This window comes from Rhinolophus sinicus, linkage group LG06 (assembly GCF_036562045.2).
Source record: "Rhinolophus sinicus isolate RSC01 linkage group LG06, ASM3656204v1, whole genome shotgun sequence".
Classification (NCBI taxonomy): Eukaryota; Metazoa; Chordata; class Mammalia; order Chiroptera; family Rhinolophidae; genus Rhinolophus; species Rhinolophus sinicus.
Genome location: NC_133756.1, coordinates 2,475,204 through 2,615,592, shown reverse-complemented (window position 1 = coordinate 2,615,592; position 140,389 = coordinate 2,475,204). Strand labels below are relative to the sequence as shown.

Sequence of the window (140,389 nt, the reverse complement as noted above, 5' to 3'; positions counted from 1 at the left end):
CTGTCGTTCTTAGCATGTGACTTCCAGTCTCAGAGTAGCCTCATGCACCAAAAGAGTTGCTGAAGCCCCAGCTGTCACATCAGCATTCCAGGCCAAGAAGCAAGGAGCAGACAGAGGAAGACTATGAAAAAAGCATATGCCTGCTGTCTATCCTCCTTTTCATAAATTCTGACAACTTTGGCTTGCATCTCACTGGCCAGAACTTAGTCACATGGCTGTATTTAGCTGCAAGAGAAGCTTGGAAATGTTGTGTTATAATTGTGTACATTGCTACATTGAATAAAATCAAGAGTTTATTACCAGAGAGGGAGAATGGATATTGGGTAGGCAACTAGACTCAATAGAACACTATGTTTTCCTTCCTGGTATAGTAGAACACCTGGCCTTGTCTATAGGAGGATGTTAAGGGCCCACTTTTTAAAAATATAGGCAATTTTAATGTGCCTGTTATTTTGTTTCATGGATTTCACTTGTTACAGTTCCAAGTCACCAAGGGCACAATTTAGTACAACAGGAGAATAATAAAATGATTTTTAGATGATTTTTAAAAAATACATCTACAATCTAATTTAAAAGAATATTCTTAAGGAGAAGAGTAAACTTCTTGAAGAATAAATTCCTGGTCTCTGTGGATCTCCCCACTTCATCCTTAGATTGTAATTCAATTCTGGCTTTGTCTAGATCCTACTATGTGTAGGACCAGGGGGGAAAATGGTGGGTGAGGGGTGCCGCCAATGAGATGCTTGCTCATGGAGGTGATAAATGTGTGATCTGGTCTGAGTAGGTGTGTGTTTCTTCCTAACTGGGTTAGGTGAGGAAGGAGAGGGCAGTATCTAGGAAGAAAGGCACTGGAGAAATTGTTGAGATTCCTGACAAAACTTATCCAACACTGGAGAATTCTGGTTTGTGACGGTCCCTCTGGGTGGGCTATAAAGATCTTCACTAGCTGCTGGGGTTCTTACCAGTGACTCGTGTTTGGGGGCAATTTTCTGGGCCTCCTGAGGTCAGTCAATAATTTGTATGGATCCCTTGAGTTCTGCTGAGAATATTTCATCTTTTAGATTTAGTATTAAGCAAGACTCTTAAAATATGACAATAAGAAATCCTTGCTTTGCCCTCCATCTTTTTGTCATTAAATGGGGTGTTTAAATGGGACGCAGGCCCAGTTTTTAGAGTTCACCATTCCCAATACCAGAGTGAGGTGTGGACAACTGGACAAACATGCAAAGGAAGGATCAAGTGACCGTTTTGCATCCATTAGCTCAGTAATGACTTTGAGGAAGAAAAAAGATGCAATCCATTTGAGGATAGGGAAAGAATGCTTCCCACTCGTCAGTGTTGTGAGTGTCGCCCCCACGTGGAGAAGCGGGACTTGTTTCCCCTGACCTCAGACTAACTGGAAGGGTATTTATGGAGAGAATTCAGAGGGCAGGCACATGTCCCCCAGGACCAGGGACACAATGGCCTAGGGAGCAAATCCCACCTGAGAAACCGAAAGGTGGGGAGGGGGGTGCCTGGCGAAAGCAGTCCCCAGCAGTGACATTCTTTCCCTGACAGCCAGTCCAAGGTGGGAGCTTCTGGGGATCAGGTGTGGGTCTGGGAAGATCTTAGATCTTTCCACCCACCATCTGGAGGGGGAGGAGACCTAGAGAAAGTCTGATCTCCAGAGACTGAGGGTGGAATTAAAAATAACAAAAGACTCATCAGAGACGGTGTTTTCGCTGGAATCAAAAGAACAGCTGCTGTGAACTCTTCCCTGTTGAAGGAGTCGCCAAAGACACTGGAAAATGTCTCCTCTGTGATAAGCTTTCAATAGCTGCTGAACCCAGGCCACGATTTCCCAGTCCAGACAGACCTCGCCTGTCCCCTTCTTGTGTCTTCTTCCTGCCCCGCCGCAATCCAGGAGGTAGAGAGGACAGCTAGCAAGGGAGGGACGCACCTGCGGAAAAACAGGATCCCAGTCTCTCCCCACCTGGAGCTGGGGTGGGGAGAAGCTGTAACTTTGGGGTTTTGACTATTATGTGGGACTAGACTTTTAAAATCCTGGCTGGAGAGAGAGGCCAGGGAAGTCAGATTTCATCCTTAGTTTCCACCCAAGGATGGAGTGAGAACATTCCAGCAGTTTGCCCCAGCAGTGAGGGAAGAGGAAGCTGTTTTCTTTTGCACCCAGTGAGTTCCACTTGTTCACCAGCTACACACAAAAGCTTTAAAAAGAAGTCAGGGTTAATCTACCAATTGTAGGAAGTGCGATTGGCACATGCATTAATTAGGGCTCCATTTACACTTCCTGCCTCACCTCTAAATACCTGTTTCTGTGCACTTAGTTCTAAGGCTGCACTCATTAGTGTTCTGTTTGTAATTCAGATTTCTTCAAGTACCTGGGAGTCTCTCTCTAACATTACCCAACGTCCCGGAACTTAATACAGATAGGCTCGTTTGGGTCCTCATCTAGGTGGCGCTTAATTCTAGACGAGTTAGGGGAAACATCATTGTCGCATTACCCAATTGCATGGGTTCTGGGAACAAAAGGTTTCAGAGCCCTTGGCATATGTTTGGATTTCATATGCCTTTTATTTTGGACCCGGGACTCACATGTCCTCAACATTCTCCCACACTGGACTGGTACGCAAGGCAAAGTGTGGGACTTCAGCTAACACATAGTAGTGAATAAAACCGCAACGGGACAGGTGTGGTTGAGGCATCCAGAGGGATACAGGAGAAGTGGAGACAAGATCTGGTCCCTTAAAGAGGTTTTTGCTGTGTGGACATTGGCTGCTGTCCCAGCTCTGGCAGGCGTCAGCCTTGGGGATAAACCTCCATGTGTCTCACCCCTCCCCACACAAAGGTAAAGGGGGTCTGGCTTGACCTAACCCCAGGGCACAGGGGAGACAGGTCAGCAATCTGGGTTAAATGGTACCACACAAGCCGTGTGCCTCTCGGCTCCTGATTCACGGGAGGCTGCTCTGATGTGACTTGTTTTTTTTTGTTTGTTTGTTTGTTTTTTACTTTTTAGTGATTTTTTTTTATTGTGATAAAGTATACACAACATAAATTTTACCATTTTAATCATTTTTAAGTGTTCAATTCAGTGGCATTGAATATTGACAATGCTGAGTAACCATCCCCACCATCCATCTCTAGAACTGGTTCATCTTTCCAAACAGAAACTCTGTCCCCAATAAATACCAACTCCCCATTTCCTCCTCCCCCAGCCCTTGGCACCCACCATTCTACTTTCTGTGTCTCCGACTGTGCCTATTTCAGGTGTCACATATAAATGGAATCGTCCATTTGTACTTCTGTGATTGGCTTCTTTCACAGAGCACAGTGCCATCCGATCATTTCAAACATGTGAATTCCAGTTGATGTGACCGGAGTGAGTGCTCCAGAGTCAGAGGAGGAGGGTCAGGGAAAGCCACACCACTCCTTCATCACCTGCCCCAAACTACACAATCAAATTTCTCACCGGCAATCAATATTTCTGTCCTCACAGAAGATGCTATGTGACATTTAAATTAGCAAGCACTCAAAAACATTAACTTTAGGTGTTATAATATCCGCAGCTCATTTAGTCCCTTACCAGGTCAAGGTTATGTTCTAGGGAGACAGCTTCTTTGCAGTTTTGCGACAGATAGAAATCCATCACGGTTCCCACCTTTCATGGAGGCGACACCATCAAATCAAGTCACAGAAAAAAATTTTTAGTGAGCACCTATTTTGTGTCATGGGTGTTCTGTTTTCTTCATCTTGATTTTAAAATAATAGTAATGATAATAAGTTATTTGCTGTTATATATATAATTGAATTTAATGAAATCAGATCTTACAAAACAGTAAAGTTAAAAGGCAATTATTTACAGTCAAAAGAGTCCATGTTTTTGAAAAGCTTCATCTTAAATGCCTATGAAGAGCTTTCCTACCACAGGTGAGATGGGTTTATAGGAGCATTAAATTCCAGGACTATGACAGCAGAGCCCCTCGTCACAGAAGTTTCCTGAGCCTTAGATAAGCGGACGCCCACAGGAAACCATGGTTCCTGAAATGAGTGTAAGTACATGGGGGAAATATGATTTCTAAGTGGTTAATATGAAATTTTGCATTATGTACTGCTTTTCATTAGGTTGGTGCAAAAGTAATTGCGGTTTTTGCCATTATTTTTAACCTTTTAAACCACAATTACTTTTGCACCAACCTAATAGAAACATTTCTGTTATTTAAGCCAAGGTACGCTCAGACTTCAGGGAGCCTTACTGACTTCATTTGCCAGCTTTCCCTACGTGAAGCGGGGCTCCCCTACGAGAGTCCCATCTCCCTGAGGGTAGCTGTCTCCTGCCCTCCCAAGACTTGCTCCGAGTGAGGGGATCCACCTGCTTAAGCCTAAAGCCCAGGAAGCGTGCTTGATTCTTTCTCCTGCCTCCTCACCTACATCTAACCCATCTGCAAACCCTGGCAATTTCCTCCCGAGCCCCCTCTACAGAATACAGGTGCCTCCTGTGTATTAACCATGTGTTTCTATGGCTTTGAACTCTGGAGCCTGGCTGACCCTGGAGGAAGTGCCCTTTCCAGGGCCAACCAATTCCTAGAGATAGTAGATGATTCACCCTGGGGTGAAAATGTCACGTACAAACCAAACCATCCAGAACCCGCACCCCAACCACCTCCTCTCTGGGCTCTCACGCTCAGGGACACTGCCCGCTGCCCTAATCACCCAGGGCAGGTACCAGACAACCAGGGCGGCCTCCGTGCCCCAGAGCCGCCTCCCTGCCCCAGAGCCAGCCAAAACCAGTCAAACTGGCCAGTCCTGAGCCTGCTCGCCTGCCCTCCTGTTCCTTCCCACAGAAACCACAGGAAAGGCCTTTGTGCACATTTTCCCCAGCTCTTTCTGCCTTGTAACCAACACTGGTCCTTCCCTGTATGGCTGTGTGCATGGCTTACCCTGCCCCTCCTCTTGGGGACTGCAACACACTATCTTTCCCATGGCACTCATCTCCTGATCTGTTGGCCTTTTACCATCCCTGAATAATAATAACATTTACATTGTCAAAGCCCCTTGCCTGTCTGGACCCTTCGATAACCACCCACCCACTCAGTATGGCTCTCCTCTAGGCCCCGGGACTTTTCCAAAATGAAAACTGATTGTGTCACTCTCTTATTTAAAATTCCCCACAGCCTTTCACTACCCATTAGAATAAAACCCACAATGCTCTCCATGGCCTCCGAGGCCCTGTGTGTCCAGCTGCTCCAACCTGTTCTTGGGCCAGCCACCTCTTGCTCAGTCCCCCAGCCACGCGGGTCTCCTTTCAGTTCTTCAGAGACGCCCAGCTGTTTCCTGCCACAGGGCCTTTGTACGTGCTGCTCTCTCTTCCCCCACCTTTGCACGACTGGCCCCTCTCCCTCTAGCCTCAGTCAAATGTCACCTCGTGGAGAGGCCTTCCTTACCTATGCTGATATCCTATTCCGTTATCCTGTTTTCTTTTCTTCATCACACGTGTCACTCTGCAGTATTCTTCTACTTGTTTATTGTCCGTCTTCCCACTCACACCCCTACTTGGAGTAGAATATAAGCTCCTTGAGAACAGGGGCCCTGTTCACAGCTGTGTCCTGAGTCTACGCAGCCTGGTATATAGTATTGGATGAATGAATGAGCTGTACCTTACCTGTATTTCCTGGACTGGAGAGGGGACTGGAAGGGGCTGATGAGTGCAGACTTGTCCCCTGCTGTGGCCCTGCAGCCACTTGGGAGCTGCTGGCTCACCAGAGTCTCCCAAACTCCTGGCCCCAGACCAGCCTACTGCAGTGTCAGGGCTGGGAAAGAGACGGTGCCTGCTTCCTGGAGAAGCCAACGGGAGGCCAGCCTGTGTCTCGTGAGGTCCTGCTGACAGTCACATTTCCCCTGCAAGGGTGCCCTGTCCTTCCCCAGACCCCAGGCTCATCTGTCGCCTGCTCCAGAAGCAGGGCTGTCCCCAGGCTGCGTCTCCACTTGGCCCGAAGGATACAATGCAGCTTTTGCTGGTGCAGAGATGTCTTCAGTAGCTGCCAGCACTTTTATCTTTTCATTTCATCTGCCAGCCAAGAGCTTTTCCCTGCTTTTGCCTCTTTAAGCTTCAGGCACGAAATGTTGACCTTGAGTACAGGTGTCTCTTGCTTCATGACTCCAGTTCCCCTGTCCTGGTTCACATCCAGGCCAGCGGCTCCCCAGTTTTCTCTTCTTTTCCCTTGGCCCCCATTCTTTTCCTGTAGGCAGTATCAAAACAAAATTTGGGATATTTTCCCCTCTGAGATCTGGTCCAGCCACTGCTAGTTTCCCCCTTTCCCTCAAGGGCACCAATGTACCTTTTCAGACTGTAGCCAAATGGCCACTGGAGAAAACATTCCCAGGGCCACCCACAGCCATGTGCAGTGAGAAGGGGACTCCAGCATCTGAACTTGGTGGCTCTGGCTGCCCACCTTGCATCACATTCATTTACAAACATTTTTTGAGGGTTTACTATTTGCCAGACATTGGTTAGCTAGGGTCTGTCTCCCTGGATCAGGAAGAGACTTTTCATATCAGCATTGCAGAGTTATCCAAGCAGATGTTTGTGGAGCTTCTTATGTGGCAGCTCAACAAAGCACCTGGGACAACTGGATATCCATATGCAAGAGAATGGAGTTGAACCATTACCTCTCACATCAAATACAAAAATTAACTAAAAATGTATCAAAAGTCTAAATGTAAGAGCTAAAACTATTGCACGCTCAGAAGAACATGCAAGCATAAATTTTCATGACACTGGATTAGGCAAAGCTTTCTTAGATATGACACCAAAAGCAAAGCAACAAAAGAAAAAACAGTTAAGTTGGACATCAACAGAATAAAAATTATTATGCTTCAAAGGACACCATTAAGAAAGTGGAAAGACTACCCAGAATTGGAGAAAATTTTTGCAAATCATATATCTGGGAAGGGGCTTGCATCTAGAATTCTAACAACTCAATAATAAAAAGACAACCCAACTAAAAAAATGTGCAAAGAATCTGACTAGATTTCTCCAAAGAAGATATGCAAATGGCCAATATGCACATGACAAGATGTTCAACGTCCTAAGACATGAGGAAAATGCAAATAAAAGCCACAATTAGATCCCACTTCACACCCACGAGGATGGCTAGAATCAAAATGTCAGCTAATAACAAGTGTTGGCGAGGATGTGGAGAAGTAGAAACCCTGTGCATTGTTGGTGGGATGTAAAATGGTGCAGTCACTGTGGAACACAGCCTGGCAGTTCCTCAAAAACAGAATCACCATATAACCCAGCTATTCCACTCCTAGGAAGGAAAACCGATGTTCACACAAAAACACGTATACACATGTTCACAGCAGCATTATTCATAATAGCCAAAAAAGTGGAAATAACCCAAATGTCCATCAACTGGTGAATGAATAAACAAATGTGGTCTATCCATACAATCAAATATTATTTAGCAATACAAAGGAGTGAAGCATTGATTCGTGCTACAACATGGGTGACCCTTGAAGACATTATTTACGGACATATGTGTGTCTATATAACGCATATGTACGAAAGGCCACATATTGCATGATTCCATTTATATGAAAAGTCCAGAATATGTAAATCCATAGAGACAGAAAGCATATTGGTGGTCTAGGGCTTAGAAGGTTGGGGGGAAATGGGGAATGACTGCTAAATAGGGTTTATTGTTGGGTGATAAACAATGTTCTAAATTGATTGTGGTGGGGAGGCCGGGTGGCTCAGTTGGTTAGAGCGCAAGCTCTGAACAACAGGGTTGCCAGTTCGATTCCCATATGGGCCAGTGAGCTGCTCCCTCCACAACTAGATTGAAGGACAACAACTTGTAGCTGATGGGCCCTGAAGAACACACTGTTCCCCAATATTCCCCAATAAAAAAAATTGTGGTGATGGTTGCACAACTCTGTGACTGTATCAAAAATGATTGCACTGTACACTTTCAATGGGTGAATTGTATAGTATGAGAATTGTATCTCAGTATAACTGTTATTTAAAAAATCATGTGACAAAGATGCTAGACAACCCAGAAGGTTTGGGAATTTGCAAACTTATAATTTGTGGTAGGCACAATAATGACTTTCTGAGGTTGTCTAGACCCCAACATCCGAAACCTCTGAGTATGTCAACTTACATGGCAGAAGGGACTTTGCAGATGTGACCAAGGGCATGGACCCTGAGGTGGGGAGATTAGAGTGTGCCCAATCTAATCACATCCTTACAAGCAGAGGCGCTTTCCCAGCTGGGTCAGAGAGATGAACCTGAAAAAGGAGCGATTCAAAGCACTTGACCTTCTGTTGGTGACTTTGATGGAGCTTGGGGGCCACAAACCAGGGAATGTAGTACCCTCTGGAAGCTGGGAGTGGACCTCTGCTGACAGCCAGCAAGGAAACAGGGATCTCAGCCCTACACGACAAGGAATTGAATTCTGCCAATGCCCAACTGAGCAAAAAAGGGCTCCCCTAGAAAGGGACGCAGCCCTGCGATTCATTGGTTTTAGCCGAGACTCACGTGGGACCTCTGAGTTAGAGGACTGTAAGATAATACATTTGCATTGTTTAAGCCACTAAATGGTGGCAAATTTCTATGGCAGCAATAGAAAACCAATATATAGCTACTTCATGTAGACTCTATGAGCCAATCTTAAAAAAAAAAAAAGAATGCTGAACTTTCTCATGTCTGGGGATAGAAAGATCTGCTCGTGGCTGAAAATCTACGACACCCATCCTCCCCCTCTGCAAAAGCAAAGAGCAAACAAGCAGAGCTGACATAGTGAGAGGTGCCTGAAAATAGAAACTACAACGTGATTTTATTTCTAACTCCACAGACATCTCCTGTGAGTCATTCATCACTCCAGGTCTCACTTTCTACATCTATGAAGCAGGCTGAGTTACCCCTGACTTCTGCCTACCCCACAGTTTAGGAAGACGAAATACATCAGCTCACAGAGAGAGCCCCGGGGCGCTCCTTGACGACACAGTTCAGGTCACAGAACACTGTGGGGCATTGTTTCTTTCTCTGGCTTCCTTCAGAGGGTTTTGGGCACACCTGGTCCCTGGTGTTGTGGCCTGAAGTGTCTGCTGTTGGTGCAGAAACAAGAAAAGCTTCAGATTGATAGCTGTGCTAAAGCCAATGACCAGGCCCAAATGGACGAGGTTTTAGACTTTTTTTTTTGGGCAATACTCTCACACCTACATGAGACCAAATGGTTTGCATGATGAAAACAAAGTAAAGCAATGGTCCAGATCAGACATGAAGGTACAGAGTCAGGATGAAACTGAGATAAGCACCAAAGGTGAGGGAGGAGGGCAGAGAAATGGAAATACCTGTGATATGTGGGAATGCAAACACCATCAGGGAGAATAGTTGTGACACCCGAGGCTCGAGGCTCCTTTCATGTCACTCCTCAGACTCCACCCCACGACACGTAAGTGAGAACATGCAGTTTCTTAATAAGCTGTTTACAACTGACTGGCTTTGAGATATTTTTAAAGATGCTTCAAGGTACCCAAAGATCACCGTTGTGATGGCTGCGCAGGAATCTGGGAAACTTCCCCTCTGCTCATCTCAGTCTGTGGGCACCTGCCATCTCCCATCTGTGCCTCCCTTGGCCCAGGTTTACATAGTTGTGTGGGTGCATGGCACACCCAAGGTTACAGAACCTGGGAAGGGCTCTTGGCTGAGAGTGCTGGCATCACCCAGTCCAGTTTGGCTGGCCCCTGCCCAGACCCTCCTACCCAGCTGCAGTTGTGAAGGCAGCCCAGTTGGTACCTGGCTCCTTGACCCTCTGCACAGGTCCTACCCAGCATGGCCCAAATCCTTCCTGAATTCTGGTAGCCCACTGCAGGCTACCAGAGGGGCCTGACCTTGGTGACAGTGGGGCCCAGCCCCCCTTGGCTCCCCAGCCTTCCTGGAACCCTCTTGCCCAACATCCTGTGTGGTAATCATGCCTGTTGCCCCTACTTTGTCCTGCTGGCCACTGCCAAGTTCCCTCTGCTAGTTCTCAACCCTCTACCTCTACTGGAATCTTCATGAAATAAAATGCTGCTACAAGTTTTTGCTCTCTGGTCAGAATTCCCTTCCTTGGGTGGTCCAGCATTCTTCAGCAGAGATGGCCATGCATTCTCCTGTTTCTGGGGTGGGAGGAAGGTGGATCTGGAGAAGAGAAAGAGCAGGCATGGGGATCTATGTCCAGGAAGTAGTTCTGGGTGGTCTGGCTAGTCAGTGCAGCCTCTGCGACCCTGCCTTAATTAACTCGAGGTCACTCAGGGTCAGCTGGGAAGCAGAAAGGAGCAGCTGCCTGTCTAATTGCTGGGGCCCCACTGTGAGGCACTGTAAGGCTGGGAGAAAAGTGGGCACGAGGCTGCTGCAGGGTGAGGGTCAGATACTGAAGGAAAATGGTGAGGAGTAGGGGCCGGGAACTAAGTGTTGAAACCGTCCACTAAGGGTTGAGAGAGGCAGCTGACCAGCTTAGCTTACACACCTCACCAGCACCCTACAGAGAGGGTCTTATTCCTATTTTCGGTCTTGCTAATAAAGCCACACAGGTGCAGGCTATGATTTACTGAGCATCGTCACAGGCCAGATAACCCGAGGCAGCTACTCGCATTGTCCCCTTGGTACAGAGGAAGAAACTGAGTCTCAGGTTACTGTTCAGGGTCACACGGGTGTAAGCACAGGTTTTAAGCTGTCTGGTGCAGGCATGGCAATTGCGTGCTCTCTGACCCCTAAGTCACTACTTCTGGTTATTGAAAATGGGATGAACCAAGCTGCTTATTCTACAGATGTTGAAAAGCAAGGCCTGGAAAGGTGCGGTAACCTGTTCCAGGTCCCACAGCTTGTGTCACATTCTGGGGAGGAGCCAGCAACCACTTCCCTCGGCCACTCGTGGGTCTCAGAATGAAGCCCCTACGAGGCACAGCAGAACCCAGGGCGGAAGAGAAGGACTACGGCTGGGAAGAAAGACGGGCCGCATGCCCGCCCGCCCATTTCGCTCAGAAGCCCCGCGGGTCCACCGGAACCAGGGAATCGCCCGGAGGCTCCGCCTCCTCCACCCCTGCGCGACCCTTAGCCAGGGGGCGTGGTCTCGCCTGCGCCTCCGCCGCGCTGCCCTGGCTCGGGCCCACTGAGTGCGCGAGCGCGCGCGTCCTTGGCCCTTTACGCGCGCGCCCCTCACCTGGGGCCTCACAGCGCGCGAGCCCCTCACCTGGGGGCCTCGCTGCGCGCGCGCCCCTAGCCCTGGTCCCCCGTGCGCGCGCGCCGAGGCCGCCGTGTTCTGAGGCCCAGGTCCCGCGGGTCCGCCGTGCTTCCGGGCAGGGAAGGAACCGCGGAGCTAGACTTGGCCTCGCGTCCTCCCCGCTCGTCGTCCCCGGCGCCGCTGGCGAAACCCGAGCGCGCGTCAGGCGCGGGGCCGCGTGACGCGCACCTGTTGGGTTAGGCCCGACTCGCAGAAGAGGATGCGCGGGGCCCGGGCCTGAGCCCGGCCTGCAGCGCCGCGCGCCCGGCGCCGCCCCCGACGTTTCCCGGAGAAGTGGCCGGCTCGGACGGGCGAGACGAAGTAAGATGCCTCCCCTGCTTTCTCTCTGGCGCCTTTGGCCACAGGCGTGCCTTGTGGCCGGATGATGGCTGCGCGCGCCCGCGCGCGTGCGCGGGACCGAACCAGAGGTCGGTGGGTCGGGCCGCTGGCGGGAGAGGCCGGCCACGCGAGGCGTAAAATCCTCGGGCATTTTGTTGGGAAGAGTCACCTTCGCCAATACTCGCCTGCTTGCCGCTGCTCCGAACCAGGCGGGGCCAGAACCTGCCCGAATTCCCCTCCCACCCTCCTTCTCCAGAATAAATGATCTCTTCAGACCCGTGGGTATAGGTTCTGTTTGGTGGCGGTTCGGCCGCAGGCAGCCAGGCCCCTGCGAGCCTAGTCCGGAGGGGCCAACGGCGACCCTTCCTAGGCTTTCTGGAATTCAGTTCAATGAGAGTCGGAACTCAGTGCTTTTTTTTGTTACTGTTGTTTTCTGGGATATGCTTAATTTTGGCATTAACCCTCAGGTTTCAATCAGTGGTTCCAATACACCGATCCAATGAATGGTTTTCCAGAAGTAAACTTATGAGCTCTGAAAATTAGCTCCCTCAAATTTGAAAGTTTTGCCAGAAATGAGAACTCCTGGAAAAATCATAAGCCTAAATTCCCAGCCCCCTGTCCCCTACCCACCAGGCCCGTGGCTCATGAAAAGTAGCAGAAGAGGGAAAACTGGTGTAGCGTGGGCATATTTTAAATTATGTTCGGCGTTCTCTGCAGAGATGGATGGATGATAGAATTTTTGAGCTTATGAGGCTAATCTTTGATAAGTTTTAGGAACAGCTGAGATAAAAATGCTCAGTATTTGGTATGAACAAAACTCATTTTTCAGACAACTTTTTGTGGAACTGTTTCTTTGAGGTACATGACTGTTCAACAAATAACCACTGTAGGGAAACATTCAAGTCGTTTGTATCCAAAGACCTTTGTATCCAAAGACCGGAATTTACTAAGTTACTCTTACAGTCAGATGGTTTTAGGCTATTTGGAAGGGAAACAGTTAAATCTGGGGGCAAAGAAAGGGAGAACAAGAGGCATCTTTGGTCATCTGTGGCCCAGCCACCTCTCACATTATTGATGGAATCTGAACAAGGTAAATGCCCATTGCTTGTTGCCAAACGTCACCTGGGGTCTGTCAGGCCCTCACGCAGGGGCAGAACAGGAAGTCTGGTTTTGCTTTTCTGCTGCCCAGAGTTGGGAGGCAGGTGGCTGTTTGTCTGGGAGAGCTCTTAACCACCATTGCTCTTACCACCAATGTTTTCACAGACGTGATCTGGGGTTTTTTCAGCCAGGGGTTAAAATGAAGTGCATGGTCCGGCTACAGAGTTAGAGGTTTACTCTCCACCGGTATTCTTTGGGCTAGATTAGAAACCCCTCAGGGGCTGGGGTAGGGACTTTTCACCATCTCATCATATCCCTTTGATTTTTTTCATCAGGGTGGCAGGAAGTTCAGGAAGTTGTCAATGAGCTGTTCCGTGGCATTTTTTCCCCCCTGTTGTGGGGTGGTTAATTGATTTTATAGCAGTTCCAAGAAGCTAGCAAAAAAAGTCCCTTTATTCATGATGCTATTGGATTCATAATGATTGAAGCTAACATTTCTTGGGTGCTTACTGTATGCCAAACATCGTGCCAAGTGTTTAATATGGATTGTCTCATTTTGCGCTTCTTATCGACTTGTTTTCCCACTCTGTGGTTGAGGTACAGAGAGGTTAAATAACTTGTGTAAGGTCACGCACCTTCCACGTGGCAGAGCAAGGATTTGAGCCCCAAGTTCTTGTACTTAACTAGTTCTGCAGAAACTATCCCTTCACCTTCTCCCTCCCCCTACCCCTGACCTTCCAGGTTTTAACAAAGCAAGGCAGGCTTTAACACAATGTCTTCATGACCTCAAAAGGAAGGAGAGTGAATCACTGTTAGGCAAAGTGGACTGAGGCCGTTTACAGCAGTTAGTGTTCAGATAACTTGACCTCAGGGAGCAGAGGCACCTACCAAGTTGGGTAGCTTATGTGGGAGAAATAGCCTATCTGTTTAAACCACTGTTGTTCTAGTTTGTTAGGGGAGCAGAATCAGTGTCCACACTAACACAGTGTTATAAATTTTGCCACTTGGGGTTGTAGTTACACATTTTACTGGTAGGGGGCAGGTAAGCACTGAAGCCAGTGTGCCTGTATTCAAATCCTGCCACCTTCAGTAGGTTGTTTTACCTCTCTGCGCCTTAGCTTCCTCTCTGCTCCTTCTAAAAATGGGGACAATAAAAGTACCTACCTCACAGGTTGTGGTATAGTGCATGTCAAGCTTTCAGTCTTGGATTGGACATATAATTAAATACTCTAGAAACATCTCTTCTATTATTAATAGTATTGTTACAAGTAGGAAGCTGCTGCTAATGTGTGCTGTGTCACGGGGCTTGAAGTCACCATTAGAGATTTGTCCCTTTGTGCCATCACGCAAATGCAGGTTGCTCAGGCACAGGTGACAGCGGTCTTGTGAAAATGGGATGTATTCAGTCAGTAGATCTTCGTAGTGCACCCTCTGTGTGGCAGGCCCTGTTTTCGATGCTGGAGATTCGCAGTGAACAAAACACAAAACCCCTAGTCCTTACTGGCACTTACATTCTTAAAGGGAGGGGGGACAGACACTAAAGAAAATAAACATACTTATCACATACAGTATATGAGAAAGTGATGTGTACTACGGATGTGTACTACGATTTTACATAGTTGGCTAAGAAAGCCTCACAGAGAAGGTGACATTTCAGCAAAGGATTGAAGTGGGGGTGAACCACGTGGACCTCTGCAGGGAAAAGTAGGTCAGGCAGAGAGAACAGCAAGTACAAAGGCCCTGAGGCAGGAGGATGGGTGGCTGGAGCCTAGAGTGGGGCAGAGTAGCAGGAAAAGAGATCAAAGAGATTAATACGTGGGAGGCCCAAATGTGTAGACCCTGCAGGGCACTGAACAGAAAAATGATATGGTCTGACCGATGCTATAAAAAGATCACTCTGACTGCTGTGTTCAGGCAGAGAGAAGTGGGAGGCCAATTAGCTTCCTACATAATCCAGACAGGTGATGGTGGCCAGGGCCACAGTGGAGTGGTAGAAGATGGTGAGGAGTGGGTGTATGCTACATAAATTTGAAACTGTAGGATTTGCTGACACCTCAGATGACCCCAGGGTTTCTGGCCTGAGCTCCTGGAAGGATAGAGTTGCCTTTTGCTGAGAATGGGGAGATTTGCATTTGGAGCAGATTGGGAGGTAAGTCGGTTCAGTTCGGAACATGGAAAGCTTTGAGACATCCAACTAATGGTGTCAGAGTAGCAGTTGGTTCTAGAAGTGTGGACTTTAAGTCCAGACTGGAAAAAAAAGACAGTGTGTAGGCAGTTGGGTGCTGGTAAATGTTTAGCAATTGACTCTGCAGGGGGTAGGGGTTGGTGGGCGGAGCCTGGTTTGTAGCATTTGCCAATATCTGCTGTGTAAATACTCCCGCACTGGCCAGTTTCAAGCACAGTTACAGAATATCTTCACCTTACTGATACAATAGGTGTACATAATGTCATAGATAATAGTAAAATGTAGTAAAAAATTAGGAAGTCATGAGTTTTGAGTATTATTACCTTTGTTTTTAATTTGTTTGGTTATAAATTTGTATAATTCAGTTGTGAATAATGGCTGTGTTTAACAACTGGCTTGAGAAATTCCTGAAAACTTAGCAATTGAATCTTGTGTGCAGGTACGCGGTGGCCCCAGCACACCATTTGGGTCATTGGGACCCAAGGTTGGTACCTAAAGAGGTGATGGCCATAAGGAGTTCCTGAGCTGAGGGAGGGAAACAGACTCCAGTGCCCATCTCACTGCTTTTGTCCCCAGTCTAAGCCCTGAGGGGAATGCAGGCGGGTGATTGATGAGGGTTTGACTTGCGTGTCCATGGGTGTGTGTGGCACAGATGGGTCCCAACGAGAAGCCGAGAATGCAGGAAACAAACTTAAGTCGGTGATTACACTAGGGGCCAGGCACACCCCCTTGTGCTTTAGTTGAAAATAATCTTTAGTTTGAATGCTTGTTTTACTCCTACACATTCTTTTAAAAATTCCAAACTCATGGGCTGTGATTTGAAGAAAACCTCCCTGCTTCCTGCCTAACAGAAGGTAGAGATCAAAGGCGTCAACGGGCATTGGAAAAGGAAACAAGGCAGCAGCAGCCACTGACCTTTACCTCCCAGCTTTTCTCCCGCCCCTGGCCTGCGGGGTGTAAAGAACCAGAGCTGCTTCCTCCTGGGCTTTTCCAGAAACCGTCCTGCCGCTGGAGCGGGAGCTGGGTCTGCGCTGGGCCTGGGCAGGCACGGCTGCGTGGGTGCTCTCTGTGGCTGCCTCTTTCCCTTGGGCAGAAACCAAGACTGGAACCCCACGCCTGATCCAAACCCTCTGGCGGGCCAGTGTTCATAGCCTGGGGATGTTAGCAGAGCTGTACTTTACAAGGTGAGTCCCCACGATGTCTGGTAGGAATCCCTCAGTCTGGAGTTGGGGGCAGTGAAGGGCACCTGGACCATGGACGTGGGCCCAGTCCGTCCCGACACTGAGATGAGCGCGTCAGGACAACATGATACCCATGTGGCCCCCCACTTTGTAGGGTGGCATGTTGGGGGCAAGTGTCTTGAGTAATAATTGTAAATGAAATTTCATCCTCCACGCACTTACGTGACAGTTGCAAAGAGTTTTGTCTTAATTTCTGAACAACACTCAGTCATCAGCTCATTGCTTTATGTTTTAGTCCCGTGATTCACGGCCCCACTGCATTGGTCTAGGGCCCTAAACACGTAACCGCCCTTCCAGAAAGCTGGCGGCATCTCCCTGATCAAGGACAGTTATCTTCTTTCCTTGGGAAGACACATAGGACTTAGGGGCAGTGAAGTGTGGTCGTGCCCCTTTAGTCTGTCTCTTCGTTTCACAGATGAGGAAACAGGCCCAGTCAGGGGGAATGCCTTGTTCAAGGGGACGTGGCTGGTTAGCGGCTGAGCCTGGACAAGACACCGCATATTCCAGTGCCCCATCTAATAGCCTGTCCATCCTGTCCTAGAGCTTTCCAAACTTGTCACTAAGGGTTTTCTTATTTATTAGTTAAAAATAGAAGAGGTTCATAGCAGGATCAGGGTTAGAATGCCACTTCCATGCTTTTCGGCTAACTTCAACTATGTAATTTTAGCAGATTTATTTCGCAGCCCATTCCACTCAGAGCAGGCGTGGAGGCAGGAGAAAGTGCTTCAGAAAAACCTTCAAATGCAAAGCCTCTCAGTGGGAGAGAGGCTTTGGGATGTGTTGGAACCATCTGGTTTCCCTGTTTTTAGATGAGGAAACATGGACCCAAACTGACGAGGTGACTTAATTAGGTCATGCAGTGAAGAGGTGGCCTTGAGCCCAGGTCCTCTGACCCAAATGCCACCTTCTGGTTACACAGTGACTGAGGCTCAGGTTTTGTGACTGGACAGCTGAGTTTTCTCATCTGTAAAGTGGGTATCATCGCAGAACCTCCTTCACAAGACGGTTTTGAGGAAAGATCGAGACAATGCATTTAAATCATCTACACACTAATTGGTAAACAGTAAGTGTTATTCTTATTAGGCTCTCAGTAGTTAGCAACCAGGTTTTGTAGGGGGATGGGCAACTCTAAACCATTTGAGGCTGTTTGGAAATGCCTGTGTTTGGACTGCCTGTGGACCTGCAGAATCAGAAGTTCATTGCCCTGGTGGAGGGAGGCAGGTGCATGCGTTTTGAGTCTGATGCCCCCTCAGATGAGAGCCGTTGCTCTACACTCAGTATTCTAGCCGACAGCTCCTCAGGCCTCTCCCCAGACCCTCTGCAACAGAACGTGCCTTTTAAAAAAGATCCTCAAGCAATTCAGATGCACGTTAAAGTTTTAGAAACACTGTTACGGTTCAAAAAACATGGTAATAAAACACACTGTTGAGGAAAGAATTTTTCCCTGGTCTGTTAGCAACCTCAGAGTAAGCAACCATGTTGCAGTAACTGCTATGTCTGCTCTGCTTGTTTAAAGGAGTGCTGGGGACATAAGCAAGAGATAAGGGAGGCCAGCCTGGGAGCTGGGAACTCAGAACAGGGCTCGTCGGGGAGCCCGCAGCAAGACTGAAGTCAAAATAGGATTCAATAGAGGGCTGGGAGTTGGGTCTGGTGAGGCACCCATCCGCCACAGCTTTCTGCAGTCTTCTGGCCCTTGGGGCTCCCTTACCTGCCCGTCCAGGTAGTCTGAGGTTCCTGAGCTCCCCTCCTGTACCAGGCACGTCCAGGCCCTGGCTGCCACTATCCGATCAGGACCTCTGAACTGCCACTTGCCAGCTGGCGCCTACTCCTTCTCCAGGCTGTTCTCTGGGCTTTAGATTTCTCACTACCTCTCTCCTGCACTGACCTTGCAGCTTTTCCTTCCCTTCAGACGGGCGATTGCCAATTGAGAAAGAAATGCTTGAAGGGCCAGGGACAGGGATTGGAAAGCAGGAGAAGGTAGAATGCTCCTGTGGCCCCTCTGCAGATAAAGACAAGTGGATGAGGAGGCTGGGCGGCCACTCAAGTGGTCCTTTGATCATGCAGTTAAGGCTCCAGGAAGGGAAGTGTCTGGTGTCCTGTAGATTCTGGTGCAAACGCTGTTGTTAGATCCTCTTGGTTTGGCTGCTAACTGGTGTCATCTTGGGGATGGTTCTCCAGAGATACGAGGATGAGGCAAAGGGAAAAGTGCCAGAGTCAGGAGGCAGATGTGGTTCCTCAATATAGGGGATGAGATGGGGCTGTGGGAATATAAGCGGGCCAGGTCTGCAGGGCCTTTGTAAGTTCCTGCTATTTCTTTAAACCCCAGTTTCCCTATCAACGTAACCAGATTACAGCCTCATTGTTGAGGAGTTTGTTAATCCTTTTTCTGGTAGAATGCCTGCCATATAATAGATGCTAATCAGGAATCTTACTTCCTTCTTCATTCCCACGCCCCAGGCTGGGCCCCATTCCCCCATCTATTTCTGAGAGCCACGTTGCTGACCAGTTACTTTTCCCCTCCCTTCCTCTGCCTTTCCCGCCGAGCACTGGCCTTGGTGGGAAATGGGAGAACTGGAGAGCTGTGGAGTAGGAACTGAGCACATCTACAACCTTGGTCAGAACAGGAGGCCAGAGAAAGCAAATCCTCTGGTGCATTTGTGCAAGCCTGAAGCCTCTCAGGCACGTCAGCTGCTTCAAATTAGGCTGAAAGCCGGCGACGGTGTTCGGCCCACCTGGGGGAGGCTGCAGCGCAGTCCTGTGCGGTCCGCCCGGGAGCCAGGGAGCCTGGTGCCTGCAGCGTGGTGCCTGGCCAGCTCCCCTCCTCTCTCACGCTGGGCCCGTCACCTGCCTTAGCCTCCGCTCCTCTGTCTGCAGAAGGGTGACTGCAATGGAAGCCACCCCACTGGTTCTTCTCAGGGTTCTTGTCCGCATTCAGCGAGAGCTGACGCACACGTGGCCTAAAATCAGTGTTTGGCGTGTGCGCACACTCAGAGTTTGCTGCTCTGATTAACAGCCCATAGTAATAGCTGCCACTGACGTAGTGCTTACTGGGTGGTAGGCCCTGTCCTGAGCATATTATAAATATTAACGTATGTTGTCCTTACAACAACCCTATGATGTAGGTGCCACTATTACCCCCATTTCAGGTGAGGAAACAGAGATTAGATAATTGTCCAAGGCAATGGGGTGAGCTGGGATTCAAACTCAGTCAGTTGGTTTCAGAGGCTGTTTTTAATCACTGTGCTGTAGCAGTTATTAGTAATCGTTTTGTGCTTGGGGCCCCCTGCACATGGGAGATGCAATGAGGGACGTGAGAGAGGCGATCACATCTTCTCACAGTTCCAGCTGCTGTTGAAGGGCCCCTGACCATCCCTGAGCTGCTCTGATGGTCCAGGCAGCCTGTGCTCGGGTGAGACTGACCTTGGTCAGAAAGGAGACAGCTCCCATCCCACGGCGGCCCTGCAGGCCTCCTTCACGGCTTGTGCCATCTTCCCATGCAGCACTACGGTCCACCTCTAGCAAGTGGCCTAGCGTCCTCCAGGCCTAGCCCCTGTTCGCAGAGCAGGCTCTCTGCCCACTGGCTTCTTGGCACAGAAGCAAGCTGCCGAGGAGGGAGGAGGAAGCTGTGGGACTATAACATTTTCCTGAGAAACACGTGGCTGTTTCTTGCCAGGCAGGAAATGTTTGATAGCCCAGAAATGTGTTTACCCCCATGTGACAGCCACCTGAGCCATGTCTGAGCCTTCCTTGTTCCTTGTCTCTTTCCCAGGCACCCAGGCTTTTGGAAGATGCTCACAGTGGCGATGTGCATGGCCCTTCTGGGCTGCCTGCAGGCCCAGGAGCCCCAGGGACATGTCTCCATAATCCTGCTGGGAGCAACTGGGGACCTGGCCAAAAAGTACTTATGGCAGGGGCTGTTCCAGCTGTACCTGGATGAGGCGGGGAAGGGCCACAGCTTTAGCTTCCATGGGGCTGCTCTGACGACCACCAAGCAGGGCCAAGAGCTCCTAGCCAAGATCTTGGAGTCCCTCTCCTGCCCCAAGGATGTGGCACCTGGGCGCTGTGCTGAGCTCAAGGCCCAGTTCCAGCGGCTGAGCCAGTACCGTCAGCTGAAGACCACTGAGGACTATCTGGCTCTGAGCAAGGACATCGAGGCCCTGGTCCAGAAGGAGGGCCTCCGGGAGGCCGGCCGCGTGTTCTACTTCTCGGTGCCGCCCTTCGCGTATGCGGACATCGCCCGCAGCATCAACAGCAGCTGCCGTCCAGGCCCAGGCGCCTGGCTGCGGGTCGTCCTGGAGAAACCCTTTGGCCACGACTACCTCTCAGCCCAGCAGCTGGCCACAGAGCTTGGGAGCTTTTTCCAAGAGGAGGAGATGTACCGGGTGGACCACTACCTGGGCAAGCAGGTGAGCTTCAGCTTGGAGCCTCACTCCAGGGTCGGAGTGAGCTGGGCACAGGTGGACCCGGTGGGTAGGCCCACACCACTCGTTGTGGAATTAGGCCTGAGGGCATGTGAAATATGAACTCCCTCGGTCGTTTTAAAGGTGGGCAGAAGGTGAGCGGTGAGCAGCAAGGGCAGGACCGTGTGGCCCTGTCCACGTGTCCAGCCGCTTGCTCTTCTGTGTGTCCATCCTCTCTGTTTCCCAGCCAGGGGCTGGCTCTGAACTGTCCACGGTGCCCAGTATCCTCTCCGGAGGTGGCCTCCAACACGGGTGCCTGGACCTGGCTCCCAGCGGGGTCTGCTGTGGGGGTTAGAGTTCACCACCTGATCCACACCCATCTGCCTTTGTTTCCATTGTCTTCTTCTCCTTGAGTTCTGTTTTGAACCAGAAGGCTGGTAATAAGATCTTAAAACTGAGTAGGGACCCAAACTCTGTACTTGTCATCCTGGCCCTGTGGCGGGGCTTGGGCCCTGCTTGGAGCTGCTGCTTGGGGGATGCATAGCAGCCGGCCAGTGCCCTGTGCCCTCGGGGCCCCTTTAGCAACTCTCACCCCAGAAACGCCAGCAGAGAGTGCACCTGCGCGCTTTGGTGCTGACCGGCTGGCAAGCCCAGGGCCCTGGGCTGGCACCTCGTAGCCGCCTGGGCATTACTCTCCATCCAGCCCTGCTTTGAGCTGCTGTGTTCCCAAGGGTGGTCCTCGGACCAGTGCCCGTCCTGGTGAGGTTTTCACTTGTTTATGGGAAAACAAAAACAAAACACAGTGTTTTCAGTTTGAAGGTTTTCTTGGCACCATTTTTGATATTAACAATATGTTTCATTTATTAAAAGTCGATGGTAATAGAAGATAGATAATCTTAAATATTTTCTTTCTTGGCAAAATAAAAAGCTGATGACCCTGTGGGGTTCCTTAAAAGCAAAATAAAAAGCTAGTGACACTGTGAGTCCCTTAAAAGTAAAATAAGGAGCTGGTGACCCTGTGGGGTCCCTTAAAAGTTTTGAGTCCTGGTTGGGCTTCACCCCGGCCGGCCGGGAGCTATTGCCTCCGAGCGTCTTCTCTGAGCAGGGAATAGCAGGGTTTGGGGCCCTTCCTTGGAGTCAGGACTCCTGTGTCCGAGAAGAGCCTGCAGCACAACCAGTGTCCTTCCCTGCCAGGCCGTGGCCCAGATCCTGCCTTTCCGAGACCAGAACCGCAAGGCTTTGGATGGCCTCTGGAACCGGCACCACGTGGAGCGGGTGGAGATCGTCATGAAAGAGACTGTGGACGCAGAAGGTGTGTGAATGGCCAGCTCCACCTCCTGGACCTCCCCCTGCCCTGTGTCTGCTGAGGCGGTGGGGGGCGGGGGGACCACCCGGTGCCCCTGCCAGTGCTTCTCAGAGGAACGGACGGATGCCTTTGCTCATGTGTGGTCTCCCTCCAGGGCCTGCTCTGTGCCAGCTCTGGGCTGTGCTAATCCCAGGGTGCCTGCAGGGCATGGGTGCCGCCTGAATGGCATGGCTGCCATGGGGCAGTGTGCGGTCTAGTTACGTCAGCTTGGCTCAGACGCTGAAACAACTGGGAAGCCGTCAGCACTAGTAGTTACCTTGAGTTTTACGTGAGTGTGGTGGAGCCCGGCAGGCCGCCCGGGGCTGCTCAGACTCGGACTTTCATAAGCGCACCCTCTGCCGGGAAAGCTTCTAGTCACCTCCGCACCTTCTGATCCCCCTGTTCTTAGTCCCCAGCTCAGCTGTCACTTCCTTGGGGAGCCTCTGCGGGGCGTCTGGACAAGATCCCGACACTCAGTGCCCCCCGGGCCCCCCTCACTGCCCTCAGGCTTTCCCTCGTCTCCTCCCTGTGACGGCAGGATACAGGCCATCTCTGCTCTGGCTCGTGGCACGCGCCTCGGCAGTGCTGTGTAAATACCTGTGCACGCGCGGTATGGACTTGGGAGTCAGGAGTCCTGAGTGTTGGGCCTGTCGCCGCCTTCACCAGGTGACCTCAGCACGTCACTTCCCACATCTGTGAGATGGGCAAGTTGTATAGGTGACAACAGCCAAGGCTCCTTGAGCTCTGGCATCCTGTGATTTCATCAGGTCTTTTGAGCATCCACTGTATACGTTCAAAGCATCAAAGCATCAGTTCTAAAACAAAACAATAAACACTAATTCTTTCTGTATCATGAACCCTCCCTCCCACCCCCTCGTAGCCTAATGAGGTGGATGCTATTATTAGCCTCCTCTGACAGATGAGGTTTGGTGACGTGCCCAAGGTCACACGGCAGGAAGTGCTGGGACCAGGTCCTGGGGCAGGCGGTTTGGCTCCAGCACCAGGCTCTGGACCCGACATGCAGCTTGTCCCTGTGACTGTTTCTGCAGTGGGGGCAGGAGGGCCCGAGGCCCCACCTACCCCGAGTGTGTGTGTGGGGGGCGGGGGTGGCAGTGGGACCCTTCCGGCCTGGCTGGGGGACCAGAAGCTCTGCCTTTCTCGTGGCCTTCTCTCTTCTTTCTCTTCCCCTTGGTTACTCTCTCTCCAGCTTTCTCTCCCTTCCTCTTGGGATGTGAATTCAGTGCTAGAAGCTCTGTGGTGACACAGAGAGGTATGAGACCCCGCCTCTGTCCCCTGACACCCCACAGATTCATTGGGGAGAAAATGCAGGGGACAAGCACCAAAGTGAATGCTTCCGGCAGATGGTGCCATGGCGGCAGGGCAGGGAAGGGGGGCGTGATGCGCGGGCACCACGGCATCGGAGGGCACTGCTGTCCTTGAGATGAACTGGCTCCTGCCTGGAACCCCTGTCCTCTCCCCACTGCAGTGAGCCTTTGGGGCTCTCGGGACGCGCCCCAGCCCTCCAGACGTCCCCTGCTGCCCTCAGCAAGGGCTCAGGCCGCAGGTGGCCTCCTGGTGCCTACGTGTGTCTGGTGTCCTGGTGGGAGTGAGTGCTGGGCCTCACCCTCGCGTCACTTGCAGAGATGAGCTTCAGACCTGGTGCTGAGAGCGTGAGGGGTGGAGTGGACGCTGCCGCTGCTGCCACGCCTGCTGTGGGAGCCAGCACCCCGCTCTGCCTGGACCTGGCCAGTCACCAGCAGGGCCAGGACACAGGGACCCCTCCCCCCCCCCGTTGCTGGCAGCTCTTTCCTGTGCCCACCCTGGGGTGGGGAAGAGCCATGATGTCTGGAGGTACCAGTTGGTACCACTGCCTCTTACTTCTTCCAACCCTCCCCGCCCCATTTCCTTCTCGGTATCTGGTGTCACTTGTGGGTCTCTTTGCAGGATCCCTAAGTGCAGCAAGGGTACCTTTAGATTTTGGAGAAAGGAAAACAGAAGGCGAGGCAGAAAGATAGGCAGGGGCTTGGGCAGGTCTGCTTGTCAAGGCAACCCTGGGGCAGGGGGCGTCTCGGGTTTGAACAGCTGAAGACCTAGCGGAGGGCACCGTGGCTGCCTTCAAGGAGCAAAGCACAGGCCCAGCTATGTGCAGAGTGGGGGTTCTGAGGGGAGGGTGTCACTCCTGCCAGGCCCGGCACAATGCGGCTTTGCTCAGGTGTTCGCTGTGTCTTCAGCCCGAAGGCAGAGAGAGACGCAGGGCAGGGCAGGGCAGGGCAGGGCAGGTAGCCAGGGGCCCACTAGCCCCGAGGGGCTTGCAGCCAGTAAGCTGTGGTCAGAGGGCGCTGGTTCAGACCACTGTCCCTGTCAGAGGTGGCCAGCAGGACTGTAGCTGTCCTGGGGTTGGGTCTCCCTGGCTGGCCTGTTTACCTGCCACTTGCATATTCAGGCGCAGAACAGTGTATAACGGGGTGATTTCCTGCTACTGGGCTCATCCCTGCAGCAACGGGGGCCTTGGGCACGAACCCTTTGGCAACAGAGCGGGTTCTGTGTGCCTCTGGCCTGGGGTCCTGAAGGACAAGCATTCTTCGCTTTCCAGGGAAGGGGCCCGGTGCAGCTCTGCTGGCCCAAGCACTGATCCTTGCTGTCCCCCGGGTCCTGCTTTGGAGTGCCGCCCTCAGGAGGGACTTCTGTAGACTCTAGTTCAGGCTGGAGAGAGAGGACAGGAGCTGTGGCCCCTGCAGCCACCCCACCATGGCCAGCCAGCCCTGTGCCAGCCGCCTTCTCCCGGGGATGGGCATGGGAAGCAGGCTGGAAAAAAGACTGCCATCCTGCTGGGGTCACAGGGCCTGCTGCGGTGGGACTGAGCCTGGCCAGGAGGGTTCCGAGGCAGGATTCAGAGCCCAGCATCCTGACTGTGCTGAAGGGCAAAGTGTGACCTGCCCGCTCCCTCCCCCCACCCGTACTCCAGGCCCAGGCGGTCTGGTCCTGCTCGCTTCCTGTCCTCCTGCTAGTGCTGCAGCCCCTGGCTGATTCCTTTGCTGGGAGGCACTAGAGTGACCCCGTCCCTGGAGGCAGCCTAGACTGCCACCTTGAGTGCTGGAACGGGAGGGGCTGCAAGCCAGGCATGGGAAACAGCTTTCCTGGTCCAAGATGCTGCAGGCCCTGGGAAAGGGACTTGTGAGCTGCAAGGTCGTTTGGATGTCCCCCACCCCCACTCACTGACATCCACATGGGTGGAGGCCAGCTTCCCCAGCTCCCTCCCTCCACGGCCGCGTGAATGGTTTTTTCTCCTTTTCTGCCGCAGCCTCTGGCCCAGAGGAGTTTGCTGCAGAGTCAAGGCTGCTGCATAGACGAGAGAGCGAGAGCGAGCGAGCGAGCGAGAGAGAGAGAGAGAGAGAGAGAGAGAGAGAAGAAACAGTCCTTCCACCAGCCCCCCAGTACCCAGCTCCCTCTCAGTCTCATCTGGGGTGCCCTTGTAGGGAGTCCTTATCCAGTGAGCCCCTGAGAGTCACAGCAACCTGGGTACTCAGCCTGGGGTTTCCTGAAACGGCACCATGGGCCACACACGGAGTGACCTTGGCTGGGCCACTTAGCTTCTGTGTGGAGGTGACCCCTGCTGACCCTTATCATGGCCACCGGGAAAGGCTCTGCAAAAAGGAGGGCTGTGTCAGTCAGGGACTAAGGCCCCACTTGGGCGGGTCCCTGTTCGGACTGAGGGGAAAGGAGTGGGCTGCACCTTCCCTCCTGAGGGTTGGGTAACAGTTCAGTGCCTCTCACCAAGGGGCCACGGCAGCAGGGCCCTCCCAGTACACACCAGCTGTCCTGCCTGCCCGCCCGCGGTGCCAGGGTGGGCTGAGAGCTCACTCAGCAGGGCAGCCCCCCCCTCCTGGCCCGCAGGGCTGTCGCCAGGCTTCCTGACCAGCACGCCGGCCGGCCAGCCGAGCAACTCTCCCTGTTTTATTTTTAGTGCTCCCAGAAGGTATTGGTACGGATCACAGCTGGCTTTTGGTTTTGTTTTGTTTTGTTTCAAGTCCCTATTTTTACAGAGAAAACTCAGGTCTCCCTCACTGTGGAGGGGTTTGTGGTCCCAGTTCTGAAGGCTGCCACCTTCAGCACCGTCTCTAGTACATAATGATGATAACCCCCCGTTACCTCTCTCGGGGTTGTCTTGAGGATTAAATCCGATCATGTACATGGAAATATTTTACAAACAGAAATGCTGGTCTCCTTCCAAGTTGGGAAGGACAGGCAGTGGCGTGGTCTCAGTCTCTGGGCTTCACATGACTTATATGTGACTTGCGCTGGTCTACTGCTAAAGAGTTCAAGTTGGTCTCTTATACTCTTTTGTCCATTTTTCACTGACCGTTCTCTTTCTCTACATATGTATTTAAATGTTCATGTAGTGACAGTCCGCATAGCATAGACCTTTTAGGAGCTCTCTAGTTCTGTTCAATTCTGTTTGTACCACAGAATGTGAATTGTTCTATTATTAGGCGTTTTGGTTGTTTCCAGTTTTTGCTATTTTAAGTAGTACTTTGTGAGCTTTACAAAAATTAAGATGTAATTCACATACCATAGAGTTCACCCTTTTAAAGTGTACAACTCAGTAGTTTTTAATATATTCACAAAGTTGTGCAACCACTATCTAATTGTAGAATATTTATGAGTATTACATTTTTTCCCTTTAAGTATACTTCTGATGTGGAATTACCAGCCAAAGGGTAAAGACTACTTTACAGCTGTTACTGCATCTCGTCAGACTTCTCTTGCTTTCCATGGGAAAGAAGGCAAAAAACCCCATGAGTTTTTGAGGGGCAGCACGGCTGAGGGACAGAGCGGTGGGTCTCGCCTGAGTGTGATCTTGGATGAGCTCTGGATTTGAGCAGGATGGAAGCCGTGTACATGGGGGCTTTCCTTTCCGTTGTCCATCCTGGCTGTGCTTTTTCCTAGTCTCCTTCCTACATCGATGCCTTTTTACCCTCAACTTTCAACTGAGAAAAGGTTGCTAGGCGGTCAATACAGATCATTTTCAGAAACAAGTCAGTCCGTGATAATTGGTAACTAGAAAATCAACAGCCTGTTGGTCTCGTCAGGAGGGCTAGCCCCCCTGGCTTCCTATCTCTGTGCTCTGTGCTTAGCTGCACGCCCCCCACCCCCCACCCCCGCCGTGAGGTGTGCCAAGCTGTGGTTCTGGTCATTGCACGTGAACTCTAGAAGACAGCGCTAGCCAGGACGGGATCAAAGGCCACCCGTCTGTGAGCCGTGCTAACCTCAGCATACCCCGTGAAGCTTGAAATTAAGGAATAAAGGAAACTCTCTTTTACACAGCGGGTAGTAAACCTGTGCAATGCATTCTCTCCACGGATTGAGAGAGGATAAAAATAGGAAAAGGGCCACTTAGGGATTAGCTGAACCAATGAATAGTAAGCAGATAACAAGGCTTTTAAGAACTCGGCTGTGTTCTCGCCATCAAAACTTCATCTGTCCTCAAAGCTCTGACTCTTCCCTTTATACTCTTACCTCTCCTGTGATTCATTGATTCTGAGACGTATTTTTTTCATATTTGAGCATCTCTGAAGTTGGGTTTCCCATTGATGGGGTGACATAGTTGAATTGGCAGCACGTTTCTTTCTTAGTGGTAATAATAGCGATTCTTTCACCATTGCTGGCATTTTTGACCTGATGAAATCCAGTTTATCTCCAGCATTCATCACCTTTCCAAGCCCCCTCTTATCCTTCCAGCCACCTTTTAGATATTTTCCCTGGATGTCACATCACCACTTCAGACTCAGCAGATTTAGAACTAAAACCATCATTGCATTTTTCTCATGAAATACCAACTACTTTTTCTAACTTCTTTATCTCTAAATGGTGACTGCTCTCTGAGTTGTCAGGGTGGTAGCCCCTGTAATAATAAAAAGAGCCAATATTGATCAGTGCGTCCTGTATGGCAGGCACTGTCCCAAGCCCCATGTATGTGTCAACTCCTTGATCCACACAGCAGCCGTACAGGGAGGCATTGTGACAATTCCTCTTCTATATGGAGGATAGAGTCGCTTGCCCAGGGTCACAAGGCTGAGGGATGACAGAGCAGGTACCCAGGCAGCCTGGCTCCGGAGACCACACTCCAGGTCACGACTCTGAGCTGCCTTTCACCCGTCCAGCCCATCACCACGCAGTTTTTACTCATCCACTGAATGCGTTTCACTGTTGCTCTGTGTGATCTGGCCCTTGTTACTGCCTTTGCGTATAGCAAATGCTTCCTGGTTGGTCTCATTACCACCAGCCCCCTCTCTGACAATCCATCTTACGGATCGTACACAGCCTGCTCTTCCCACAGCACCCCTGTCGTGTTTCCACTTCCCTGCTCTAACACTTTTTTAAACAAACAGTTTGAGACATAATTCACATATCACACAATTCACCCATTTAAAATGTACAATTCCATGGGTTTTAGTACACAGAGTTGTGCAGCCATCACAACAATCAATTTAGAACATTTGCCTCCCCACAGAAGGAGCCCTGTGCCCCTTAGCTGCCATCCGCTAATTCTGCCATCCCCCCACCCCCACCTCCACCCCCGCGCCCCTGGCAACCACTAATCTGCTTTCTGCCTCTATGGATTTGCCTCTTCCGGACATTTCGTATCAGTGGAATCATCCGATTTTGTACTGGCTGATTTCACTTAGCATGTTTCCAAGTTCCATCCACGTTGTAGCAGGTGTCACTACTTCATTTCTTTTTGTTGCCAAGTAATGTTCTCCTCGATGGAGAGGCCACGTTTTGTTTACATTCATCAGCTGAGGCACAGTTGGTTTGTGACTATTTTGTGGCTATCGTGCGTGCGTAATGCTGCTAGGAGCATCCAGTACACGGTTTTGTGTGGACATGTGTCTTTGTTTCTCTCGGGTGTACGCAGGAGTGGAATTGCTGGGTCCTGTGGTGACGCTGTGTAGCTGGTTGAGGTCAAGGACTTCCGATAGCAACTCAGACTCCTCAGTCTCGTTTCCAAGGCCTTGCCCATCTGTCCTCGATGTCTGCGCTTCAGAATCACAAACTGGCCGCTTCTGCCAGGCCAGGCATTGTCATCGGGACTGTGTGTTGGGGTGTCTGCCCTCTGGCTCGCACTATTCACCCCAACTAGGATGTAGCCACAGGGCCGTCAGCTCACACATACATTTCTTTGAGACACTCCATTTTTAAAGATCTGAATTATTTGTGCGCATTTAAAAATCATGAGATTACATGTAATGATTCCAAATTTTTTTTTTTCACACTTGTGGCGATTCCAAATTTTTATGTTCTCCCCCAAAACTGGAAGATTGAGTCACCTGGGCCCCTACTTCTGTGAGGCACCACCGGACTCCAGCTGAGGTGTTTAACTGCCCTTTAGCCATTGGGGCCCCTGACCTCTGACCTAGTCCCATCCTTCCAGAGCCCAGCTCAGCTTCTTTGATCCTTGTCCTCCATTTCTGAAAGCCTCTGGTACTCATGCCACTCAGTGCCACACCGAGTATGATATTGTGGCTGTTTTAATAGGAGTGGTAGGAAGTGAAAGGGAAGGTATTTTGGTGATACACATCGCAGCCTCTGGAGCCAACTGCCTGAGTTCAAACCATAACCAGCTGTGTGACCTTGGGCAAGTTACCTAACTTCTCTGAACCTGAGTTGCCTTATATTGTAAAATGGGGTTAACAGGAGGACCGCCTTATATACTGCTATTGTGAGGAGGAAGTGGACTGATACACATCCATCGTTATCATTATTATCGTTGTCTTGATGTCTCCTCAGCAATATTGTAAGTATTTTGAAAACCAGAACCCTTTAGGGCTAGGGGAGGTTGTCCATTGTTTTCTCAATGGGGGGCACTTTGAGCATTCAGGCTGGACCCTTGGGCTGAACTGTGCACTCTCAGGTTTGCGCTCTGGCCAGGGATGCTAAACTCTGGCTGAGAACAAGAGTCAGACTTCTACCCCCGAGGATGAGGGTGCCTTCCTGTGAGCAGGCTCCTGGCTTTATTTCTTTGCCCACAACGCTCGTGCTACCGTCAGGTTGTTCCGTCGGCCTCGGCCCAGTCCCGCTTGCCCTCTGGCTGGCCTGCGAGAGTCCTGGGAGCCTGGACAGGGCAGGCGGCCTGGGACTGGCGCCGAGGACCCAGGGTGGCCGCTGTAAAGGAGTATGCTGGGCCAAACAGTCTGAACGAGGGCCACTTCTTCTTGTGTGTCTGAACTAAATATTTGCTAGTAAAGAAGAGTACTTACAAAGTATACGTAAGGTATACAGCACTATGATGTAATAAATAGCACAGACCCCCCCAAATTCGATCCCGCGTCCTCTCCTTCACTAGTGGGTAGGTTATTGCCTTGCTTCTCTCTGTTGTTTCCATGTGTGTCTGATCCCCTAACAATACATTGTGGAATTTTGAAGGGGAGTCATACTGTGTGCAGTCATACTGTGTGTGTCCCTTTATCCACATTCAAGATAATAGTTTCAGATACAGCCTCTGATAACTGACTCCACTGTTACTAATATGTAAAACCCATCCACTGCATTTCTAGTTGCCAATGATATTTTTCATTTGTTGAAGTTCTGGTTTTTCTCTGGTCGTTTTATATCATATTTTCAAAATTTTTATTTTATCAAAGGAATCCTGCTTCTCTCGACATGTTTTTGCCGTGGACCCATGATCATGTATGTATATTCCTTTTCTGTGCGGTCCGGTGGTGCGTGGTTTGACTGTGGCACGCCACCAGGTGATAGGAATGCAGCAGATAGGAGAGCAGTCCCTGCTCTGAGGGTGTTTCAGGCCTAGCGGGGAAGGGACACGAGGCACTGACTGAGTCTGAGGGGCTGGCAGAGGACAGCGCCCAGAGGGGAGGCCAGAGGTCAGTAAAATCCCCTGGAAGCTGAGACTTGCAGGACAAGTGGAGCTGCTGGGCCCAAGAACCCATCCGTGTCACAAATAATGCACGCGGAGCCGTTGGCCAGTGACTGCTCCTGCTGTCACGATGTCGGGCCCTGAGTGCGCCTGGGTGTTGGCAAGTCAGCGGAATATGAGCCATGTCATGTGAGGTCTTGTTGTTTGAACCCTAAGCTTTAAGATGGTTGGGCTCTACATATTCGAGTCACTGATAGTCCGAGCTCACACTGAGCTCCTGAGGAGGGAGCAGAGCGTAGTGTGTGGGTAACCAGCTCCTGACTCTGCCCTCCTGGCCCTGAGCCTCTGACACTTCTCTGTCGCGCAGAGCAGGGATAATCATGGTGGCTGCCGTGCAGCGTCTGTGAGTGTGACAGGAGGCAGGAGGGGCACGTGCAATGTCTCAGCACCGTGCCTGGCCGCAGTGAGCCTCGGGTGTCACGCCGGGCTCTGTGCTCAGTGTTCTCTCTGTTACTCTGTTTTACATTTGCCCTGTCCACCTGCCAACTGGACGTCTCCTGAATGTCTTAAGCTCAAACACACCTAAAACAGACCTCCTGGTTTCCCCGCCATCAGACTGTTCCTTCCCGTCTCCCCATCTCTGCAAATGCCACCTCCGCCTGCTGTTTGCTTAGGGCCTGATTCTAGGAGTTAGTTACTTTTGGGTCTTCCTTTTGCTCGTCCGTCGGTGAGTCCAGTCAGTTCTGGCCGCAGAATGAACCGTCTACTCCTTCCAGCTCCCTTACTGCCAGGATAGCCCCTCCTTGGTCTTCTCGCTTCTGCAGCCCTTCTCCCACAGCCAACCAGGTATCTAAGCTGAATATACATCAGATCTTGTCCTTTGCTGCTTGAAACCCTCCCGTGGCTTCTCCTGAACATAGAAACAAGTTCAGCGCCTTTACCTGGGGCTGCAGGTCCTGCCGTCCTGTCTGCTCCCCCAGCTCATCTTCTTGTAGTCCATTAGCAGCCAAGCTTTGTCCCGCTGCAGGGCTTTTGCTTCCAAGATGCTCCCTCCCTGGCTTTTTGTAGGGCTGACTCTTCAGGTCTCAGAGGGGCGGTCCTATTATGCTCCATCACAAGCTGTGTCTATAATTTCTTCATTGACTTACTATTTTCTCCCTCTCACCTTCCCTCTTGGTAAAGCCGAGGGCAAGAGCCTGTTGGCGTCCTTGGTGCCTGCACTTTGCCTGGCACATGTGTGCACTAGGTAATGGGTGGCAGCTGTCAGCCCTGTTTAATGGCAGGATGTAGCAACAGGGACTCATAAGTCACATACTAGTGAGCCGCCGTCAGAGCCCAGGGCTCAGGCCGTCACCACGAGGCTGCCGCCTCTTGCAGCACCGAACCCGCTGGCCGAGGCCCAGGGAGGGGCAGGGCCAGAGGCCGGGCAGACGCCTGGAAGTGCACCTGGGCCTTTGCTGGAACTAGAGCCTTCCCCCACACAACTCCCGGAGCAGCCCACGGTGTGGGACATTCTCTCCTAAGTGGTTCTCATTGAGGGGAGGTGGCTCAGAGACGCCCTCCTTCCTTCGGTCGTCGAGGCTTGCTCTGCATAAGTCATTGTTGTCGGCTCTCTGGACTGGGCACTGACGATGCAGGACCAGAGGTGCGGGCTGGGGGTCTTGGCACCTCGGGGAAGCCGGATGCGCTGCCTGTTCTTTATGGCCTCTCCCCCATCTCCTCCTCCCGCTCAGGTCGCACCAGCTTCTATGAGGAGTATGGCGTCATTCGCGACGTCCTCCAGAACCACCTGACCGAGATCCTGAGCCTGGTGGCCATGGAGCTGCCATACAACGTCAGCAGCTCGGAGGCTGTCTTACAGCACAAGCTGCAGGCCTTCCAGGCGCTGCGGGGCCTCCGGAAGGGCAGTGCCGTCGTGGGCCAGTACCAGGCATACAGCGAGCAGGTGCGCAGGGAGCTGCACAAGCCGCCCAGCTTCCACAGCCTGACGCCGACCTTCGCAGGTGGGCTCTGGGGCCGGCATGGGCTGCGGGCTGCCCCCCACCCCCGGCTGGAAGCAGCTGTCCACGCCCAGACGCCCTTTGGTCTGGGTTACAAGGGACTGGATGTGGGATTTTCACAAGGGCACTCGGTGGCAAGTGAGACTGTCATTCCCCTGCCTGTCTGGCCTTCCGCCAGCTTAGAGCAGCAGGTTACCTGCTGGCTCCCTCTGGGCGAAGGACAGCCCTGTGGTGGTCTCATGTTGGTCCACGTCCACATACCCTTCCAGGGCTCGCCAAGCTGGGCTCACACCTGGCTCCCTCCCTCGTGGAGCTTCCGTCCAGCTCCCGCGCAGTGTGGCTGCACACCTGCCGCAGCCCGAGGCGCCCCCAGCAGGGGCCCCCCAGAGCCATCCTCTGGACAGCTGCACAGGCTCGGAGCTTCCGGGAGAGGGCTGGCTCTCTCAGACTGCGGATAATAACCCCACAAGAACAGCAGCTATTGATGGGGTACCTACCATGTGCCAGGCACTTTATATAGAGCATCTCATTTAGTACACACACACACACGCGCCACACACACACACACACACACACACACACACACACACACACATACACCCATGAGGCAGGGATGGTTATTGTCCCCGTTTAAAGGGGAAGGAATGTGCCTGAGACCAGCAGAGACAGTAGGTGGGGAAATCAGGCTTGGAGTTCGAGTCAGGAGTGCACTCAGCCTCTGGCTCTTACCACCCCCACGCCGCCCCCACAGGCCTCCTTACCTGCACACCCCCGCCCCGCTGGCCTTGCTTCAGGTGCGTCCTGAATGCCCTCGGCCCCCAGCAGTCAGGCTCTCCCAGCCTCACTCCCTCCAGGAAACTTCTCAAGGAGGCTCTAGGTTGGAGACCCAGTTCTCCGTCTTCAGGAGAGTGTGACTCCCAAGAGAGGTGGGTGTCTGAGGTGGCCCCGGAGCCGCCTTTCCAGCACTGCTGGGAGAGAAGGTGACGGAAGGGGTGAAAGGTGAGGGTGAGGGTAGCAAGTTCAGGGCTGTTCCACGGCAGTGGGAGGCCCAGAGCAGGGGCTTGGAGAGGAGAAGGGCTGGCTGGCAGGAGGTGGGAAGGGGAGGGCGAGTGGGCCGAAAAGTCCCTGGTTATCTGTGCTGGAGCGTCACCTCCGCTGTCCCCCTGTCACCTCAGGCATCCTCGTTCACATGGACAACCTTCGCTGGGAGGGAGTTCCTTTCATCCTGATGTCCGGCAAAGCCTTGGATGAGCGAGTGGGCTACGTCCGGATCTTGTTCAAGAACCGGGCGTATTGTGCCCAGAGCGAGAAGCACTGGGTCGCGGACCAGAGCCAGTGCCTGCCACAGCAGGTGGTGTTCTACATCGGCCATGGCGAGCTGGGCAGCCCTGCCGTGCTGGTCAGCCGGAACCTGTTCCGGCCCTCCCTGCCCTCCCAGAGCTGGAAGGAGCTGGAGGGCCGGCCCGGGCTCCGCCTTTTCGGCCGCCCTTTGTCTGATTACTATGCCTACTGCCCCGTGAGGGAGCAGGACGCCTACTCCATCCTTATTTCTCACATCTTCCACGGCCGAAAGGACTCTTTCATCACCACAGAGAACTTGCTGGCCTCCTGGGTCTTCTGGACCCCCTTGCTGGACAGCCTAGCCCACGAGGTCCCACGCCTCTACCCGGGAGGAGCTGAGAATGGGCACCTGTTGGACTTCGAGTTCAGTGGCAGCCAGTTAGCCTTTTCCCAGCGGCAGCCGGAGCAGCTGGTGCCAGGGCCAGGCTCTTCTCCGATGCCCAGTGACTTTCAGGTTCTTACGGCCATGTACCGAGAGAGCCCACTGGTGTCAGCATGGCCCGAGGAGCTGATCGCTAAGCTGGCCAGTGACATTGAGGCCACAGCTGTGCGGGCAGTGCGGCGCTTCGGCCAGTTCCACCTGGCACTCTCGGGCGGCTCAAGCCCCATCGTCCTGTTCCAGCAGCTGGCCATGGGGCACTATGGCTTCCCCTGGGCCCACACACACCTGTGGCTGGTGGATGAGCGCTGCGTCCCACTCTGGGACCCCGAGTCAAACTTCCAGGGCCTGCAGACTCACCTGCTGCAGCACGTGAGGGTCCCCTACTACAATGTCCACCCCATGCCCGTGCACCTGCACCAGCGGCTCTGCGCTGAGGAGGACCAGGGCGCCCGGGCCTACGCCGACGAGATCTCGGCCCTCGTGACCAATGGCAGCTTCGACATGGTGCTGCTGGGCATGGGCACTGACGGGCACACGGCCTCCCTCTTCCCACAGTCGCCCACTGGCCTGGATGGAGAGCAGCTGGTGGTGCTGACCGAGAGCCCCTCCCGGCCACACCAGCGCATGAGCCTCAGCCTGCCCCTCATCAACCGGGCCAGGAAGGTGGCCGTCCTGGTCATGGGCAGGTTGAAGCGTGAGATCACCATGCTGGTGAGCCGCGTGGGCCATGAGCCGAAGAAGTGGCCCATTTCGGGCGTCCTGCCTGCGTCTGGCCAGCTGGTTTGGTACATGGACTACGAGGCCTTTCTGGGCTGATGCGGCCTTTGCCGTCTGCTCACCCCCGTGCTGTCTTTCACCTGTCCTGTCCCCTTCTCTCTTAGTCCTGCCACCTGCCCTGGCGCCCTGACTCTCTGGAATCCGATGCATCGGGCAGCCCCCCGAGACACCCCATTCCAAGCCCTTTGACGGTCCCCATCTAATTGTGGTGGGCAGACACAGAAACAAGAATGAAACGGAGTCTCTGCTCGTGAGAAGCTTCAAATCCAAGTCAGGAGAGAAATACCCATCTGAAGAAAAGAACTGCAATGGTTACACATTAACTTCATCCAGCGCAAAGTAGGGCGGCAAAGTAGGAAGCTCCCCACTTCAGAAGAAGGAATGCAGTGGGCCAAGTTAATCAGGGAGGTGTCCTGGCGGAGGTGATCCTTGAACGGGTTCCTGTGGAGAAGAGCAGGGATGTAGAGGGAAGAGAGTGCTGGCAGCCCTCCGAGCAGGTGCAGGCCCGTTGCAGAGCCAGGTGCACAGAACTGCCCAAGCGCTCGGGCAGGTGGAGCCCTGCTCCGTTTCCCCTTCTCAAGCCTCTGACATCCAGTGTGGCCGTCTCCACGTGCTCTGTCTCTGTTTTGTTCTCAGTCCCGCCTCTGGAGGAGGTCTTCCCATCCCCTCTCTGTTCTTTGGCGTCCATCAGACTCTTCATTTACAGACAGACAAAGGATGACAGTAACACAGAAACACATACTAGGATGTGACAACGGTTCCAGAAATCTTGTGACTGTTTGGAGTGGCTTCCCCAGCAGATGAACTTCTCTGAATGGGGGGCGCTGGTTCCCCCAGCTCCTCAGGGAGGGCCCCTGTCCCCACCCGCCCATGTGTTTCTCTGGCCAACACCCTCCGAGAAACATGCTGGGCACCAATGATCAGGCCATTCCAGGGATCCCTCATTTAAGAGGGTCCTTTCCATCTCAGGGGACTTCCCGGTGGGTGTTTCCACTCTCAGTATCCCCTCTCATTTTGCTGGGAAAGATCCAGTCACATCTTTCTCTGATGGCACAACTCATTTGGGGGGAGACACGTGAGGCCGAGTGACCTAGACCATCCAGATGCTCTGACCTGACCAAAAGGGCAGCCAGGCCTCCTCTGTGGGCTGGCCGCAGCTCCCAGACAGCAGTGGCTGTGCACGACCTTCTCAGGGACTTGGCCAAGTCACACTGCCGGGGGGCGGGGGGCAGGCTGCACCCGCCCTTCTCACACTGCCTCTCAGCGGCACCCAGCCTGCCGACCTCCTGCCTGCTGGTCCCTCCTGCCACCTCTCACTTCACCACTAATGAATGCATTGCTGAAGCCTTGGGTCACAAATCATAGCTTTTCCTTGAGAACAGGGTGGGCGCTCTGCTCCTGAGACACGTGGGCCCAGCAGTCCCTGTTTTTCTGAAGTCCCTAAGGGCGGGGGAGGGCTCGGAAATGCTTCCCACACTCAAAATTCTCAGGACACATTTAATTTTTATTTCACCTTCCCACATGGGCCTGCCCCCGAGCTATGACTCTAAAGGAATAAGAGGGATTTTTCTGCGTGACTGCACCCGCCTCTCATAGTCACACTGTGTGTGGAGCAGATAAGTTTTATCAGGCAGATAATCAAGGTTGATGTCACACCAAAGGCTTTCCTCGGTGAGGCGCGTCACGGAATCGATTTCTCTGCTGTTGCTTGTTTACACTTCCTTCAAGGCTACGGATTTAAGGGAACGCTTGCTTTCATTTGATATGCGTGTATTGAAATGGGTGCCCGAGCCAGGGGCTCTCCATGTGAAAGGCACTGGTTAAAATTCGCCTTCCCCTGGCCTCCAATGATTGGGTCCAGATAGGACACCTCTCTTTGTACAGAGAGAGTTGACCTTGGCAGAACAGAATCCCCGCACCAGGTCCGGGTGTCCCCTCCCTTTCTGGGGTCAGCGCTTTAACTTTTTTGCTTTAGAGATGCTGGTGGGCTGGCGCTCGTGAGTGGACACAGGTGGTTGCAATTCGGGTGCCACCGCTGGCCACGTGGGGGCGCTCTCGCACCATACCTGCCGTCCTGCGGTTGGACTGCTGAGGAATTCCCCTCGCTGTATTTGCATTTTCGTATTGCGCCTCCCTGAGCCCTTGGCCCGAGCACTCCCCCAGCTGTTCTTTGGGAAACTCTTCCTCTGTGGTTGCAACACCAGAGAGAAAGGGACCTCAACATGCCTGAGTCCATTCCAGGATAAAGGGTAAACTGGCTCCTGATGTCACCATTTCTGAATAATAGTGAGTCACTGTGGGCCTGAGCCTAGGATGTCCTGTTCTTAGAGGCGTGCCTTGCCTCAAAATGCACCCCTTATCCGTGGAGAGTGCGCATGGGGGTAGGGGTCAGGGCAAAAAAATGCCAAAGGTTTCCTTTCCAGAATCAAGTGCTGTCTTAACACCATGCCAGAAAAGTCCGCTGGGAGACATTGTCAGCATTCCTGCTTCTACCCACTCCCTCTTCCCGTTTCTCTCCTTGCCCTGGGCCAGGAAGGAGAGAGTCTCAGAACCCCGCCACCTAGGCTGGTGGTTTCCAAACTTTCTGGACCACGATCCACAGCAAGAAACACACTGTACATCATGAGTCGTGCAGAAATCTGTCTCAAGCACAAGTTTCATAAAGGCATTTCTGCTCTGAGAGCGTTGGGTACTCTCTAGTTTCTATTTTTCATTTAAGAAAATGCTGTTTGTAATCCGCTAAATTGAGTGGACGCACAGTTTGAAAAACACTGCTGTAATCCAGCTTTACCCTGTTCCATAAGCCGGGGACCTCTCCTAGACTTGGGAGGGAACACGTGTACTCAGCTCCCCCAGCGATGTTCACGGGTGACCAAGTTGGGACTGGAACCCCGGCTTTCCGGTCCTGTAGCCTCAGGCCTCGCGCTCATCTGGGCACACAGGGAAGCTGCCCAGGCCGGCGTGGGGGCTGCTTCAGCCCCTGGTGTGGGATGCTCGGCCTCCTTCATAACAAGGGAGAGAGCGGTGAGTGGTAAAGAAGCTCGAAGCCTTGCGGGAGTGGGAGCGATTTTAACGTATGGGTTGGTAAGTATCAGGCTGGATACTAAGTATTTTATGCAACTTGTCTAACGTTTGAACAACCCTGTGAGGCAGGTGGAGGGATCCTCCTTTACTGATGATTTTGAAACTGAAATTATCTAATGACAACAGGCCAGCTGTTCCAAGCCAGGCGTAAAACCTGGGTCTACAGGGTTCTAGTTGCGTGCTGCCAGCCGCCCTGCAGTGCCACCTCCTTCCCAGGGATCTCTGGATGCTCAGAGTCCTGTAAAAGGCAGAAAGACCCCTCCTTTGGGAGGCCTCGTCAAATTAGCATCTTTAGAGCATTATTGCTGTTTGTTCTCAGGAAAGAATTGAGGGACTTTCCAGGCTGTTGTAAGCTGCATTCTGATTTTGAGCTGGGAGCAAAGTTTCTTGCTAACCGCAAGTTAAAACAGTCTCGTCTTGTTGATCTTCCCAGCTCCCTGCTTCTCTGCAGACAATGCTTTATTCCCACCCTCCGGCCTCCAGTTCAGCAGCATAACCAAAGCTTTCTGCCAGTGGACTAATATTTCAGAAGACTCCCCTGACGGCTGTCCTTCCAGAGTGAACACGCTTGGTCTCCCTGGCCTGGGAGCTCCCTCCTGCTTTGCCTCGCCCCCTCCTTTCCCCATTTGTGCAGAGAGCTGGAGACAGTGTGACAGAAAGGAATGGAGAAGCATCTGTAAGACCTTAAGAGGCAGTTTCCTACAATTTTGTTTCCATAAACTTTTTTTTCAACAAAAGTGTATGCAGCCTCACATAAGCAGCCCTACCTGGCAACACTTTTAAGCAGACAGGGCCCTGCAGACCTTAGTCCACTAGTGGAGAAGCTGCCTGGCTGTGGGTCAGTGTCAGAGAATGAGCAAGTGACAGCATAAGCCAGTAGTCACAGGGTGAGGTGGCTGTGGTGGCCAGCCAGCGCCATCAGCACCTGCCCGCCTTGCACAGGACAAGGGCACTGAGAAGGCTGCTGCCTCCCCACGTCACCAGGCTGTGTGGCCCACGAGGGCCACCTCCCTGACCGTCCACTTGCTGGAGTGAAGGCTGTGTGGGCTGCCGTGAACTCCCTCCCATGACTCCCCTACGATGGCTGCTGGGCACCACAAACCACTAGGCCCTTGAGGTGCTTCTTGCTTTGTTCAGGTAACATTTCCATGAGAAAGAGGGTCTCCCCCTCCACCCCCCACACCTCACTAGGTTCTCATTTGGCAGCTGCTGAGAACCCACAGGGCACCAGGAAGGGTGGTTCCTGCCGTGAGAGCCGCCCTGCTGGCGCTGCCCTGCTCTCCAGGCTCTGAGCATCTCATGTCACTGGAGATGCCTGCTTGGAAGTGAGGGCTCCTTCCTCTAAGAGCCCCACCTGTTTGCATCCTGCCCGTGGACTGGTCCATGCCCTCCACCGCCCATCTTCCCTTGCTTGCTTGGAGGGTTTGAGCTGGGCGCCAGTATGTCCTTTGTTTTCCTTGCTGCACCTACATAGCCTCCATATGAAATGAAAACCCTACCTCTTGCCCTTTCTACTCTAGAGCAGAGCGCTGCCTCCCGGGTAGCTCAGCCTCCCTACACAGCGTGTCTTCACCGAGGGAGCCACTGCCAACCCCAGTCAGCACATGTTCTTGGATGAAGTGCAGATGTCTTCGGGGACATCCAGGGACCCTTCTCCAGAGGCATGCCCAGGCCTCCAGGCAACAGCTCGAGCTGGGGCGTGAGTGAGACACTGAGGCTTCCTCAGCTCATGGCTAAGCAAGGTGCCCACACACTGATGCTGTCGGCAGCACAAGATGAAACAGCAAGAGATTTGGGGGCATTTCTGAAATGACAGCGAGAGGAGCCATGGTCCCTTGGATGAAACTTCCTCTCCAGCCAACTCCAGTCAGGAGTGCATCTGTTAGCAGAGCAGGTCCCCAGGTGTGTGTGTGTGTGTGTGTGTGTGTGTGAGAGAGAGAGACAGACAGACAGACACACACACACACACTGACCCAGGGATGGGAAGGGCGGAGGTTCAGATTACCTGCTTCTGTTCACGGGTTACCAAGGATGGCTTTTGTTTAAAACACTTGCCTTGCTCTTGGGTGTTTTATAGGAAGTCCCAGCATCTTCCCTGTCCCTCTGCCGTGGGGAGGGGTGAACACATTTTCATTTGCTGAAAGCTTTATGGAGTAGCTTTGAAAGTGGAAGTGTAAACAGAGCCACATAAATTTGTCACTTTGGGTCCTTAGCTGTACCCTACGGAGGTCTAGATGGGTCTGTTGTAACATGTTACGAGATACATAAGAGGAAAAGTCCTAGCTGGTGGCCATGTGACCTGCACCGTCCCCTCCTCCCAGTTGTGCATTTGGAAGAACCAGGTGAGGGCAGATCCCAGCAGGGCCTCCTCAGTGCTGAGGCGCTGCTGCCAGCAAGACAGCGAGAGGGGGTGTGGGCACCGGAGGTGTGTTTCCATCTGGACCGCGTCCCTGCGTTCTCTGTCCTGTGCTGGGAGATTTGGCACTGGCTTCTGTCAGGTGAGGGGGAGAGAGATGGGGAGACTCTTTTGTCAGGGGGACCGTGTGTTCCCTTGTGCAGTGGGGAGACCATGGGCATGAAAACCCCTTCTGCCAAATCACAGAATGTGCCGTGCCTTGCTGCAGACAGAGAAACTGCCCCTTGTTTTTATGGAAATACTGGACACTTAAAGATGCCTCAGACAATGGAACACATTCAGAGTTTTTTAAATGACTTTTTGTATGTCAAATGTAACATTTATTTTTTAAACAATTAAATCGTTTTTGCCAGAATTCATGCTTTCATTCTGTCTGGGAGATGGCGTGTGGTGGGCTGTGGACCTCGTGGTCATCGAGCGCCGTGTGTTCTTGGAGGAGGGGAAGGTAGAGTAAGTCCCCGAGTGGGGACCTCGGTAGGCACCCACTGCTGTCACAGGCATGTCTGGGCAAACCAGCTGCATTCCATTGCGCGAGGGTCTGTGGGCCTCCCAGGAGAGACAGCGGTGGGCAAGATGGCCGGACCTCACAGTTCCCCAAGCAGCCTGAGGACAGTTGTCCCCGCAGCCTTCCTGGCAGCCCGTGGGATGGGGAAGGACATCAGCCGAAGGGAGTGTGCTGCGGCATCTTGAGAGGGAGAGGTGGGAGGGAGCATATCTGGAAGCAGCAGCACCAGCCGCCATCGTCTATCTGCTTAGTCCTGTGTCTGCTGCTGCCCCCAACCTGTGTGTCATGTTCCCAGGAATGTAAGGAGGTCAGCCAGTCAGCTAAACTCACAGGAGCCAGTGCAGCTTGCACATCCAGGGCATGGGGTCCCCGGGGACCTAGAGGCACTGGTGACAGACACACAGCCAGGCCTGTGGGCAGTGTGGAGGCTGCAGTCCCCATCTGTGATCAGAACATGCCTCCTGGGGAGGTAGCCCAGAGCTGGGGGAAACTGGGCTCAGTCTGTGGTGATGGCGGTTGGCTGTGCTGTTTTCTCAGAAACGTGGCCAGGTGGGTTGACTGCCTCCTAAGACTTGAGACCGTGAGGCCCAGCTAGTGTCCATGAAGGCTGCACAGGAGGGTCACTGGTACGTGTTCTCCCTTTGGGGAGCCTCCCTGTACTTGTGTTAGGGGATTCCTGACCGGTCAGGACACCCAGTTGCAGGGTTCGGGGGACCCGTGACCCAGGTCGGTCCAGTAGAGTGACTCCAAGGATGTAGGCTGAGGCAACTCTGCTCGTCCGGGCTCCAACCTGGAGCCACCAGCAGCTGTCTTAGCACCACAGGGAGCCGGAGAGCAAGGCCACGTGCAGAGAGCAGAGCCCAAGGAGAGCAGTGCTGCAGCTGTCCCCAGGCCCTGATTCTGCCTGCTGACAGCTCAGTTACTGAAACTAATTAACACTGGGCTGTAACTTGTGGTAGAAAGCTCGGTAGGTATTGGAGCTCGGAGCTTGGTTAGGTATTTCAGGAAGCCCAGAAGAAACCCTGCACTGGCCTGAAAGGTGACTCGGGCTGATCAGGACGGCAGATCTCTCCGGTTGGGGCCAGGATGTCACTGGTCCAGTGTGGTGACACCAGTGTGGTTGGTCCAGTGCTACCCGGCTCCGGCTGCATTCTTACTGCTTCATTTGGACCGTTTTCCTGATTGGCCAATGTTTTTGAAAAGCAGGGACAGGTAGAAAGGCAGGAGGAGGTGAGTCGTGAAAATAATAGGAGGAGTCCCTGGTGGGCAAGCTTGGGAACTCCTGGCTTAAATGTCTTCTCCAGTCTCCCACCAGCTTTCTGGGCGCACAGCCAGAGCCCTGGAGGGGGTCAGCTTGACTGCCCCAGCTCCCAACAGAAGGGGACAGTGTGGCTGTGTGCCACTGGATGCCCTCTGTTCTCCCTCATTCCCCACATCACTCCAGCCACCCCTCACCTGCCTGGCTGAGGACCAAGATGCAGAGACGCCATGAGTCTTACTTTTGTGCTTCTGGTACTTAGCTCAATGCCCTGCAGTAAGTACGTGAATGAATGAATGAATGAATGAATGAATGAATGAATGGCAGTAATGAAAGCAAGGCAGGAATGGTCCACAGCAGCTGGCAGAGCTCTGGGATTGTCCAGATGTCCTCAGCCACAGGCCACTTGGACACTTGCTGTATCTTCTCTTCCCAAAGGAGGCACTGAGTAGGGCTGTCTCCTTGGTAACGCAGGGAGATCAACCCAACAGGGACGTCAGCGTGAGTCACAAAGAGGGGCTCAGGAGGGTCTGCTATCGGGCACCTGAGGCCCCACTGTCGGTGGGAAGGAGAAGAGAATGGGAGCCTGGGAAGGTGAGGCTTCCACAAGTGCGGTCAGCAGAGCTTCTCTGAGCCAGGGGACCAATGGGAAAAGCTAGAGGGTGGAGGACAAGGGGAGTGGACGAGCCAGAGGGGGGCCTGGCATGAGTCATCTTCTCTGGGGAGACTGGATGTCCTGCGTTCACAGTAGGTTAGGCAGAGGGCGCAATGAATGGTGGTCCAGCCACGTCTGGGGCAGCACTCTTCTCAGCATTAGATGGATGGGGGGGGCAGACAAAGCAAGGCAAGTTCTGACCCCCGTGCCTGGCTATTGTCCCGTTTGCTGTACGGGGAGAGCAATGCCGGGAGGTCAGTACCGGCTGCCAGACGCTAGCAGGGGTGGCAGCAGAGGAAAGAGCTGTAAAGCCCCTCTGCTTGGCATTTCGAGAGGCATTGTGCCTATCCCAACCCCTCTGGCTTATGGAAACGGTCATCATATCTTTTGTTTGAAGAAGCATCATTAGAAATAAAAATCGTAAATCTCGTGCTTCCAGTTAGGCACTCACTGCTGCTCCATAAGCTTTAAATTTTTGTTAAATTAATTTATTGAGGTACAATCAACATGCAACATTATATTAGTTCCAGGTGTACAACATAATAATTTGATATTTGTGTACATTGTGAAATGATCGCCACAATAGGTCTAGTTACCATCTATCACCTTTCAAAGTTATTAAATTTCTTTTCCTTTCCTTGTGATGAGGACATTTAAGATTTCCTTTTTCAGCAACTTTCAAATATGCAGTACAGTATCATAAACTACGTTACCATGCTATACATTACATCCCATGACTTATTGGTTTTATAACTAGAAGTTTTTACGTTTGACTCCCTTCAACCATTTCACCCATCCCCCTCCCCTCTGGCCTCCACCAATCTGTTCTCTGTACCTGTGAGCTTGGCTTTTGGTTTGTTTTGCTATTAGGTTCCACATATAAGTTCGATCATATAGTCTGACTTATTTCACTTAGCATGATGCCCTCAAAGTCCATCTGTGTTGTCGCAAATGGCAAGATTTTATTTTTGATGGCCGAACAATAAGTGTCCCCTGGTAGACACACACACCCAGTAGTTCCCTCTTATCTGCGGTTTTGCTTTTTTCTGTGGTTTCAGTTATTTGTGGTCGAGCTCGGTTTGAAAATATTAAATGGAAAATCCCAGAAATAAACAATTCATAAGTTTTAAATTGCATGCCGTTCTGAGGAGTGTAATGAAATCCCCTGCTATCCTGCTCCCTCCCTCCTGGGACATGAAGCCTCCCTTTGTCCAACGTATCCACACAGTACACACTAGCTTCTCCTCAGTCACACAGTAGCCGTGTCGGTTATCAGATTGACGGTCAAGGTATCGCAGTGCTGGTGTTCACTTTATAATGGCCCCAAAGTGCAAGAGTAGTGATGCTGGCAATTTGGGTATCACAGAGAGAAGCTGTAAAGTGCTTCCTTTAAGTGCAAATGTATGCACAGTATGTACAGGGAAAAAACATGGTATGTATAGGGTGCGGTACTGTCTGTGGTTTCAGGCATCCACTGGGGGTCTTAGAATGTATCCCCTTTGGATAAGGGGGGATGACTGTACCACATTATTTTTAGCCATTCATCCATGGACGCACACTTAGGTTGTTTCTATATTTGGCTATTGTAAATAATGCTGCAATAAACAGGGGTGCATATATCTTTTCGAATTAGTGATTTTGTTTTCTTCAGATAAATACCCAGAAGTGTATTGCTGGATAATACGATAGTTCTATTTCCAATATTTTGACGAACCTCCCATACTGTTTTCCATAGTGGCTGTACTAACTGGCATTGCCACCAATAGTTCATGTGTTCTCTTTTCTCCACACCCTCGCCAACACTCGTGATTTCTTGTCGTTTTGATAATAGCCATTCTAACAGGTGTGAGGTGGTATCTCATTTTGGTTCTGATTTGCATTTCCCTGAGGATTAATGATACTGAGCATCTTCTCATGTGCCTGTTGGCCATCTGTGTCCTCTTTGGAAACATGTCTCTTCAGGTCCTCTGCCCATTTTTTAATTGGATTGTTTGTTTGTTTGCTGTTGATTTGTGTGAGTTCCTTATATATTTGGGATATTAACCTCTTATTAGATATATGATTTGTGAATATTTTATTTCGTTCAGCAGATGACTGCCTTTTCCTTTTGTTGATGGTTTCCTTTGCTTTTTAGTTTGATGTCATCCCACTTGTTTATTTTTGCTTTTGATGTCTTTGCTTTTTGTGTCAGATCCAAAATATCATTGCCAGGACCAATGTCATGGAGCTGGCCACCTGTTTTTTTTCTAGGAGTTTTATGGTTTCAGGTCTTACATTCAAGTCTTTAATCCATTTTGAGTTCATGTTTGTGTGTGGTGTCAGAGAGCAGCCTGGTTTCATTCTTTTGCATGTGGCTGTCCAGTTTTCCCAACACCATTTATTGAAGAGACTGTCATTTCCCCATTGTATATTCTTGCTTCTTTTGTTGCAAATTCATTGACCATACATGTGTGGGTTTATTTGGGGACTCTCTATTTTGTTCCATTGAGCTATGTGTCTGTTTTTATGGCAATGCCATGCTGTTTTGATTACTATAGCTTTGTAATATAATTTGAAATCAGGGAGTGTGATGCCTCCAACTTCATTCTTTCTCAAGTATGTTTTGGATATTCAGGATTGCTTTTATTTTTAACTGAAAAAAAGAAAAAATATGGAAAACCACAAAGACAAAAAATATTAATCTATGCAGGTTACTTCCACTCAGCAATAACTACTGTAAGGTCTTTGTATATTGGCTTTTTTTTTTAAGAAAACAAAATCACACATATAGTGCCCAAAAGCACACAAATGAATGTTTAAAATATCACTGCAGTCCAATCCCCCAGAAATTAGCAATAGGAGCATTAAGTGAACATTTTTCAAGGAATAGATACAAATAGAAGAGATAAAAATGTTTTATAAAAACAGGATCCTTCTCTTGATGCTAATTTTAATTCTAACAGCGCATCAATTAGTTTTCTTGAAACTGAAGGAATTGCTGAGCTTCAAATGAAAATTTGTCACACAACTAATAATATTTCTCAAAAGATCTCTTGAACGTTAGAAGTACATAAAGACATTAGAAGGCTGGAGTACTTGATAGTTTTTAACATGGTTTTTAACTCTGTGTCCCAATTTCAATTGGGGGGTCTATTGATTTTGATAGGTGTAGACATCAGCTCTCACACAGCTTCCCTACATCTGCCCCCCAATGCTGGAGTTTTGTAGGCATGTTATTTTTATCTTGTTATTGTTCAGGGTCTGTGGTTGCTTCTCTCCTGTTGGTTCTCTGTCTGCTTTGCCTCCTGTGGGCTCCATACCAAGTTGTCTCCCACTTCTCCTGACGCCCAGACTCTCCCAAGCTGTCTCCCTCTTCTCCTGACGCCCAAACTCACCTTCTCCTATCGGGGAAGATGGGGGATTAACTGTCTGTTTTGTCTTCTGCATGTGCCCCCTCCCTCTCTGTGCCTCTCTCTTGTCAAGGCTGGAGCTCCACTGTGTGCTGGAGGCTTCCATCTGTCCACCAGCACATAACCCTGCACCGCCCAGCCTCAGGGAGCCAGGCCCAGGGAAGGAGCCATTAATTTAGATACCTAGCGGGTCCTGGTTCAGGGCTATCTCTGTTCCTATCCAGGGACAAACACCCTGTCCTCATGGAGCTTATGCTCCTTGTTCTCTGGAATCCTCCATCCCTCCTTTATTTTGGGCTCAGCCATTTATCTTTAAGAAGTCTCTTGTCCTCAGGGGAGAGTTTAGAAGACATAGGAGGAGGCTGGAAAAGCCAGGAGACAGAGCAGTGAGCCACGGGCACACGGGTCCCATGCTATGTAGGAAGAATGGCACCATGAAAGAGAAGCAGGAAGAAGCTTCTGTGGGCCGGAGGCCAGGCTGCCAGGCCCAGAAGTCCACTCAAGCTTTCTTGAGCTCTGCTACACTTTGGGTTCCAAGCCCCTGTAGTCCCAGGCCACATGTTACTTTCTTCCTGAATTTTGACCATCACTTGCTATTTTAACCGGGACTCCTGTGGTGGCAAGGGACAGAAACCCAACTCAAACTAGATCTGAAAGACAAAAGAGAGGCCCCCAGCTCCTCTCCTTGGGAGGCTCAGGGTGGGGGCAGCTTTGGCGCAAGTGGACTCAGCAAGTCGGGCAGGAAGCTGAGTTCAGCTCCTCTTTCGTGAGGGCTGTCCGATTTAACAAATAAATCTACAGGACCCCCAGTTAAGTTTGAGTTTCAGATAAAGAACAAAAATACAATATAAGTAGAAGTATGTCCCATGCAACATCTGGGACATACTTCTACTAAAACTGTATTGGTTGTTTCCTTGAAATTCAAATTTACCCGGGTGACTTGTGTTTAACATGGTGACCTTACTGTATGTTGCTGGCCTCGTTGCTCCCTTGTGCAGACAGCCTGTCCTGCAGGGGAACATGGCTGCCTCTCGGTGGCCCAAATGCCAGAGGAAGAGGGCATCGGGCTCTGCCTGGGATGCCCTGGGAGGACTTTGTTGGGTCCAGCATAGGTCAGTGTGGTGGCAGTAACAGGAGGTGCCTGGAGCACCCTCTCACTGTGCCCCCCATCCCAATTCTTGGCTATGAACAGTTGAGATTTTCTCAGTCTTTATCAAGTGCTGTACCCATGGAGCTCCAAGGCAAGTGCTCCCTTTTCTAATCAGATTCCTGCCTCAAAGCCCTTCCTCATGGGAGGGGGGTGAGGGGCGGTTGTCCATGGCTGGGGTGTTGCATCAACCTGGTGGGTCACTCCCAAAGGAGAAGATACTAGACCCACATGGCTCCACCAGTGAGCTGAACACACGTTAGAGAGCTCTGAACTTTTCACTCAGTGCCTTAGCTTTCCTGAGAAGTCAGGGCAGTTTAGTGAATAGAAATAATAATTTTAGCAGTTGTTATTCCATGTTCCAGACAAGGGAACATCCACTCAAAAGTTTTTCTAATCAAGTTATTCCAGAAACAACTCATCCCCCAAGAAACCCAAAGGAGGAGTCATATTTACAACCAAAGTTTCGCGGGCAGTCTGCTCCCGACGCCCACCAGGGCTTGAGAGCAAAGTTAGAAAGAGACGGAAGGGGACATGCCCACGAAGAGTCTTTGTGCTCTCAAAAATAAACATGGATTGGACTGCTTCCCTTGGCTCCCCCACAGCAAACTGCTGAAAGCACTCTTGGTGTCTCAAAAATTCCAAGGCCACCACCGCCACTCCTTTCTTAGCCGTGACCTGATTCCTTGCAAATATTATGACTTAGTGTGCTGCCATGGAGGATATTCACAAGATCCTAAAATGCTGTGTGAGGACCAGGGGCGATGAAGGTTGCAGTTGCCCATCTCTTGAATTTGAGTGACATTCCAAGCCTGCTCGGCAACCAGCAGACCAGCTGTGAGCAGCTGCAGATGCTGAGCACGGCCATCGGCCATCAGCCATCAGAGGCGGGAAGGCCCCTGGGCTGCATCTCAGGTGACACGGAGGCAGCTGTGGGCTGAGGTCTGGCTGCAGCCTGCCCTCTGAGGCGGTGTCTGCACTGTCTGCCCATGTCATAAGTGCCCTCTGCCCCCCACCCTGGCATGGCCCCTTGGTGGACAGTTTCCTGAGAAGGAATGCTCTGGTGACTCACAGATAGGCTTTGTTTTTTCTAAAAAGGGGCTCCTTTGTCGTTGTTTCCTCAGGCCTTTTCTTTTCCCCTCAGCAGTCTCCAGGCCTCCCTTCCCTCCCTGCTGCAGACCCCAGAAATCACTCAGCAGCTCCCTTCAGGGGTGTCCCCAGCCCATCAGAGGGGCCCTGTGGGCCTTTTCCCAGGGCCAGATTTTCAGGACACTTGGCCTAGAGAAAGGAGTTTTTGTGGCGTGAGGGAGTGCGGTGCTCGCTGCAGGCAAGGAGCCCAAAGTATGTCCCCCAGCTGTCCCGAAGTCTAGAGTAGCTGAGCGTCAGCATCTTTGCCCAAGAGTGGGACCCGGGACACGCTCACTCTGTGCCCAGGTGTGCCTTGTGCACCAGGCTTTGTGATAGCCTCATCCGTCCATTGCAACATTTTATTTATCCGTGTTGAAGTCTATGGAAGGAAGGAGGCCCATTGTAAGCCCTGACCCCCGGGGCCTAGAGTGTGCTGAGGGGGTGGAGTGACTGGCGTTGACCTTGCTAGCACCCCTTTCTCCCTCTCTGGTTACTGTTCCCACCCCTCTCCATATGTCATCAGGACACCCCGCCTGGCCACAGACAGGTCCAGGGAGAGAGGGTGACACAGCAGGGTGTTTTCTGTCCATCCTGCATCTGTTTGCTCCCCTCTCTGTCCTCCCCACCCCCAATCTGGGCCCAGGAGGTTGGTCTGCATGAGCTGCATCTCCAGGTGCCTTGAGCCCGGGCTCGTTTTGGATCCATCAATGGAACCAGAGTGAGGTGGGTAACTTATCACCCCGGATGTGAAGCTTCGTCTGGACTGGCTGCGTCCTCAAAGTTAGGGTACAGTGCTCGTACATGGCCTCCCTGTGTGCCTCTCCCTTGGGATTCTAATACTTGTCCTCTCCCGCTGGCCCTTCCCGCTGGCTCTGCCCACACAGCCCGCCCCCACTCTCAGAGGGCCGCCTGCCAAGAGGGATTTCCTTTCCGACCTGAGGCCAGTCCAAACAGCCAGCGATGCTCAACTTCGCCCCGTGGCACACTTTCCGCCCCTTCGGTAGGATGCTGGGAGCAAGGACATGGGATCCCTACTGTCCTTGGCCTTTCCAGGACATCTGGGAAGAGACAGTGTGTTGTGAGGTTAAGAGCTGGGCCCTGGGTCAGAAATATCTGGGTTCAAATCCTGGCACTCGGTTTCCTCCGCTGTTGGCTGGGAAGGAATTCAGTGTGGTCCTCACTATGCGAGACCCGAGGCACCCTTGACGGCTGGCGGCACAGGCCACAGCAAAAGCAGGGATGTGTCCACTTGCCAAGCTCGTTCATGTGCCAGGGTTCTGTCTTATACAAGGATGACTGAGAGCCAGGCCCGCACTCAGGAAATGAGAGTCCTGTGACAGAACTGAGCACCTGGCAAAGCACGTTCCCAGGTGCTGCCAGGGTCCTGAGAGGACTTGGGAAGGGACAGAGGGCTTCAGGGACAGTTGACTTGGGGGCCGCAAATTAGGTGTTCAATAAATGCTGTCAACTGATTTCACATTACTGCACGAGTATTTATTGAGCACCTACTGTGTGCCAAGCACTGTGCTTTGTGTTAGGCTAAAGGGGACCCAGGACAGAGGAGGGCCCACCAGGGCTCCCAGTCTCGTGGGGAAAGAGACAGGGACCCAGGGGATTGCAGGCTGGCTGGGAGCTGTGGGAGAGCGGGGGTGGGGGGAGAAGCAGAACCTGCCCACCCTGGGGGGCATCACAGATGCTTCATGAGGGGAGAGGAAAGCCCTGCCCCAGGACACAGGGCCAGCCCCTTCCCATCTCTGGGCCTCTGTCTCACCCTGTTCGAGCCGAGGGCGCTGGAGCTGCTGCTCTCAGCCTCTGGCAGCTATGACAGGATATAACTTCCAAGGTGTCCCAGAGCCTGGGAGGATCCTTTCCTACTTCATGACCTGGAAGCTCTTTGAAGGCTCAGGACTTCTCTGAGTGCTCTCAACCGTCAGGATCACGGCTCTAGAGGCAGATTTACCTGCAAAGCTGTCCATCCAGCTGCCCAGCCCTGGGTGGGGGCCGCTCAGCCCCCTGCTCGGCCCTTGCTTGGTCCTCGTGCCCAGGTGGGCACATCTGCATGCTCTACCTCCCCCGGCCGTGCCCCAGATCCCAGAGCCCCCTAAGGGGAGGCAGAGCCTCTGTCTGTTTTCCCGGTGTCCTTCCCAGCTGCTGTGGGAGATAGAGGTGACCTCCACACACACACGCTGCAGAGTCATGTGTTGTACCTGCCAGGCACAGAGAGACACATGTTGACAATCCTGCAGATGGCCTGGCTTTGGGCATCTGCTGCCGATGCGGCTTCCAGACAGAGCTCAGCCCACTCTGGGTAAGTGCCGGCTGCCTGGGTGGTCTGGTATCAGAATGAAATCCAGGGGCCAGAAGGAGCCTGGGTTCAAATTGCTACCCATTTCCTGAAAGTTCCTTCTGGAGCTCCAGGCAAACCCACTGGTTGAGTGGAGAAAAAAACAGACCCCTCACTTAAAGCCAGATGTTAGCATCTGTCCTGAACCAGCCCAGGGAGACGAAAGGGCCCCCCTGCTCCCTCCTCTTCCTCCTCTCTGTAGGTGAGTCTGTCACCACCCGCCAACAGCAGACGAAGAAGACCCTGGGCAGAGGAAGCAAATTCTTAGCTGGCACCTAAAAATATTGACTTGGGTTTTTTTCTTTAAATAGAAAGGAAATTCAACTCGCTCCACCTCAGTCCTCTTCCTTCTGGGTTCTGAGTAGGCACCTTGGGGACCTCACCCAGACTCAGCTTCCCCGACATTGAGCACTGTGGTTCCCAGGGGGACGGAGCAAGGACAGCATTGGGGACAGATAGGGGCACACTCAGTCCTGAAGGGGAAGGTCGGGAGGGGCTGAGTGGCATTTGGCCGGCCCAATATCCCTGAGCACCGTTCATTCAGAAGACGAGGGCCATCAGACGACCCATAAAACAAGAAGGGGGCAGGGAGGCTGATGCCCAAAGCCACCTGGCTTATGACCTCGCCTTCCCCTTGGTCCTCCATGGGCCTGTGCCAACTACGGGCAGTGGCTGGGGCAGGAGCTGTCCGTCTGGGGTGGGTGCCAGAGCTCTGACAGCCCTGCTCCCTCGTCTTGCTGGCTGGTTTCATGTGGGTCCTCAGGGACACGGGGAAGGGCTCGGCTAGGATCCCTGCAGGCAGGAGAGCTGGCATGGCCTGAGCCACAGCCGGTGCAGTGGGACACGAGAGAGAGACCACTGTGCCCTGACGGGAGCCATTTCCAAGGTAGATTGTTAAGGGGACAGAAGCAAGAGGGAGACCCACGTGTGGCATGCAGCCCCCATGTGAGAGCACAGACAGGTCTGGATGACACACGGGAAGCTGGCCAGAGGGTTGCCTCTGGGGAGGAGACTGGGAATCCCTGTTGTACTGTTTGCAGCTCTTTTTCTTGATTTGATTTGTAGTTTAATAAGAATAATGCATGCAAATAATTTTTAAAATATCAGCGTGTGGCAAGTAAAGCAAAACCCCCAGCAATTTCCTGCCCCTCCCTTCCCCACGCCCCATCGCTATAGCCCAGAGGGGACTACTTTCAATTTTTTATTAGCTGTTTCTTTGGGTGTTTACTGCCATATTTCTCAACTGCCTACCTATACTACTGTTTCATAATTTCCTCCCCCATTTTTGTCATGACTTAAATGTCCAAAATCTAAGCAACATAGAATGATGGCTAAGATGCTGACTTTTGAACCACATTACCTGGGTTCAGATCTAGGCTCTGCCACCTACTAGTGGTGCCACCTGAACAGGTCATTTCTAACTCTTTCTGGCTGTAAAAACCTTGATCCTGCTCTTCTCCTCCTCTCATGACTGCTTACTGCCAACCGATCACCTTTTGACACCCAGTCATAACTGACAGGAAGTTCCTCTAATCAATGCCGATTTTTCACGGCTTACTGATGGTTCTTATTTAAAGGGTAAAAGTGGTAAATACTGTGCTGGGCATGCTATTGTTAATTCCTTTTGAAATCGTCAAGGCAGCACCTTTACTTTAGGCTACTTCGGCCCAACAGGCCTGTACTTCAGCTACAGGCAAAACCACACACATTTATACAGAAAGCCTGTCTGCCACTGGGGCAGCCCATGATTGTGAGACGTTGTGGAAACAGCGAGGTTTCCTTACCTCTAACGAGGAAGAGATTTTAAGTGGCTCTTAGATCCAGGACCTATTAGATGCCATAATCTTGCCAGCTGCCGAAGCTATTGTGAAGATCCTGGGCACTCCTGCCTTGTCTCCCTCTGATGCCAAAGGGAACCACCTCACTGGTATTTTCGCCAAAGGAACCAGTGACCCCTGTCATGGTCGAAAGGAGTGCTCCCCAAGGTGACGACCTAGAAAAATTGACTAGAAATACGGAACGATTGATCCCGGAAAAGGAAATAAAATATTGGAAATCTGGTAACTATTGGTTCGGTAAAAGAAAGAGCACTCTGGTTTGGCCAAGTAACAAACAGATCCTACGGGAACTTCTAAGGCTCCCGCTCCTTACCACTGTGCATGCATTAAACCGTTGGTCTACTGACAAAATGGTAGCATTCATGAACCAATATTGGTGGGGAAATATTAATGAGGCCGCAAAAAGTGCCTGCCTCGCTTGTCCCATGTGTCCAAAACACAGTCCAAGGAAAAAGCTGTTCACACTGCTCTCAGACACTTTAAATTGCCTAATGGGCCTTTGAGATTTGGCAAATGGATGTCATACAATTTCCCCCATCTCATGGATATAAATATGTTTTAGTCATGTTCTGTACGTGTTCTCACTGGACTGAAGCCTTCCCTTGCAGACAGGCCACTACCTCTTCTGTGGCTAAAATTCTGTTAGAAAAGATCAACCCCACTTGGGGAACGCCTCTCGAACTCCATAGTGATTGGGGAACCCATTTTACTGGTCGGGTGTTTGGACAAGTTTGTGCCAGTTGGTTGGTTTGACGTTTTCACTGTGCTTCCCACCCTCAGCCCTCAGGTTTAGTGGAACACACTAATGGCATAATTAAAACTCATTTGGCAAAGTTGGTAGAAACCCTCCAGATACCCTGGATGAAAGCACTACCACCAGTTCTAAATCGTAGGTCTACCCTCCCCCTCCATCGTCGATTGTGCCAAACAGGAAGAGATATCCCTTGCATCTCCCCCTCAGGACTCATAAACTCTGCCTTCTGAGATCTTACAGGACATCTCATGATGCCCTTGGCAGCCGCTTCTTTTGATCCACAGTTGATAAAGGGAGACATATGTCAATATTGTAAAGGCCTAGTTGCTTCTATTGAAAATTCTCTACCAAATGCTTTGGTAGAGCATTCTTTTCAAAGTGCACTCCCTGGAGATGAAAACCCCACACACTGTACTCTGCAACCTGGAAATCTTGTTTATTGGGGAAGGCACCTCCAAAAGGGCTCCCTCCAGCCTCGTACTGTTGAAGAGGTTAATGTCACTTAAGTATTGTTGACTGGCCCTTGTGCCACCAAATTCCGGACAGTGACCTCTTGGATTCATGCATCACGCCTACAGAAGGCACCAAGCCCAACTGGACCTGGACACCGTCTGGGGACCTGAAATGAAAGAGCTCCAAGAATTGAAGCAGGCAGACCCTGAAGGGCACAGCTTTTCCAAAATGACCAAATGAGGCCCATACACCCTGTTCTTACTGTTGTTTCTTACTTTATTTTCTCTCTCTTTTTCTTGGAAGAACAATGCCCTTGTCCACATTTCCCAACCTATTGCAAATGGGGGAAACCTCTCCGACGGTTGGCTGTGTCTTCAGAAGCCTCGATCTGTCCAAGACAACAAGTGACCTTGACCTCTCAGTTCATCCTATAAGTAATTTTGCTGGAATTCCAAATGCCACTGTATATTTAAATTGTTCCACGGGTCCATCTTATAAAGTTAGGGAACTAAGCTCACCTAACCTTATTACTTGTTTCAATCTAATCCAACCCTGTGATAGGAAAACACGATCTCTCCAATATCCATAATGTATAAGAAACTCTGTAAGGCAACCAACGTAACTTGGGCCGTTCATACACTTGCTGACATTCCCATATGTGGGGACAGTCCCACATGTGGGGACAGGAGAGCAGTTTCCAGGCTCTCGACCTCATGTGGAAAGGTGCTGGCTTGAGTGGTAGATGGCCATCAGCTGTAACCAGTTAGCCATTGGCCACTAATATAACTGCCATGGCTATGCCAGCAGGTGGGTTGGTTGGCAGAGAAGTGGATGGCAGATTGCGGCTCCTACTTCCGGTGTCTCCACCCCAGCCACCAGCGAGAATATAGTGTTATGACTCCCCTACCTATGGCTCCGTGGGTGTTCCTTTTTGGCGTCACCATATCCTGTGTTCTTGTGCAGGGAGCAGGAGCTGAGACCCTGCATGAGACCATACATGGAGGCAGCCTTCCAATATGTAATAACGTAGTACAAAATGGAAGCCAGCCATTTGTGCATCCCATTAAATCTCTACAACTGCCTTAAACGGAACTCCCAGGAGGCGTGCGGGATTCTGGTTTGCCTCCCGGGAGAGCTTTCTTTCCATGCCAATGAACAAATGATCAGAAATCTCTCCCTAACATTAGGGAGGGTTGGCCAATTCCACAGCCAAAACACTTTCAGCTCAGCAACCAGCACTTGACTCATTGGCTAAAATAGTTTTGGAAAATCATATGGCCCTGGGTTATCTACTTACTGAGCATGCCCAATAGGAAACGCCTCCTGCTGCACATGGATAGATGCCTCTTGGAAAAGTAAAAACCCAGGGACATAAAATTAGGGAACAAGCACATTGGCCACAGCAGATTTCACCTGATGATCCACTGTCTTTTGATCTATTCAGCTGGTTGTCTTCAGGTCTAGGTTCCTGGCTTAGAACCATCATGCAAAGTTTCTTAATTTGTTTCTAATTGCTCTGTATACTTGTTGTTAAGCTCTGTACCTGTTGCTTGTCGAATATGGCTTCAAAGGAAGATAAAGGAAATATTGAAAAGAAGACATTTTGATGACATTCAGGACATTAAGGGTAATACAATGACAGCTCTGATGGCCATTCCAGAAAAAGAGTTCCAAAATTGCTTTGAACGGTGGACTAGGTACTGGCGTCAGTGCATAGCTTCCCAAGGGGAGTACTTCGAAGGTGACTGTAGTGATATTCAGCAATGAGGTATGCAGCACTTTTTCTAGGATGAGTTTGTGAACTTAATTGTCTGACCTCATACAAATATTCATCCTGTAGGTTTGGATGTGTTCATTCTTTCTTCTTCCAACATGATCTCCCCTAGAGAGAAGTATTCAGGATGTCCCTGAGGAAGAAAAAGCCCACGCAGAAGTGGGTCAACAATTCCCAGCCCCAACGTGCCAGGCTCTATGCAAAAGGGTGGAAGAGCTGATACTCTGAGCTCTTGGAGGTGTTTTTCCAGGAGTGAGACAATAGTGGGAGCTGACCCATCCTCACTCTCCATACTGGTCCCTCGTGGGATCAGTGCTAACTGTAGAAGCTCCCAGTACAGAATGGGGCCTGTGGCTCACTCCCAGTACGTGCTTATGAATGAATGATGCAGCTGACCTCTTGGCTGGGAAAATGGGGCATCCTGAGATGAGGACAGAGCAGAGAGGTTGGACCTGTGTGTTTGGACTCATTTTCAAGGTGTCTACCTAACAGCAGACTGCTATGGGGGACAGGAAGGAAAAGCAAGTCCCTGACTATTGGAGGTCTCTGATCTGTCATTTGGGACACAAGGGTAACCTTTCCAAAATCTTTACATAGAGTCTTAAAGTCTGAACTGAGGCCACTAAATACAGGTCTCTGTCTGAAGAAAAATAGGCCACAGAGCAAATCCATATAAAATGATTATTTATTATCACTTGTTACTATCAGAAATGATCTCATTTACTGTTTATTGTCTGTCTCTCCCTGTTAAATGGAAATTCTCTAAGGCCAGGCAACTGGTCCATTTTGTTTACTACTTGCTCTGTAGCAGGTTATTCACTCAATTCCTCAATAGTTAATAATAAAAAAAGTACTGGAAGACCAAGTCAATCAATACCAAGTCAATTCAATACCTAGAATGCTTTATTGTATTATTTTAATGGAGCTTTACTATAGTATTGAAGATGTCCGATACGGGAAACAATACACTGAAAGACTGTTGAAAATGTCTGGTGAAGAGTTAAGACAGATGTCAAGATCACAGCCTGGTCCCTTTTATTTCACTGGAAGTGTTTTTGAAGAACTTTGCAATAATTATTGTCACAAGTCCAAGGTCTCTATTAATTTCTTCTCAAAGTTATAGGAACTTTCCTCAAGTCTGTCTATCACGCAGTGTCTCATTTAAAGCCACTGAAACGGCATCATCCCTTTATTCTGATGAGTAACAATGTCTGATAGAGCTACACTGCAATATCATACTTTGCCAGCAGGTGTCACTGTCTAATATGTGATCCTGTGTGAAACAGAAGTTAAAGGCCAAAGTCTATGGAATGAATCAATGTACTATACTAATTCACGAATGCTGTAAGACCAAAGTTCTGTAAGACAAGGTCCACTCTACCTCAGTTTCACACCATGACATAAGTACATCTTATGTTAGGGATAAGAATGGGCTTAAGTTGTATTAAGACGCTTCAATGTTATTTCTGTTACAGTGGATCCTGGCACACTTCTGTGTTATGGATCCCATGCTTTCTTAGGAAAACTCTTTCTATTGTCAGTAATAATATCTAAAATGTGTCTATTATCTTGAAGTTCCTCAAAACCCTTTGATTTCATTCTAATACAATACCCGGCACATGTTGTGCTCAATTAATGTTTGTTGAATGATTGTCCCCTCTCTAAATCCTGAGAAACATGTAGAGCTATTCTATAGATGAGGAAACTGAGTCTCAGAGAAGTTAAGTAACTTGCTCAAGGTCACAAGGTCACAGAGCTGGCGAATGGCAGAGCCGGGGTTTGTGTTAGGCTTGCTTACCATGTTTCCCCGAAAATAAGACCTAACCTGAAAATAAGCCATAGCAGATTTTTCAGGATGACATCCCCTGAATATAAGCCCTAATGCGTCTTTTGGAGCAAGCATTAATATAAGACCCAGTCTTATTTTCGGGGAAACACGGTAGTTCCATATCCCTTGCCCATTCATTCCAGTCAGCAAAGGGACTCAGAGAAGATGGAGCCCCTGATGCTTATGAGGGCAGCAGGATTATGCTCTAAGGGCCCAAAGCGGGTCCAAGACATCACTGGACAGACTTTTCATCATCAGAAAAAGCAGCTGGTGCTCATTTGCTATCTAACAATTTCTCCCTGTCATTTTCCTGAGGCAGATTAGAGACGTGAGCAAATTGTACTGATGCAAGTGATGAAATGTGTGTGTGGGTGGGGGGAGGAGTTGGGGGGTGGCACCACCAGGAGCCCAGAACCACCCCCTCCCTATTCACCCCCATGGAACACAGATACTCAGATACTTGGTTTAAGACTTGAGTCAGTCTTCAAATTCCTGGATGGTGTTTATCAGCTGATGTCACCATATTGCAAGATTATGTATCTTTTTAACAAAGAATAGTATCAGCACTGATATGATGAGCACATACCCCTTTCACACAATCTGGGCTCCACGATTGCTCACACACTGCTCCACGCCACAGCTGGTCCCTGCTGGATGACCAGCTTCCCAGCACCACCCAGCCTACCTCACCTGCCCAGGGTCCTGGAGGAGAGGAAGGCTCAAGCCTCAGGATTCCTCTGGGAAATGTGCTTCAGTAGGATCTAATTACTTGAGTGGGTCAGAGCTGAGATTTCAAGATTGGGTGGGGTGGCAGTACTGAGGACCTCTAATTAGGAACCCTGTGTCAAGGCCCTCACATCAAAGGTGGGATCTCTGCCCCCCAAATGACCAGACCCTGCCTCTTGAATTACATGCATGCAATCTGCACCAGAAGGTGTCCTCAGGATAAGAGGTGAAGCCTCCTCACAAGAGGACAGCACGTAGTGAGGTGCACACTCCCTGCGTAACACATCAACCATGGTTACTCCGAGGGCGGGAAATGAAGCTCAGAGGCAGCTGTGTTTTATCAAGACTATGTTCTGGGTGTATACCATTAACCTGAAAAGATCCCCTGCCATGCCCCTGTTTTCACAGTTATCCCAAGTCTAGGATAAGGAACAGTTCTCAAATTGCAAAGTCATGTGCTTTTTTAAATTCCAGGTAGCGCTGGGTTGCTGACAGTGACTTCCCCCCCGACTAGCCTGGGTTCTTCATTCCTAGACAACTTGAACCAGGAGTGTCAAATGCGCGGCCAGAATGCCCACTCAGGCCCACTCTGCCCATGGCAGCCAATTGAGCCTCAATATTTTTAAATTCAAAGCAAAACAAAACTGATTTTGAGCACAGTGAGCTGAGACGACACCGAACTTTGCAAGCTAACAGAGTCCAGTTGGGCTCCAAGCTCTGCTAGGGCAGGGCCTCTGGCCGTTTACTGCTTCCTCATTTTTATTGTATTAACAACAGTTCTGCCCTTACAGGTCCTGGTAAAGATGAAATAACTAGAAACCACATTACTTATAACAGCTTCTCCAGTAATGCTAATTCCCCATTCCCTTCAATGGGCATTACACACAGTGAGGAGTGGAGGAATGTAAGATTTTGTTCTTAAAACAGTAATTTCCTTAAAAGTTTCCCAGTTCTAGGGTGCAAGTGCTTGCTGTGTTGGGGGCAGGGGGAGGAAATTCCTTTGATGAGCTAGAGCCACAGGACACTATATGAAGTGTTCAGGGTTGGGGACCTACAAGGCAATCGCTGGATCATTAATTCATTCAACAATCATACCTGGAGCCATCAGACGCTGGGATGCGGAGGTGCCCATGCCCTAGGGGCTGGTAGTCCTGAGACCCCGTTAACTGTGGGTACCAAAGCGGAAATGCGTCGGGGGAGTGGGAGGGACTCGAGGAGGGCGGAGGAGTCCCTGGATTATCTGCCGGCCCACGAACTCCTCTCCTGTGCCGTAGAATTACAGAAGTTTACATTGCTAGGAATTTCAGATGAGGCAAGCAAGGCCTTGCTCCGAGGTTATTGAAACAACCCCCATCCTCCCAAGAGATTGTCGAAATTATTATTAGTAAGCCATCCCCCCCAATCCCACCCCCGGGGCCTGGCACTGCAGCGGCCCTTCGGGTGTTGCAACTCCGGCCTCTGGCCCAGCGGAGGCCGCCCGACGTTTCCCAAAGACGCCTCGGAAGGGATCGACGCTTCGGCACCGCCCCGCGCGCGCGCTCAGCCACAGCCTCGCGCGCCCCGGCGGCCTCCGGGTGGAGCCAGGAGGGGGCGGCGGCCGGGGACCCGCGAGCGGGCGCGGGGCACGTGAGGCGCCGCCCCCGGCCCCGACCGCCCCGCGACCCGCGCCCGCCGCTGCCCCTGCCGCACACTGCGGCCCGCGCGCCCGAGCCCGGGGGCGGGGCGGGGGCGGGGTCAGGCAGGGCCGGCCCCGCCCCCGGCGCTTTTCTCGTTTTTCACTTTAAAGCGTTGGGTCGCTTTTTCTTCTTTGCACAGAAGTCGCGCTCGGGCAGCCCGCGCGCTCGCAGCAGAAACCAGGCTCCAGGCGCTGGCGCCGGGGCCGCGGGGAGGAGGCGACTTCGCTCCCTGCGGCGGGCGCGGCCCGGGCGCCCAGAGCCTCTCGGGCCCGGAGAGCGGGCGGCGGCGGCGGCGGCCTCCCCGAAGCGGTAGGCAGGGCCGGTCGCGGGGACCGGGTGGCTGCGGGGCCGGGCGGGGTGAGCGCTGGGGTCGTGGCACTTGGGAACCGAGTGGGTGGAAGAGAGGTCGGGCACTGGGGACCTGGTTGGGGTCCCGACTTGGGGCCGTTGAGGGGCTCGGGGAACGCAGCGCCCCGCGGTGGCTCCGGGGAGCCCTTCTCTCGCCGCGGGTCCGGGGAGAGGGGGCCGGGCGCCGCCCAGAGCCGCTGCCGAGGCTGCAGCTGCAGGCGCAGGCGGGTCGCGGCGGCCCCGGGTCCAACCTGCGGGGGCGAGACAGGTCGGGGGCCGGCAGGCCGCGGCAACCATCGCTCCGGGGTTGAGCCTTAGCAGCTGCTGACACGAAGAAGGGGCCTGGGGCGCGCGGCGGCCCCCGCCTACTTCGAGGTGCTGGGTGTCCCATGGCCTCTGTTTCCGCGACAGTTCCCGCGGCCGAGGCGGGGGCGCCGACCTGCCCCTCCCGCTCGGCGAAATTAGTTTCGCTTTTCCCGCCAGTCGGGGCCCGCATCTGCAGCGCGGCGGGACTGGCCCCCTCCGGGCTCCCCAGCCCGGCCCGCCACGCTTCCCCCGGGGAGCCCGCCGGGCGACACCCGGACGGCGACACCCTCCCTGCCGCCCCGGAGCCGCCGCGGCTTCTCCCGGCAACCAGGGGAGAGTCGAGTGTTATGTCAGGAAATCGATTAAAACAGAAAGACCAGAGCAGCCTGGGTCCGTCGGTGCAACTGTGGGATAGGTCATCTCGCGCTCGGGGTGTGTGTGGGGACTTGGTCATTGTCCTGTTCAAGTTCAAGGTAAATGCTAACGGCCGCTTGGCCTGCAGGGATAAGTTGCAAGTTGTGTGTGTGTGTGAGTGTGGTGTATGCCTGAGTGTATGATGTCTGTGTGAGTGTGTCTGTGTGTCTCTGAACCCATCTGTATGGGTGTTCTGAGTGTGTGTGCAAATAAGTGAGTAAATGTGTGTGAGAGTGTATATGTGTGTGTTTGAGGTGTGAGTGTTTCTGTGTGTGTGTGTGTGCGCCTGTGAGTGTATGTGTATCTGAGTGCATCTGTGTGAGTGAATGTGTGTGTGTACATCTATGTCAGTGAATGTGGGTGTGCCTAGTGATCTGTGTGAATGTGGGTCTGTGAGTGCGTGTGTTTCAGAGTGCATCTGTGTGATTAAGTGTGTCTGTGTGTGAGTCCATGTCTCTGAGTGAATGTGTGTGTCTGAGTGCATCTGTGAGTGAATGTGTGTGTGTCTGTGCTTCTGTGTGAGTGTGCCTGTAGGGGGTGTGTGTGTCTCTCTGTGAGTGAATGTGTCCTGTCCCATGGTCACCTGGCAGTGGGACTGCTAGTTCTTGACCCTCGTGGCTTGGTTCTCAAGTGGGCTGTGCTGGACTCGGGAAACCCTGCTGGTGCCAGCTGAGGAGGCTGCAGGCGCCTCTCCCTCCCTCTTTTTCTCTGAAGATGAACTGTATGGTTTGGGGGTGAGTTGGCAGGGGCTGCTTCCTGAGTGAGTAATATTTAATTAAACACTCCAGCCGGTAGCACCAGAAACTGGTCATGAGTAGAGTTTTAACAGGTGTTGATGGTAAAAGCGCCATCCCGGTGACTAAGGTTTGTCCTTGGAAGAATTCTCTCCAGGGGTAGGAGCTGGGAGGGGGCCCAGACCTCATCCCTGGTTGTTGGGTATAAGAACAGCCAGCAAGAAAGAGGGCAGGCTGCTCCTCCCTTCTCTGCCTCGTGCCTTCAGGACACTCCCACTCTGGGTGGTTGGAAGTGCTGGATTAAGTGCTGGGGGCATAGGCAGGCTTCTCCCCCAGGAGGAATCCAGCGGGTAGGGAAGCCCTATCTTGCCTGCAGGGCGTCTATCTAAGCAACCCTTCCTTTCCCAGCAAAGGCCCAGAAAGTGTAGCTGACTTACCCAAATTGCACATCCAGGGCTATGGAACAAGTGTCCAGAACCCTAGCTATTGCCATTGGTTACTGTCCCCAGTGCTGAGGTCATGGGCTAGGCACTTCATGTCTCCCGAGCTGTAAAGTGATGGGCTGGATTAGATCATTATAAGCACTTCTGTTCTCTTACCGTTTTTTCTTCTGCAGGGAGTGCTTTTCCCAGTAGATGGAGAAAGTGTGTGTGTGTGTGTGTGTGTGTGTGTGTGTGTGCACGCACGCACACATGATGGGATGTATGGAGTGTCCTAATGCGTTAACTTTACAAATCTTCCTTTTCTTTCCCAGGGAAGCACAGAGACAATAAAAACTGTGGTACATGACTTCAGTGGCTCTGACAGCCATGAGCAGGGACAGACCTGGCTTCAGAGAGCTTGGGGCTCGGGGGAGAATCAGTGTATTCTGTGGCTCTTAAGAAGGAGTGGTCCTGCCAGGGGCCCTGGGTGCTGTCACTTTGGAGCTGGGTGAGGTTGCGTTCCTTGGGCTGCTCCAGCAAGGCTAAAATGGTGCTTCAGTGGGCTCCCCAGGGCAGCCTCGTAAAACTCTAACAGCCCCTGTTAGCACAGATACTTAATTTCTCCAACAGAGGGGGTGAGCATCAGGGTGGGGGGTCCCACTGGTGGAGACCAGCTCTGCCTCTGCTCATGTGGATGCTGGAGGCTGTGCTCCCTGGGCTGTACCTGGACCCTTGCACCTACCTCTCCTCCCAGGTGAGCAGGGACTTACCTGCTGATGTATTTTCACATTGAGCCAAACCTCTGATCCTTATGGTGTTCACGAGTTTAGTCTGGGAATTTCACACCCGTTCTTCTCAGGAAATAGGTTGTGGCTGGTGTGTGTGAATCAGTGTATCTTTTTGTTCCTGAAAATTTTGAGAAGGAGCATCTTTATCAGGGCAAGTACAGGTGTGTCTCGGTCCACCTAAGGGTACATAATTCTGTCCCCCACAAGCCTGACCAACAAAACCCAGACTTAAAGGGACTTTTATTTTGGACTTTCAACCTAGTGCACCCCCTTTTCCCAGTTACCTGATAGCGTCCTTCTCAGTCTAAGAATTAAAGCCCCACTTGTAGCCAGGTGCCAGACACTCTGCTGCTAAGTGCTTCATGGATGTGACCTTATTTGATGATGAGAATAATAATAATAATAATAACAATAATAATAATGGCAGGAAAAAGTTGTGGCATGTGCTATAGTACCAAGCTCTGATCTGCGTCCTTGACACATTAACCTTTGTTGTCTTCCTAAGAACTCTGGGCAGCAAGCAGGTCCTCCTGCCATCCACCTTCTACTGAAGCTGGAAGGGCCATGCGACTGGGCCGAGGTCTCATCACTGCTGAGTGGGGGAGCAAAACTCTCACCCCAACATTGGTGCCCAAGCCCTTAACGGGTACAGTAGGCTACCTTTATCACCTTAGCCTTTTGTTCAAGAAGCATATAACCTTTTTAATGACAATTTTATTGTTATGGAAAATTTCAAACATATACCCAAGTTGAGAGAAGTGTAAGGAAGGTTCCCTTAGCAGCTGCAAGTATCAGTCAGCACACACACCCACACACGTACACACACTCACGCTGCACTCTTCTGAAGCCAATCTCAGACATGATGTCGGGTCATCTGTAACTACTTCCTAAGGAGCATTTAAGAGAAGCACCAAGTCTCAAACAAGTGGACTGTGATTCCACTGGATGGCAGGTCAGGATAAGCGTACTCTTCCCGAATTGGAGTTGAGGGTCCCTCCTGGCTGTGACAAGGGAAAGACAACTTGTTGGCTTGATCTCGTGGCCCCTAACCCCCCTGCTGAGAGCCTTTGAAAAGCTTCTTACTTGTTTTGGTTTTAAAAGTTCTGCTCATTGCCCAACATTACAAAAAAATGAGTCCGCTGCCCATGAGACAAAGCATGTCACAGGCTCCTGGGCCTTCCTGGAGGAAAACCCTTCAAGGCACAACGCGGCTTTGCCCCCCATGTAGGCCGGCCTTGTGCAATGCAGGCCTGGGGTTTCCAGTCAGGACTGCGGAGCAGCGGATGTGGAAATGGTTTGTCACAAACTCTGGACCCGACCAACCTAAACCCAAGCTTAACCGTCTTGAATTCACCATGTGGGATACTGGTGGAGGAGTGTGAGAGCGTCTGCAGGATGCCTCTGGGAAAATGAGGGAGGCAGTGTGCGATTTGGGCCGAGGCTCAAGTCGTGTGGGATGTAAACGCCACACTGATAAGAATCTGGGGTCTACCTGGTGCCAAGGTCTCATCAGCTTCGCCTGCTATGATGGCCCTTGCCAGACAGGCTGCTTATGGCCACACACAGCTGCTGGTTCCACTTTTTTGGCCTCTGATTATTAAAACTGTTTCCTTGTGTTACATTACATCTGTTTCCTGCCAGTTGGGACAGAGGCTGGAGGCATTTTTGAGGTGGAATCAGCAGGTTTGGTAACTAGTCGGACTTAGATCTGAAGAAGGGTGAAGAATTGCAGATGTCCGTGAGGTTTTCCGCTAGTTTGGGGGTCATAGTGGATGATGACTCCATAGAAAGGGGTGGGGGCAAGGGGCATGGTGGTGCCGTGAACCTGTCCCAGCTGGAAATGGTCTATTCAATGTGTCCAGATGGCAGCTAGGCCTGGGGCTCAAAAGAGAGACCTCGGCGGAGGCAGAAACTTTGGAACCTTCTTGCCAAGGGGGTTGATGCCATCAGCAAGAGAGCATTTGGCATGAGATGAGGCGTGCCCAGGGCATGGACCTTCATTCCAGGCATTTTCATCTAGAACCGAAGAGACTGTTGCACCAGCGTCCTCAGGCTTCGTGCTCCTGCCAGGGCCTCCCTATTGGGGGAGAATACACCTCTGACAAGAGGGTGTGTGCTGGGGTCTCCATGGTGGATGCCAGGGAAGGCTCTCTGATTTATGGGTTTTATACTTCTCTCTCTCTCTCTCTCTTTTTTTAATCATGGCAAGATATACATAACATCAAACTTACGGTCTTAACCATTTTTAAGTGTACATTTCAGTGGTATTAAGGATATTCCCATAGTTGTACAACTGTCATCCCCAACCATCTCCAGAATTCTCTTCATCTCGAAAAATTGAAACTCTGACACCCATCCCCCTCACTCTAGCAATCACGATCCTACTTTCTGTCTCTATGAATTTGACTACTAGGGAGCTCAGATAAGTGGACCCGTCCAGGATTGTCCTTCTGTGACTGGTTTATTTCACTTAGCACGATGTCCTCAAGGTTCATCCACGCTGTGGCGTGTGTCAGGCTGTCCCTCCTTTTTAAAATCGAGTAATATTCCATTATATCGACGTACCACACTTTGTTTATCCATTCTTCCATCAGTGGACACTTGTTCCCTGTTTTTTTATTGCACTCCTGTGTTGCAGGCTCCAGGGAGGGGCATCATCGTGTGCCTTTGGGTGCTTGTGGGGTGAAGGGGGCTCTGATGGTGGACTTGGGGTCCCACCCCGCCCTGCTGTTCCTGGCTCAGACTCTCAGGCTGCTCGGTTGCTGTCCCTCCAGCGGCTCGGAGATGAGCCGAGGCTGCTGGTGGGAGCTGGTGGGACTGGGGAGTCCTCAGGGGAAGGAGCCCCTGGACTCTGACTTCAGGTGGCCCCTGGGCCCCCGGAGCTGCTGTCAGGGTGAGAGGAGCGTCCCCTCCAGCCTCTCGGTCCCAGGTCAACGCACCTGGATTCCACTTCCTCACTTTCCTGGTACTTCTGGGTCTTTCCAGCAGCCCCTGGAGGTCACCACCCTAACTGCCAATACTCACAGCACTTTTTGGTTCATCCACTCACCAGCTCCTGCCGTTGCCCCCCTCCCTGCTCAGAGAGCTCTCTCCACCCCACTTCCCCACCCCCACCCCGCTGGCCCCTGCGCCCCCTCCTGCTTCTCCTGAGCCTCCTGGCCCTTCCTGCTTTCTCTCCCCCGTGGACCCTCCCCAGCCCCCAGCTGCCCCTCTCCTTACAGCTCTCTGCCCACCTGCCTCGTCATGCAGTCGTCTCCCTCGTCCTTCATGTTTATCCTGCTGACCCCAACCCCCCCTCCGCCCTGCATATTTCTGCCTTTAAGCCCTTTTCACTCACCTCTTAAAAACCGAGCTCCTCCCGTCTGAAGACGCTCAGTCCTGTGGTGTTCTTGCGGTGGGTCGTCCTGCCTCCACCCTCCACCTAGTCACCTAAGCCAGACACACACTCACCCCCTCGAGGCACCATGGGCTGTTGTCCCACTGGACTGTGGGCTCCTGGAGAGCAGGACCAGGACCCGTGGGGCTTGTCCATCACTGTGTCCTCAGAACTCAGTGCACACTGTGTCCTACCGGAAACCCATCGGACAAGTGAGTGCCCACAAGGCTGGTAGCTGGGTGGTACCGAGCAGGGCTTGGAGAGGCCTAGACCTGGGCTCAGAGGTGATGCTGACACTTCCTGGCTAGGTGGCCTTGCCATAAGCTTCCCTTCATAGCCTTGGCATGCCTGACTGAGAGGTGTGGCTGCCACCTCACGGGGTCGCTGTGAAGGGAGGCGATGTACATCGGCACTGGCCCTGGTGCATGGCCCACGGTGTGCTGGCAGGGTGTGGCATTGCCCCGTTGGTCTCTCCCTCACAGAACCTGACTGCCAGGTTTTCATTTCATAAACCAGAATTTCGCCTGTGATCCTGTGAGAGGTCAGGAAGTCCAAGAGGAGGCTCCTCTCGTGAGCTATTATTGGGCTGCTTGTTATCATTTCAAACATTTATTGAGCACCTACTGTATACAGCCAATCTGCTGGGGCTGAGGGTATATAAAGGATGGAGATGGGGATCTTGCACCATCTCTGTCTTGTGGGAGAGACAGGCCTGTCTCCCATAATGGCAGTACCCAGGGACTGATGGGGATAGTGGCAGGGAGAAGGTGGGGGAGGGAGGCAGGTGGGCATTCCTGGTGGAAGGTGAGCATGGGCTAGTTTGTGGCCAGAGTGGGGCTGAGTGAAGGCAGCGAGGCAGGAGGATGCCAGGTGTTGGGCCTGCAGAGACAGGCCAGCCCACTGGAGGAGAGGGGTCAGGACACGGGATGCTCCTGTGGGAGAGGGGCCGGGACACTGGGGGTGCTCCTGTGGGGGAGGGGCCGGGACACTGGGGGTGCTCCTGTGGGGGAGGGGCCGGGACACTGGGGGTGCTCCTGTGGGGGAGGGGCCGGGACACTGGGGGTGCTCCTGTCCGGGGAGCACTGACCTATACTCCTCAGGGCAGTAGCTGAGGGCCTCTGGGGCGATTACTCATTCCCATAGACTGTCTTCACTATGGATCCCTGCAGTGGCATGGCTGGGTCCCTGGGCCTCCCTTGGATGGCTGCTGCTTCCTGCAGCAGTTCGGTTAGCATGTCTTCACTATAAATAGCCAAGCTTTGACCTGGGAGAGTATTCTGGGCACAACAGGGTGACGTGTGCGTGGAGGGGAGAACCCGTTCTCTTGCAGGATTAATTGGACGTCCGGGGCATAGGAGAGACAGAGTGGCCCCAGGTTTGTGAGGGAAGTGATGGCGCCTCAGCAGAAATGGGATTAGTGGCTCCATGGAGACTGTTAACTCCAGGGCTCTTAATATTCTTAATATGCTGATGTGCTCCGTGACATTGGCTAATTATGGTGTTTTTAAAAATTGAGGTGAATTCCACATAACATAAAATTAACCGTTTTAAAGTGAATAATTCAATGGTGTTTAGTACGGTCAGCGCTTCATGTCTTCTGTTCTGCATCAGGGGATTCAACTGACTGCAGATTAAAGAGTCAAAGAAAAGTTACATTGTTGCTGATGTGCATTGTGTAGTTAGGCCTCCAATGATTACGTCTGTACTGAACATGTAGAGACTTTTTTCTTGTCCTTATTCCCTAAACAATACTATGTGACAACTATTTACACAGCATTTACATTGTATTAAGTATTATAAGTAATCTAGAGATGATTTAAAGTATATGGGAAGACGTGTGTAGGTTTTATGCAAAAACTATGCCGTTTTATTTAAAGGGCTTGAGCATCTGTGGATTTTGGTATCCGCGAGGGGTCCTGGAACCAATCCTCTGAGGACACCGAGGGACGACTGGACATTCATAGTGTTGTCCAAACACGTCTATCTAGCTCTAAAACATTTTCATCACCCCAAAAGGAAACCCTGTAAATCCGGTACCCATTCAGCAGTCACTCCCTGTGCCCTCCCCCAGCCCCTGGCAACCACCAGTCTGCTTTCCGTCTCTATGGATTTGCCGACTCTGGACATTTGCTATGAATGGAATCATCCACTCTGTGACCTTTTGTGCCTGGCTGTGGCTAATTACGTTTGACGTGGCAGATTGTAGTGTTTCCTAGAAGGAAGCTGGATTTCCCTTCCTGACGCAGTTGGGGGCCACTTGAAGGTAGGGAGCGCTTGACTAAGACAGCTTGTCTAAAATGTCCACCTAGACCTGCAGACATCTGCCTCTCTCTTATCTATGGCCACGGAAGACCCAGCCTGTCGTCTTCCAGCCAGTGATCTTTCATTGTTTTTTATTTTTCCCAGTATTCTTTTAAATGAGCGCCTGGCGATGTCAACTGCCTTCTTGAAGCCCATTGACAGCAACCCTTGCTCTTAGGTAAATTCTCAAAGCTATGACGTGGCTTCAGGGCATGACCTCGTCCCAAGCTCACTTTGTGCAAGACCCGTGCCCCCTCCACCCCCCTCTACAGCAGGGATGGCACATGTGTCCCCTCATTGGCCAGCTCTGAGATTGGGGGTCTGTAACGTGTGGAGCGCCTTCTCCCTGGGCCCACCCCTGAGCTGTCACCACCCGAGGAAATATTGGCCCCTTAGTCATCGGAGCCCTCTGACAACTTTTTCCTGCCTTTCCCCTCCCATTCTTGGGCTAACATTTAGTTCAGGGTTTTGACACCCATCTGCTCTGAGTATGATGTTGCTAGCGATAGCCTTAACCTTTATTGAATACCTACTGCATCCAGGCACTGTGCTTGCTGCTGTGGATGGATTTCTAAGCCTTCGAACAAGCCTTGAGTTCGGTATCACCTCCCTGTGTACAGACAAGAAAAGGAAGCTTTGAGGCGTTCTCTAGGTTGCCAGAGGCGACATGGCTACACGGATGATGTAAAGTTGGCCTGATTCCACAGTCTGTGTTCTTTCTACTATGACTGTTGAACACTCCGGGATCATTTATTGAGCACTTACTGTTTACATGATACTGGAGGTGTGCGAAGCAGAAGTCTAGACCCTCGAGAGAGAGTCTGCGGTTGAGCAGGTGGAGATGACAGGTGTGTGCAGGGTATGTTAGTTCACTGCCAGCTGTGCTGGGTGAGCCTGGAGGGTCTCGTGTGACTGTTCAGGAGGGGTTGTTCTAGGCTGAAGTTTTCATGGTGAGGGGCAGGGAGGTAAAGTGACCCCAGGGAGGAGGTTCTGGCCATGATGAGGAGGATCATGGGAAGGTTGCCATATGATCGGGAGGAGTTGAATGCCCGGCCCCAGGGGTTGTCAGTGGATACAGGGTGTCCTTGTGTCCCTCTCCCATCCCATTCACCCCAAAAGTTGCTCCTATGAGGCGTGGATAAACTAGAAATTTTTGTCTCCGTCTGTCTGCTCATGCCTCTTTCTGTTAAGCACTCAGGCTCTCTCCTTAGGGGCCCCAATTACTTCCTGCTCCTTTTGCCTGGACACTCTGCGCTCTCCCGGCAGATCAGTAACCGTCCACGTGGTGATTTGGCTGCAGGTCTGACTGAGGCTGGGGTTTCTGGCTGCGATGGTATTGCACTGTGGCCCCGAATCTCTCCTAGGACAGGGGATATTGGGAGTTTCTGTGATGGTCCGGCACCCGCTTTGGGATGGCCACACAGGAAGTGGACCACATTGATGGGGCTGCCTCTTAGGTAGATCACAGGGAGCCGCATGTGATCCCGAGCTTAAACACCGGACTCGGGACGGCGGTGCAGGGTGACGGGCCTGTGTCAAGTTCTTGGGGCACCTCCATGGGTTTCTGGGGGATGAGCCCCTGAATAGATCAGGAAGGACCTGGGAATCACAACCTTGCTTCTTAATTACTTTGAAGAAGGGGAGTAGTGGGGACCTGTGAGGGTTTACGCTTCTCTGAGGGATTTCTCAGTTTGGAGATTTTAAGAAGCTATCGTGAGAAAGGCCGCCTTGCGTTTGTGAAGCTTGGAAAATCATCCTCAGTAGCAAGGCCATTGTGAAATGTCTTCTAATTATGTGTAAATTATTGTGTCTAAAATATATATAAATGTCAGGGTCCCTTTAAAAAACCTTTCTCATTTTTGGAGAGATGCGATGTTCAGAAAGATAGGGTTTTCTCCCTCTCCTTCCAGTTCCATCCTGTTGGGCCAGTTTTGAACAGTTTTGTATGAACAGGTCCGTTTCTCCCCCTGCCTGGTTCCTCCAGGGTCCCAGAAAGCCCATCTTCTTCACCATTGTGTCACACGGGCGTCTAGACAGCTCAGGGTAGAGGTTATTTTGTTGATTTTTTGTTTGTTTTTTGTTTTTTTAATTCCTTCATCATTCAGCCAATATTCCGTGAATGCCCGCTCTGTCTGGGCTGTCTCGGTGCCTGTGCTGCGACGCCCAGACAGACCCGACCCAGGAGGCCATGTCTGCGCTGAGTCCTAAACCATGACTGGGGTTCCTCCCCCCACCCCAGGGGGTGTCTCACCACCACTGAGGTTTTGCTTTGCTGTAGTGTTTACGTGTATTTTTTAATGGAAAATTTTGAGCACATGTAAGAGCAGCCCCTGGGATGGTGAGCCCCCATCGTCATTGCCCGCAAGGCAGGTACCACTCAGCGCTCGTCTTGTTAATGCATGTAGACAGCCTCCTTCTGGAAGGAGGGGGCTTAGGGATGGCATCAAAATCCCAGAATGGGTCAGGTGGGCTCTAGTGCTTTGGGGGTTGAAAACCGAGTTCTGGTTTCCTGGGCAGCTCTGACACGGGGGCACCAAGCTTCCCGTGCCGGGCCGGGCTCTGTCCCCTCTGTCCCAGGGCTTGGGAAGAGCAGGTGTGTGGATACCACGTCCCCTGCCCCGCGCTTTCCCCGTGAGCCTTGGGGCTGTCACTCCAGAGCGTAAAGACAGCCCATTTGAACCAGAGCGGTACAACTTTGACTTTTTTTTTTTTTTTGAGGGGGGTAGGGTTCTGTACAAGGCTGAATTTTGGGGGGGAATCATTTGAACTAAAAATAAGTTTGGAGGCCACTCTCCTAGAGACAGACTGGGGGTGTTCTTCTCCCACCCCCTCTTCTCTGCCTTCTCTACAAAACATTTCAGTACCCAGGAGGAATAGGTAAAGGTCAAAACCAGGGTAAGCTACACCTGAAACGAATATAATATTGTATGTTAACTGTTACTGAAAAAATTTTTTAATTATTGAAAAAAAAAAAAAGCCAAGGTGAACTGGCAGCTCCCAGGATGGTTCTGCTGGAGCTGCCACGTGCCGGGCACGATGTGGCTTTACTCACCAGGTTTTGGGGTTCGGGATGTGATGTCTGTTTTCTTTCTGCTGGTGCTGAACCACACTTCAGTCCCAGCCATATAACATAGCTGTGTTTAGACAAAGTAGAAATGTGGGGCTGGCTTCCTGTCCTGAAGCCAGGGAGTCAGGAAGCACTGAGACGAGGAGCTCCCATGACCAAGTGTTTGGCTTGGTGCAACTGTTCCCTCTGAATTTCTCACAAGACAAAGCAGGTAGTGCCTGACCTTTTCTGGATGATGTAGCAGTGAGATGCAGTCTCTTCAAGGTTCCGCGTGTGTACAGGAGGAATGAAGGCAGGATTCATTTCCAGCGGTCTCGTCGAGGTGTAATTCGCACGCCACCCATTGTAAATGTCCACTTTGATGATGTCTGGTAACTGTGCAGTCGGGCAGCCTTCCTAGAACTCACTTCTTCTGGATACTTAATCATGCTGTGCAGATGGGGGCTGGGATCAGGGGACAACAGTTTTCCCCAGTCCCGTAAGTGCTGGGAGTGAGGCAGGCAGATCCGATCATGGAGATTTCTCGGGTGAGCAGCTCGTGAACTGCGTTGTGTGAGGATAGGACCATCTTATACCTTGTCATTGCATTGAAGCGGCATGGTTTGGGAAAGTACCTACTGCAGGCAGCCCAGGTGGAGGGTGTAAAGTGGAGGTGACCAGTGACAGTGCGTGCCAATTGCCCAAAGGTCATTGTGTCCCCAGAGGACCCGTGGGCATGGACCACCTTTTCTTCTTGACTTTCAACTGTTCGCTTAATGCTTATTGAGCACTTGCTATGTGTCAGGCACTGGTCTCAGCACTTTCCATGCATTAGCTTGTTAATTGCTCCCAAGAGCCCTGTTCAGCGGGGTTTATTACACCCATTTTACATATAGGAAAACCAAAGCACAAAAAAGTCGAATAACTGGCTGGGCTTACACAGCCACGAAGTCAAAGGGGACGTAGATCCAGTCTGCGCTCTGAATCACTGCCCCACACGGCCTCTGAGTGTGACGAGGCTCATGATCTGGTGGGGAGGGGGATGGGTCAGAAGGCAGCAGTCACTGTTCTGTGATACAGGTGTATCTGGCTGCTGCGGGGCTGGGCGCCTGCTGTGTCTCGGTGGCCAGCCCTTAGCAGACACTCAGTGTCATTGGAGAGGCGAGAGAACTGGAGATTTGGAAGCTTGTCTTTTTCTCTTGAGGAGTGACCAAGACAACTTGAAAATACCCTCAAATGTCCGCTTGACATTTTCAGTATCTCTGCTGGGCTGTGAGTAGATCCGGTTGTGTCCCTTTCCAAGCCTCTCCAATAAACAAAACTGCTGGCCAGCTGGGAAAGCTGGGGGCTCCCCATTCTGTGAGCGACTGTCCCGGAACCCTCCTGAAGGGCCTGCGTGTTGGCATGTTGACTCCCCCAGCCTGCCTTCTGCATGTCCGGACGGGGAGACCCAGAGAAGGAGGCTCTCTTTTGGTTCATAAGGAAAAGGAGAGGAAGGGAAGTTAAGAGATTGAAGGGCAGGACCCCAGACACTTGCTTCTGCTTTCGGTCCCGTAAATCACGTAAAGCATTTCAGAAAATTACTGCCTCATCGTGGCGTTTCCCTCAGCCAGACCGGGGCGTAGGTCTTCTTACATCGTCTTGTTTTTCTCCAAGAAAAATCAGCCTTAAGGGTCAGACTTTAATTACCGTCCCAAGGGACACTTCCTGTGGATATTTCGAGTGAAAAGTGGCTAATGTCATGCTCCTAAACAAAATTAGGGTTTTAAACTGGGTCACAAACTCAGATGCCCCCAGGGGCCGGGGAAGGAGGTGCAGATGAGCTGAGGGTAGGAAGCTATGGGGCAGGACTGTGCAAAGTGGAATTCATGTGTCCTGTGTAAGGGGGCAGCCTGTCTTACCCGGAGGAGTGGAGTCCAAGGCACGATAGCGTCCATTTCTTTTTTCCCCTAAGAGAAGGAAGGAATCCAGGTTTTGTAAAATGTTGGCAGATAACTTAGTGGCTTTTTTTTGTTTGTTTGTTTTCTAAGAAACAGCACTCCCTGTACAGATGAAGAGGGCAAGGCCGAGGAGCCCAGTGGGGTTACATAGCTTGGGGCTCAGGGCCCTGGAACTAGACCGTACCTGCTGGCGCCTGGCCCCCTTGCCACCTCACCACGCTGCGACCTGGGGAAAGCAGCAGGGCTGCGAACCAACTCAGCAAATCCCACTGCGCCAAGAGGGACAGAGTCCTGACAGGCACATCTGCCCATCATAGCAGCTTCCCTACGAAAGCTGTGACCCTGACAAGCCACCTGGTAGGCTCTGGTGTCCCCATCTCCCAGACGAGGAAACAGACTTGGAGAGGTTCAACTAAGTGGATGGGGTGGGATTTGAATGAGGGTTCAATCCCTGAGCCAGCGCTTATAACCATGGCAGGTCGTGACCTGGGCACCTTGTAAGACGAGCGTGTCACCCTTGACCTCGTGTAGGTGAGTTCACCCTCTGGACGGGCAATGCCTCCTCACTTTGACCCACACCCGGGGCATCAGCTGCAGTTTGGGAATGGTGTGGAGGTTGGGGCCACCCCACTCCCCTCCCGCATGGGAACGGGCAGCTCCACCTATGGAGGGGCTGGTCCTTTCCTCACAAGGTCGCTGACTAATTGTCTTTGCAAACGGTTCAGTTCCACATGCTTGAGTTTCCAGTAACTACGTGGGTGGATTTGTTTCATTTAAGGGGAAAACAAAACATGGAGGGGGTTTTCTTTCCCAAGAAGAGGACTCGCCAATTATGGGTTTTAGTGCATGCGGCTCCCGGCATCCTGGTGGCTTCTGCAGCCAGCCAGCGGGGCCTCTTGGCAGGCGGCTCCAAGGTAGAAATCGCTTAGTCATTTATAAGCAGGGACCAGGTGCAGGAGGTCGTGGAGGTGCAGCGGCCACAGGTCCTGCAGAGGGAACAGTGGCCCTTTGGGCTTCCCCACTCCACCCTGCCCAGCAGGGCAGGGGAGGGGAATCTTTGGGAAAAGGAAGGAGTCAGGTGAGACCGTGGGCCTCACCCTCCCAGGGCTTGCTCACCTCCTTAAGGACCTAGCCTGGGAAGGAGACACTTCCCAACTGGCCAGGCCGCCTGCTTCAGGTGACCTGGAGATGGTGTGTGTAGGCCCATTAGATTCTGCTGGGGAAGGGGTGAGAGGCAGCCCCGAGGGGCAAGGGAGGGTTTTGTGTGTGTGTGTCCGTCCATGTGTATCTACATGTGTGTCGTCCCACACAGGCTCAACCAGGTAATGTTCGCATGCAGGTTTGGGTAGGCACTGGCCAAGCAGACAGATTTTGGTGTTGGCATTGGGCATTGGCATTGGGCAGGGTCCTGGGGCCACTGCTAGGCGTGATCCTGTTAGTTGCCCGATGATTGTGGCAAAGGGGCCGATCAATGGAGGGGGCACCTTGGGAGCTCGGGGCAGTCTCCACCAACAGGTCTGGGATATGAGGGTATGTTAGAGCCTGTATGCGCCCCACTACCTCAGAGCACAGCAGATGGCCTGCTGTGTGACTTTTCTGGTTCATGGGTTTCTTTTCTCAGGGAGGCCACCCCAGAAACTGTGTTTAGTCTGAGTGTGGCGACTGGAGCAGTTACAAGCCTGGCTGGGGAGGCAGAGGAGGTGGCTGGAGTCCTACTCTGGTACTTCCTGCCTTTGTGACCTGGGCCTCAGTATCCCATCTGTGAAATGGGGGTGGGTAAGAGTACCTTCATAGATCGAATGAGTTGACATGGGTGAGCTGCCCGGTACGGTCCTTCCCACACCTGAGATCTGAGGCCTGAGGTAGAGTGGGGCCATACCTCCCATGCGCCTTCCTGCTCCGAGGAAGGAACATGCTTTGGAATTTATAATCCTTAATCCTGGCCTTTGAGAGCTTGCTTCCAGTGCTTTCTGGAAGGGAAGAGGGCAAATATGCAGTTAACTCGCCAATAGTATCATTTTAGGTAGAGGGTAATAGAAGCAATGAGAGACAATTGGGAGTTCTGGAAGATTTTGATGAGGATCAGGGTTTACTCCCAGGTGAATCCAGGAAGGCTTCCTGGAAGAGGTGACATTGAAGCTGAACCTTGCAATGTGTAAGAACTGGAGAGGAAGGAAAAAGGGAAAAAGGAAAGAGATCTGTCCCTGGTAGAAGGGCATGTGCATATGCAAAACCGCCAGAAGCTTAGATGGTACGTGGTGTATAGCAAGCACTTCATAAAGATCATCATAAAAAACAATATAACTCCAGAATTTTCAGTTTAGGATCTGGCAGAAAGGTGTGTGTGTGTGTGTGTGTGTGTGTGTGTGTGTGTGAGTGTGTGTGTGTGTGTGTGTTAAGAGATTTTTCAGGCCACCAGGTGGGAAAAGACAGTTTTAAAGTTGTGTGCAACTGATTTCCTGTGGCGAGGGAACCAATTTTTGTTGTTGTTGTTTAAAGCCCTGCAGTTCCACAGGCTCTTTGGGTGGTGCTTTTCATTCTTCTTTGACCTTCCATTCATTCCACATGTTTGCAAGGGCCTCTTGCGGGCCAGGCTCTGTCCTGCTTTGGTCGCGTGTGGGGCACACAGACAGGAAAGGGGGACACAGGCAAAGGTCTAAGGGGAGTCCCAGCTCCTGTCATTGCTGTGTTGGGCTTTAAGCCCCATGCTATTCTTCCTGGTGCCCTGGGCCTGCCCTGGATTGCACAGGCTGGGTCCGAGGGTCTGGCTAGCATCCCCCCTGAGAGCCAGGGGAAGCCAGGCGGACAGTCTCAGCTCCTTAATGAACCAGGTGGGGACCGCAGGAAACAGCTGCATTCATTCTCCCTTTCCGGGTGTTTGTTCTGGGAAGCTCCAGCCTGGGGAGGGATGGCATTTCCTGTGGCCTGGTGAGGGAGGGGCCTTGGGGTCTGGGCTGACAGCAGGTGAAGGGCGAAGGTGGGCCTGGGTACCCAGAGACCCGTGATGTACCCCTGGCTCCTCGGCTGGGGACGTCCTCATGCCTCGGCTGCCTGCGTGGAGCTGTGGTTAGCCACCCCACGCTGGTCCGTCCCCAGTGTGCACTGTCCTCTTTCTGTTCTCCTGGGCCTCTGCCTCTTTGCTCTTTGTCACTGGCAGTGCAGGCCCTACCTGAGGCCCAGCATCTCCACGCTGCCGGGTGGGGGGAGAGGAGGCAGGGAACCACAGCAGCATCCTATGCCTGTGGCCCACAAGGCCTTCCTGCCACGTTCTTTGTCCCCAAAACCACCCCCGCCTCCACTCTCGGACTTCCAGCATCCTGGGAAGGCCGTGAGTTTTGATTCTGGCTTCCGACCTGGATCTCGGACAATTACTTGGCCTCTTTGAGCCTCAGTGTCCACATCTGTAAAAGTGAACATGAGACTCATCTGGCAGGGATAGGAAGAGAGGCTGGCTGGAGGCATGAGGCCAGTCCTGGGGGCCTGCTGCTCTGCCCCCATCTCGAGACTGGGTCGCTGCTGGTCCCCTCTGAAGTCCAGTTGAAGAGGCGATGGGGACTGTCTTGTGTCTTGGTGAAGTGGAGCTGATCTTGAATGAGGAGGAGGCCTTACCATGGAGCAGCCCCAGGTGTCCCCCCAGACTGGGGCGAGGGGGCCACAGGGGCCAGGAAGGGGCAGAGGGGAAATTAGATTGGGGTGGCAGGGGCGATGGATTTTACGTGACTTTGAAGTGCAGGCTCCCTCTGGGCTGGTGTGGTTTGGATGGCGGGGTGATGTTGGTACGGCCACCTCTTGAAGGGTACAGATTCAAAGCACTGTCCAGCCTGGTGGCTGGAGACAGAACAGCCCACTTTGAGTGAGCTCCCGAGTCCACACCTGCTTCTTAGGTGGGAAGCTGCTTCCCACCTCTTCTATCCCCAAGCACCCAGCCCGACTTCCTGGGAGGACGCTGGCTGGACCCGTCCCTGGGCCAGCACCTGCCTGCCTGGTCCTAGGGTCAAAGCCAGGACACTCTCCTCAGAAGGGAGGAGGGGAATCCATACTTTCAAGCCCATTGGGTCCAGGGACTTCTGTTGTGGCAGCCACACTTACCTGCTCAGAACAGGGCCAGAGTCCCCTGCCAGGGACCCAGATGTCCTGGTTGGTGTCTGTTTCTCCCTGTTTCTGGGCACCCTCCCTCAACTTTGTTACCTCTTTACCTCCCTCTTAAATTTGCATAGCAGAACTTCCTTCTGCAAATATTTACTGAGCACCCACTATGTGCCAGCATTGTTCTAGGCAGGGGGCTTACAGCAGGAACAAGACTGGCTGGAGGGTGAGAATTAACCATTGTCTTCTCCTGGCAGGACCGCCCTCTGTGTGGCAATTTTATGTCTCTTTCTTCCACCTGCAACACCTCCTCCCTCCCTGCTCCAGCCAGATGGCTTTAACCTCTTGCCTTTCCTCCCCCTGCCCTACCCCAGTGTGTGCAGAGGTGGGGTGTCCCTCCCCCGCTATTTGATGGGGAGGTCCTGGAGAGCCACTTCTTCTTTGTGTTCTGGAGTGCACCGTTGCTGGGGTGTTTTAGACATAGTGGGTTTACCCAGTGTTTCTAATTTATTCCTTGGCACTCGGAGGAAGCGCGCACCTACCCCCCTCAGTTTGGCACGTGTTTCAGGCAGTAGAGCAGGAGAAACAGATTTACCCCGCATCACTGAGGAAGCTGGTGATACAGAGCTGGGCGGGTCCCCCTGCTCAATGCCTGGCCTGGGGGCTTGTAAGGAATCCAGGAGGCCCTGTGGGGGGTTGCTGAAACATTCTTCAGGGCAGACACCTTGGTTATCACCGTCAGATCCTGTTGACTGCATAGCTCAGTGGCTAGGACCTGTGGGGGTCAGTGGGAACTTGTTGAATAAATGAATGAATGAGTGAATTAGCCAACCTCTTCACCGATGGTGGACAAGTTAGCATCTTTGATCCAATCAGCTCATATTCTGTGGTTGTCAGTTGACTGTTTCTATCAGGGCAGGAGCTCCATCCACCTAGTTCGGCAGCTCCTAAGCCTAGTGCCTGGTGCACGGTGGGACTGAGTCGGCTGATTGTTTTTGTGCCATCACTGTATCCCTTCTTTAGGGTCTGACCACACCCCCAGGTGGCTGCCCCCTACTCTGGCTGGTCAGGACCTCCCTTTTGAAGGTGCCCTGGAGTTTGGGCTGTGTCTCTGTGTCCCTTGTGGGGGGACTTCATTTATGTAACTGGTGCTTTTGAGGCCATAGCTCCCATTGTGGCCAGTTTTAGTGGGACCAGATTATGCGAAAGGTTAGGTGACTGGGAGCGGTCACCCCCAGGCTCCAGTAGAAGACTTTTCCGAACGCTTTTAAAGCAGGCATCTTGTTGTTCCGATCCCATCTCTGGATTCCTGAGTGTCTGACCCACTCCCCAGGCCAAGGCAGTAAGACTGACTGTGACTGAAAAAGGCAGCAGTGTAATTATAGGTCCTGGAAATAGTCCTATTTTCCTTTGAACCTTCTCCTTCTGCCGCCCCCCACCCCTGCCACACACACACACTCTAAGCTGACAAAAGCTCTTAAACCTTAGTTTAGTCTGCAGAGCATCCCAGGGGGGGGGCCTTAAACATTTGCATTCCTTGGGCTTAGCCCATTCTTTTGAGTGTCAAATTTCTGGGTTAGTGGTGCATGGAGGGTGCAGCCAGACTCTTTACAAAGAAAGCATGTGTGTGTGGTGGAATTCCAAATATCCTGATGGCACCGGGTGGCCTCCAAGCACCAGGGCCATTCTTGGGAGAGAGCAGACCCTGTGCCATTTGATCTAAACTTGCCCTGGCCTGTTCGTTATCACCTCGGTACCCACTAGAGAGGTGTTTCAGCAGGTTAGCTCTTCAGACTTTTAGTGAACACTCACTATTCAGCTAAAAATAGGTAAGAGAGCTGTTTGAGAAGCTCTTGAACCAGTGAGGAAGACAGACATGGGCAGCTCATTAATGCTCTAGTTTTCATCACCTCTAAGCCCAGAGGAAGGGTCGCCATTTTTTAATCAGCTGCCCTGTCACTGATTCCGGCCGGGACCAGCCTGACTGCAGTGATGTGAAGATGTGAGTCATGCTGAGTCAGGAAAGATGGGATGGGGGCATGGGACTGGCCGGGGCATCACCAAGTTCATGGGAGAGGTTTGTTCAGCCGCAGCGGGTATCTGGGGGACAGTTAATGGGTAGAGTGGGGCTGGGCAGTGCAAGATCAATGCCAGTGCCAATGGGAGCTGTTGACCAAGTGACCAACCAGCCTCTAGCTGTTCATCGCTCTCTGAAGCCTCTCACCCTGGCAGGGGTGGGGGGAGGGCAGGAGGCGTGGGGAAATGGCCACCATGTGTCTGTTGTACAGATGGGCAAAGGCCGTGAGAGGTAACTCATACCTGGGACCAGCACTGGGGAGGGGGCTTCAGCACCTGTTCTCCCTGAGCTCCAATCCTGGGTCTTGATTGGCTCTTTATTAACGACCCAAATTCGTGGGGCTTAGTTTAGTCCCTGGGGCCTGAGCTCTTTCTTTTCTATCTTGGACCCATCTCTGTAGCTTCTCTTTAACGAGCCCTCAGTACGTACCAGGCAGCGGGAAGTGTGTGCACCAGTCTCCTCTCACTGTCAAGCCATCCTCGTTTTTTGCAGATAGGGAAACTGAGGCCCAGAAAATCTCAGGTCATAGCCGAGGAAGTGTCAAAGCCGTGATTTGAACCCAGGGTTGTCAGCTCCAGAGCCCGTACCTGCCTCTCATTTTCACACATTTTCAACAGATTCTCGCTTGCTCTTTGTCCCTAGTTTGTATCGTGACCTTTTGGCAAGTGATATTTAAAAGTCCTGACTTGATGGCTGATTGAGAAGGGGTTATGAATAAGGACCAGAGTGACTCGTGTTCTTCAAAGCCTTATGAGAAATGGCACAGTTGCTGGGGAAAGATGTACTTACGGGGTCCTTTCCTGCACTGATGTCTGGGGAGGCCAGGACTGCCTCTGGTTCCATCAAGGCTGAAAACTGGCAGAATATTCCAGAGAGTCAGGAGAGATGATGCAAAGTGACAGGTGGTGGTAGACGTTTGTTCGGTCCTACTTTGGCCACCCTGATGGTCAGCAGGAGGCTGAGGTACAGTGGGTGGGGGGCTGTGATGGAGGGGAGTGCCTTGCTGGACCATCAGACACCTCAGCCCCACCCCAGCCCCCCTTTCCTTTGTTGTCTGGCTGCGTCAGACGTCTGGGCTTGTAGGGAGGTTCCTGAATGGGCCTTGGAAAGAGGTCACTCCCTTCCCGTGCTGCCGGCACTGACCCACATGTGACCTTTCCCGTGGTGACAGTGTCTGGCCTTCACTCTTTGATGCTGGCTCTGGAGGGGCAGTGAGTGTCTGGGAGCAGGGTGGCCGCCCCTTCCCTGCTCTGGCCTTCGAGGACTGGGCCATGCTCCTGCCAGCCGCCCCTCCTCCCCTCTGCCATCTTGGAAAGGGGAAATCCACACACTCGACCCTCTGTCTGAGCATCTGACCTTTTCCGCTCCGTCAAGTGCCCTGTCTGGGCTGGCGGCTTTGACTGTCTAGATGAGATAGACTGATTCCTGCCGGGCCAGAGCCCAGAGGGCTGGTGGCTGGACTTGGCCCCTATCCGGCCCCCCAGCCCCTCTGTCTGACGCTCAGCAGTGGACGTTTTTCCCACAGAATCGCTGAGGTTTTTCCGTTTCTCCCCCTGGCTCGCTCGGGGAGCTATCCCGCAGGATAACTCTCCCTGTGGCGGAGATCACGGTGGATCTCAGAAGAGGCCGCCGAGCCCAGGGGCCAAGGCTGACCCTGAAGGTCCACGCTGCGGTCGCCAGCGCCCGGAAGTCAGTGCTGGGCCGCATGGCCCCTCACCCGGGCCTGGAGCCCTGTCTGCCACGAAGGCCGAATTCAGGCTTAATCTTTAGTCTTCATGGAATCCAGACGTGCACAAAGCAGAGAAGAGAGCACACCAGACTCATCTTCCTCCAAGGTGGTGGTTTTCTTTCTCACGCCTGGCTGCCCCAGTGTCTTCAGGTGCCAGGAGCCCTCGCTGGGCAGATGCTGGGGAAGCAGCCTTTGCAGATCCTTAACTCCCTCTGGGGCCTCAGCGAGACCATGCCATGTCCACCCCGCAGCTGGGCTTCTGGGGTGTTTCTGCTGCGATGCTCAGAAATGGCAGGGTCCATGCTGCACAGGGCTGTGGGCCTCTCCTCTGTCTTCTCTTTCCCTCTCTGACCCTTCTTCCCTGCGGCCAGTGGGAAATTCTGGGGGACTCTTCCTGAAGCAAGGAGAACCAGGATACAGACCCCAAAGAGAGGGTCGCGTGCAGGCTTGTGTGCCAGCTCCCCTGGGCTGCCTGGAGTCGAGCTGCAGTTCCCTCGAGAGGCATTCTGGTTGCTCCATTGGGTCACAGGTCCTGGATGTTGTTGTTTTTTCCCTATTTCTTTTTTCCTAGTTTTTTAAGCCATATCTTTTTGGTGTGCCAAAGCAGGGGACCAATCCCTGATGAATGACCACACATTCACGCTTTTCTCAACAAGTTGACGCGTCTGATGCAGCTGGGCTGGGCTCCAGGTGGGCCGTGCTTTGTTTTTCTTGCCCCTGCGGGCAGGCGCGTAGTAGGACTCACAACACTTCATTGCATCGATGCATTGTGTCCTAATTAGCTGTAGTCATTTCTGTCACCCTCCTCTCTGGCAGGTTCCACTGTGATTCCATTGCTCAGCGTATAGGAGGTCCTGTGAGGTTGTGGTGGGAAACGTAGGTCGTGTTCAGTGCCAGGTGCACGTCCCTTGCTGTCCTCTGTGGTGTCTCTTTGTGCCCAACCTTGGAAGGGTTGGCTGGAGGGGCTTGGGTCCTGGACGCTGTGTACCCGCAAAGGAGGCCAGCCAGTGGGGATAGGGCAAAGTCAAGACAAAGGCTTGGTTGTGCCCTTGGAGAAAACCCAAACCTGGGTTTCCCTGAGGCTGAAACTGCCAGTGCCTGGCCTGCCTTGTTCCCATAAAGGGGACTTTGTGTGTGGCTCCTGGCGGGAGGAGGAGGCGCCCTGACTCTCCCTGGGAACGGGCCTGACCGCCTTGCCTCCGAGCCACAGCTCACTGCGATAACTCCCGTGACCCTTGACCTCTTAGATTGAGCTGACACCAGGCCAGACGGTCGTGTTTGGGACAAGTCTGTTCTCCATGTCTCGGGGCCAGCATTGTCTGATCCAGACCTGACATATTGTTTCTTGGAAAACTGAGTGGGTGGGGGCAACAGGGACGGGGCTGTGATGGGAGGTGCCTCACGAGTGGGTCTGTGCCAGCCGGGCAGTGGGGGATGGCGGAGCCCTGTCTGGAAACACAACTCCCCGCCAGCTGCTGCCCCCTGAATGGAGGGCTTGTGTGGACGCTTGAAGCTGGGACCCCACGGCTCAGCATAGAGCAGCTGATGGAGCCACCTCTGCTCGCACTGCTGACTGGGGGTTTTCCAGGAAAGAGCAGCCAGTGCAGGCAGGAGGGAAAGGGCCGGCTGCCCCCTGCTCGCTGGGCACTGGCCGCCCTTGCACACTAGGGATGTTTGGGGTGTGTAGGAGTGAACTCTGGCCACACTTGAGGACTGAGTTTTAAGGAGGGAAGAGGGGCAGAGGGGCTGCAGATCAGCTGGGGGAAGGTTCCAGAGCAGGTTGGGACAGACAGATGGACACCTGAGCACCCTTTAGGAAGCTGGTGTAGGAGGGGAAGCCCAAGGCCCTGCTTCCATGGGGTGGCGTTTCTGTGGAGTGTGGCGGTATGGAAGGTGGCTGCGTGGGATGGAAAGAGCCACTCACTCCTTCAACAGGTATCCACTGAGCACCTACTATGTGCCAGGCACTGTTCCAGGGCCCTCATTTTACATGTATTCTTGTAGTGGATGGTCTTAAGCAGATAACCAAGTAAACGTCATTGGGGTGTGCTGTGGAGAAGAGCTGAGTGGAGTACAGGGACAAGAATGCTAGGGACGACAAACAGTGGCCATTTAAAGTAGGGTGGCTGGGAAAGGCCTCCGTGTTGAGGCAACCTTTGAGCAGAGGCCTGATGGAAGTGAGCGAATAGCCACCTAGGTACCTAGGCCCAGTGTACCTGGTACCAGGCAGAGGGTTTGGGAAGTGCAAAGGCCCTGGGGTAGGAGCTTGGCGTGTGCCATGACCAGCGAGAAGGCCAGTGAGGCGGGACAGAGTGAGGCGGGGTGGGGGAGAGGATCAAGGCGGAACAGGAGCCCAGGCTCTAAGAGCCTGGGGGCCACTGCGAGACACCTGCTCTTCACTGAGTGTAACCACTGGGGAGTCTGTGCAGAGGAGGTTGGTTCTGGGGCCCGGGAGGGGACAGCGAGGTGGTGAGGGTGAGTGGGAGCTTAGACAGGCTGAGATTTCTACCCCATCAGTCACACACGATATGACCGTGGACAAGGTAGGCCAGGCTGTAGGCTGGGTGCTAGAGCAGCCTGGTCCCCACCTTTAGGAGGGAGAGACAGGTAAGGAAATCAGCTGTCACAGCATCTCTCCCCACTGACCGAGGGGCAGAGCTTGACTGCTCGGCACTTATTTGAGGGTCGAGTGAACAAACGGAAAGCATACACAGGTATCGAGAGGACACAGAGTAGAGGCATCTAAACGACACTGGGAGAGGTCGGGAAGGCTTTCCAGAGGGAACCTGCGTCCAGGGTCAAAGTCTTCATGGGAAAAAGCCTGATAAGAAAGCCAGGACGTTTCGGGTGGAAGAAACAGCACGAGCAAAAAAAGTGCAGTCTTTAAAAAGCTTGGCTTCGAGTCAGGGAGGACTTCTCCGGTTGGAAGGGACAGAAAACCCAATCCAAACATCCTTAAACAAAAAGCGACTGGTTTGCTGAACTGTAAGCAGCTAAAAACTCAAAGGGTTTCAGGCACAGCTGGATCCAGAGGCTCAAATGCTGGTACCAGCAATTGCCTGTCTAGTTAAGCATCTGCTTTTCTTTTTGGCCTCATTCGCAGAAGGTCATTGGAGCAGAAATCCCAAGATTGGCTCTGACTGGCCTGCATGCTCAGTGTCACGGGTCCGTGACGTCCCCATGCAGTGGACTGAGGCCGTGTACCCAACCCCAGAGCCAGGGCAGAGTAGGGCCACAGCCCAGGCCCAGGAGTAGGGACAGGCAGTCCTCCAAGTCAGAATGGAAGTACATCACCAGAACAAGAGCAGTCCCCATCTTGTTAGGGACACTGTGTGTGTTGCCAGCCCCTGGCTTTGTGTGTTGTGGCAGGGAGGACAGTGGCAGGAAGGGGGTGTGGAATGGGGCCGGAAAGGTAGTCAGAACCAGGTCATAAAACGCTTTTCTATGTGAGAGTTTGACCATTGTCCCTGAGCTGGCCCAGGCTGTCACATAGTAGGTACTCAGTAAGCTTGCCAAGGTGATCTGTATGTGTCACGGGCGGCCACCAGATGCGTTTAGGCAGGCACCGTCAGATGAGCGTCTGAAAGGGCTGTGTGTGGAGGCTGGGCCGGCTGGCGGCCGGCGGGGCGGGTGTGTGCGCCCAGGACCTCGGGAGGGCTGGGCACAGGGGCCTCCCTCCCTCTTCCTTCCTTCTCACGCCTGCTCCTATGCCCCTCTCCATATGGGGCCGTCTGGACAAATTTGGGTGGCAGAGTTAAAGCCTGTCATTAGGTTTACCCCGGCATCCTCTCAGCCCGTCTTATCCGGAGAGCTGTTTCGTTTACTTCCCTCTTTTAGCTGCCGGCTAAGGTTTGTGGCGGATGAGCAGGGTGTGTTTCTAAAAGCAGCCGGTTGCCCGGGGAGGCCGCCTTTTCACTTGGGTGGCCCTGCTTCCTGGGCTGGCACAAGGCTTCCCGTGGTTGAATATTTTTTTCTTCATAAAAACTGGAGGGAAAATGTATTTGGGTCCCCTTGTCTGCCCTGACTCATGCTGGGAGCAGAGAAGATGCTATGAGAGTCGGGGGTCCATGAAGTCATCTCCTGTATTCCGTCCGTCCCCAGGTATGCGGCTGGGCTGGCCGCTGCCATTGCAGGGATGAGGCAGGTTGTTCTCCATGGGGCTGAAATCGCTCTTCCCTCCTTTGGTCAGCGGGTCCTTGTGGGCTCATGAGGTGTCCTGGGTAATGAAGCATCCCCACGGGACTGCTGGAGAAGACCCAGGTTAGTCCCAGCACTGCTCATGTCACTTTTCTGAGCCTGTCTGCCTACCCTGTGCCATGGGGGCCACCGGACTTGACCCTGTGGAAGCACTCGGAGCCCGCCGGAAGTGCCCACAGAAAGTCAGTGGGTGGTGTCCGAGTCGTCACCCAAACCATTTTGTGAACAGGGGCTAAGGCCACTGACTAACCCAAAAGGTGAGATGGGACCTCGCTCCCCGGGGTCACTGACTGCCTGTGGCCCAGTGTTCTCCCTGAGGGGTGGGCTGCCTGGGAGGACAAGTGTGGGCCAGAGGGCCCCAGGTGGGAACTGGGAGGTAGGCTGAGAAGCCCTGGAATGGAGCCACTGGGCAGAGGCGCCTTGGCTCTCCCTCCCCACTCGCCAGCCCTGTCGTCAGCCGTCTTGCCTCCCACTCGCCTGGCAGAGGCGGTCCAAGGGGCTTTCCTCATTACTGCTCTTCTAGTCTGTGTTGGTTTAATTTGAAAGACTATTGCCTCTGAGTCAAAACACAGAAATCCCCCTGCATGGCTGTGGTGTTTGCTGCCGGGGAGCAGCTGGTGCCTTCTCTGTGGGGTCCCTAATCCTTCCCTTCCTGCCTGCAGCTAGGTGGTGAGGCCTCTGGGTCGGGAGACCCTGGCCTCCCGCTACCCTACCCAGGGATCTTCTAGGGCAGCGCCTAGCGCAGGGATGATTCCTGAGCCTATGATAAATATACTGTGTGCTGGTCACTGGGGAAGAGACGCGCACAGCCCCCGTCTGCTGCTGGACACCTGAGGGTGGCCTCTCCTAAGACAGTCCCCTGGGGTGTAGGAAGAAATTCAAAGCTTTATTTTTATCTCCTCCTGTTTAATTTCTATTTTTTTGGTGTGTGTTTCATAATGTACATCATCTATTGGTAACAGGTATGTGAGTATAATGTATGCACAAAATAGGTCTCTTGGGGTATATGTGCTTAAAAGTTTGCAAATTGGGTACGTAAACAAAAAAGGCGGTAGCTGCTGTATATGAGGCTGTTTGTGAAGGGAGGAGGTGTCACCGGGGGCCCAGGTGATGCCGTGGGCAGGATGATTGTTTGATGTGGGCATTGTCCTTTTGCTGCAGGATATTTAGCAATATCCCTGGGGGCAATACAGGTGTAAGGGGAGGGAGGATGTGGTCGTGGGGTGGGCAGACAGCAGGGTCCTGGCACCCTCCCCCCGCACCGTCTCCTGTGCTTTGAGCACTTGTGTCAGCCAGTGCATGTGGACACAGGGGCCTGGGCCTGGTGGAAGAGGCTCTGGGAGGAGTTGGGGGGAGAGGTTTGGCCCCTCTTTCTTCAGTGGTCAACACCATTTCCAAAGGTCAGCAGACTCTAAGAGCCAGAGAGGAAATATTTAGGCTTGTGGACCATATGACCTCTGTTGCAACTACTTGACTCTGCTGTTACAGCAAGCGAGCGGGAATGTGAACGAAAAGGCAGGGCTGCGTGTCCATAAAACTTTATTTACAGAAACAGGCAGTGGGCCTGACTGGCCTCTGGGTTTGCCAACCCCTGTCTAGATTCAGAGGACAGGCCCAACGGGGCTCAGAACCAGCCGAGATTACCCACCAAAAAGCAAGCCCCTGACCGTGGACTCATGACTGAGTGCTCCATTCAACCTACGCTTGGGGGACCTGGGCACACAGTGTGGACCCCACTGAGAGTTTGCGCAGCTGGAGCAGATTAACAGCTCCTCCCGTCACAGTGGAGCACGCTCTGCAGTACTTTTACCCTTGAGAGCGAGGTGAGCGGGGCTTGGGAGGAGGCAGGGGCCCTGCTCGTTGTAGCATCGGGAAGCAGCAGAGCCAAGAGCGATTCAGAGGCCCTCCAAACTGCTGTCACTTGGGGTGTTGTGGGAAAATGTGTTTCAAGTGTGGGAACCACTAGAGTTAAACAAAAGCTTCTGTCCTACAGCACTTCTCAGAGCCTTGAAGATGCTGATGGGTTTTGTGACTGTCTAGGCAGGGTATATTTCCCCAAACTCATGTGACTTCAGGTACTGGAGAATCTGAAGGTACAGATTACTTTGGGGAAGAACTGATCTCCTTCAGCCCTTCATTTTACAGACGTGGAAACCTAATGCCCAGAAAGGCTGAATGCCCTGCTCAGGGCGGCACTGAAGGCTGGTGACAGTGTTGCAATAATCACTGAGTTCCTCCCTCCTGGCTTGGAAGACCCATGGAGGTGAGGTGTCCCCACCCCAATCTTGTCCAATCCAGAGTCACAGAAATGGGTGTCCTGGGCTGTGCTTCTGGGCACATTAGGATGGTTTTATTCCCAGGATGCACTGCATCCTTTTATCTGAGGCTCACTCTATCTCAGGGTTTCTCAACTGTGTCACTGCTGACACTGTGGGTGGGATAATTGTTTGATGTGGGGGTTGTCCTTTTGCTGTAGGATATTTAGCAGCATCCCAAGCCTCTGCCCATTAGATGCCAGTAGTGTCCCCACCCTCATTTATAACCACCCAAAATGTCTCCAGACCTGGCCAGATGTCCCCTGGGGGTAAAATCACCCTGGTTGAAAAACACTGCTCTGTCTTCAGCCAAAAGGCGTGGGGCCTGCATTTGCTGGAATTTGCTGGTATCCGACAGATTTCCCGTAGCTCTGACAGTGTAGGAGCCTTTTCTAGGGGGCACAGAGCAGTGGGGAAGGCAGCCCAGGCAGGTTGCTGGAGGAGGCCTGACGGTATGACATAGTACAGGGAAACACGGGTGGTTCGGTTCTGCATTAGGGTCAGGTTCCCTCAGCTGCAGGGTTTGGGGAGCAGGGGACACAATGATGAAGAAGGTCCTGAACGGATCAAGGGTACGCGTGTCATGGTCTGTGGATGTCATGTCAGGGCAGGCGGGGCGTGATGGAATGTACCGGAAAGACAGGTGCCGAAGGCAGGGAGGGTGCAGAGTGTTTCAGAAGGTGAGCCTGGCAACCAACCAGCAGTCAGTGCTGGAGACCAGGAGACCTCCAATAGCTCAGCCTTGGAGAAACAGCAGGGAGGACCGAGGGCTTGGGTGCAGTGGGAGGGATGTGGGGAACATTCTGTGGGTCGTGTCACTCTACAGACATTTTATTCTCGAAACTTGGATGCTAGGAAGCTTTTGGAGTCTTTTCTGGGACTGATTCCCAGAATCCAGGGATGAAGATTCCCCTGGGTGACAGACAGCTGGTTCAGAGTGGCCCAGGAGAAGGTGGCCACATGTTTGTGCAGAGAAAAAGAGAAACCTGATGGTCTGCTTGGGCCTCATAGCACTGTTCTGGGTACACAGGGCATCCTTTGTCACTGAAGTTAAACAATTCTAGGAGTCTGAGTTAGGGCAGGAGGCAAATACTGAGGTTTTGTTTCAAAGTCAAACATGAGGTCATGGAAAAGAGAGGGACTTCACCTTTGCAGTTGGTTGGTTGGTTAGTTAGTTAGTTGTTTAAGGCACTGCAGATCTTACAGGGGGTTCCAGGGGGTCTGCATGGCTCTGTGGTGACATCCTTCCAGGTGGTGGACAGGGTAGACTAACGTGGGCACATGTGTGAGCCTAATTAGGGGACCGGAGTGGCTGTTAGAGTGAGTGAAGGGTTCGAGAAAGCCTTTCTGTGCTAATGTGGGCTGAGGTCCTTTGATGCCTGTCTCAGAAGTTCGGACTCCTCTGATAGGCAGGAGGAAGGCACTGACAATGTCGGAGCAAGAACGTCACGAGGGAAATCATGCATGTTTAAAGGAGAACTCATGCACACTGTTATGGGGGCTTTTTGCACAAGATGCTCCCCAGGGACACACTCTGTCTGAATCAGCACTTGTCAACAGTCTTCAGTTCTGCATGGAAAAAATACAGGGTTTGGTGCTTTCAACCCTTCTGCTTTTCTGTAGGTAATTTTTTTCCACAACGAAAAGGGCTTTATTGTTGTTCCTGATGACATTGCACACTCATTGTGAAGAAACTGAACTATGCACGATTGGTAAATACAAAGAAGTACAGACACCTGAAATCCTGAGGTTCCCATATTAGCTTCTGACACCCGACCACATGACACTTATGATATGCGCACGTTCGTAGCTTCACACGCACACTTTCTCTCTCTCTCTCTCTCTCTCTCTCTCTCTCTCTCTCTCTCTCTCTCTCTCTCCCTCCCTCCCTCCCTCCCTCCCTAAACTGATGTTAACTTGGAGCATGTCTTTCTGTCCCTGTTTTTGTTTTTTAATTGTGGTAATATACATAACAAAATTTACCGTCTGTCTTCATCATCTTGAACTGCTATAACAGAACACCATAGGTGAGGTGGCTTAAACTGCAAACATTTATTTCTCACAGTTCTGCAGGCTGGAAGTTCCAGATCAAGGTGCTGGCAGATCTGGTGTCTGGTGAGAGCCCGCTTCCTGGTTTGCAGAGGGTCATCTCGTTGTGTGTCACATGGCAGAGAGGGAGATCGTCTCTCTGGTATTTCTTCTTCTAAGGCCACTAATCCCCTTCATGAGGGCCCCACCCTCATGACCTCATCACTTCCCAAAGGCCCCGCCTCCTAGCACCATCACATTGAGGGTTAGGGTTTCAACATAGGAGTTTGTTTTTTTGGGGGGAGGAGGGGACACAAACATTCAGTCCATAGCACCATCTTAACCATTTTTAAGTGTACAGTAGTGTTAAGTACAGTCACACCTACTCTTTTCAACTCGTAGAACTGAAACTCTGTCTCCATTTAAATATAACCATTCCTCGCCCCCACTCAGCCCCTGGTAGGCACTGTTCTACTTTCTGTCTCTGAATTTGACTATTCTTGGTACCTCATATAAGTGGAATCATACAGCACTTGTCTTTCTGTGACTGGCTCATTTCACTGCGCGTAATGTCCTCAAGGTTCACTCACGTTGTAGTGTGTCAGAATTTACTGACTTTCTAAGGCTGGGTAGTCCATCGTACATACATATCACATTTTGCTTATCCATCCATCCATTGATGGGTGTTCAGGCTGCTTCCACCTTTTGGCTCTTGTGAACAAATATCTGTTTGAGACCCTGCTTTCAATTCTTTGGGGTCTATACCCAGAAGTGGAATTGTTGGGTCATATGATAGTTCTATATTTTTAGTTCTTTGAGGATCACCGTACTGTTTTCCATCGCAGCTGTACCATTTTATATTCCCACCAATAGTATGCAAAGGTTTTGGTTTCTCCACATCCTCACCAACATCTGTTATTTTCTAGGGTTTTTAATTTTTTTCATAAACCTTTTATTGAAGGGTAATATATCCCGAATAGTCCCATACCTTCCTGCCTGCCCAGGCACATATATGTATACATTGTTATTAAAATAAGCTCACCCTTCCTGTTCTGCCCTGCTTTTCTCACTGAATGCAGGTGGAGTTGCCCCCAGGCTCCAGTGTGGTTCTAGCTGGCTATTTTTTCTTGCTGTGTAATGGTTCATGGTGCCGACGTACCCGACGTGACCACCTGATCAATCTTCTGCCAATGGCACTGCACTTAATTTGAAGTGGCAGCAAACCGCACCGGCTCTGTAATAACCACCCTGTACACATATCCTTAGTACGGGTGCTTTCATTCCTGTGGGCCCAACCTCAGGAGGGGAGTTGCTGGGTCGATCACCAGTTGGTTCCTAAACCTTCACGGATTCAAGAGTCCACCAGCCATCTGGCACACGCTTTCTGCCCTCCCCGCCAGCAGTAGGCGCTGTTTCTGTATTGACTATGTGGAAATCTGGGGGGTGCAAGTGATAGCTTGTTATTACTGAATTGTGTGTTTCTCTGTTTACCAGGAAGGCTGGCCATCTTTTTTCTCTTATTTGCTTTTCTTCTGAATTGCCTGTTCATGTCCTCTGTCCACTATTGTGCAATAAAAAGGACCAGAAGCAAATGTGACAAACTGTTGACAGCTATTCATTTTAGGTGTTGACAATATGAGTCTCCTTTGTGCATTTGTGAATTACATATTTTCAAAAAGAAAAAACCGAAATGAGAGTGTTTTAGGAAGATTGGCCGGGGTCAGAGATGCTGTGGGCAGGGAGACCAGTTTGGAGACTCTTGTAGTACTAGCCTTGCAGGTGATAATAACTTGAACAGTGAGAATGGGGCCATATTTGGGCAGTTATGGGGGGATTTATACCATTTGGTGATAATGTGGGAAGCCAAGAAGAGGAGGAATCCAGGGAGAAGAGGGGTTTGAATCTGGGTGAGCCACCAGGAGGATGAGGACAGAATTTGCAGAGATGTAGAGGCTGGGAGGGGGCTGTGGGTGGGGGCTGTGTGTGAGTGGGGGGCAGGGTTGCCATAAGAGTGATGCTGTGGGTGGCTGTGTCACAGTCAAGGGGAGATGTTCCCTGGAGCCACGACAGCAGAGGAGCCCGTGGAAGGAGGGACCCTTGAGAACATCTGTGTGCAAGAGGGCAGGAGGAAGAACTAGCAAAGGAGCTGGGCTGGGAGCCTTGCAGACAGAGCGAGGCGCCCAGTGTTTCAAGGTCAAGGACATGGTCAAGATTCTCAAATGCGGTTGGTAGGGAAAGAAGATGCTTTTTCAGGCTGTTCAATTTATCGATTAGGAGGTTATGACCTTGGAAGAGCACTTTCCCTAAAGTGGTTGGGACCTGAAGCCCGCTTGCCGGGTTCTGCAGCCTGAGTGCCTGGAGGGTGACAGAGGCCACAGGAAGTGTGGGTGGCTGCAGGAGAGGGCGTTGGGTCCACGGGGTGGCCCTGCGGCATTCTGCCTTGGTTTCAGTGCTCTTCACCAGTGAGCATGGATTGAGCTGCTCCTGTGGGCTGTGTAAGGCACCAGCCACCCGCGGTGTCCAGGATGGGCCTGGCAGCTTCATGGTCCACACTGGTGTCCGCCAGAAGCTGCCTTCCTCCTGAGAACCTCGAGGACCTCGGCCTACCCTGTTCAGTGCCTGTTCCTAGAGCAGCCCCAAGGGACCAGTGGAGACATGAGTCATTTCCTGGACAGCAACCTGTCCCAGCGTCTTAGCCATTTTGGGCTCGGCCTTTCATAAATGTATCTTCTTTTTCAAGCCCACTTCTATTTCTTGCCAGTTCTGTCTCCTTGTCAGATTTGTGAAGCACCTGCAGTGTGAAATAGCAGGTGAGTAGCCCAAAGCCTTGACCTGGAGGCAGCCCGTGATATTCAAGTCTTCTCTTATTCCAAACGAAAGGAAGGCAGGTTGGCAAAGAGGCCTCAGGAGCCCATTAGCCAAGTAAATGGTGACCTTCTTCTTCTGCTGATTTCCCTCGCCAGCTGGCTGCTGGGAAAACGGCCCCATGTATGGACAACCTGGCTGTTGTTTGGCTTAAAGATGCAGAAGGGACATGGCTGGCCAAGCATCGTGCATTGCTCAGCCTTTGCTTCAGTAGCATCAGGATAGAGGGACCCCTCTTTCATCACTTCATTCTTCTGTGCCTCAGGTTTTTCTTCCTTAGTTTCATATAAAACGAAGCATTTTTTAATTGTGGTAAAGTACACAAAAAATTGACCATTTTAGCCAGTTTTAGGGGTACAGTTCAGCGGCATGAAGTACATTCACAGTGTGCAACCATCACCACCATCCATCTCCAGAAGTTCTTCATCTTCCCAAACCGGAACTCTGGCCCCACTGCACACTGGTTCCCCATCGCAGTTCCTGGCAGCCTCCCTTCCACTCTATTATTTTGACTCCTGTAGCTTCCGCATGTGAGTGGAGTCATACTGTAGTTGTCCTCTTGTGACTGGCTTAATTCACTGACCATAATGTCCTCAAGGGTCGTCCATGTTGTAGCGTGTGTCAGAATGTCTTTCTTTTTTACGACTAGTATTCCATCGTGTGGATGGACCACATTTTGCTTATCCATTCATCTGTCGATGGACACCTGGACTGCTTCTGCCTTTTGGTGATTACAAATAACGCTGCTGCAAACAAACGGGTGTGCACATGTCTGTTCGAGACCCTTCTTTGATTCCTTGGGGTATATACCCAGAAGTAAATGGCTGGATCGTATGGTAGTTCTGTGTTTAAATTTGTTGAGGATTTGCCATACTACGTACCACAGCATCCACACCATTTTACAAAATGAAGCACTTTTATTGGGTGATCTCTGTGCTTTTAAAAGAGGGTGGTGGTTTTCTGGTTCTGTGGTCAGTAGCTAAAAGGTGACCTTTGGAGTTAAGATCTGACCACCTGAGCGTCATGTAACTGTAATAATTACAGCCACCACCTAACGCCTTCACACATGTAAAGGGCACAGTGCCCCAGAGTGCCAGGTGTAGTCAGGGCTGTGTAAGCGTCCAGGATCGTTTGAGGACCTGCTATGGGCTGGGACCCGTTGGCCTCCGTGTGTATCCATGGTCGCCGGCCATTCTCGCAGCATGCTTGCAGAGTAGGCATTTGTTACCCTTGTTTCTGCAGGTGAAAAATTAGCGATGCGTTCTCACACTGTTGGTTCGCAGTGGTGTTTCTTGGGTTGTCAACACACGTCACCATTTCTGTGTACATAAAGGAAAATTTTTAATTCTTTCCTCCTGGTTCTTAACTTACCTTCCCAAAGTGAAAGAAGGAAAGAATGGAGGGAGGGAGGGAGAGGGAGGAAGTTTTCCGTGTTTTCTGACAGCGTTCAAGGAAGGGTTTGGGGGGATGGCGGGTAGGAGGTCACCCCTTTGGCCACAGCCCCCCCCCCACATCAGTGGCTGTGTTTTATGGAACCACTGCCTTCCTTATGGCATTTTTCATTAAGCAGTGCAAAAGTAGCTGCTCCGTGGAAGGAGGACATTAGCTTTCCATTTAGAGTGCTTTCTGGTTCCGTCCAGGGGCTGGATGAACTTGTGGAGGAGGCTTTCTGATCTGTCACCTCCCCAGCTGGTCTCCATGCCTGCGACTCCCTGTCGTGGCATTGAAGACCCTTGCCATCTGGCTCCAGCCTCTCTCTCTCATTATTGCCCTGAATACTCCTGGCATTCTAATCAGTTGACCACCCTCCAGTTCTCAAGCGCCCCTCCCCAGCTGTGATTGTGAGGTGTCTCACCTGCCTGCTTCCACCCTCGGCTCATCTCTTATTGAAATCTCAGCCCCTGGTCAGGATCCCTCAAAGGGCACCCCCCCACCCCGAATGCCACCCATCCTCCACCCCACCCCCCACCCCCATGTGCATCCTGCTTCTACCCTAACTCTTTGAAGATGCTCATCCTCTCCTGTGTGGCTGTGGGACCCAGTGTCTTGTTTGCCTCAGTCTCCCCACCCACCCCAGGCCATGGGGCATGCTGTTGCATTTGCTGAACAGATCGTTAGTGGTTAAAAAAGACAAAAGCTGTGTCAGGAAGCTTTTTACTTTTTCCTTCACCATGTAAGGAGAAGGCCAGTTTGTGGATTTTTAAGCAGAAAGAACCACTGAGTGACTTCTTCCTTGGCTGGACTCCAAGCAGCAGCAGTCACCTTGCCCAGGTGGTCCTCCAGGGGAGGAGGGAAAAAGGGGGACGCCAAGGAGGGTCTGCAGTCTTGGCCCAGGGATTCTTGGCCCCTCTGTTCCCCCTCCGAGATCAAAGTCCATACCTGAAAGTCTGGAAGAAACGGCATCTCCATTGAGTCAAATTTGAGGGGGGGGGGAGGGAGACTTTCTGGTAGCTTCTGTCTGACTATCCTAGAAATGCTCCATTTTAATCTCCGGCATGTCAGAGTTAGGGTCTGAGACTCTAGCTCCCAATATTAACTCCAGCTCAGCTCCCCCAAAAGAACAGTTCTCTGCGACTGGGGCAGAGAGGTGGGTCCCCCAGGTCCCTCTGAGACAATCAGGGACGCCACCAGGCAAGGCAGGGGGACTGGGGGGTTGGCTCCTGATTCTCAGGTGAGCCAAGCCTTTGCCTCCAAAGGAACTGATTTTTTTAAAGGAGATCCCTCAAGGTGCCCGGCCCACCCAATGGAGCTGCCATTGCCGCTGTGGCTGCCACTGGTGCCCTCCGCAGGCAGGTACCTCACACCCTCCAGGGGGCCACTCTCCAGCCCTGAAGCGCAGGTCTGCCTGGTCATGAGGTTGTTGACTTGTTTTAGCTTCAAGACCTCCCCAGTTTGGAGATAGGAAACCCTCTTTGGGGGCGGGCAGAGGTGTGGCCCAACCTCCTTCCCTGCACCCCAGCTCCTGTTATGAGAGCTGAGTCTCCTGCCCTGCTCAGGGAAGGGTCCCCCGCTTGGCAGCCACTCTGTGGGCGGCTCCCACTCGGAGCTTCAGCCTTGCCCTCCAGATGGGTATCCTGCAGCCACCTGGGGCCCCCTCTGACTTTTGTTGAGGCTATGGGGCCTCCATCCTCCTGCCTCCCATTCCTTCTGCTTCTGTTCCAGCCTCATTCTCCCTCTCTCCTTCTCTCTCTTCCCCCCCTCCTCTCTCTCTCTCTCTCTCTCTCTCTCTCTCTCTCTCTCTCTCTCCCCCCCCCCCCACTGCGTGGCCCATGAAGCCAGGGTGGGCTCTTCTAGCCTGAGACCAGCATGACTTCGGTAAGACAGGGGAGAACTGGCCTGTGTGAGAGACAAGTGTTCTGGTGGCTCCCTCTGTTTGTCGGGCATTTGCACCGGCTGCTACATTCCCCATCCAAGGTCAGCAGTCTGTCCCCAAAACAGGCAGGGGTGGGAGGGGGATGCTCCCCTTCCCAGTGAGGGAGCAGGGAAGAGAGCATGGCTGGCTGAATTGGTGTCTGGAAGACATGAAGGGCTTAGGTGTAAACCCAGTGGGGGAGGGGCAGAAAAGCCTCTCCCTACATATGCCCCTCCCCCACCTGGGGGAGACCTGGATACAGGGGTGAGGGGGTGTCATTCAGCTCTTCGGGCCTCCCTCTGGTTTCTGCTCGTGGGGACCTGGGACCTAGCCAAGGCCCCTGCATAGGAGAGACCGTTCCCAGGGAGGGGGTGCACAGCTGCCTGGGGGCTCCAGGTCGGCTCTGACAGGGCAGTTGGGGATCAGTGCCCAGGACAGCCCAGGGAGGTGGCCGTGGCCTGGGTACAGTCCTGGTAGATCACCCACCAGCCCCCACGGGAGTCTGGTGAGCAGGGCATCTTATTTGCTGGTGAGTTTCTGTTCATGACAAGTTGCTTGGGGACAGGAAAGCTGGTCATAACTGGAAGGGGTGCTTGAAGGAAGCTAAGGAAACAGTGCTGTCCTCAGTCTGCCCTGCAGTCCTGGCTGGGGTCTAGGCTGGGTCTACGGGACAGCACCTCCACACCTGCCAGGCTGGGCCCACCTGTTTTGAAAACTTAGTGGCTGCTGAAATGGAGGGCAGTGTCCGCCGTGCTTTTGCGTTGGCCTGGCTTCCTCTGACTTCCAGCCTCGCTTCTGTAGGTTTCCCTGAGTGGGCTGGAGGGAGGGTCCCTGGGTCTCAGGCAGGCACAGCAGCAGGAGGAAGGGAACAGTTACAAATGGCGTTCCATTGGGCCCGCAGCCTCCCTTCTGGAGGGCTTTTAAAAACCATCGGCCGGCTGGCTGAATACCTTGTAATTGTTCCCAGCAGTGAGGAGCCAGTCCACGGAGGAGCAGGAGCGGCTCCAGGCTTTGTTATGCCTTCTGTGTTCTCCCGGCCAGTGGTAACCAAGGGCTGCTTCCCCTTTGGTGGCGGTGGAGCTCACTCAGGCCAGGGCTAATCCAGCCCCAGCCAGGGAGGCCTGGGGGACCCGGCAGGGCCCAGCCACAGACAAGGAGGGCACCCTGCTCCTGGGGTGCCGGCTGCTGCCTTCACTCCTTTCAGTTCCCCCCTCATCTGTGGACCATGGCTTCTCCCCTGCACTTTCCCCAGGCACTGGCCCGAAACATTCCAGGACTCTGGATACACTGGTAGGTTTCTGGGAGACCATGATCTCGGGCAGGGCTGTGGACCTCAGCCAGATGCTACTTGGGGCCGTGAGTGGCCGTGTTCTATACTCTGGCAGGACCCAGGGTCCTGAAGTAATTTGGAGGGAGGTTTGGGAGGGAGAAAGAGACATGCTGTGAAACGGCCTCGGTCGTGGCTGGGGAAGGCGGTGTGGCTGAGAGGCCCAGGACAGATCTTGGGTGCACGGGGGTTCTGGTCTGTGGGGTTGTTTGAAGTGAAAGGAACAGCATTACGACAGGTGTGGCCGTGAAAAAGCATGAGGCTCCTGGGAATGGTAAGGCTGGCTTGGCTCGGTGGCAAACCGGGGATATTTGGAGGATCACAGAGAGCTGAGGAGGGCTTGTAAGGAGGTTGGAGGGGGGCAGAGGGGACCCCCTACCGAACTGTTAGCAGAGGAGGGCCCTGGATGTGGCATTGCTGTAACTTTGGTCTTCCCAGACCCCGAGCGACCCCAGCCTTCTAGAGGGTCTGGGCCAGGGAGTCCATAGCCCGTTCTCTGCGTCCCCACTCTTGTGGGTTGGGCAGAAGGACGGGGCCCTGACAGGCTCTGCCCATTACTTCTGTTTAACTGGTCGGCTTCTAGGTTTGGTCTGTTAGAAGTCAGTTATGTTTAAGGACTGGCTTCCTGGAGAGGGATGGACACTCCTCTGTTTCTTTCTTTCTAATGCGTGTTTCCTCCAGCCCTTCACCTTGGGGAGGACTCACATCACAGCCCCCACTGGGCACACAGGTCACCTAGGCATCTGGCTACAGTGCCTTTTGGAGGCAATCAGCCGGGGAGGGGTCTGAGACTCTGCATTTCCAACAAGCTCCCAGGCGATGCCCAGGCTCGGTCTGGGGGCCGCCCTGGGCATAACCAGATGCGGGCAGCGCAGGGTGATTGACAGCTTCTCAAGGAAGGAGTTGGACTTCTTCACATGCAGGACCTTAGCCGTGTCTGGTTTTCCGTTTGGGGGCCTGCAGAGGGGGTGCTGTCAATCAAAAGAGGTGGGATATCTGGGTAGGGGGCTGGGACATGGCGTGTGGGGACCGCCCGAGCTCCGCTGTCGGACTTTCACACGGATTCCTTCCATCAGCCCAGCTGCTGATACTATTAAACCGCAGTGATTCATTGTACTGCGTTTCAAGGGAAGGCGTTGTGTTACGAAAACGTGGGTCCCAGCGGCTTGTTTTGTTGGCAGGTCTTGCTGCCTCAGCAGAAAAGAGGCGCTTTTGATATGGGAACGGAAACTTGGGACCGCAGTTAGAAATACTCAGTGTGCTTGGCGGGTGGGACAGGACCTGTGGTCTTGCTCCAGTGATGGAAACGCACTGCCTGGGGCTGGCTGCAGCACGTGGGGGCTGCGAGGGGTCCCCACACCTGGGTCTGTGGTCTGAGCCGCCAGCGGCTGTGACAAGGCAGGCCTCCTTTGACATTGAGGAGTGTGGGACATGTCCTCTGCTCCCCATTTTGCCTGTGACGGTAACATGGTTTCATTTTATGGAAAGTCACGCTTGCAGAGGAAATACCGTTGTGAACATGGTCTGGGTGATGTAGCAGGGCAGCCCTCCCGAGGCGAGCACGGGAAGTGTGCATTTGTAGCTCCCTCGTGTACTGAGGGTGGGGGTGGGGGGCCCTGGTGTGGCTCGAATGGTTGGTTCTGGGCCGGCTTATGGTTCCCAATTCGGGCTGACAAGCTTGCTGGACAGCAAGCGCCTTCGTTCTTCTTCTTCCTCCCTTGGTCCTGATTGCCATCCTGGACTAGCCCGTTAAATGGATATTGGGCCAATTTCCCTTTTTTCCACTTCCCCTTTCTTCATGTTGTGTTCTCATATATGATAAGTGGGACAGGCACCCCAGATCCAAGTTACTTTCCCGAGAAACTTCTCTGGACGTGTATGCCCCAGCCACCTGGTCTCGGAGAGCACAGAGGTGTGGCAGCGCCACCCCTCCCCACCTAGGACCCCACAGACCCACCGCCACAGCTGTCACCCCCTTCCTGGAGCAGGCACAGTGGAGGACATGGGGGAGGCACCAAAGAGACTTTCTCAGAGGCAGGCAAAACCACTGCTAACCTTGGGTGTCAACGGCACCTGAGGGCTTCCCGTGGAGGCCCCTCAGTCACCAATAAAGAGCCGGGGAGAGTCACGGACAACCGTGTTTGTGGAGTGTGCTGAGTTTGGGCTGGGGAGTGGGTTTCAGGATTTCCATGGCTGTGTTCCTCCACTGGGGAGCTACCCAGCACCCCCTTCTTGAGGAACCCTCCTTCCCTTCCTTCCTCCCTTCTCCTCAGACCACTGAAGGATACATCCATTGCCAGTGTTGGCTCCTTAGTAACTGCTAAACTTTCCATGGGCTCCTCATTTAACTCTTAAAGCCAACCGATGAGGTTAAATTGCCATCACCCCCATTTCAGTGGGTGAGGAACCTGTGGCGCCGAGAGGTTAGAGAACTTGCCCAAGGTCGCCCAGCTTGTGGAGCTGAAGTTGAGGCCCAGGCAGCCCAATTCCAGACTTCATGTGTCTTCTCCATCTGTGTAGACACTTAGTAAATGGGTCACCCTTGATCGACCCTGTTTCAGCTCCAAGAAGTCTTAGATAGAGGCAGCTGGGCTACTTGGATGAGGATCTGAAAGGGTGGGCTGGGCCCTCGGGCTCATTATAGTCTGCCCACATTTTGCAGGGACTGGGTTTTCCCCCCAGTGTATCCGATATTGATGTAGTTTAGCGATGTCTACCAAACTCACAAGAGACTGATGTATAAACCCGAGGTAACTGGGTCACACACAGTAAGGAGTAGGATAGTCAAGCATGCTAAAGATTTGTGTTCGCCTCTGAAAGCAGCAAATGGGAGGCCCAGAACCAGAGCTCAGGGAAACCGACGAGTGGCCCCCATGACTTGCACCTCAAGTTTTATAGCCCAACATGTCACCAGTGGGATTGGCCTGGAGTCCTTGGGCCTATGAATTAGGCCGCCATCTTCCCGGATTCTGTCTCTGTCCTCACTCACTGTCACCTTTCTTAAGCAACCCATTCCTTAGACAGGCATGATGTTATCGTCGAATGGGTTACAGCTGGTTTGGTTACACTCTGGATCCTACCGCTCCTGCCACCCCCAGCCCAAGATGCATCCTTGCACTGGCTCCCTAGCTGGTCACCCTGCTTCCACTCTGGCTGCCAACACCTCTTCTCAATACAGCAGCCTAGAGGGATTCTGTTGGAATGGAAGGCAGACTGTGGCCTCTGCCTGCTCAAAGGCCTCTCTGCTACTTTCTCATCACACTGAAGACGAAATCCAGAGTCCTTCCGTGGCCACAGGGCCTGGTGTGCCTGCCCTCTGCATGCTCTCCTCCTGTCTGTCTCCTTCCACAGCCTCTCTCTCCTCTGCTCCAGCCACTTGGCCTTTGTTGTCCCAACATGCCACTTGTGCTCCCACCTCCGGGCATTTGCACGTCCTGTACCCTCTGCCCAGAATGCTCTTCCCCTTAAATAGTCACATGCTTTTCTCCCTCCCTGCATCCAGGTCTCCATTCATGTATCACTGTATCAGAGAAGCCTTGCCTTACCACCCTCTCCCATCAGTTGTTTTGTCCTCACTAGTCGGCTTCATTGTTCTTTGACACTTTCTACTCATTCATTCAATGGTTGTTTATTGAGCACCTACTATGTTCCAGGCTCTGTTCTAGGCATTGGGGCTACCACAGTGAATATAACAGATAAAAATCTCTGCCCTTGAAGTGTGCGTTAATTGTTCAAATGATTGTTAATCTGTTTCCCCTAGTAGACTGTAAGCTCCATGAGGATAACAAGTTCTACCTGCATATAGCAGGTGCCTAATAAATATTTATGGAATGAATTACAGCCCTAAGGCACCTGATGCTCATCAGGTGAATTTTTACAGACCATCTCTCAGGTTGGATCACGTCTGCAGGCGACTGACTACCCTGTCGATTTTGTGAGTTCTGACCGGTTTCCAATGAGGGGAGATGCTTTCTGGCAGTGTGGGCGGGACACCATCCTACTTTCCTAAACAACGACCGTGTGTAGCCCACAGATTTGAGTCACCCACTTTGTTGAGGTCCTCAGGGACTAAGGAACAAAGAAGGGGTCTTGGGAAGCCCATGCTAGCCCATGAGGGCCTAGCAGGCCCTTGTGGGACGGGTGAGTAAGCGATTCAGATTTATTAAGCACCTGCTATACACACATAGGCCTTGAGCATGGCCCTTCTTGGCCAGCTTTCCGTATTTTACACGAGTGAGCCTGGCCAGAAAGAGCCTGTGGGAGTTGGTGGCCCCTGGCATGAGAAACGTGGGTCTCTCCACAGGTGTGACAGTCTTGGTGAGAACGCAGAAATAGCCCATGTGAACAGGTTTCTGTGTAACAGCAGGTGCAGTCACACTGTGCGTGAGCCCGGCCAAAGCCCCGTGCTGTGGCATCATAGCTGGCAGGCAGGCTCCACCACTGTGGACAGAGGGAGCGAGCAGTATCTGAAGGCTGCTGTGGTTTCCTGATATCACCAAGTAGGGCCTTGGGCTGTTTACCTGCTCCGGGAAACTGCAGGACCTGGGAATTCTAGCACGTCTCTCTCTCCTCATCCTGCCTTGTCCCCAGAGTGGGGAGCGTGCAGGCGAGTGACCTGCCATGACATCGGTTCTTCCATGTCCTCACCCTCAGACCAGTGGCGCTCGTGCGTGTTGGTCATCCCCTCCCACACCCCATTTTGGGTGCGGGCGTGGAGATGCAGACATGCATTCCTGATTTCTCCCGAGAAACGTGATCTACAGGTGCCGTCTCAAGGCAGCGGGGTTGCCAAACCACAGCTCTGCACTGTTTCTTCTGGAGGAAAGAGAAGGGGGATGGGGGTGGGGAGCAGAGAACTGGGTTGCAGCGACTCAGCTCTGGAAAGTCTATTCCCCACACATGAAAATCGTTAGCCGTGTCCCTGTGTGTGACCCTGGCTAACAGGCCTGGCGCTGCCCGCCAGGTCTCAGCAAGCAAGCTCTGTGCTTCTCCCGGCCCTGCAGCCCCTTCCCACACCCACCACCTGCCAGGTGGGTTTTAGAGAGGTGGACATTTTTCATCCATTTAGGATTTGTTATTTGTTGAGGTGAAATTCACATAATATAACATTAACCTTTTTAAAGAGTACGGGTTCAGTGGCTTTTAGTACATTCACTATGTACAACCATCTCTGTCTACTCGTAGTTCCAAAACATTTTTATCCCCCCTAAAAGAGGGAGAACCCCATTAGCAGTCACTTGCCATTTCTCCCTTCCCTGGCAATCACCAATGTACTTCCTGTCTGTGGATTTCCCTATTCTGGTTATTTCGTGTAAATGGGATCCTGCAGTATGTGACCTTTTGTATCGGGCTTCTTTCACTCAGCATAAAGTATTTGAGGATCACCCACATTGTAGCATGGGTCAGTCCTTTGTTCCTTTTTACAGCTGAGTAATATTCCATTGTATGTGTATTCCACAATTCACTTGTCCGTTCATCCACTGATGGACATTCAGGTTCATCCATTTATGTTTTTTGCAACAATAATGAAACAATGGTAAGGACATTTGAAAGAAAGGGAAACTCATTTGCTCATCACTCTGAACACAGACATTTCTCTGGGTTCCTTTTCACTGCTTTTCCTGCATGAGCCTGTATAATTTTTTTCTGGATTTTACTCTCAGGGCAGATATAGTTGTGTCCTTCGTTACACAGAGCAAACCTTTTTCCTTGCCCCAGGTGCTGCGATCCTTCCAGCTAGCACCTTTGATGGCTGGAGTACTCCACAGATATGCTGGCTGGGGAGGCCACTTCCTGCCTCCCTGCCTTGTTCCTCACATGAGCAGCTGGTGCCATGGGAACCTGGCATCCAGACCCTTCTGCTTGCCTGGAAGTTTGGCATTAATTTATTCGCTGCCTTTAGACTTGCTGAGGCCCTCCCTTGTGGAGTTGTCAGCCCAGGTGTTCAGGACTTTCCAGGTTGACAGGATCGGAGGACGAAGGCCAGCAGCACACAGGAGGAAGTTCCTGCTGGCTATTGTGGCTTCAAAAGTATGTGTAAGTCCTTTTTGCACCAACTGGCCTGTGAGGCCCCGAGATTTACCTCTCCCTTGGCATCCTGTTGAGTTCCGTGAAACCCCACACAGCGAGTGGTGATGGGGTTGCACTGGGAGACACACTGCCCAGTTCCTTTTAGAGTCCTTTCCAAGTTCATTGCCTGCAGTCCATTCCAGGCCCATTTGAGAAACCTCCAGTCCAACTAGCTACGAAGGAGCTCCCGAGCGCTGTTGGCCCACCACGGTCAGTTGGAAAATCAGAAAGTCTGTTGGTGGGTACTTCAATGTTCGATTTTCTTCTACTGAAAAAGGACAGTGGGGTGGGGGTGGGGTGCTGAGGTCCGAGAGTTTGAGAGGTGGCCGTGAACTAAATGAAAAGAAACTGCTCTAGGGTCATCCTGTTACGGAGAAATTCTTAACTCCCCACACATGACCGTGTTTCATTCAAACAACCCAGATGTCCGTCTGTAAGAGAAAGTTACAAAAATTATGATAATGGAATATTGTGCAGCTACAAACACGTAAAACTGACGTCGGCGCTCATGCATTGTGACTTGGGAAAAGCAAACTGAGGAGTAGTTGGTGTCGTGGATCCTTTCCCCTAAGTGACTTTCCCGTATCTGTACTTGTATACGCACCAGATTGGAAGCAGAGGGCGTTTTCATTTATGCTTCATACATTTCTGCATTGAGATTTTTATGAACATGTATAACATTTGAAATATTTACAATCAAGATAGAACACGAAGTTTTAAACATGGTGGTTATCAATCCAAGCCTGGCAGCTCTCACTTAATGTGGATTTGTGATGCCAAATGCTGATCTGCGGTTCCTTTAAACCAGCCGTGTCCTAATTCCCTGAAGGGCTTATTAGAATGCAGACCGCTGGGCCCCACCCCAGAGTTTCTGATTCAGTAGGTCAGGGTGCGGCCCTAACAGATGACGCTGATCTGCTGGTCTGGGGACCCCACTTTGAGAACCACTCCTGTGAACGTAATTACAGGAGAGCATCCACTAGCCTGTTCCCCCTGTAAAAAGCTTATGGGACTTCTGCCCCTGCTTGGACCTAAGGGGTTGTTTAATTTGGGGTTTTGAGGTTGTGCGTCCATAGGCAGCTTGGCGGGATCTGTGGTCTCACGTGGGGCTTCCTGTCTCCCCACCCGCCTCCCCGCCTGGTGGAAGGATGCCTGCAGGTCTCACCACTCCCAAGACGCCCCTCCAAGACGGGCCGGGCTCCGTGGGCCACCCTGTGAGGCCTTAACCCAGCGCCTGCCTGGGCATTCCCTGGCTGAGTGCTCGCCTGCACTCAGATTTTTTAGGTGTCTTCTAGTGTGTTAAGCACCTAGTGTGTGTGTTTGATGCTGTGTTGAGCTCTTTAGCTACACAGCTCCATGCTAAAATCATGAACGCCGCCCTTGCCCTCCTCTGATACTCCCAGGGGTTTGAGAGCATCGCCTGGGTGTGCAGTGGGGACGAGCAGACCCGCCCTCTAACTCGCGCGTCTCTGTGAGCCAGGTCCTCCCAAGGCCTAGGTCTCTCCCTCATCTTCCTCCTGCTCCTTCTCCCTGGAGGGACATAGGGTGACCCAAGGGACCACTGTCAGAGCTGACCTTTCCCAGTTGGCACATCCCCCTGGAAGAAGCCAGAGTGTCACCTGCTCCCACTCAGACCTCCCGGCCCCAAAGCCTGGGCTGGGTCAGACTTCTGTTCCTGGGGGCCGCCCCGGTGGAGGTGAGCGGCGGGCAGGCCTCCTCTCAGGCCGGTGGGCTCTGGAGTGAGTGCTGGGCCCCCTGACAGAATCCTTGTTACCCTGTGGAGGCTCCTCTGGGTGCCCACCTCAGGGAAGGTGAGCCATACTTTCCCCAGGGCCAGAGTGAGCTCACTAGGGCCACCCAGTCCACCCGGGGGCAGGGGGGGGTGCGGCTGCAGGCTTCTGCCCCCAGCTAGGTAGGGGCCAGGAAGGACCAGAGTCCCCGAGCCTTTCCCCGTGGCTCCCATGGGCTCTCCCCCATGGAGGTGGCCGTGGCTCTGCTCTCTACCCTGCCCCCTACCCGCCCCCTCTGTGGATCGTCCCAGCTCCTACACGGATCAGCAGGTCCCAGCTTGATGGACGCCCAACCCCAGGCTGGGCGATGCTGGGGGTCCCCAATCTGCCACTGTCTTGGTACGCTTTCGGGAAGGTCACTGTGTGTCATTGTGTGTCACTGAGGTTCCTCCAAGAACAGGGCTTTTCTGAACCGAGCACACGTCGTCGTTGTCACAACCTTGACGAGGCTGCAGCCGTGACTCTTTATTTTAATTTTCAGTCTCTGTATGAATGTAATGCTGATTTCCCAGGGTCAGGGCTCAACTGATTCGAGCCCTTTCTGAAAGTGCCATGAGTAATCTGGGTCCTTCCGTAGGTGTTTATGGCAGGTGCATTTTTGGTCTTTTGAGGTCAGAGGCTAGAGCTCTGGACCGTGTGGGATTTTCTCTCCAAAATCACTTGTCAGAACTTTCCAGAAGGGTCCAATACTTTTTGTAGAGTCTAGGGGCAGAGACTTTCATATCCCTGCTTGAGCAAGAATGCAGCTTTCCTGGGCTTTCTTTCCCAGGCATCTCTCCTCAAGTGAGCAGGTGGAATGGGGTGGGGGATTGTGACCACGTGGCCCTCGCCCTGCTGTTGGTGGCTCCTTTGCCAGGAGCTCCATGGCCGGGCTTGCATGGAGTACACCCTGAGCACTCCCACACCCAAGCATGTTGTGGAGTCCTGGCTCACAGGAGCACGAAACCCTAATTAGCAGGCAGAGCCGGGCAGCCGCTCAGCCAGCTGCAGAGGTCACGTTTTGCTGTAATACCAGATTGCTGGGGGCATGCTTCTCTTGCAAAATCCTGGGCTGCAACCACCGATATGTGATGTGTGAGGCGGGGAGGGGGAGGGAGGGAGCTTATTTGATCTTCAGGTGAAAGGAGGCTTTATAAATAGGTCACCTGGTTCCACATCCTGAATTTCATTCTTTCCCGTCTTGGGTCAAAACAATGGTTTACTGTTCTGGGGTCAGTAGGACGCACTGAGGGGGACCGAGCTGAAAGGAGGTGAGTGTGCGTCTGCTGCTCTCTGGTGGCCTCATCTGTGTGTCCCCTACCCCCACCTCTATTCCATCCATTTGTCACCTATCACCTTGGATGTGTCTCCAACCCAGCACACTGCTCCTTCAATGAACTTTCTCTTAAACAACAAAACAAAAGGGTAATTTTTAGTATGGATGGGGCTCCAAGGGGAATTGATTGAGAAGTGCTTTTTTGGAAGGCGGAACTGCAGAGCTGTGGCTTTAATCCGCGGGACAGCATGGACTGCCACGCAGGTGCTGAGCCTGCTGTCCCATCTGAGCCCAGGGTTAACATTCTTGCCCCTCTCCGGTCACTGCCGTCATCCCAGGTCCTCCTTCCTTGCAGGCCCTTGCAGACTGCCGTACAGCTGTGGCTGGGTTTCGGGTTTCCCCACAGAACACTTGTTCATTTCTTGTTTGGGGCCAGCAGAGACAGCTCCCCCAATCCTACCGGGCAAATTAAAATTTGTGATTTAGAAACAGTGTAATCGGAAGTCTTAGGATAAATTACTATAAAAATAATGTCCCTCTTTGGGATGGCCCCAGAACTCTAGCTGGAAATATTGTCCTTTACATGGCCCCCTGTCGACTCTGGATTCTCGATGTGTATCTTGGCGGGTAAATTAAACACATATCCTGTGCCTGCTTAAAAGAAGTGACATGTCTGGAGAGCCTTGAGGAATTGCTTTGGGGACAACTTATTCTTGTGAGTGTAGTATGTTACACCAATATTTTTCAGCCTTTTATTCTTTTTCGTGTACTTAAAAATAATTTTCATTACAAAAGTAATACATGCATTTTTTTAAAAAGTTTCAATTCAAAATGTGTTGAAAGTGAACAGCCGTTCTTCCCACCCCGCCTTCCAGGATTAACCATTGTGAAAGGTTTGGTGGTTTATTCTTCTTAGACCTCTCCCTCATGCCTGCAAACAGATAAATGTGCACAGATAGAATCTTTGTAAATTCCATTCTTACAGAAATGGAATCACGCTGTGTGTATTGTTCTCCAATTTGCTTTTTAAAATGTAACAGCATCATGTTACCCTTTATGTTAAGTCAGTACATCTGAGTGGCTGCCTCCTCTGGCTGGAGTTTATGGTTCAGGGAGTGTCTTTGTCCACGTGTCCCTGTGCAAGGCTATAGGGTTTCCTAGACCCCGGAAGAATGGCCAGTGGGCAGTCGCTGGTGTGTTACACCTGGATGGCACCTGCACACTGAGAAGCATGTCCCAATTTGGGGGTCTGTTTGTGGGTCTCGGACACACATCCACACCTGTACATGAGTGGCCTTCTCCCCAATCCTCTCATTTCTCTCAGCCCTTTTTAACCCTATGTGTCCCACATCGCTTGTCCCCTCTCCCTGATTGTGCTGTGCCAGCACTTTGCTCCGTGCCTTGTGTCGGTGAAAAGAGTGGGTGTATCCAGCAGGCATTCTCCACCCACATGTGCCCCGAAGACACGGCTAGGGGTGTGCCCATGCCCTCCCCATTCAGAGAGAATCGCCACCTGAGATCATTAAAGGCCTGGTGCAGGTCTCGGACCCTCACGCAGTGAGCTCGGGGATGCTCTGACACCGCCCACCGTCTAGGGATCAACATCCAGTTCTGGGCTCCCTTCCCTGTGCAGCCCCCCATTCCGTCCCTGGCTGCCTCTTTACCTGAGGGTGCAGAGGAGCCCACTGGAGGAAACTGAGAAACTACAGGGAAGTTGGTTTGTGAGGTTCTGCTCTTCCCTCCTACGAAGAGCTGTGACCCCAGCAAACCCTCTTGAAGCAGACCTTTGTGATGGAAGCATTGATCCCCAGGCCCCGGGCTGAGACCACCTTCGCTGGCTATCTGCGTCAGCAGTGGGAGGAGGAGGAGGCTTTGGGACACTCGTCCACTTAGAGCCCCAGGGCCCACCTGGAATCCCACACAGATAGGCGGTTCTGGTGGGGGCGGGGACGCTGGGTGGGAGGCTTTTGCCCAGTAGAGGGTCCGAGAGGCATCCCCTTTTGCAGTGAACCATGTACTGCGAGGTGATGTGTGTGTGGCATTAGTGTGATGGGGCTTCTCAGTAGGATGAAAGGGGTCCAACCATAGGGCTTAGTGGAATCTGTCCTGATAGTAGACGTCCGTTCCCATCTGTCCCAGGGCTTTTGATCTCATCTACTCTATTGTAAGTAAATGCAAAATCTCAAAGACTTGCCTTCAAGCTTCTGGTGTGTGTGTGTGTGTGTGTGTGTGTGTACACCCGTGCACACACTCATGTCCTTCTGTGTCCGTCTTCAAGGTAAGATGAGTCAGTGCACAGGGCCAGTGAGCGGCACAGGTGTCTCTGCGTGTGGCTGTGATTCCTGCCTCCTGTCCACTGTGTGGTTCTCTCCACCGCCCAACCCAGCCCTGTGGTGCGTGAGACGGGGTATGCGACCATGTGTTTGGCTTTGATATTGGGGTCAGGTCCTCTTCTCTTTGTCCCCATGGCGTGCTGGGGCCAGTGCTTTGCCAGGCAGGGACAGGGTGTGAGCAGGAGTGGGGACCTGGCCGAGCTGTGAGCAGAGGAACAGAAGGAAGTGGAGCGTGAAGGGTGAGGCTTTAGAAGCACCCTCAGTCTCAGTGTCCCCACCACAACTGCTCATCGACCTGGGTCAGGGAGCAGTCGTACGGTCACGTGGTGGTGGTGGTTTGCCTGCCATTCGAGGGGAGGAGGCTGTCCACGTGGCGGTTTCGGGGTGGCTTTCACCGCACACACTGGCTCTGACACAGGTTCTAGAACCTAGACCCCAACTAAGACGCAGTTCTGTTGTGACGCACACGCTCAGCGGTTGTGGACAGAATGTCCCTTCTCATGTCCGCCTCCCAACCTTCCCTTTGACAGCCATTTTTTTCCTTTGACTCTTTTTAATCTGATTTTACCTGTAGAAAAATGGTGCTAGGAGCGCCCGCCCCAGAACAACGGCTGTCTCCCGTCAGAAGACTAGTCCTGCAGTCAGGGCTCCTTTGAACATATTAAGCACATGTGTGTGTGTGTGGGGGGGTGCACGTACATATTCATAGGTACACATGGGTTCTTACTCCTGGTTGAAATTCTCGTCCTGGTGCATTTGCGCATGTTGACAAGGGTAGCACCGCACCCTCCGAGGATGTGAACCCCCGCCCCCATCCCGGGAGCCCTGGGCCCGGCTCCCGCTGGCCTTCTCCCTCTCACCCCTTCTCCAGGCGTGACATTGGTCTTGGGCAAGGACGAGGTGCTGGACAACCTGCCCTGCAGCCCCAAATACTGAGGACAGTGGGAACCATATGTTATTTGGGTGATCAGAGGTGGGTGGCGCAGGAGGGGTACAGAGCAGGTGTTTGTCTGTCTTGAGGGTTGACCTGAGACAGCCATGAGGAGGGACGGGCAGATACAGTCTTGGGGACACCGTGCTAAAGTGCAAATGTGCTTTTTGGGAATGAGAACTCCGCCGAGGGAATGAAGGCAGCCATCGGCCAGGGCACTGTCTGGACTTGTACGCTCTGTCCCGCGCATGAGCCTGGATGCTGCAGCTGCCGGTGCCGGAGGGTGTGTGCACGTGTGTGCACATGTGTGTGTGTGCCTCGCTGCGTGTGGCTGGTGGGTAGTGGTGGCAGCAGCAGGCCCAGCTCTGTCACCAGCTGTCACTAGCTCTGTCCCAGCCCTGCAGGGCAATACTAGGACACACCCTTCACACCCTCTGTGGCTTTGCTTCTTCTCATGGGGGCAAGGGCTGGGTCCTCTGACTTGGTGGAGACTCACCAAGAACTTGCTGAGCCGTCCCTTGCCCTGACTCTCTTGTGGTAGCTCTGGGCCCTGCGAGGCCTGGGCATCTGCATTTGCCTCTCAGAACAGCAGGAAAGGAGGCTGGTCCCAGAGCCAGGGCCTGTACTGCTTCTGTCATTTCGTACCTGAAGTGTGGTGCCCACTGGGAACGCCCTCCTTGGCCCAGTGTTAATAGGAGTAGCATAGACCAAACCAGTATCTCTGTCACTCATCTCCCGTGGGTAACGCGACCCCCTCCAGACACCTGCCTCCTAGCTCCATGTCAAGGTGTTTTGGCGATAGTGTCAGCAGTTTTGCATAGTTTTAGAACAGGGGTCAGCAAACTATGGTTTCTAGAGCAAATCTGGCCCACTGTTTTTGTAAATAAAGTTTTATTGGAACATAGCCACGTCTATTTGTTTACATATTGTCTGGAAAGCCTAGAATAGTTACTGTCTGACCCCTTACAGGACAAGTTTCCAACCCCTGGCTTAGAAGGGACCTTAAACTTGATCTGTTCTGGCTCGACAGTCCAAGCACGTGGATTTTGGCCCAAAGACAGCGTCCATCTGCAGGACCAGGTGCAGTGACCAGGAAGACAGCTAACAATGATCTTTGTTCAGTATATGGAGCACGGTCTAGAAAATAAAAGCAAAAACAAAAGTGAAAATGCCAGTTGTACCAGGTCCTCTCAGGAACACTGTCTGAGTTGAGTCGTAGGTAAATGTGGGACGCCCATCTTATAGAGGAACAAGCAGAAGCTTGGAAAGCTAAGGGCTGGTCCTAGGGAGGGCCAGCATTTTGGTGCATGGGTTTCCCCCCCAGGATTGGAAGCCCCAGGAGCAGGGCTGGCGGACGAGAGTAGGCTGGAGATGAGCCCAGAGGAAGTGCCCTGCCAGGCAGCAGTCCCCAAGAAGGGGCTAGTGGGACTCCTGGGTACTACATAGAAGGGCTGATCACATTCAAAACTAGAGGGCAGGAGGGGGGCAGCTGGATGGTTTTGGTGACCCTGCACAGCAGGGAGGTGGCTAGGCGTGGACAGCAGGAAGGTGACGAGAAGGAAGTGTTGGCCTTAACCACGGCCTTGGCACAGGGTGGAGACCAGAAGGTGACAGGTGAGTCAGGAGAGGCCCTACGGTTGCCATGGCAACTGACCACCTAGGAGGTGATTTAGATGGCAGGGTGGCCCCGAAATAGCAGAGTGGGTAGCCCATGTCCCCTGGCTAGGCCCTGGGGTGCCCTTGTGAAGTCACCCTGTGATGCTGCAGACACCTTTACCTGCCCTCTCTCCACTCAAGGTCATGTGGTCCAGGTGCCCGAAGGGGCCCTCCCTCTCAGGTAGGTCCCAACATGGGGCCCAGTAGGGTAGGAGCTTAGCACAAGGGCCATTTACGTGGACTTGCTTGGCAACCGGACTCGGAGGCAGTGGAGTCTCAGAATGGGAAGAGCTTGTGGAGCTGGTCTGGACAAACAGATGGCCCACCCCGTGCGGTTACGCTCTTTTGTGATCACCCGTTCCGAGGCTGGACTGACCTTGCGGCCATGAGAGATCCCTTCCCACCTCTGTCATCTGCTTTCCTACTGCAGCCATCACAGCATTCCCTCTTCAGCAGAGATGATGTGCAGGGAGGGCCCTTAGTCTAACTCAGGGGTTGGTCGACTATAGCCCTGCCTGTTCTTGTCAGTAAAGTTTTATTGGAACTCAACCCTGCTCATTTATTTATGCACTGCATGTGGCTGCTTTTGAGCTTCAAGGCAGAGCTGAGTAGGTGCACGGAGACTGGCCAGTCCACAGTCCACAACATTTACTGTCTGGCCCTTTATGGAAAAAGCCTGCTGATGCCCGGTCAAGCTCAAGTAGGAGGTGTATGTGTCCAGGCCCAGGTTTGCTGGCCTGAGAGCGCCCTCCCTCCCTCCCTTTCTCACCCCCACCCCGTCGCCCCTTCCCCTTGGTCCACCTTGGACTTGCCCACTCCTCCCCCCGCCCCATCCTCCCTGTTACGGTCCTTCCTCATGTACCCATTTCTCTCCAAGTATTTTCAGTTACTGTGTTGGGAGGACTTCTCCCCACCGCCTTCCTGTCCCACCGTCCTCCTCCCCAGCTCTCCACCCCGGCCCCGCCTCCTCCTCACTTTTCTCACCTGTTCCCATGGGTCTGGTCGGGGTGCGTGGGGTCTTCCATGCCTTGAGATTCTGGGAGAGAGTCCTTCTTGCTCTGACAGTAGAGCCAACAAAAGGGCAGTGGCAGCTTTGTTCCTAGAAGCAGTAAAATGAACTCTCTTAGGAAGTTAATTTACTCCTCATCCTCCCAGAGAGCTGACCTGTGTCCCCACTGGGTCTTATACAGAGAGGTCGCTGGGCACCAGCCAGAAGGAGGTGTCCAGACAGAGATGGGTATGAATGCTTCTGACTCTGAGAACTGCCTCGGACCAGCCTTCCCCCAGCTCAGAAATATGCTCAAATGGAGGTTGGGGAGGCAGGAAAGAGGGGGGTCAGGGAAGGCTGCAGCCAGGCAGGCCAGTCTCTGCCATTACCAGGTCCACGTCTTCACACCGACAATCAGGCTCTCCCTGCCCTCGCGTGGCCTGGCAAGCAGCCACCAAAGTCATGGGGTGCCCCTTCAGCATGGCCATGGGGGAGTCCTGGATGCGTTCGTGGCTTTCGGGAGTCGATGGGACTGAAAGCTTGAATTTGGGGTTGTCCTGGGCAATCCAGGATGTGGGGGTCACGATATCCCCAGAACTTTCCTGACCCAGAGCAGTCCCTTCTTGCAGAGGGACACTTCAGCTCTGTACCGGCTTTGCGAACATTTGACACAAGGGGTCCTAGCCTGTCTTTGAAGAAAGGACTGCCTCAGAGAGTGAGGGAGCCTCCATTCCACACCAGAAAGGGGAGGGCGAGAAGCATGACCTGCCCACTGAGATAAGGGAATCTGAGGCCAAGTGTTCCCCCATGAGAACATTCGTTCTGCCCAGAGCCAGCCTCCAGGAGGCCTAAAGATAGCGTCTCATGGGGTGTCTTCCTAGGAGAAGGAGACTGCTGCAGGCCAGCTAGAAAACCCGAGGGACACAGCCCCGCTGCACATTCCACCCCCGTCCTGGCCCTTCTGGGCCCGGGGCTCCCCCCAGGCAGGACAGTGGTCCCAGGTTCCCAGATTTCCCTGCAGCCAGGCACTGCCCTCATCTCCCAGCAGGTGCTCTGTCTTCACTTCCATGTGGGAAAGCAATATGCCAATTGCAGAGGGGACCCTGCAGCCCCCACCCCAGGCGCCTTTGTATTCTCTTCGTCTCCTTAGAACAAGTGACCCGGTGATGCTTTTCCCAGAAGCCAGACGCCAATGGCCTCTCCTCCAGACCCCCTGCAGACTCATTTAGTTATGTTCATTTAGCCAGTAGCCTGCCTTCCCCCTTGTCTGGTTGGTCCTAGGACCCCGGCCGGCGCCCACACCGGGCAGCCAGGAATCCCTTCTGTGGGCTGAGGAGTGAGGCTCAGGAAACCAAAACGGCCTGTTCTTTTCCCTTGTCCACGGTGGGCCCCGAGGACAGGAATGGCAGGGGTGGTGAAAATCCCGTCAGCCCCATATTTCAGCCCCATCCTCCTTGGATATAACCCTCTTGGCACTGCCAATGGAGGTCATGGTACAGATGCAATGAGACCTCTCCACCCCATGGCCTCATCCTCCCTTATAGGAGCCAAGAGATGGTGAAGCCAGAGTAGGAATGAGGTGTCTTGGAGTCAGACTTCGTCCCTAGATGGGCTGCTGGAACTCGAGGAGCCGAACGTTGGCTTCTGTTTAAAGGAAAAAGTGGTGGTCGTCCAACTGTTGGTCCAGAACTACCTGGGGGTGGGGGGTGGGGTGAGAGTCTCTGTGCCCCCCTGACCCGAGCCCAGCCCAGGGGCCTTGAGAAGAATGTTGATGGCTATGCCAATCCAGGCAGGTTTGGGACATGGGACGTGCTGGGGAGCTTGCTGCCGTCCGTCTCAGGGACCACAGAGCCAAGAGCCCCTGAGGCCTTCTGACCAAATGCACTTGCAGACCTCAAGTTCAGCTTGCTGTCTACCCTGGGTTCCCTTCCCTGGCGTGAACCAGAGGTGGCCTATCTGGAACGGAGGAGAGGGGGAGCTGGAGTGGGCACCTCAGACAGCTTCTGCTGCCTGCCGGGGCATCCCCTTCTTTCCAAGCAGCCGGCATGGGAAGTAAGCCCCCTCTTGCTTTGACCAAGAAAGCTGCCCACTGCATGGGCTGATTTCAAGATCTGTGCCAACTTGGCCTTCTGCCCCGAGGAACCGTGATTAGGTATTTGGTACACCCAACAGAGTGAAGCAGAACGCCGGCCCCCAAGCCCACCTCTCCACGTGGAGTGCCGGGTGGGCGGTCTGTTTCCTTTGTGACAACATAGCCACGAGGACAGAGCCGGGTTTCCTTCTGTGCCAAGTCTCCGGCCTGCCCCGTATCAGGTGCAATGGGAGCCCAGAAGCCAGGCTGCTGGGTCGTGTCTGGGGTCGGCCTGTTTCTGCACCCCCCTGTGCTCCTAGCTAACTTTCTCCCCTTCTCCCTGCACCCCTGCTCACCCAGCTTCCTGTTTTTCTTTCCATCCATTAGGCAGCGCTGACCACTCCACCACTTGCAGAGGTCGCCTAGCTGCCTTCCTTCAGAGTTCCGTCTGGGCCTGAGCGGCAAACTGGAGCAGCGGCCCTGCGATTGATGCGTTTGCCTTGGGAGTTGGTGCCAAGGTGAAACGGAAGGCGAACATGGGTCAGAAGGTCACCGGAGGGATCAAAACTGTAGACATGAGGGACCCCACGTACCGGCCCTTGAAGCAGGAGCTGCAGGGCCTGGACTACTGCAAGCCCACCCGCCTGGACCTGCTGCTGGACATGCCCCCTGTGTCCTACGACGTCCAGCTGCTGCACTCGTGGAACAACAACGACCGCTCGCTCAATGTCTTCGTGAAGGAGGATGACAGGCTGATCTTTCACCGGCATCCGGTGGCCCAGAGCACGGACGCCATCAGGGGCAAAATCGGATACACGCGGGGGCTGCACGTGTGGCAGATCACGTGGGCCATGAGGCAGCGGGGCACACATGCCGTGGTGGGGGTGGCGACAGCCGACGCCCCCCTGCATTCCGTCGGGTATACAACCCTCGTGGGGAATAACCATGAGTCCTGGGGCTGGGACTTGGGGCGTAACCGGCTCTACCACGACGGCAAAAACCAACCCAGCAAAACGTACCCGGCCTTTCTGGAGCCGGACGAGACGTTCATTGTCCCCGACTCCTTCCTGGTGGCCCTGGACATGGACGACGGGACCCTGAGCTTCATTGTGGATGGACAGTACATGGGAGTGGCTTTTCGGGGACTCAAGGGCAAAAAGCTGTACCCTGTCGTGAGTGCTGTCTGGGGCCACTGTGAGATCCGCATGCGCTACTTGAACGGACTCGACCGTAAGTGTCCTCTGCGCTGTCCGACGTGGCACTGTCCCCAGACTCCCTGTGTCCCTGGGGTCCTGGCTGGGCCTGGCCAGAGGCTTACCCAGCCATTGGAATTAAAATGTCTTTGAGTGGACACCCCGGTGTATTCAGATCCTCAGAGGCAATGCTTGCCTGCCTCTGGTTAAGTGAAGAATTCTAGCTGGAGTCTGGCAGGTCACCTGGCAGCACCTCATGGGTGAATGAACGAGTGGATGGATGGATAGATGGGTGGGGGTGGGGAGTGGGGGGGTGAGTGAATGAATGCATGAATGAATGAATGAATTGATGGCCTTTGATAGATGTGGTTTGTTTCTGGTTGACCTGCCTTTCCTTTTGATCTGCAGTTGCCCAAAGTCTAGCTTAGTAGCCAGCGTATTATTGAGCTGGGGTCTGCGGCCTTGTGGGTACTAGGTCCTCTCACATAATTGAAAGCCAATGGTTTCTCTCTCTCATTAGACCAGTTTAGGGCTTTTCTCTCTTGGTGCTGGAGGCTTCTGCATGGGCTCCTTTGGGGCACAGTTTCCCAAGAGGGGCTTGATCAGTCGTGATGTCAGGAGACCTTTGGAGAGAACGTGGATTATAAACAGGCTGAGTCAGCAGCAGTTTCCACCTGTCCCTTTGTGAAAACAAGTGGCCTTTCTCAGACCATATGTGAAAATAACCTATGTGATGGCACTGTCCTGGTTTGGGAGGTGGAGGGCTTTGTGGCTGCCTGGCTGCGAGCCCATGGTGGCAGGATGTCGTGGGGGTCTGGGACTGGCCACCCCATGCTTGACCCTCACTCTTTCCTGGGTCCTTTCTACCATCTGCACATTCCACCATGAGAAAGTGGTGGGCCAGAAAGCTTTGTTCACCCATGTGCTAACCATCTTTGTGGGGCAGGTTTGACCTGGTACCCCAAGATCTAACCCCTGGCCCCCGAAGGTCAGACGGGGGGTGAGGCCCCTGCCAGGGGTCAGGAGCACAGATGCTTACTCGGACCTTGCAGTCTCCAAACCTTCGGGTTCGAGGGGAGCGGGGAATGCGCTTGGGAGTGGGTTGTTGAGAATTGCTCTGTGAGTGGACCCTGGGTAGAGGCTGGAAATACCCGTGGCCTGCGCCCACCTCGGACATTCTTGGTCAGTGATGAAGACTCCCCTCTCTCCACACCAGAGTCATATGCCAGACGTTGCTTCTCGCCTTCCCCAGTCCTGGTCAGACAAGAGTGGGCCCTGCTCTGCACAGCATTGACTTTGGAATATCCAGATGGGAAAACCCAAGAGGGTGGTACAGTGTCCTCAGCCCCCTGCACAGGTGGAGAGTAGGCTGAGGTGCCATATGTTAGGACCTCCACCCTCAGCCTGCTTCCTGACGTGTCAGTTCTATGCTAAGAGCATCTCATGTCCTGGAAGGGTCGTTCTGGCTGCTATACAGAAATGGACAGGAGGGGAAGAGGGACCACCAGGGAGGAGCTATGCCAGCTGTCTAGGGCAGAGGTGATGCGGGCGAGGGCCAGGGTGGGGAAGTGAAATTTGAAATGCTCACTCAACACACCAGATGGCTCTGCAAGTCTGGAGACAGGGTCTGGGACAGTGGTCAGAGGGGACTCCCCCTCAGCTGGATGGTGTTTAGAGCCATGACCCCTGGGTGAGGTCACCTATGGAGCGAGGGGTCAGTGGACTGAGGCTGAGCCCTGGGGCGTATCAGTGTTTAGAGGTTGGGTGCAGAGTGGCCATGGAGCTGGAGGGGAGAGTGGTGTCCTGGACACCAAGCAAAGAAAGCACTTCAAGAAGGACAAAGCGATGCCAGGTGGAGTACGTTGATGGCTGAGAATCGTCCATCAGCTTTGGCAATGAGGTGATCACTGGTGACCTTGACGACAGTCATCTGGGTGGGTGGGGTCAAAAGTCTGACGGAGTAGCTGGTTTAGAGAGAAGCAGGAAGGGTGGTGTGTTAGTTTCCTGGGGCTGCTGGAACAAATAACCACCAGCTGGGCGGCTCGAAACAACAGAAATGTATTCTCCCACAGTGCTGGAGGCCGGAAGTCCAAAATCAGGGTGTCGGCAGGGTCGTTTCCTTCTGAGGGCTCCAAGGAGAATCCGTCCCAGGCCTCCTCCTGGCTTCTGCTGGTTGCCAGCCATCCTTGGCTTGTATATGCATCCCTCATTCTCTGCCTCCATCATCACATGGCTTTCTGTGTCTCTCCTCTTCTTATAAGGACACCAGCCATTGGAGTCAGGGCCGCCCTACTCCAGTGTGACCTCATCTTAACTAATTACATCTGCAAAGACCCTATTTCCAATAGGGCCACATTCTGAAGTTCCAGGTGGTCCTGAATTTGGGAGGGGGATACTGTCCTCCCCCCGCCTTCAGATGTGGAGACAGCAAATACAGAGCATTCCCACAAGAGCTTCCCCTCCTCACAGCACTGTTTGGGAGGAGGATGAAAAAGCCCAGTGCTCACCTGGTGGGGCCCCTACAGGTGAGTTCAAAGGGGGCCTAGGTCCTCTGCCCACAAGGGTTTGCTTTACCTTCCAAGGCATCTGAGGAAGGAGGAATGTCACAGGGAGACCTGGTCTGGGGTCAAACCAGGAAGCAGGGCGTGACAGGCAGAAGCTCTGGCCAGGTCTGGCTAGGTACATCTCCTTGGTGTCAGGCCTGAACTGGGCTTTGCTTTCGCAGTCTTGGAGGTGGTTCTGACCCATGACTGCTCCGTGAGACGTCTGGGGAGTCAGCTGCACCTTCCTTCCCCACCCCAGCCTCCACTCCCTGACCTCAGCAGGGAGCAGCTGTTTATAGAGCGGGTCAGCTAAAGTCCCCTGGCCTGTGTGCCCTCCCTGGGTGCTGCAGTGGGCGTTTGGTTCTCCCAGCCCGCCTTCCCCTGCACACCAGGCGGACCCTCCTCCACAGAGTTCCTGCCCTGTGCTGGGGCCAAAGGTGGCAGGTTGTCAGTGTGTCCCTGTGTGACCTCCCCCACCGTCCAGCCAGCTGTGACCACAGACCACTTGTTCTGAGTCCTCCTCGGGGCTGTAGACGTCTGGGGTTGAGGCTGCAACGAGAGGGGTTGCTGTGTCGCCTTGCTCTTTCCTGGGGTGAAGGGATGGAGGTGGCCATTGCAGTGGGGAGACAGGGCCCAGGCCTGCCTGCCACCATCCCTGGAGACACAGAAGGAAAAGGCCTATTTGCAAGCAGGAAATGGGCCATTACCCAGGGGAGAGTCCCTGACCTGTGGGTCCCCTCAGTGCCCACTGGCAGCAGGCATCTTGACTAAGGGAGCATTTCCCCTGCAGCTTGGAATGTTCAAATTCTCTCTTTCATGGCTCTGAGACAAGTTTGGCGCAGTTTGTCATGATTGTGGGTTCAGGAAAGGCTTAGCTCTTTTCATCGGGAGCCTTTCAGCTTTGTGACCTCCTCCTGGTGTCTTCCTGTGTGCCTCACCCCGTGGCCCCTTCCTGCACCTCTCTTCCAGCTGGGCTCTGGGGGAAAGAGGCCGTGTGTGTGTGTGTGTGGGGGGGGGGTTCTAGACTCCATGCCCCCAAAAGGCTGGTCATATGGTGACAGCAGGCTCTCAGAGTTGGGGGCCAGGGCACCAAGGGTGCCCATGTTACCCAGCCAGGTGTCAGGCGTCCTTCCCCAGTTGGCAAAGACAAGGGACTACTGTTTCGTTTTACTTCCTTTTTGTAAGAACTGCTTAATGTAAAGGGAAATGCACGTACTCTGGCCGGGAGGGCTGTCCCACCATGTCTTGCTAGAATCCATTCAATGGAGCATGTTCACTGCCAGCTGCTGGCAGGAGTGAGCACGAGGCCAGTCACAGGGGCAGTGAAGGTGAGGGTGGGGCCATCACTGAATCCAGGGCGTGAGACATGGGTCCTTGACCTCACAGATTCGAAGTTGATTCATTTAGCCCATGAACTAGACACAGGCTCTGGACCTGAGTTGTGTTGCAAGTTCTCAGAGAACCTCAAGAACCATGGGCTGCAGTGCTGGGGCTGTGCATGTTCAAATAGGCCACCAGGTAACCGTTTCTCCTCAAAATGCTGAAGTTGGCACATGGGCTCGACCAGTTCCTCAGCTTCTGCTCCCATAAATAGCGCCTGATTCACTTCCTGATTTCTGTTCTGCACACTGGGCGCCACCCCCTCTTTCATTCATATAAACTATGTAAATGAGCGAGTGCCTCAGCTTCCCAGAGATGGCAGAGCCAGCAGCCAGGGGTCATCGGATAAACTGTGCCTCCTCTGGGCACTTCCTCAGCAGAATTTCAGTGGACACCCAGCCTTGTGGATGGAGCTGGATACAGAGCCTGCAGCCCTCAATCCAAAGTATTGAGGTGGGGGAGACCTTCAGGGTCCTGTTAGCGACCAACCAAAACCCCTGGGTCAAACGTTTTCCATGGCACAGTGCCCACGTCCATTTCTGTGGCTGGCGCATGCTAGGTCAGGCCAGCCTTTGAAAAGCAATCAGAGCATGGCCCGTGCATCATTTGGGTCCTACAGGATCAGCAGGGGGATGACCTTCTTCTGTACTTGAGGCACCTGAGAATAGACCCATACATGGGATGCCTGGGTGACCTGGGCCATCTTTTCGGCTCATACCACCCCACTGCAGCCGTCAGCTGCCAGTCCTGTCATCCATCTCGGAAGATCTCACATGTCCAAGGGACACTCCCTTCTGGTTGCATGAACCCTCCCAACTGGGTTATTCAGTGTGGTCCAAAGACGTTCAGGCAGAGGAAGTGCCCCCACACCACAGATGCTTTCAGCAGGGGTGGAAGAAGTAGCTGTAGATGTCTGCCCCGTTGGGTAAACTGCAAAGGGCTACTGGGAGCTGCTTCTTCACGCTGATGGAGAAAGAGCCAGACCCTAGAATTTGATGAGCCTGGGTGTATACCCACCTTCTAGCCCTTGGCTCTCAGACCTTGGACCCTGACTCTCACCTCCACCCAAGCCCGTTTCCCCATCTGAATGTTGGGGACTTCAGTGCCCACTAGGCATACGACAGGTGCTCCATAAGCCACAGCTGCTACAGGGGCTGTGATATTAAGTACATGAAATAAGGGAGCTGGACCCCGGCTTCTGCAGGCCTCTGCTGTTTAAAAACGTTTCTTCGTGAGGATATTCATGAGTTGAACTGAAACCCACTCAGCCAAGAGGGCATGATGGAAACTCCCCCTCAGCCCTCACTCCACAGTCTAGCAGGGCTCTCGAGCCACATTCAGTAGCTCTTGGTGCTTTTTCAAGTGTCTTCAGCAACCAGGGGAAGCCCCTCTGCCTCCCTGTGGGGGTGAGACACATCCTTGAGGGAGGAGGGGTTGGGGGAAGATGGAAGGGAGCCCCGAGTGGAGGGGAGGAAGTACCACTGAATCCTCCCAACTCGATCCCACAGAAGGGCCGCTCCTCAGTAGAGAGTTTTCTGGCCTTCAGGATCTCAGCTGGATGGGACTTTGGGGAGCATCTGGTCCAACACCTCATCTTACAGGTGGGGAAACTGAGGCCCGGGCAGAGGAGTGATATGCTGTGCAGGGTGGAAGTGAGAAGCCAGATCTGGGACCGCCCGGGCAGCACGCTTTATGACGAGGGAGACCCAAGGCTCTGCGAGCAGATGGGGTGAGCAGACAGGGAGAAACCCGGCCCTACTCACCAGCAGCCTGTGGAAACTTTGACCTTTAAGGACAGAAGGTCATTTCGTTCATGCTCCGTCTCCAGGAAAGGCCCCGTTTCAAAGCTTTCCGTGAAAAACATTTACCGCTTCAATTCTTGCTCCTATCATGGCCCACGGGAGATAAAGAGCAGTTGTTGGCCTTTTAAAGCCTGGAAGTTAGTAAATGCATTGTCAAACCTAAGATTTACTTTTTTTTTAAATCACAGGTGTGTTGGGATATAATCCACCTGCCCTACCATTCACCCCTTTAAAGGGTCTGACTCAGTACCATGTAGCCACACTTGTGCAACCACCACCACAATTGATTCAAAGCAAACCCATGTTCACTTACAGTCACTCCCCATTTCCCCCCACAACCCCAATCATAGGATTTGGTCTTCAATAATTGAGTTTTTAAATGTTATTTTCAATATTTTTGAGACACCGTGGGGAGTATTAAAGAACTTTAATCCAGTTTTTATTGGTGGAATGTGGTCTCAAGAGGAATGCTGGGATTTTTCTCCGTGTTTTGGTCTGACCTTGGTTTTGCTCACAAAAGAGCCCCAGAATGGAGGGGAGACCATGGGTGCAGACACAGATCCGTTCGTGTCAGCTGTCCAGAGCACTGTGGGGTGACCCCAGGTGGCTCCAGGTGTGCTCACCTGGACCTAGTTTTAGGGAAGAGAGCGAGGAAAAGTCCACTCTGGGAGGCGGGGTGAGCAGAGCCATGGGACCTTGGAGGAAATGATTTTCAGACTGCTTCTGGAGCTATGAGTTTATCTGAGCTTCCAGCTGCACAAGCTTCCCTTGCAGCAGGAAGACAGGTCCCGAGCCATCCGGGGACACACAGACACAGGTGCCCTTGCAGGCTGCAGCTAGAAGCCCCTCTCGAATCCAGGTGCTGAGTCAGCTCTGCCATGAGCTGGGCCCCGACTGCCTGGATTCGAATCCCAGCCTATGACCCGGGCACATTAGGTCCTCTGTGCACTTCAGTGCCTTCAGCTGTAAAATAAAGATGAGGACAGTACTGCAGGCAGTCGGGTTAACACAAAATGATTCCCTTCCTGAAAGTTTGTGTGGAGTCTGTTTCGGGGTGCATGCTGGGGACAGCTGTCTCCTGTGTGCCCCAGATGAACACGAGCTGAAGGCTGTTGCTTGTCCGGTGGGTAAGAGCAGGGACAGCCTGGGCTGGAATTCTAGCTTCCTCTCCTCCCAGCAGTGCGACCCTAGGCGTTATTTGGACCCTCTGTCCCTCAGTTTCCTCCTCTGTAAAATGGGATGCTGGTCATGGTATCTTCCTGTGATGATGAAATCCTAATAAGCCATTGTGAGGATTAAACGAATTAGTGTTTGCAGAGGGCTCACAAAGGTGCCTGGCCCAGAGTGGCTTTGCTGTGTTAGCTAGTCATAATTAACACTTTGTAAGCGGGCATTTTCCCGCCAAATCGCGTCGTAATGCGGGGCTTTTTTGACATTTTCTCGCCAAAATTAGACTTTCCGTAAAATATTCATATCTTTCGATCTATTTGATATTTTTCTATGAAACTTTCAGTGTTTTAGTTTAAAAAGAGGTCTCTATTTATTTACTTTGCAAAATTTTTGCCGGTTCCTACTAGAGGCGATATGACGAGTTTACTCGTTTCCCACAAACAATGTGTTAATTAATTTAAAACGTAAAATTACTCATTTATTGTCTGCATAGTAAAACTAATATTAATGATACTATTGCTGCTGTTGTTAGTGCTGTTTGGTGTAGAACTATCCAGAGCAGTACTCACCTGACGCTCTCTGTCTCCTTGGTTTCCCCAGCCGAGCCCCTGCCACTCATGGATCTGTGCCGCCGTTCCGTGCGCTTGGCCCTGGGGAAGGAGCGTCTGGGTGAGATCCACGCACTGCCGCTGCCTGCCTCCCTCAAGGCGTACCTCCTCTACCAGTGACGCTCTGCCCAGGACCGCCAGCACGACAGCCACGTGGTGCCAGCTCACCGAGCCACCGCCACACCCTGTGCCTTGGACGGGCGTCCGGGGCCACCAGAGGAAGGCCCTGCCCTCCTCTTTGTCCTCCCTGGCTGTTCCCCTTCCTGACATTGGTGGAAGTTCCCCGCATGGCACATCACAGCCCCTCTCTGGACAAAGACACAGAATAAACTCCTCAGAAGTGCGGCACTGAGCTCTGATCAGCTCTGTTCTCGGGGTGGCATGGGTACCCTGCCGGGAGGGGCCCTGGCACCGAGAGCAGATCCCAGGGGTGCTAAGAGGTGCTTAGATGAGAGGCCGTGCCTCGGAGATGCAGCTCAGGATGTCAGAAACACACCGTGGACACCGAGGCAGACCCCAGAACTGGGCCGTCCGCAGGCACACGAGCACCCAGCATCTGTCCTGGCTGCCAGTGCCCCCATCCCCTGTATTTATTCTTTTAACAATAACAAAAGCCATTTATTTATTCCATTTAGAAAGGGACCTTGTTTTGGTCACCTCTCTGGAGTGTTCTGTTGCTTTTATTCCACCTGCCACTCCCCGGCATGTGTGTGCCTCACCTGTCGTCCTCGCTGGGTCGTGTCTGTGGTGTGTCCACACCTGGGCACAGGTGTCTTTGTTTGACCTACAGTTTCCAGGGGGCTCTGCTCTGCGTTCCTGAGTGGGCCCCTCAGGGCACATTAGCCTCACATGCAGTATGAGTGTCCCAGGGGTCACGGCTCCATGGCTGTGAAAGCTCCCATGTCTCCACGTAGTTACACTTGGCCTCGTACATCTTTGCACGTGCTTTTATTTCTTTAGTCTTCCATGGGTTTTTAGGTGTGGGTTTGGTTTTGCTTTTGCCTTCCTAGCTGATTGTTTCCCACGTGTGTCCACAGAAGCTCTGAGGACCACCGAACGAAGACGGGCGGATGAGTGGGTCTCCGTCCCCTGAGACACCAAGGGCAGGGCAGGGTGGGGAAGACCAGAGTGGAGTCAGGCCGTCTAGTGCTGAGTTCATCGCAACCCCCTAGAGCCAGAGGGGCGGGGCGGGGTGGGGCGGGGCAGCCAGCGGGAGACGGACATGCCTCCCTGCCACAGCTCCCCCACGTAGCAGACCCCTGCACCCTGCCACCACATTTGCCATTTCTTTATCTTGAAGTCTGCTTTCTTAGAGTCTGATTTCAGTTCATTTCTGTACAGGTACAATAGATGACTTTATTTGTTTAAAATGTTTAATATATATGCATATATATTTGTCCGTAAGAATTATGTGTTAAACAGCTGCTGTAGGGTACCTTTAAAAAAAAAAAAGTCTTCCAATGGAGTATATTTTTTAAAGCACAAAATTGGTGCCAAGACTGGGTGAGGAATGTAACCTACCACCTTATTATTGTGAGGTGTTTTTTTTTGTTGTTGTTGTTTTCAGGAGGGGGAACCTTACCTGTAAGACTTTGAAAGATTTTCCTCTCTCCTCTTTCTGGGTGGGTCATATTCTGATGAATGTTGCACATGAGATGAGAGAGTTTCAAGTACACAGCCTTACCGCCTTGACCCAGCGCCTTCCGCAGACGCTGGATGAATCGCCCAGCTCTGTCATCTCTCTGCACCTCCCGCCCCCCCAGTTCCTTCTCTCAGCCCAGAGCCCTGTGGCCTGTACAGTTTTGAAACTCCCATTCTATTTTATGATGGTCGCTAATAGTCAATAACCTAATAAAGGAAAGTTTATTAAAATACAAAGCCACTTTTGAGTCCCTCTTTGTGCCTTAGGGGAAGGGAAAGAAGCATGCCCCCCCACCCAGCCAGCTCCACCACTCACGGCTTTCACCAGATAATGAGGTGATCCCCCCTGGCCCCTTGGCAGAGAGTGGGATGCCAGTCAGAGCCCCAGATGAGGAGGAGGATCCTGGAGGGCTGATCCTAGAACTCCCCACCCCATTTCGGAAGTCCTCTGAGCCTGCAGCCCAGACTAAGGGACTCGATGACCTAATAGAAAGGATTCCACACATCACTGTGCTCTAAAGCTTGAGTTGACAGTAGCTTTTCGGAGCAGGCTGTGAGCCCTTGTCCAGGCTCTGGGCATTTGGCAGAAGGAGCTGCTGCTTCATTCAACCTTGTGTCCCCAGAGCTAAGGGCAGTGACCTGATGAGTCTTTGCCAGCTGCTGTAGGCAGGGTCCCCACCCCACCCCCCTGGAGAGAAGACAGGAAATTCTGGCTTATTTAGAGGCTTGGTGAGTGATAAAGACAACAGTCAAGAAATTTACTAGATCTGATCACATGTCATGACTAGTTTCCAAAGAATTAACAAGAATGCATTCAGTTCCCTCTGGGCATTTTTAATTTTAAAGGCATGTCAGGATTTGGTGGTGCTGGGAAAAGTGCCCTGGTCTGAAGGCCCAAGACTCCGGGGACCAACGTCCCCTGTCCCTGTCTCCCAGCGCCTCCTGTCACTTTCCTCAGACCAGCTGCACCCGCGTCCCTGGGGAGGTGTTTGTTAAAATGCATGTTTCGGGGCCTGCTGGAGACGGATTGAATCAACATTTCTAGGGCCAGGCCCAGGAATTTGCTGTTTTCTCAAACTCCCCAAGTGACCTTGCCTAAGAGAGTCTGAAGACCACGGCAACTGTGTCAGCTCTTTCGAAAAGTTGCTGGGTAAAGGGAAATTCTTTCGTTGTGTTGGTGGATTGGCCCAGCGACAAGCACATGGCCTCCTGAGTCAGACCTGGGTTCAAACGTTGGCTCTGACCCTCACTAGCTGTGTGATCTTGGAGGAGTCTCCATAAATGGCAGAGATCATCGTGCCCACCTAGGAGGGAAGCAAGGGTGAAGTGAAGCTTTCGCATAGGGCCCAGCCTACTAGGAAGTATGCAGACAAGTGCTTTTAAAGCTCATGCACTTCTTTCTGTTCTGGAAAATGGCAGTTCCTGGACTGGAATTGGTCTTTGAGACTGTACCACACATTCCTAAACCAACTTCCTGATAAATGTTCTTTCTTCCAGGGTACAGTCTCCAGCGATCAAGGTGGGTATTGGGAAAGGGACCCCTTGGATGCCTTCCCCAGACGTGGTTGGAGGAAAGGGGTGGTCTGAAATTATTTTTAGGTTGGAGTTCATGTCTGGGTTGCAGTTGGAACTCCAGCTTGCTTTGAAGGGGCGGCGGGGTGGGGGGTAAAGAGGGGTCAGGCGGTGAGGGTGGAGGGGTACAGGAAGCACAGGGAAAATAAGGGCCTTTGTGCGGCCGGGAGACTTCGGGGGGAGCCGGGTTTCATGTTGAAGGGAGCGGCCTTCATAAAACCATCTTGCAGACCGGCCATGTGGTTGTAATTAATACCCTGCCTTCGAGCAGGTAGCAGGCTCTCGGGCTTGGCCATAGATGGGAAGAGCCCTTCCTCCTCCCTCCGCCATCCAACCATCCATCTCCTGCACACGGGCTTCTCTCCCGCCCTTCCTCCCGCTCCTCCTCGGTGAGATGAGGAATGTGGACTTTACTGAACCATAAAGTATGCCGGGGGAGCCGGGGAGGGGGCCGAAGACAGAGCAATTAGTTCATGCTCCAGTCCAGACACCCAAGCGTGGTTGGAGTCCAGCTGCAAGGAATATTTGAAATAAATGAGCTGCCCCGGGCCAGGCGTTTGCTATGTTTTCTGCACGGGGCCATGGCAACCAGGGAGGAAATCATGAGCTAGGGACTGGGCTCTAGAATCAACAAATGATGTCCTGGCCGAGCTAGCCCAGAGGAAGCCACTCACAGCTCTCCCGGGGCCTCTCAGGGCTCAGCTGCTGGCAGGCGGGACTGGCCTAACCATCCTCCTCCTCAGTGACATCCCATCCCAGCTTCAGACCTCTGTGTCCTCCACAGCGCTCTGATCTTTTCTCCTATCTTTCTTTCTTCCTTTCTTTCTTTTTAAAGAGAGCTCACACTTCTCTGGAACCTTCCTTCCCAGGCTGCAGAACAGCTGCTGCTGCCGCCAATCTGATAATGATTTTCCTGGGCAGAGGGAATGTTCCCAGAGGAAAAGCCCAGGTAGAGGGCAGCTGGCGAGATGAAAGGTGACGTTGACCTTGCCCGGGGTCTGTCTTCCTACCCGGCCCAGCTGCAGCCTCTTCTGAGTCTACTTTGTAGGCAGAAAAAGCAAAGGCCTCATTTGTCCCTTCTCTGACTCTTCTGCAGGTGGACCTTACAGCCATCCGTAAGGACACATCTTATAAAGGCTCATGAGTATGGAGACCTAGTTTGGAGACCTTCACTTGAACTCCACCTTCTACATCTGAATCACCAGGGATCCTTGGGGGCAAAGAAAAATCCCAGAAATGTTTATGCAGTGTATGTGTGTGTGGGGGGAATCTGCATTGTGGAAACACCAATAGCTGATTCTGACACATTGCCTTAGGGGTCCCTGGGGAGAGGGTCCCAGAATTATATACAGAGTTGTGCCCATGCAGACCCCCTGCCGTTCCCCATTTCCTTCTGTGGGGACAGAGTCCCAGAGAGCAGTTTCCAGGCTCTCGGCCTCACGTGGAAAGGTGCTGGCTCAGGTAGTAGATGGCCACCAGCTGTGACTGGTTGGCCATCAACTGTAACCAGTTAGCCACTTAGCTACTGATATAACTGCAGGGCTGTGTTGGTTGGTTGGTTGGTTTATTGGCAGGCAGAGAAGTGGACAGCGGATTGCAGATAGTGTGGATCCTACTTCGTGTGTGTTACCCAGCTGCCAGCGAGAATATAGTGGTATGACTCCCCTACCTATGGCTCCGTGGGTGTTCCTTTTTGGCCTCACCATGTCCTGCGTTCTTATATGGGGAGCGGGCCCAGAGACCCTGCATGACACCCTGCATGACACCTTCAGAGGCCTGCAGGGGACTGTGGTCCAGAGAAGCTTGGAGACTGTGGGGGCAGAGCCCCAGAAAGTAGTTTCCAGGCTCTCGGCCTCTCATAGACAGGTGCTGGCTCAGGTAGTAAATGGCCATCAACTGTGATTGCATGACCATCAGCTGTGGCTAGTTGGCCGTCAGCTGTAACCAGTGAGCCATTGGCCACTAATATAACTGCTGTGGCTACGCTAGCAGAAAGAGAAAAAAATGGGGGCTAGCAAGAAGATGGTGGCTGGGCTGGCAAGCGCGGATTGCAGTTAGGATGGCGGGTTGTGGACAGTGTGGATCCAGCCTCCAGTGAGACTATAGTGCCGCCAGAGAGAATATGCTAGTATGACTCCCCTACTTATGGCTCCATGGGTGTTCCTTTTTGGCCTCACCGTGTCCTGCGTTCTCTTGTGGGGAGCGGGAGCAGAGACCCCGCAGGCCTCCCTGCATGACAGAGACCACTGGTGTGGGAATCAGCTCTAGCTACTCTGGGTTTCAGAGCATGTGCAGAGGCCCCGAGAGCTGGGGCTGCAAGGCCAGCATCTTCCCGGCACCCACATGCTTGTCTTAGAGGAATGAACAAAGTGGGGGGATATGGGAGTGGAAGGAGGGAAACTTTAGTCTTGGCCTCTTCTCCTGAGCCTTGGTTTCCCCAAGGAAATGAGTCCTAGAAAGCTGAACCAGAAGCTCGGAGACACCACGCAGGTCTCAGAGCCACTGCCTAGGCACCGTCCACCTGGGAGCTGCTTGCGGGTATTTCCCACGACCTCAGCACTCACCCAGGACTGTGTCTCTCTCCTCGTGTCTGCCCTGTTTCCTCACAGATGTTCCATTATCCCTCCCACCTGCACCCCCGAGCCCCACCTTTTGAAAGATTTTCAACCGAAGTGCAGTTGTGAAGTTCCTTTCCAATGACCTCTGTTAAGCAAAGCTGCCATTGGAGTTGCTAATGACCCCAGATATTATAGAATAAACGTCAGCCAAAAAGCAAAGACCTTTCACCTTCCAGCTAGTCCCTGCGTGTTGGGGCTGCGTGGCTGGGAGAAGGGCCTGGGAGCTGGATCCAAGACAGCCTGGGTTTCACACCAGTTCCCCTCCTCACTGCCTAGGACAGTAACTCCGAGGAGTCTCAGGAGCCTTGCTGTTCCCATCTGTGAAATGGGAGTAATCCTTCCCTCCCCAGGAGGGGGTCCCACTGAGACACTATATGCTTAAGGCTGAGTGCATCAGAGTACTTGGCAAAAGGTGTTCCTCCCTCACCCTTTTCCAACTGTGTGTTTTTAAAAATTGAGGTGGAACACATAACATCAAACTCACCATGTTGAAGGGCACACTTCAAGTGGCATTTGGCACATTGACGATGTTCTACAAACACCTCTATCTAGTTCCAGAACATTTCCATCATCCCAAAAGAGACCCCGTACCCATTAGCAGTCACTCCCATTCCCCCCTCCCTGTCCCCTGGCAACCACTCATCTGCTTTCTGACCCTGTGGGTTTGCCTATGCTGGACATTTCCCATGGATGGTTCACACTACGCGACCCTTTATGTCTGGCTCTGGTCACTTCCAATTTGCTTTTTGCTCCCTATGGCTTCCCTATGTCTTGGTTTCCTCATTTGTAAAATGGGAAGAATATTTCCTCTTCTTCGGGTTGTTGTGAGTGAGTGAGCGCCGCCTGGCCCATAGTATGTGGTCAGTAGAAGCTGACGTGATTCCTCACGCCCCGCCCAGAGCACCTGGGGTCCCGTGTCTGCGCTCTGAAGCTGACCAACCAGAAGCCGCCTTGTTGGAGAACGAGCCTTTCCTTCAAAGGCATCTTGTAGGGAAATTGCCTGGGCCGTGAAACCTCTGTCCTTCTGGATGGAAAGGAAGGCAGTTTTCTAAAAGTCAGCCTGGTCGTCATCCTGGCACAGTCCGGGGCTCCCAAGAGCTGTGTGGTCTTGCCCAGCCTCTCCGACCCTCACTTGCCACGTTGTATTAGTTTCCCGTGGCTGATGCAACAAATGCCTACACACTGGGTAGCTTTAATAGAACACACATTTGTGTTCTTACAGTTCTGGAAGCCAAACGTCCAAACTCAAGGTGTGGACAGAGCCGTGCTCCCTCCAGAGGCTCAAACAGAGAATCCTTCCTGCCACTTCTGCTCCTGGTGGCTGCAGGGGTTCCTCGGCTTGTGGCCGCATCCCTCCAACCTCTGCGTCCACCTCCAGTGGCCTTCTCCCCTCTGTCTCCCTGTCTGTCTGAGCAGGACAATTGTCATTGACTTAGGGCCCAGCTGGATTATCCAGGATGAAATCATCTCCAGATTGTTAACTCAGTGGCATCTGCTAAGAGCCTTTTCCAAATAAGGTCACATTCCCAGGTTTTGAGGTTAGGACATAGACATATCTCTCTGAGGGCGACCACTCAACGCTTGTCATGCAGGGTGTCATGCAAGGTCTCTGGTCCCGCTCCCCACATAAGAACGCAGGACATAGTGAGGCCAAAAAGGAACACCACGGAGCCATAGGTAGGGGAGTCACACCACTATAGTCTCGCTGGTGGCTGGGTTGGAGATACAGGAAGCAGGAGCCACACTATCTGCAACCTGCCATACTCTTCTCTCTGCCAACCAACCTCACTTGCTAACTGGAATCCGCGCTTGCTAGCTCAGCCATCATCTTCTTGCTAGCCCCCATTTGCTGCTAGTGTAGCCACGGCAGTTATATTAGTGGCCAATGGCTCACTGGTTACAGCTGACGGCCAACTAGCCACAGATGATAGCCATCCAATCACAGGTGATGGCCATTTACTACCTGAGCCAGCACCTTTCCACGTGAGGCCGAGAGCCTGGAAACTGCACTCCTGGCTCTGTCCCCACAACCCTCCACACACTGGGGCATCTTCAGAACAGGGACCATCACAAAACCCACTCGCAAGATGATCGTGAGGACTCATGAAACAACGAGGGTGGGAAATATCCCAGTGCCAGGCCTGTCATGGGTGCTTCCAAAAAGGCAAGGATGCCCAGCGCTATCCCCTCCCTCCTGCCGCGGCCTCTGACGGCCAGGCCCCCGAAAGCAGATCTGCTGTAAAACTGGTGACTATTGTGGGCGCCCAGGCTATGCGTGGGAGCCACAGGGCCAGGCTCAGGCCAGGATGTGGAGAGAACTTGGAGCTTGTCAGTGGACAGAGGACATGGACCCTCTCTCTGGATGTCCCTCAGCTACAGGGAGTGGGTCCCATGGTCTGGGAAGGTGCGGGCATTGCTCAGGGTCATGAGAAAGAGGCGAAGGCAGCGGCGTGAGGTCCGAGCGCCGAGGACCCCATGGAGTCTCAATGCCTGTCTCCCTCCATCTTTCTTTGGGACAGAGGGAGGTCGCTCACCTCCCTGCGGCTTCTCCAGCCAGGCCCACTCTGAACTGATCATACAAGAAATTGGAATGTGAACCCCGGCCTCTTTAAAGAGGAGGAGAGCCTGGAGGCGCGGCTGGGACCCGGCCAAGCGGGGTGCCTCAGGTCGGCCCAGGGCTCCTCTTTGCACATGGTTTGATTTACTGGAGGGCTGCGAGCAACTCCAACTTCAGACAGAGAACTATTTGAAGCAGCTGCCAGATGTTGTGTCTGAGTTGGGTTTTTACAACTTGCTTACTGGTTAGCAGCCTGCCTCCCGCTGGAGTTCAGCTCGCCCCAGCGGGTTCAGGGTCCTGGCACTGGCCCAGAGGCCTTTGCTCAGCATCGTTGCCGCTCCCTCCCAGGCCGCCCCAGCCTGATTCTGCCTGAGTGGACCCAGGATGGGAGCCCGATTTCCAAAGCATCCAGCTCTCTTAGGGTGGCAGTGTGGCCCTGACTTTGGGGCATCTTGTGGGCACCCTAAGTTTGTGGGACGTCCTGAGTGCTGGACCTTCAGGAACAGGCAGGGTCTACAAGCCTTGAAACCTCACAAAGAGTTTTGCAGTGAAGCACCCATTGGGGCAGGCCCTACATGCCAGAGTTGTCCCCCAGCAGGTGTGGACACAGACCTCTCTTTTGCTTTCCTGCTCTTCCATCCTGGTCCGACCCACTCATTTCACTTTGGCCACCTGATGCCAGCCTGTTTAAATGGAACATGGAAGGCTACAGGGGACCAGGGCTGAGACCAGTGCATTCAGGGGGTTCTGGAAGTTTCCCAAACTTCTGGAAATCCCGGTGAACTGGGGAATTTCCAGGGAGGCACCAGTAGGACCAACCTTTGGATGGAGGCCACCATGTCAGGCCAGAAGCCAACCGTGTCAAGCGAGCCGAGATGTCCCCAACATGAGACGGTTGGGGTTCATAGGACTCGGGGTTGGGGGGTGTTTCTCAGCCCCTCCTCCACCAAGGAGGCCTGTAATGAGAGGCACAAGACTCAAGTGTCCATTTCCTGAGGCCACTTGGAATAATTTCTCAGAAGTTTGCTCTGGAGCGAGTGAGTGACCAGGGAAAAGGGGTGGGATGAGGGGTGGTGCTGGTGGGGAGCCCAGGAGGAGGAAGGCTGTGTAATTAATCTTGTAGCATGTGAAAGCACACTTGTATCCATCCAGGAATCCCGAGTGCCGCCAAAGTGGACAGAGCGTTCAGTCCCCTCCTGAAAGTGCCAGAAATGTTTTGTCCACCGGGTAGGAAAACATCCTCTGCTAGGGCGGAAGCGCTTGCCTGTCCCTTGAATGTGACGCCTGGAGGGCCTGGGGGCTGTGAGGCGGGGGCAGTGGCACGCTGGGACCCGGGGGCCCTGCCTCCCTGGGCTGCAAGGGTAGACCCGCCAGCCTGCCTTTCTGGCAGCCCTAAGGAACCAGACTTCTCTGTGCGCCCAGCCCCTAGCTCCCGCTCTCCTTTTTACTTCTGAATCCTCCAGAGAACCAGAAAGAGGAAGGGGTGCCCTCTCCCAGGATCCCCCGGGGTTGGTTACCAGAAATGGTGATGGAATTTAGGAAGCTCTCAGGCTGGCCCTCTGCAGGGCAAAGCCCGCAGCCACCTGTGGAAGTGCAAAGAGACCCAGGCAAGGTGACAGGGGGGCTGGGGTTTGGACTCAGAACGATCCTGTGACTGAGGACACTGCCTCTGGAAGCCTCAATTTCCTCCTCTGTAAAATGGGAATAATGATACCTTCTGGCCAAGCTCGTGGTGTTGCAAAGATCAAATGAGGCCTGGGTGTGGGCCAACACCCTGAAAAGTTGCAAAACCCACACATGCCCAAGGTCTTATTATTATAATATCAATTTACAGGAAAGTGGGGAAGATAAGCATCTTAGATAGGCCCGCCCCTCCCTCGGGTCCTACGGCTTCCCCTTGTGCGTCCTGCAGCCATCCCTGGAAGATGGAGACCCCTTCTGAGTAGCCCCCATCCCCATCTTCCTGGAAGGATGAGCTGGGGCTGAGCTGAGGCAGCAGACCAGCCCAGACTCCCCTTGGAGGACAGGCCCTTGAGGTCATCCTAGTCACCTTTGAGGGAGACAAGCAACCTTTTCCTGCAGGAGGCCCCCAGGAGTGAGGAAAAGGGGTGCCACAGCTTCCATTATCCCATTTGGCAAACACGTCTTGACCCCTTGTCTGTGCCAGACACATGAGGACCTCAGAGATTCAGATGCAGAAAACCAAGTTTCTGAGCAAGGGGTACAAACCAACAGACATGGGAGGTGGGACTCCAAGTCATGGAGGGAGTAGTGATGGGCTCTACAAGGGGATCGGAACAGCAATGCCCATGCAGGGTTTTGAAGGGTGACTAGGAGTTTTCCAGGGGAGGGAACTTGAGCCCATTTGTGTAGGTTCCTCTGTAAAATAAGGATAGTTATAGGACCCACCTCATTGAGTGGTTTTTTTGTAAGGTGCTGGGAAGTGTCTTGCACATAGAGGGAGTGCCATTTAATGGCTGGGTGTATAGTCCTGCTACTATTAACGATAACAATGCTCTGAACTCACAGCCTCTCTGCCTCCCACGGGCAGCCTCTTGAAGGAGCCTGACCCTCAGGACTTCAGGGTCATTTAGTCTGTTCACATACAGAACTTCTTCTCTCTCCGGACAGCTCCTGGTCCAGGCCCTAGCTCTGCATTTCTCTGGGGGCTCCAGTCTCGAAACCCACGAGCAGTCTGTGCTTCTGAGAAGAGCCCGGGCCAACCTGTGTGGCTCCTTGAGCCCCACCCTTTGGTGTCTTTTTCTGGGAGGAGTCAGCGGCTGCTTAGAGCCCACTCAGCACAGGGCAGTGTCCTGAGAAGGGGGTTCTGTGCTCCCAGACCACTTCTGTGCACAGTGACCAGTCCCTCGGACACGCCGAGGGTATGGGTGGGTCCACCCACTGATACTGCTGCCGTGCCATGGGATGTAGTTGGGGGGACAGGGCCCCAGCACCCCCAAGTAAATTGAGGCTGCAGACAGACAGGCCAAGGGCTGGGGCTGGTGAGAGATGAGGCTGGCGGCAAGGAAGGCTGGGCTGGGGTGCCCGCCTCTCCCTCATGGGTACCAGTAGCCCTTTAACTAAGGGAGCGATAAGATCAGACCATTTGGGAGTCTCCAGAATTTCTCTCTGGGACCTGAGTCTGTGTTTTCATGTCGGTCTCGCCCCACGTCCCTCTGGAAGCATCTTGAAGATAAGACCTGAGTCGCTGCCTGGATGTTGTACATGCTCAATATACGTTTGTGGATTGATTGAGCAAATGAACAAATGAATGAATGAATGAACGAACGAATGAATGAATAAGGTGGTAAATGTGTGCCCAAAACACGTGTCTCCTTGATCATTGTCCCAGAGCCTGGCTCTCCTTTGAAGCCCAGATAACCGAGGTGACCAGCAATGGCCTCTGTGCTGAGGGCTGGAGCCCCAGGAGAAGATGGCTGGGTGCTCGGTTGCCCTGGGGAGGCCAAGGTTTCCGCAGACAGGGTCCCAGCTGCTCCGGGAGGCCTGTCCCAGGCAAGGTGGCGTCTCCTTCGTCTCTGCCTGCCGCCCCACTTGTGAGGGAGACACTCTGCAGCTTCCCAACGTGCGTCTGTGCCGAGGGGCACGGGCAGGACGTGCTGGCTTCCCCAGGGCCACCTCATTCCTTGTTTTCTCTGAAAACATCCCCGGGTCCAAAACAAATGAGGACAACTGACCTAGCCGGGTTACCTTGGTCTTCCCGGCCCAGTGTTGTTCCCAGCTTATTTTTATGAGCTGTTTAATCTGCACACTGTCTTCTGTTCTCAATAAATGGGGCTGCACATTCCAGGATGGCCTCGAATGATAACACCAGCTGTCTAGACAGAGGCCAGCCCACTGACAGTATCATAAATAAAAATAGCTTTGTGTTCCAGTCTCTCGCCAGAGCCTGGGGAGGGGTGAGCAGACTCCCTGCGGGCGGGCTGGGACAGAGTTCCTCGTCTCCCTCTCCCTCTGCCCCTGCCCCCAGGCCCCAATCCGCACCTGCCGGGCCAATGAACCCACACTGCCTGTGGGAGGGAAGAAGGAGGCTGGGGGTTCCTGGAGGGGCTCACTGGGGCCCCAGTAAAACACCCGCCTCCCCCTCCTTGACACTTCCCGCTCCACGTGGCCTGTGGCAGCTGCTGCAGCAGTAGACACTCAGTGGGGGCTTTAACTTTGAACCCAAGGTCAGTTCTCTACCCACTGGTCCCTGGGCCCAGGTCTGAGCTGGGAAGACTGCAGACCCAAACCCAGAAATACTTGGGGTTAAACTACGAAGAAAGGGCGCTCTCTCCACCCAGCACAGACCCCAAAACTGGCCAGAGTGCAGAGCTCCGCTCAGCCTAGGAAGTCAGGACACGGTCAGAATTGTCAGCTGCTCACCCACTCATTTCATCATCCATTTGCCCCACGTGTCACTTGCCTCTCCTTCATTCATTCACTTATTTGGCCTCCACTTGTTCCTTAAGCCCTGCCTCAGGACTGCCCTCAAGGAGCCCAGCCAGGGTGGGAAGGGGTCCGAGAGCAGCAGGCAGATAGAGGGACCTCAGGGTGTCCCCAGCACAGCTGCCAATGTGTGTGTGCATGCGTGCCAGGAGTGTACGAGGGCCTCCCTGAATGTGTCCAGGCCAGGCCGTGGAAAGGCTCGCCCCAGCTCCCCACAAGCACAGGCCCAAATTCTCACATTTGTCCACACATTTTCATATGGGGCAGTTTATATCTACACTGACAACCATGCCCTCACAGGCAAGGCACCCTTGTGCAGTACACAACCTGAACTCCTGTACAAATCAGCCCTCTGCTGCCTCCTCTTCTTTCCCTCAAGCCCAGCACCAGATTAAGTCTCTGGGACAGAAAACCTGGCTCCTCCTTGGCCAATGGAGTCTTCCTCCCAGCTTCTGGTGTGGACTGGGGGAGTTCCAGGGGTCAGTGGGTGAGCAGAAGAAGATTTACACAGAACCAAGAGGCAGATGTTTTGAGATGGACCCTGGCCACGGGGTCTGTGGGCTGGATTCACCAAGGACATGTGTGTAAGTACCCAGCGTGCAAGTGCATGTGGTACTTGCCCTGTGGATGGGGTGGAGCTTCTGTTTTCCTTACTGGGGTTCTGGGGACCGGACTTGCCCTTCAGACTCCTAATCCAGTGCTCTAGCTCATCCTGGAGGGGAGGGCTTCCCCCAGCGGGACTGACTTCTCTAAATCCCTCCCATCCAACCACACAGGGCAGGGCTACTGGGAGCTGAGATGGAGGAAAATGGGGGCCACAGGTAGGAGGGGAAGGGTCAGTGCCATGGGGTGTGTGCCCCTGGGTCCTCTCCCAGCTCCCCAGAGCATCAGCCAGGGGTGTGCCAGGGTCTTTTCTGTGGGGTCTCTGCTGACCTATCACCAAGCAGCTCTGCTATGGGAAGGGACCATCCCACTCATTTGTCCCCTGGCTGCAGACAGGCCTCTGCCAGGACCACCTCAGACAAAGGGGGCCCTGCCGGGCTTTGGGAAGGAGCTGCACACTCCGGAGATTCTCTTCTCTCCTCTTCCTCCCTCTCGCCTCACACACCCACAGTGACAGCGTGTACAAAACAAGGGGATCCTTGTCCCAAGCACTGATAGTAATGACAACATTCTAAGGGGAGAGAGACTCTTCCTGTTCGTTGCACCCAATTCCTCCCCCCTCAGTGACACAGACACTTTAAGCCCCGGGGCCAGTGTCTCTCTCCTAACTAGGAGGCCACCAAGGCATCTTCTTTCCCGACTGCAAGGAAGGGAGTTGGGGGAATCTGGGGAGGGACAGGAAGCCGCCCATCCCCTTGGATAATTCTTATACCTCCTACCAGAGAGATGTGTGTGGGGGAGGGGGCTGCCTGGGGAAAACATAAGTGCAGGAGGTGACAGGCCATCATTCTTATCCCATTCGCACCAGGATGGGGCCAGGGCAAGGGTGCACCTCACCGGGGGAAGGACTAAGACAGCCTCCCACCACTGTCCCCAGCAGGACAGCAAGTAGCACGGTGGGCGAGGCCACATCTCTGTGTCTTGTCCCCTCATCCTCCAGTCCAGCTCACGGGAGGGAGCTAAACCTCGGGCAGAGGGGAAGAGTGTAAGACAAACTCCGAGTTTTGAAGTTGAAAATGAATAAAAACCTGTGACTGAGGGCCCGGAAGGAGTGGTTTGACAAAGCGCAGCAAGCGCTGAGCAGTCAGACGACTCGGGGGTATTCCATAAACCAGCTCGAGCCGCCGTCTGAGTGCCCAGGCCCTGGGCAGGGCGCTGAAGGTTCTGCCTCCGTTAGCTCTTGAGCACTTCCATGAGGTCAGCTGTCCATTTGCATTTTATGGAAGAGGAAACTGAGGCACACAGGGAGACAGTTTGGCCCAAAGTGTGACTCGCAGCTGGGAGGAGGCACGGCCTGGATTCAGACAGAGACCGCTCTGATGCTGCGCTGGTCCCACCCCTCCGCCTCTCGGTGTCCCACGCCGCCTGGCACCGAGCTGGCACAAAACATGTTTATTCAGTACATGACCTGGAGAAACAGTGCCCTCCCTGCCTCGCTCCCGAGTCTCGCATGCCACCCATCAGCCTCTCCACAGGCATTTACTGAGGATGCTGAGGGCGGCTAGGACAGCATAGGGCCAGTGACCCATCCTTGATGGGCCTCCAGCCTGGCCGGGCACAAGGCGACCAGAGAGGACACACAGGGGCAGGGAAACAGGCTCCACTGCAGAGCGCGGCCCCACTGCCAGGAGGTGTATGGTGTCGAAGTCCTGGGACCAGGTGGCTGTCCTTCTGCACACAGCACCCACACGCTTGACCACCTCTCTGGAGAGACTGCCCACTGCCACCTTCCCAGACCTCTTGCCAGGGAGGAGCCTGTGTTGCGCAGGAAGAAGGCCCAGTCCCACATCTGCCTGTCCCCCCACTTCTCCCCCGCAGCCGCAGGTGAGTGATAAAACCTCCACCCACCTGTCCCCACCAAGCTGGAGCCACTGGCACCTGCCCTTGCCAGAAGTCTCAGCTACACCCTGATTCCCTTTGGGGGCCAGCTGCCAAGTATGTGACCCAATCCAGTGCCCTCCCTGGGTTTTCTGCAGCCACTGTGGGGGAAAGCTCCCTTTCTCCTGGGATCCTGTACCTGTGAGGACGAGAGCCATCCTGGCACCAGCATGGGGAGATGCAGAGCTGAGAGAGGAGAGGACAGGTGCCTACTTTGGGTCATCATTTGCACACCTGAATCCAGAGACACCCCCAGGGCTTCTAAGGCACATGAGCCAGTCGACCCTCTCTTTTGCTGAAGCCGGTTGGAGCAAGGTTTCTATCACCTGCAGCGACAAGAGTCGAGAGGTTCGCGAACTCCCCACTCTCCCCACATTCCCACACCGCAAAGGACCCCTCTTGGGGGCAGAACAGGCTTTCCCTGGGATCCTGACAGACGGAGGGTCTTGCCTGACAGGGAAGCCCACGGATCTGGAAGCAATCTTTGGTGCCACGTCTCAGCTTCGGAGTTTGGGCAAATAACTCGGCCTCGTTGAGTCTGTTTCTTCATTCAAGTGGGAATGACTAACCTTGTGGACAGAGGTGGCACTTTCAGGATCATTCAAGGGGGTTTCTTTACAAGGTGGGGTGCCAGGGAACCTCAAGAGAGTAAAAGAGAGAGTGGGAACCCCGGGGCTGGCACTTCAGAGCTGCTACCATCCCGAGGCTATGAAAGGACAATGGTGGGAGCAATAATCCAGGCCCAGACGAGAGAGCCACACAGAGCAGGACACCTTGAGGGGAGCAGTGACCTGTGTTCGGGGGACACAACCAGTCCACGAGGGCTTTGTAGTGTGTTGAACAGTATTCTCCCACCCCCCAATTCATGTGCACCCGGAACCTCAGGATGCAACCCAAAGGTCTCGAGGTGAGGTCATCCTCGAGGGCGGGTCCTCAGCTATAACTAATGACCACATAAGAAGAGGAGAGGACACAAGGTGAGACCACAGAGGAGACAGATAACTGTGTGAAGATGGAGGAAGCGATGGGAGAGAAGCTGCCACGAGCCGAAGAACAGAGCCACCGGAAGATGGAAGAGGCCAGGATGGATCTTCCCCTGATAAAGGCCTTGAAGGCAGGGAGCCAGGAGAATGAATACCCTGCCCCTAGTCTCCTCCCTCCCTCTAGCCCGCCGTGGGGACCCCTGCCCAGAAGGTGGAGGGCAGAGCAGCTCCTCGTGGTCCACAGAGGGCCGCCTCCGAGGCAGGAAGCAGGGCAAGGTGGAACCGGATCTCGAGGGGCAAGCGAAGGAGGAGACAATAGTTATTATGACAGCAACATCCCACCCCGATCCCAAAGGGAGAGCGGTGGCT

General features: G+C 52.9%; 2 protein-coding genes and 2 long non-coding RNA genes across 8 annotated transcripts; 2 read left to right on the top strand and 2 right to left on the bottom strand.

Moving 5' to 3' along the window:
* Positions 1–280: 280 nt before the first annotated feature.
* LOC109455277 (uncharacterized) lies at positions 281–11,372 on the bottom strand. 4 transcript variants are annotated; one of them, XR_012497079.1, is made up of 4 exons: positions 11,235–11,372; positions 8,975–9,108; positions 3,581–6,233; positions 281–1,939 (listed from the first exon to the last, which is right to left on the bottom strand). It is a non-coding gene; the product is annotated as an uncharacterized LOC109455277 (long non-coding RNA). The 4 variants fall into 4 exon arrangements; XR_012497077.1 differs by lacking the exon at positions 281–1,939 and adding an exon at positions 8,163–8,289 and having other exon boundaries at positions 1,946–6,233; XR_012497080.1 differs by lacking the exon at positions 281–1,939 and having other exon boundaries at positions 1,946–4,035; positions 5,439–6,233.
* H6PD (hexose-6-phosphate dehydrogenase/glucose 1-dehydrogenase) lies at positions 11,100–37,929 on the top strand. 2 transcript variants are annotated; one of them, XM_019746745.2, is made up of 5 exons: positions 11,100–11,585; positions 19,897–20,533; positions 21,722–21,839; positions 32,481–32,750; positions 33,923–37,929. In XM_019746745.2, the coding sequence occupies exons 2-5, from the start codon at positions 19,916–19,918 to the stop codon at positions 35,284–35,286; spliced, it is 2,370 nt and encodes a 789-aa protein (XP_019602304.2). In that variant the 5' UTR covers positions 11,100–11,585; positions 19,897–19,915; the 3' UTR covers positions 35,287–37,929. The 2 variants fall into 2 exon arrangements, with proteins under 2 accessions (XP_019602304.2, XP_019602303.2); XM_019746744.2 differs by lacking the exon at positions 11,100–11,585 and adding an exon at positions 15,829–16,070.
* On the bottom strand, positions 22,615–25,491 carry LOC141572053 (uncharacterized). Its single transcript, XR_012497081.1, has 3 exons — positions 25,093–25,491; positions 24,297–24,575; positions 22,615–22,687 (listed from the first exon to the last, which is right to left on the bottom strand). It is a non-coding gene; the product is annotated as an uncharacterized LOC141572053 (long non-coding RNA).
* Positions 37,930–60,308: 22,379 nt separating the features above from the next.
* SPSB1 (splA/ryanodine receptor domain and SOCS box containing 1) lies at positions 60,309–125,540 on the top strand. The gene is made up of 3 exons (XM_074334093.1): positions 60,309–60,531; positions 115,354–116,196; positions 123,655–125,540. The coding sequence occupies exons 2-3, from the start codon at positions 115,503–115,505 to the stop codon at positions 123,780–123,782; spliced, it is 822 nt and encodes a 273-aa protein (XP_074190194.1). The 5' UTR covers positions 60,309–60,531; positions 115,354–115,502; the 3' UTR covers positions 123,783–125,540.
* Positions 125,541–140,389: the final 14,849 nt, after the last annotated feature.

What these genes read in the sequence shown, in the direction of transcription:
- H6PD (XM_019746744.2), top strand. Translation starts at nt 16,045, where the DNA reads ATGTTAGCAGAGCTGTACTTTACAAG. An exon ending in ACCACTACCTGGGCAAGCAG is followed by an intron (nt 20,534 to 21,721) that starts GTGAGCTTCAGC and finishes CTTCCCTGCCAG; the next exon opens with GCCGTGGCCCAGATCCTGCC. An exon ending in CCTGACGCCGACCTTCGCAG is followed by an intron (nt 32,751 to 33,922) that starts GTGGGCTCTGGG and finishes CTGTCACCTCAG; the next exon opens with GCATCCTCGTTCACATGGAC.
- SPSB1 (XM_074334093.1), top strand. Translation starts at nt 115,503, where the DNA reads ATGGGTCAGAAGGTCACCGGAGGGATCAAAACTGTAGACATGAGGGAC. An exon ending in CTACTTGAACGGACTCGACC is followed by an intron (nt 116,197 to 123,654) that starts GTAAGTGTCCTC and finishes TGGTTTCCCCAG; the next exon opens with CCGAGCCCCTGCCACTCATG.